Genomic DNA, 121,896 nt, shown 5'->3' on the forward strand with positions numbered 1-121,896 from the left:
GCTAGAGTCCTAACCCAAAAGACATTTTAAGATGGAGCCAAGGATTCCGATTTACAGCTCCACTTCTTATGTCTGTTTGAGATGGAATGTTGTGGTTTGTTTTATTTGTGCACAATTTGACACAATCTCAATTAAAACAATGCATAATGTACTATGTTTATGATACCTTCATTTAACTATGAAGATTTGTTTTGTAATTTTGCATTTTTAGGAAAGGAGGTTGAGGACCATCTAAAAATAAGGACCCTCTCTGATGCAGAAAAGTCTTTAGTGAAGACTTTGACCCCTGCACCTGTTCTTTGCAACTGGAGGCAGTAAGGTTCCTGCAGTGCACCCCAGTCCAAAACTGTTTTTTTTTCTCATGATGAAACCACTTTCCTATTGCTCATACATGTTCAAATTAGCTGTAAATCTTTGTAAACAGGGAGAAGTTGGCTTACAATGATGATTTTGACTACAATCTTGTGGTAGCTCTGATAAGTGGCGCCAGACGTTCAGTACAATTTCTGCCCAATTATGGTTGGAACACTGAAGAAAAGTTACCATTCTGCTATAACCATCCATAGCACGATGTACAAATAATTTCCATCGGATGATTTTTGTCAATATGCCAGATGTAATTTGGCACTTGGTATATTCTTGACTCTTCTCCAGTAGGATCAACCCTTTTCACACAGTCTGTAAGTCAATGTCGTACAATAATATTTTGAGCACATAAATGGCCATTTAGCATTACCTCTCCCACATGAGGATGCTCGGGTTTAATGGCTATTATTGCTGCATTAAGCTCTTGATCAGAAATGTCACTAAATTTGTTTGGTTTTGCTTAATGTGGTATTCCCCCTTGAGCTTGTACCAAGTAGGTCTGGATATCTCTGAAGTAGAGAAGCTGCTTATGAACATGTTCTGCTTTGCAGCAGCAGATCCTCAATCTCTTTGGCGATGATGCCATCACCATCCTAGTTGAAAAAGAAAAGTAAGGGAAGACATGAATGACACTGAGAAGGAAATGAGTTGAACTGAACTTAAACAACATTATTTCTCTTACAGAATGCATGAACATTGAATACAACAAAAAACAAATTTGATTGCCAGTGCTGAGGTTGTGATTTTTTTTATCTTATAGCAGTTCCCTGCTTTGTCGAAATAATTTCTTTCATTTAACAAATAACAGATTCACAGCTATCAAGCCATTTTGGTTGTGTGTCAAAGTACCTGATTAAAAGAAGGAAAGGGGATCCACTGTCTGCAATTTTTGCTATAAATCAGAAGCATTGAGGATGAACTTTAAAATTTGAACATAAAAATCTTAAGTTGTTTTGTCCCCCACTTTAAATGACAAGTAAATTTAAATATGAATAAAGAAAACATAGGACAAAGTGTCTAGTGTGCAACTGGATGTGCATTGACATTAACTACAAAACTACATAGGTTACTTTTCAAATAAGGAGTAATCTCCTCAATTCAAAATGATAACTAGGATAAAAGGGGTTATCTTTAATAACCCTATCAATAACTGTATTTTTACACACAAATACATACAAAGTTTTATTTTCCATTGCAAAAAGCCAACAAAAAGCTAACACTTTACTTACTGATTTTTGCAGTGTGTTGGTATGAGTATTGTGCCATCACACACAGTTTTAAGTTATTTAATGTTTAATAAATAACCTTCGGTCTGTTAGGTATTGTCTGGTGAATATCAACCCTAACAGCTGATATTAGGACAATAGTTGAAAGGGTGATTCGAGCGCTGACATTATTTTAACAGCAAACTCTGCACACATATAGAATAAATGTGTGACATCTTCTCTTCAAGTTCAAGAATTTATTAACAGAAATAAATGAACATCCAGAGAATATCACTATAGAATGTTGTTTACCTGAATTAAACATATATTTCAATTACAAATCCTCTCTATTAGGCTAGTGAAACTTAAGTAAACTACTAAGCAAAATTAAGATAAAAAGAAGCTAAAGAACAATTTACACACAAAAGTAACAAAAAAGACAAATACATAATAATACAGAATAAGTCATCAGAATAATTTAGTGAATTCTGGTTCACTGCAGATCTAAGTTAGAAAACCAAAGATCATCTTAAAGAATGTGGAATGAGATCAAACTAGCTTGACTAATTTAGAACATTTGGTATGTTCAACCCATTCACTATGCAAATCTGACTTAGATAAAACATTATTTGAGAAAATAACATTTTAAAGATTGGTTTGCTAAGTAAAAATCAATACATTTAGGACCCTTGATTTAATTTTATTATTTATGCTAGCAGACATTAGGCACTACTTTAGGTAGACTTTTAAACTCTATTTGGTCGTAATAGAGCAGACTAGACAACACAAACATTAATATCCCATCAGTGTATAAAACCCTTATGGATCTAAAGTTTGCTATAACTATAAAAACACACTCAAACACATCAGCAAAGCTTTGTTTCAAGAATGCTAGCGAGCAGCGTGGCCTGCTAGCTCCAGGTCTTAAACCTCAGTCAAAGCTTAAAACAGTAAAACTATTGAAAGTAAACATTTTTAAACTTTCCCTGCCAAACCTCAGCCTTTGTGTTTGTTCGGTTGACTTTGGGCATCCAGTTTGAAGCAGTTGAAGCAGGGTGAAGCTGGATCTTCGGCCTGGGGCTGCGAGCAAGCTCAAGAAGGAAGACTCCTTGTGAAACCTGGTCTGGAAAGTGCTTACATGGCTCCGTTGGTCTGCTGTGGAACACGGGGACCTCTGCATGGCCTTCCTGCCGTGGTTTTGTCCTTCTCTGAAGGCTGAAGTTCACTCAGCTCGACCTGAAACCATCTGAGAAAATCATAAAGCAGGTTTTGATTTGGATGGATTCTCGACTCTGGCATCTAATTACGCAGAAGACAGACTGCAGACTTCGCTCCATTAATCATGTAAAGCACTTTCCTAATCATGTAAAGCACTGTCTGCATTGTCTTTGCACTGAAATGTGTTATACAAATTCATTTGCCTTGCCTTCCCAGTTGAGCATGTTTGTGGGTATTCGAACCACATGGAGGCCCATGGCTTGTTTCCCCAGTGTAGAACTCCTCTCTCCTCCAGTGTCCACAGGCAAGGAGGAAGATAAATTCTAGAGTCCATAAATATTCACAGGCATGTTCATGATTTTATATAGTACTTCACCATAAAAACATGGTATTTCGTTAAACACATTTTTAAGGGCCGGTTTACTCTATATAAAACAGCCTGACACAATTTTATTTTAAACGCAACCTTCTGCAGGAGCATGATCTGTAATAATCTGACTATCAAAGATTCCAAAACTGTATCATGTCTGCTTATTTTTAAAAACGCAAAAACCCAAACAAAGATTTATTTGGAAACCTGACATTTGGTGAGGGTAAAATTGTGTAAGATCTGGAATTAGTGGGGAATCGAATGCAAGTGTAACTACTAGTGTATTATTGTTCTGATTTAATGAGAGCGTATTTCTAACTCATTCATCATTTTCTAACGAAATAATGTAAAACAGATCGTGGCGTCACGTGCTAATTAGCATATTATGAAGTCATATCTCGCCGCAGTGCCTGTAACTTGATCTTAGTTATCCTATTTTGTCTTGGCTTTAAATGGACATGAATGTGACAATACGCCGTTCAGGATTGTATCGTTGGGGTTTCGGGTTATGCACGGTATTTCTAGTTCGGACTACCACGTTTGGCACACAAACAAAAACCAAACAAACAAACAGAGAACGTTAAAATGAGGAAAAATAAAGAAAAATGGTGGCAGAAAGTAAAGACTCTCCTTTGTATAAGAATTATGGAATAACAGAAATATGCAGTTTTAAGAAATAATGAAAGATTTCCCTTATAGTTCCACAGAGGGGAAATTTTGTCTCTACATCTAACCCGTCCCTTAGGACGGGTTAGATGTACTGGGGTTCAATCCATTGAAAAAAGGATGGCATACATTATACATAATTAGCGCAAATGAGCCATTGTTGGAATACATAGATTTACACAATACAATACAAGATCCCTCCAGTTTGAGGAGCGTTGGGCACATGGTGTCACTGTTGACCACCAAAGCAAAAAGGCGTCTGCTCTCTTAAAATCACGACGCAGATAGTCGCTCAAGGTGAACACGCAGCTTTCTGGATGCTTTTATTTAACGGGGTTTGCATAATCCCTTATTTTTCCTCCCATGCTTATGTGGGGATTTATATGGGAATTTTAAGATCGAGAATTAAACAATAATTAAAACAAGATTTTTTTTCTCCCCCTCTCGAAGGAAGGATGGTATTTTGGGCCGCTGTCTTTGTCCTGGCTTCTCTGTGGCCTGGCGCTTTGTCTGTGACGCGCTACTCCATAGCCGAGGAGATGGAGAGGGGCTCTGTGGTGGCTAACCTCGCTGCGGATTTGGGACTTGAGCTCGGAGGCTTGGCGCAACGCGAGGTAAAACTCGACATCTTCACAAACAAAAAATATCTAGACTTTAACAAAAAGACTGGGGAGCTGTTCATCGTGGAAAAAATCGACAGGGAGAATCTTTGTCCGGCGAAGCCAACCTCTTGCTTTTTGAAGCTCGATTTCATCATAGAGAGCCCGTTGCGCATCTTCAACATCGAGCTCGGAATAACAGATATAAACGACAACGCTCCGCATTTCCGAAGAGACAGGGTGGAGCTCGACGTTTCAGAGTCCGCCACGCCGGGGGAGAGATTCTCTCTGCCCAACGCTGTGGATCCAGACGTTGGCATAAATACGATTAAAACATACAGGCTTAGCTCCAGTGAACATTTTACCATAGAGATCCAGACCGGCAGTGACGGAACACAGTATGTGGACTTGGTATTAACGAAATCTTTAGACAGAGAGGAGAACGCTGTTCATAAATTAATCCTGACCGCTGTTGACGGAGGCGTCCCTGTGCGCTCCGGCACCGCCAACATTATAGTGAGAGTGCAGGACACAAACGACAACCCTCCTCGGTTTGACAAGCAGACTTACACGATAAACATGACAGAAAATACTCCAATAGGAACTCTGGTGCTTAACCTTGACGCCTCTGATCTTGATGAGGGGCTTAATTCAGAGATTGTGTACTCGTTCACGCTGTACACGTCGGAAAAGACGCAAGACGTTTTCACGTTGAATCCTAAAACAGGAGAGATAACTGTCAAAGGAACTATAGATTATGAAGATATGAAATTTTATGAGATGCACATTGAAGCAAAGGACAAAGGGGCACACCCCTTGCTGGGACAGTGTAAAGTAGTGGTTCATGTGACAGATATGAATGATAATTTTCCAGAAATTACTGTACAGTCTGTGAAAAACACAGTACCTGAAAACATACCTGTAGGGACTGTTATTGCGCTGGTAGGTGTAAGTGACCGAGACACAGGTGATAATGGAAAAATTAATTTATCCATACATGAGGCCTTGCCGTTCATTCTCAATAAATCATCAGACAGACCCACACATTACAACTTAATAGTTTCTGAGCCGTTAGATCGGGAAAAGGTACCTGAATATGAAATAACACTGATTGCAATGGATGCAGGAACACCTCCCCTGTCAGACAATGAAACAATAACCGTGCACCTGCTGGATGTTAATGACAATGTTCCACAGTTCCCCCAGTCATTTTATACAATACGTGTTCTGGAGAATAACGCACCGGGGGCCTTGCTCAGCTCGCTCTCTGCATTTGACCCTGACCTCCATGAAAACCAGTATCTAGTTTATTTCATCATAGAGAAGGAGATCGCCAACACCTCCATGTCCATGCTGTTCTCCATCAATCCAGAGAACGGGAATCTTTATGCTCTAAAAACCTTTGACTATGAGATTGAGAGGGAGTTTCTTTTCCACATTGAGGCCAGAGACTCTGGTTCTCCTCCTCTCAGCAGCAACGTGACCGTCCACATCATTATTGTGGACCAGAATGACAACGCTCCAGTTATCGTCTCTCCGTGGCGCGCTCACGGCTCAGTGGTGGAGGAGAAGATCCCCAGATCCACTGATAAAGGCTCCCTGGTGGCTAAAGTGATCGCCTTAGACACGGACTCTGTGCACAACTCTCGGATTACCTACCAGTTTCTGCAGGTGACTGATGCTTCCTTGTTCAGCCTGGACCAATACAACGGAGAGATCCGCACCATGAGGATGTTCAGCTACAAAGACTCCCGCCACCACAGACTGGTTGTTGTTGCCAAGGACAACGGGGAGCCTGCTCTCTCTGCTACAGTCACCATCAAGCTGCTGACAGTGGAGACTGATGTTAAGGCCCACTCTGACATGACCGAGATGCCTCTGGAGTACGACATCTTTTCAGACATAAACCTGTATCTGGTCATCGGTCTGGGCTCGGTGTCGTTTCTCCTGCTCATCACCATACTGGTCACCATCGTGCTGAAGTGTCAGACACCCAAGGCCAGCAAAGCTGCTCCTCCCAGCAGGAACAGTGTGATCAGTGAGAGGAACTCCACCATCGCAGACTCCACCCTGGTCTCCAACGATGCCTACTGGTACAGTCTGTTTCTAGCAGAGACCAGGAAAGGAAAGCTGGTGGTCAGACAGCCTGTGCCAAAGGGCTCCAGATACATCGTGTCCAGCATCCCCAGAGGGACAGGGCTGTCAGAGACTAGTGACTCAGCAGCTTCTACGCTGCAGGTGAGTAAAGTGTTTGCACATTTTCTTACATAATGCTTCACGCAGTTTTATGTATTTTGTGAAATATTTAAGATTTTTCAGTAGGTTACATAAAAGTATGATTTATCCAGCATATACAAATGGCTATTTTTATTTATTTATTATTTTTATAAGCATCCATCCAGGGGTGGACTGAGACAAAAAATCAGCCCTGGCATTTTGGACTAGACTAGTCCATCTCATTTTTTTTTTTTTGTACTCAATGTGTATACCAACTGTGCAATACCAACTGTGCAATACCTTGAGGCCAGGTTAATGGAAATTAGTGAGAGTGGACACTTAAAATACTTCCAAAATCTTAATTTATTAACACTGTAAAATGTAAACTCCACCAGGGCACAGCAACAATTCTTAGATCAGAGAGAGAGAGAGAGAGAAGTCACGGTCAATCACACATATTATCACGTTACATCATCATAAGAAGTTATTGTAAGTTGCTCATCAGATCTATTCAGTCTTTCAGATACTGTAGGGCAGGCGTGTCCAAAGTGCGGCCCGGGGGCCATTTGTGGCCCCTAGACTGATTTTGTGTGGCCCCCCAACAGCATTTGGTCTGATGGAGATGGAAACATTTTATTTCTATTAGGCTAAAATTAATGTAGACAGGTTACAACTGAAAACATTTAGTACAACACAATATATTCATGTTTTAATAACCAAACTTTTTACATTCTATTTAATTTCATAGAAAATACGACCACATCTGTCTGAGGACTTTAACTTAGATGCAATTTTTTGTGCATTTAAAGCGGGTTTTTTTTACTTCATCAAATCATTTATTAAAATTAGCTAAATAAGACAATTGTTTTAAAATAATTACCGGCCAAAAACCAGTTGCCATATTGTGAGACCAAAAATAAATAATTTTATTTTTATTTTCAGTCAAGTCTAACATAAAGCAAATGTGCAAAACCCTTTTTTTTAAACTTTGGATCTAGAGTGATTTAACATCCTTTTCCTTCAGAAATTTGGAATAATTAGTTTAATTGAAATCGTCATATTTTGTAAAGCAGGTAAAAGAATCACAACATCATTTTTGGGTTATTGTCTATCGATATTATACATTTTTTGGCCCTTGAGTACTTTTGACCTCAGAATTTTGGCCCACATGCCAAAAAGTTTGGACACCCCTGCTGTAGGGTAACATTGGACTACTATGCACTCACTGTGTAAAAAAGGATGTCAATGACAAAATTAATCATTTGAAACGTGTAGAAATCCTGTCAGAGAGGATGAGAAGAAATAAAGATTAGACAAATGTTGCACAGAATAGTATTATTTTCATTCATAATAAATTTAAGAAGTTCTTCCTCTCACCTTACTAATTTACAAGAGCAGCTTTGTCAGCAACCCACTCTTCTCAGCCACCTTATCTATCACTGTGTCTGTGTCCAGTGCCATGAGGTAGTCTTTTTCAGTGGCCATCAACATAAATGCCTCCAGCTTGCTTGCAGACAGCTTGCTCCTAAGTCGAGACTTGATGAACTTGAGCGTAGAGAAGGTTCTTTCACAGGCCACTTGGGTAAGGGAAAGGGTCAGCAAGAACTTATAAGCAAGCCCAAGGAGATGATAAGCATCTGAGAACATGTTAAGTCCACTGTAGAATCTGGTAGCAGCACAGTGGGCAATTTTGGGGGTTATGTTATTTTATCATATTCATCAAGGGGTTGGTTGGTTTATCCTATCCTCATTACATAGTTTGGGGCTCTGAAAACTGTCCGGCTTACCGCAGGTTTTGATACTGCAGCAGCCGCACTGACATGTTCACTGCTCGGTTCGCCGTCGCCTCCACTACAACTACACATCACCACCACCACCACCATATTTTACATCAGACACCGGAGCAGATGAAGGGCCTGCTGTTGGGAACATGTCAGTCAGTTTGACACATTTCGCAGCGTCCGTTTGAAGAAGTCGTTTCTTTTTTTCGCGCAGTTTCTCTGCGCCTCCCTTGTGTTTCTTATCCATTACTACTGTGAACACCGCTGCACAAAGTTCCACATGGAGCGTGAAGGTGTTTTTCTACTTTATGATTGGCCTAGCCTTTTAGACTGTCAGGGATGATAACCACTGGGCTGCAGTAGTCTGTGGTGAGGGCCGGATGATCGGAACAGACTCTTGCGCTGCTGATTTTATTTTTCTTCATGCATTATGCAAATATAACGAGGCCAATATAATAATAATAATAATAATAATAATAATAATAATAATAATAATAATAATAATAATAATAATAATAATAATAATAATAATAATAATAATAAGCATGTCGGGTCTGCCGGCCCAAACAGCACGTCGGCCCACATTTGCCCGGTACGCCCGATTACCAGTTCATGCCCTTCCATAGCTGATATTTCAGGTATAAATCTTAGTGGCGCTGTTCACTAGAAAATATTCCACGTCACACACGGTATGAGAGTCAGTGAGATGACGTGCAGAGGAAGGAAAAGGCAGCATCGACCTGCTCTAACCCGAACCCATTACCGAAAAAGAAAATTTGCGACCTGCTGTTTCCAATCAAAGAAAGGTGAATTGAGCGAGAATATCCGCTCACGTTTCAAGATCATCATACAAAATCTGCGAAAGCGCATTTGGTGCCGTGTGCGCACGGAACCCGCGGAGGCCGTTCTTAACGATGGGACCACACAGGAGGTACGTGCTCCCCGCCATTCTTTGTTTCTTCGTTCATTATGCATCGCCGTCGGTCAGTCATTATTCTATACCAGAGGAAATGAAAGCAGGATCGGTCATTGCCAACCTCGCAACCGACCTCAGCCTGGACGTCAAAACGCTAAAGCAACGGAAGATGCGAGTCGACATCATCGCAAATAAAAAATACCTCGATGTGAACAAAGAAACTGGTGAGCTGTACATCGTTGAGAAGATTGACAGGGAGCACACGGGCCTTTGCAACACCAAATCGTCTTGTTTCCTCAAACTCGAAGTGATACTGGACAATCCAGTGCGGATTTTTAACATCGAAGTTGAAATCCTGGACATGAATGACAACGCCCCACGATTTCGAAGAGACGTCATTTATTTGGATATATCTGAAGCGACCCATAAAGGGGAGAGGTTCTCCCTCAGCAACGCGGTTGATGCCGATGTTGGGATTAATTCGGTCAAAACCTATCATCTGAGTGAAAATGAATACTTTGATATTGAGGTTCAGGCTGGAAGAGATGGTTCAAAATTTGCCGATTTGATCCTGAAAAAGACATTAGACCGAGAGCAGCGCGCAGTTCATAATTTAATCCTCACAGCGGTAGACGGGGGAACGCCTGCTAGATCTGGTACCGCCAGTGTTATTGTTCGCGTTTTAGACACGAACGACAACGCACCTACGTTTGATAAATCAGTTTACGACGTAAAAATAATGGAAAACTCCCCCATTGGAAGCCTTGTTATTCATCTCAATGCAACTGATTTAGATGAAGGATCAAATTCTGAAATTACATATGCATACAGTTTATACACATCAGAAAAAACGCAAGAAACATTTAGTTTAAATCCAACCACAGGTGAAATTACTGTGAAAGGAATGCTGAACTATGAGGATTTTAGGATTTATGACATGGAAGTTATAGCAACAGATAAAGGAGCAAACAGCTTGTCAGGACAATGTACCATAAAGATTCTAGTTGAAGACATGAATGACAACCACCCCGAAATATCAATTAAATCATTTCAGAGTCCAGTCAGTGAGAGCATAGAGTTGGACACGGTGATCGCTGTAGTTAGTGTAAATGATAAAGACGCCTGGTGATAATGGAGTGGTTGATCTTCATATTCCAGAGAACATGCCTTTCAAACTGAGGGAGTCCTCTGATAACTATTATGAGTTAGTGGTGTCAGAGCCTTTAGACAGAGAGAAGGTCCCAGAATATGAAATCACTTTCACTGTCACAGACAGAGGCTCTCCTCCTTTATCAGACAATGAAACTATGACTTTGGAGCTGCTGGATGTTAATGACAATGTTCCACAGTTCCCCCAGTCATTTTATACAATACGTGTTCTGGAGAATAACGCACCGGGGGCCTTGCTCAGCTCGCTCTCTGCATTTGACCCTGACCTCCATGAAAACCAGTATCTAGTTTATTTCATCATAGAGAAGGAGATCGCCAACACCTCCATGTCCATGCTGTTCTCTATCAATCCAGAGAACGGGAATCTTTATGCTCTAAAAACCTTCGACTATGAGATAGAGAGGGAGTTTCTTTTCCACATTGAGGCCAGAGACTCTGGTTCTCCTCCTCTCAGCAGCAACGTGACCGTCCACATCATTATTGTGGACCAGAATGACAACGCTCCAGTTATCGTCTCTCCGTGGCGCGCTCATGGCTCAGTGGTGGAGGAGAAGATCCCCAGATCCACTGATAAAGGCTCCCTGGTGGCTAAAGTGATCGCCTTAGACACGGACTCTGTGCACAACTCTCGGATTACCTACCAGTTTCTGCAGGTGACTGATGCTTCCTTGTTCAGCCTGGACCAATACAACGGAGAGATCCGCACCATGAGGATGTTCAGCTACAAAGACTCCCGCCACCACAGACTGGTTGTTGTTGCCAAGGACAACGGGGAGCCTGCTCTCTCTGCTACAGTCACCATCAAGCTGCTGACAGTGGAGACTGATGTTAAGGCCCACTCTGACATGACCGAGATGCCTCTGGAGTACGACATCTTTGCAGACATAAACCTGTATCTGGTCATCGGTCTGGGCTCGGTGTCGTTTCTCCTGCTCATCACCATACTGGTCACCATCGTGCTGAAGTGTCAGACACCCAAGGCCAGCAAAGCTGCTCCTCCCAGCAGGAACAGTGTGATCAGTGAGAGGAACTCCACCATCGCAGACTCCACCCTGGTCTCCAACGATGCCTACTGGTACAGTCTGTTTCTAGCAGAGACCAGGAAAGGAAAGCTGGTGGTCAGACAGCCTGTGCCAAAGGGCTCCAGATACATCGTGTCCAGCATCCCGAGAGGGACAGGGCTGTCAGAGACTAGTGACTCAGCAGCTTCTACTCTGCAGGTAGGAGCATAATTGATAACTACCCTTTTACATCCATAGTTTAATAAATGGTGTCTGCTAACACATTTTATTGTAAGTTTAATGCAGAAAATCTCAAATGCCGATTAAAACAGCAACCCTTATATATCCCCCAAAACTCTTGTACAGTGGCCTCAAAATTAAACACAATTTCAAGCATGTAATCCAACTTCAATTTACACTTGTTATTTAAACATGGTCCTTTAGTCATCGGCTTTTCTTCTTCTGAAAAACAATAAGTACATTAAAAAAATGCCTTTTTTGTGTTATGAGTAGCTATACCGTTTTTCTCAAAATTTAACAATATATAAATGGATATTTTCTCAGAACTATTAAAATGTAATTTATCAATTTGTTTTATGGAAAATGTAGTATTATGACATGCAAGACCTGAAATACTCGCATCTTAATTGTTCTGATCATTCAAGTTTAAAGAATGAGGAATCCATTACCTTTAACTCAATATTTCATTAATTTCTCCATATAATTTCCTTTTTCTTTTTTTTTTACAGTTTTAACAAAACTTTGCATTGTTGTCACTGCATGAAACAGCGTTGTTTCCAGGTGCGAATAAATAATAAATTTTGCTTAGACATAAGTATTAAATGTCAAATGTAAGCAACAATGGATTGACATGTATTGCACATATCCTCATCATGTATATTGCTCAGGAAAGCAAGGGGGAGAGGGCAGGGGTATGTATGCATGTGTTGGGGCATGCTGTATGTGGTAGAGAGATGATGTGTGTGCGCGTGTGTGAAGCACCATTGTAAACTTAAAAGTTTCACAGCAGTTGTGAAAAGCTGTTTATCAGTTTTGCAGCCCAGGTCAGGGGTGGACATAGCCATTTTGGGGCCCTAGGCAAACTTTTGTGAAGGGGCCCCCCTCCAAGTCTGTCCTGAGTGTGAAAGATTTTGTAAGGCTTCATGCTGCAATACTGAGACTCAGACAGTAGTGCAGCATTTTCTTGTAGTCCCTCCTCCGATCATCACATCAGCCTACAGCGTTCAATAATACATTTACATATTCATCTGGAGGGAGTGGTCAATCAACAAGCTGATGCACCAGCGTGCACAATACAAAATGTTTAATGTGCCTAAGTCACAAACAGTGCTGCACTGTCTATGAAGCGTGGCTTTCAGCTCCTTCAAGAAGGTAAGTGGAGCTAAAGTGGTTAAACATACCTCTATCTCTCCTCGTTTAAGAAAAGATATGGACTATACCTTTAATGTTTCAATATACAAAAAATATTCAAAATACTACATTTTGTTTCAGCCATATAAGCTTTGCTCTAAATTATTGTGAATCCAGCAAAAAAGGTTTACAATAATTTACTTGGTTTACATTTTTAAAAGTAGTTGAAGGATGGAGAAAAACAAAATTTAAGATTGATTAAAAAACATTCCACTGAAGGAGATAATGACAGTTATTTATTTATATTAAGATATTTAGAAAATCTTAATATAAAATTCCACTCCATCTAATAAAATATGTGTTCTTAACTACCACAGGAGCATCATTAATGTTTAGTTTTTTTAAATCTTTAAAATCTAATGGTGAGATCCTAAAATACATCTATTTAATTATGATGATAATTGTCTGAACATTTGATTAAAATAAAATTTTTACTTTATATATTTTGCATGTATTATACAGAAACATAAAACAGTTAACTAATTACTGGTACATTTATGATTATTTGTGATTATTTTTTCTTATTAATAAACATATTTAAACAACCCAGAGACTCAAATATTACAATAAGCATTCTTATGGCATTTTAGCAAAAGGAATTTAATCGAAAACAAATAATATGCGCTAACAAGTAAGAACTGTATCAAGCATACGTGTATGAGGAGTTTTATGGAAGTTGGGGCCCTAGGTAACTGACTAGTTTTCCCTAATATTAAGTTCACCCTTGTGTGACAGTCTGGATTTGGCAGATGTTTGAGATGTGATGGGTTAGATCTGTTGCATCTCGGATGATTCTCCTAGCCCTGCTTTGACATTGAATCTCAAGAATGTGGCTGATGGTTGGAAAGTCAGACCCAATAACCTTCGGTGCTGCTTTTATGATCTTGTGATTATTTACGTTAGGATGCAATCCATTATTTACTGGTAGAAGTTGAGAGTTTTTGAGGTAATCTGGCCTTCCTTAGTTTCCTCAAAAAGTGAAGGAGCTGCTGAGCCCCAACAGTTTTGGGTAGTCTAGGAGAGGACACCCCGAAACTTAAAGATAGGGACCCTCTTCACTGCTTCTTTGTTGATGGTTATTTGTCCAAGAGCCATCCTGAAATCCATCACAATCTCCTTGGCTTTTCTGCTATTTAGGATGAGATTGTTGTGGAGCACCATGTGACAGGACTCCCACCTCCCTCCGTCATACTGCCTCAAAGACTAGCCTCACAACTGTAAATGTTAGGCACTAATTCAATTCAAATCAATTTTTCAATTCAACTTTTATTTATATAGCATCAATTCATGAAACACGTCACCTCAAGGCACTTTACAATGTCAAATTGAATCATATTATACAGATTGGTAAAACATTTCCTATATAAGGGAACCATTTGATTGCTTCAAAGTCCCGACAAGCAGCATTCACTCCTGGAGAAGTGTAGAGCTACAGGGAGAGTCGTCTGCATTGTCCATAGCTTTGCAGCAATCCCTCATTGCTGCAAAGCCATTTTCATTGCAAAGCCCAATGAAATTATATTTTCATTGGGCTATTTAAACTTGTATGATATCCTTATGAGATACTCAATTTAATAATGCTGTTACAATTAAATTTCCAAACAATACGGTATATACAATAGTTGTGTTGACCAAATAAAACAAAGGTGAAATATGAGAAATTGCCTTTAATGAGCATAATAGTAAATATTCAGAAAATCAATCATTTTCAGCAGAGTATATTTCACAATTTAAAACATCAGTCAACCCATATCTCTCCAGCTGGTGTCATGTTAGTATAACAAAAACACATGGCGAACTGGACTTGTCGGAAAAGACCAAACTGACTTTGTCAGTTGTGTGAAAACATGTAATAGTGAAAATACAGAATACAACCTAAAACCTCAGTGTTCAACAGTCTCTGCATCATGTCCTGTTTGTTTAAGAAAATAAAAAAGGACACGTGTTTTTTGTCCATCCGTCTCCAGCGTTGAGTGAGGAAAATGGACTTTATTGTTGACCCTGTTAACATCTCATATGCATTAACATGTGAAATGTGTTCATGTCAATAAAACAGCTATAGAAACTAACCTGTGAACATTTTAAATGGTTGGATTATGAATAGGCAGACCTTTCCTTTATTAGAATGGTCTGCCTATTCACAATCTCACGTCAGAAACACTAAGACAGCTATGTTGTTATGTTCGTTGCCACAGCCATTGATGCAGCCATATTTGTCACCGATGAGCACCAACTTCTGCATTCATAAAAAATAATATTTAAGAAAAGCATCACAGTTCTATGTATGTTGATGACATCTATAGTGAAAAGTATGCATAATATAGTTATAATCTTCGTTCAGGGAAGGTAGACAGTGTCACGTGTTCTACCACGTGTTGGCGGCTAAAAACAGGCCGAGTTACAATTACTCTCAACCCATCGGCTGTATTTATAGAGGGAAAGGCAACACTTACAGAGGACTTGCAATAATTTTTAAAGGAATAAAGGTCACATAACTTGAAACATTTATAGCCGTTGGGTGGCCAAGGGTTCTATTTCGTAAATAATACTATTATGTCCTGTGAGCCACAGATCAGTCTATCGTTCATGCAGTCCTTGATGGGAAAATCGATTACACTTTTCCTGACAGAAAGCAGTCCAAAGGGCATTACAAAATATAGTGTCTACAACAAGGGAAAGAGCAGACTGGACATCTGGAAGAAGCTTTGGTCATTGTCTGTAGCAAGATGCTGCAGATCTTTTATTTTGTGTATTTTGTTATCTCTTCTGTCATTATCTGTAGGGGCAGAATCAGATGCAATTGACTTTAAGCATCAGAGTAACTGACTTAAAGAAAGCTTGTTGAGCTTCTGGGGACTTCTCCAGAAAGTCTGGAGATGATTTTACAAGGACGTATTTTTCATGAAATGATTAACATTATGGACAACCCTGAGCACCCTCTTCATTAGATTGTCATACAACAACAGTCTCTTCACTGAGAAGCTTCTCCAGATCCACTGTAAGAAAAAACACTACAGGAGATCCTTCCTGCACGTAGCCATGCACAGCTCATTGAAGAAACCCCAATAACATGAGTTATACAAACATTTAATTTCCCTGTGGGATAAAGAATGTATGTTTTATGAAATGTAATTAAAAATAAATAAATACACATTACAATGATAATGTTATTTTCACACAATAAGTGATTTTGTCCCAAAATGTCCCTGCAAAAGTGTTGAGCACAAATTTTGTAGGAGCTGTGGAGCTGACTGCAATTTCATATGTTACAGTTTCTGCTGTTTCTTGGTTTGAAGCTTACATTAAAGTATAATTCTGCTTATAAAGGTATACCTTCAGCTATTTTACACATTAGAATCTAACTTTACACATTTAGCATGGGTTTAACTGACATTCATAAGACAAATGCACAGATTCTACTCCAGACTCCCAATGGTAGTTGGGAAGATTTCACACAGACACCAAATAAGAGCCAGTACCAAAATGTTTATATGAGTGTTAAGTTAGACATAAAGCTCTCCTGACATGAATTAAATAGACCTGGTCCTAGTGTAGGTAAATTCTGATTTTAAATATGATGATATATCTGCTTGAATAATACTAAAAACTGTCAAAACCCACCTTAAAAGTCAAGGGGGAACGGGTAGCATGAGAGTCTAGGTGTCTCAAAAGTAAAAGGGTCTATGATTTGGCCAAATTCAAAAACTACGAACACACACACAACTAGACAAAAGCTTCCCCCACTCATCTAAATAATGGAAATCAGATGTTCTAACAATTTTCATAGCCTTGAGTGTATAAAATCAAACACCAGGTATGCAGACTGTTTCAACAAACTTCTTGTAATTTAAAAAAAAAAATTTGAAGACAAAAGAGCAGCAGCCTCCATTGAAATAGCAAATGGGTGAGGGTTGGGGTTAGGAAAACCACTAAAGGAATAATATCTAAACTTATTGAAAGAATAACATGAACATATTATGCGTTCTTTTGTTAGAAATGTCATCAAAATGTAACTAATCGCAGATACTCCGTTCACTAGCAGAACAAATCAGAGCTGGGGCGGAGCAAATGACCGGGCCCTTTATCACATAATTTTACAACATACACATGCTCGCAACAGCGGGGCTTAGAAGTTCTGGCACCACAGAGAGTGACTAGGTCATTTAAAGTCCTTCAAATTGATATGAAGTATAAACCAAAAGAACAACAAAAACATTAGGATACATGGTCACTAATAAAATGACACAACTTGAAAGCAGTTCAGCACCACGGATAGCGACCGCATCATCTTGACACCCACGTTACCGTTCAACACAGAGCATTTAAGTCCCCACATTAAAACATAGACATATCCACTGAAATGTCTGAATCTTGGATTGTTTCTGATTCTCTGATTCTGAAATGCTCATATCAACCAGTACAAACACAGTTGAAAATATAAACAGTTGAAAAAGCAAACAAAATTAAAAAAATGTCATGACTCTGTCTAGGTCACAGTAGATCACTTTAAAACTTCTAACCCCACATAGCATCTCAGGCGAACCCTATGAGCTCATAGATTGATAAAGTATCAAGTTTGTCCCAAATTATGCTCTTCAGTCAGGAATTTACCTCTTCTCACACCCATCTGTATTTTTACGAGGGATTTCGCTTCGGAGTGTAACTCAAAGGAACAAGAGACAGACAGGTGTGTGTTGTTCGTCTCTGTGAAAGCAGCACAGTTGAGACCGAGGGGTCCTGCTTAAATCCTGCTTAAATCCTGCCACGATGATTTTAAAGGCGTTATTTCCTGCGTTTAATTTTGTTCATATAGGCTCTGTGCAGGCTATTAGAATTTATGTATATATGTGTGTGACAGACATTTATCTGACATTTATCAAAATATGGAACAAATTATCCTGTATTGCTTCAAAACGGACACAACATTAACCAAAAAGATGATTCCATATTCTACGGGACGGGTGATAACCTACAGCTAACTGCACAAATATCAGATTGGGGGAAAACAACTGTCCTGTTAGGAAATTTTAACTTACTTATTGCTTCTTTGTTGGGAATCTTCTGATGTATATTATGTCTGGGGAGGGACCAGGGGTTTCAGATACATAATCATGTTGTCATACTCGTTGGCAATGTCAACGAGCATGACAAAATAGCTGTCTCACGTCTTTCTGGAAGCGTGCTAAAAAAAATCCTCGGCGAAACTAATAATGCAAAGGTTGCCTCCCTTGCCTGAATGAAGATTATAACTATATCATGCAAACGTTTTGCTTAAAAGTTTTTTGTTGTGTACTGGAATCTCGGAGCAACTCTGTGACGTAGTTAGGAAACGTCACTTCCTCTCGTCTTTCTGTAACATAATGCATTAAAATATTCGGCTAAACTAATCAATTAAAGATTGTCTACCTGCCCTGGCCGAAGATTCTGAAAATAACATACATCATTCTTGCTAGAAATGTCTTTAAAATGCATGTAAACGCAGTTGTTTTGCTTAAATATTTAGTGTAGGCTGCGCAGCCAATTTTCTAGAGGGCAAACTGCACGTCAAATAATGATGAAGAGGGGGTACCTGGTATGTCAACTTGTGATGCTGAGGGAACCTGACCAAGCGTCAGCATAGGACGGGCAGGGGCGGTTTAGTGCCCAGAGTTTTGGGAAATAGGTGAAAATAAACTCCCTCCGTATGGTTACAATCATCATATTGCGAGGCACTCCAGCAGATACAAGTAAACAATTCAAGCTGGCAGCGGTGCATGTGCTCTGGCACTGAAGCAGCGTAGAATCCTTCCACCCAGCCCCCCTGCCCCCGTTCCCTTCTGTTACAAGACAACCACGGCAGGAAGCTGCATGCACTGCTGCAGGCAGAGGGCGCCAAATACCCACAGGTGGAGTAGTGCGTTAGGCGCTGTGAACATTATCAGTCCGGGGGGGATTTCATGCCACCCCAGACGAGGAGCCGCCCATGTCGCCCGTATCAGAAACCTCCACTGATGACGAGTAGGGAGTGGGAATGTGTTGGATTTTCCGGACCCGTTCATTTTGTGATCAAAGACCGAAAGAAGGATATTCACTCGCAAAACGCCACCCACGAGTGCCGCCGCGCTTCCCAAATGCATTGGAATTAGGCTATACACCCTGCAGCAACTACAGCCTTTAGCTACAGACACATTCACCAACTTGTGAGCACAGTTTGTGCTTTAATGAGCGGGGATCACACAAAGTTATAGGCAGCCCGCCCAAGCTAGAAGCCGTTTAGTCAAGATAAACCGAATCCGCGAAACCAGGCGGAGAATACAAACAAACAAACAAACAATAACTATAATAATAATAATAATAATAATAATAATAATAATAATAATAATAATAATAATAATAATAATAATTATTATTATTATTATTATTATTATTATTATTATTATTATTATTATTATTACAAAAAACAAGTGAAGCCGGCGGAACTCCCCTCCTGTAACACCTCAAAAGATCGGTTCATTTATTGTTTATTGTAGTGTTTTGCATCACTTAAGACTTTAACCCATATATCGTTATATCAGCTATTACAAGTAGTTTGTGTTGCAGCCTGCACGCAATCTTTTAAATGCATTTAAATTACGCATCTTGTATTGATCTAAATACAGAATGTATTGAGATCTATTCTGTATCTAAAAACACAATAACAAGTTTTTTGATCTGTCCTTTACCATGTTTATATTTTTATTTCAGAAATGTATTTCCAGCACACTGACGGTCATATAAAAGTCGTTTGCTTATGTAACAAAAAATGCAAGCGCAGTACGAGCTGTCTTTAAAAAATAAAGAAATCCAAGATATGTTATCATTATTTATTTTATTAAGGTTTATTTTGCACGGGATTATTTTCTTTATTTGATTTTGTTGGTCCGTTTCCAATAACTTTTTTTTTATGAACATATTGGTGGCGCCATATTCTGCATTTAGAAGCACAGCTTCAAACGTCACCAGGAGTGGTCCCTTTTTTTAATCTGACTGTCACTGTGAAAAGACCATGGAGCTGCGTGGTGCTGAAACGCTTTTCCGCACACATAGTCGCGATTTTTTACATTTTTAACAGAATCACAAATCTCTGGAAAATATTCAAATCCACTGCTGCGGGGAAAACATTCATCATCGCCGGAAAAACCCTTTGTTTCGTCAACTGAAGGGCTTTCAACCTGCAGCAACGATGGCGGCTGTTGTGACAAAGGGATCATTGCGGAGGTACGTGGCGCTCTTCCTTGTTTTTGCCCCCGTCCAATACGCATCCTCCGCGGTGACACATTACTCCATACCCGAAGAGATGAAAGAAGGATCGGTTGTCGCTAATCTCGCCGCCGATCTCGGCCTCGACGTTACAACGCTGACAAAGAGAAAGATGCGAGTGGAAGTAATCGCTAACAAAAAATATTTGGACGTGAACAAAGAGACTGGCGAGCTGTATGTCTTGGAAAAGATCGACAGAGAGCACATTTGCACCACCAAATCATCAGCCTCTTGTTACCTCAGGTTGGAAGTAACATTGGACAACCCGGTGCGTATTTTCAATATGGAGGTAGAAATTTTGGACATGAATGACAACGCCCCGCAATTTCGGAGAGACGTCATTCATTTAGATATATCTGAGGCGACGCCAAAGGGGGAGAGGTTTTCCCTCAGTAACGCGGTTGATCGTGATGTAGGCACTAATGCGCTGAAAACATATCATCTAAGCGAAAGTGAATATTTTAACATCGAAGTTCAGACAGGGAGGGAAGGGTCAAAGTTTGCTGACTTAATATTAAAAAAAGGATTGGATCGTGAGAAGCAGGCTGTTCATCATTTGATACTCACAGCTGTGGATGGAGGAACCCCTGCCAGATCTAGCACTGCCAGTGTTATTGTCCGCGTTTTGGACACAAATGACAACGCTCCTACGTTTGACAAGGCTAGTCTAACAGTTAAAATCCTGGAAAATTCCCCCATTGGAAGCCTTGTTATTCATCTCAATGCAACAGATTTAGATGAAGGATCAAATTCTGACATTACATATTCATACAGTTTATACACATCAGAGAAAACGCAAGAAACATTTAGTTTAAATCCAAACACAGGTGAAATTACTGTGAAAGGAATGCTGAATTATGAGGATTTTAGGATTTATGACATGGAAGTTATAGCAACAGATAAAGGAGCAAACAGCTTGTCAGGACAATGTACCATAAAGATTCTAGTTGAAGACATGAATGACAACCACCCAGAAATATCTATTAAATCATTTCAGAGTCCAGTCAGTGAGAGCATAGAGTTGGACACGGTGATCGCTGTAGTTAGTGTAAATGATAAAGACTCAGGTGATAATGGAGTGGTTGATCTTCATATTCCAGAGAACATGCCTTTCAAACTGAGGGAGTCCTCTGATAACTATTATGAGTTAGTGGTGTCAGAGCCTTTAGACAGAGAGAAGGTCCCAGAATATGAAATCACTTTCACTGTCACAGACAGAGGCTCTCCTCCTTTATCAGACAATGAAACTATGACTTTGGAGCTGCTGGATGTTAATGACAATGTTCCACAGTTCCCCCAGTCATTTTATACTATACGTGTTCTGGAGAATAACGCACCGGGGGCCTTGCTCAGCTCTCTTTCTGCATTTGACCCCGACCTCCATGAAAACCAGTATCTAGTTTATTTCATCATAGAGAAGGAGATCGCCAACACCTCCATGTCCATGCTGTTCTCCATCAATCCAGAGAACGGGAATCTTTATGCTCTAAAAACCTTTGATTATGAGATAGAGAGGGAGTTTCTTTTCCACATCGAGGCCAGAGACTCTGGTTCTCCTCCTCTCAGCAGCAACGTGACCGTCCACATCATTATTGTGGACCAAAATGACAACGCTCCAGTTATCGTCTCTCCGTGGCGCGCTCACGGCTCAGTGGTGGAGGAGAAGATCCCCAGATCCACTGATAAAGGCTCCCTGGTGGCTAAAGTGATCGCCTTAGACACGGACTCTGTGCACAACTCTCGGATTACCTACCAGTTTCTGCAGGTGACTGATGCTTCCTTGTTCAGCCTGGACCAATACAACGGAGAGATCCGCACCATGAGGATGTTCAGCTACAAAGACTCCCGCCACCACAGACTGGTTGTTGTTGCCAAGGACAACGGGGAGCCTGCTCTCTCTGCTACAGTCACCATCAAGCTGCTGACAGTGGAGACTGATGTTAAGGCCCACTCTGACATGACCGAGATGCCTCTGGAGTACGACATCTTTGCAGACATAAACCTGTATCTGGTCATCGGTCTGGGCTCGGTGTCGTTTCTCCTGCTCATCACCATACTGGTCACCATCGTGCTGAAGTGTCAGACACCCAAGGCCAGCAAAGCTGCTCCTCCCAGCAGGAACAGTGTGATCAGTGAGAGGAACTCCACCATCGCAGACTCCACCCTGGTCTCCAACGATGCCTACTGGTACAGTCTGTTTCTAGCAGAGACCAGGAAAGGAAAGCTGGTGGTCAGACAGCCTGTGCCAAAGGGCTCCAGATACATCGTGTCCAGCATCCCGAGAGGGACAGGGCTGTCAGAGACTAGTGACTCAGCAGCTTCCACTCTGCAGGTAGGAATTTTATGGATTCTTAGACCTAAACCGTTTTTTTATTAGTTAGTTTGTTACATTGAAATTGATCTCAGCATATCCTTGTTCAAGCTTCCACTCTGCAGGTAGGAATTCTATTAATTGCCTGGACTAAACATTAATTTTTTTATTGTTAGTCTTTCACACCAAGGTTTATTGCATTGTATTCTTAATCAAGATCACAAACTCTTTTGTTTTTACTACATAATGTACATAAGAAAATACTATTTTAAAATAACAGTTCCTTTATTTAAAACAATGCTTTTCCATTCCTCATTGAAAGGAATATACTTTATCATATACTTTTTCCTTAAGTATAATGAAACAAGATTAGTAAACAATTTGTTTTTGGTGATTCAGTGTTATGGTGATTACATCCAATTTTTAATTCATATTGTTAGAACTTATACTTTACACTAAAGAGATTCAACTGACAAATGAGAACACAAGTTATTGGGTATGGTCACATCTTTCATGCAACTATTTACAAACCAGTTCTAAAAATAACATTCTAATCATTGTGTTCAAAGTTTTATTTTGTGTGATTCACTCGAAATAGTCATTTGATTTTTACTATAACAAAAAAGAGTTGTCAGAACCCTGACTTTGTCATGGTGCAGATAACATCCCTTTTTACTAGATTACCAAATATATTGATTTATTGAAGAAATCTTATGGTATACTAAGAAAACAAATTTGGAAATTAGAAGGTAAGAAACGGTACTGTATTTAACAAATTGGTAATTTAATATCAAAAAGCAAGAAAATAAAGGTCATAGATGTTTATCGACTGTTAAAGTTTTACTTGATTATATGGTAGTTATTTAATTATACTTTACTCCATTTCCATACATTAAAGATTACAAGGATAATGTGAGTTGTCCAGTAACATAACAACATGCAAGAAAAGCTCTCATAGCCAAAGGCAGAGCCAGGGGTGACCAGAACTACCATAAGCCAATCTTGGGCCATCCCAGGCAAGTCATTTTTTCTCCTGGGAGACTAAATTCACCAGTAGAGGACGAATGCAGGATAAGCAGTTTCCCTCCAAATCAGAAAGTAGCAGCAACTACTAAAGTATACTTTTAGTTCACAAGATGAGTAATGGCACCAGGTGGAAAAGAACCTTGTGGGGCATGGTGTAATTGCTCTCATTTTCAACTGCAGCATAGGTCAGATTCAGAAGTTAAGTGACATTTCAGGTTTAAAGGACATTTATTTTTAGTTTTCAGTGCATCGCAACTAAAGTCCAGTTTTGCAACTTTCTAAATTTTTGTTGATACCTTAACCTTTTTTAATTTGGTAGTCATTGTAAAAAGCTTGTGTAGATTTTGCCACACAAGGTGACAGGCAGCATCCCTTCTGCAATATAAAAGTAAAATGCATGACAACTCTGGTTCTGAAAGCAGTTTTTGACACTTTACTGGTTAATACTTTTTCCATTAGTTGACCATGAAAATCCAATGAGTATCCACATTTGTGTACAAACATGAAAAACAAGCACAAAATGCAGCTACTCAAGGTACATTCTCATTTGCGCCACAATGTCGGCACTTTTGCTTGCTGTCGCTCGACATTATCGCTGGCCATTCGCACAGCAGACAAGAACAATTACACCATGGATGACAAACCAGAAATACAGTAGAACAATGGTGCTGTCTTGTGATGCTTTCACTTGACAGGCACTCCAGCTTCGCCACTCACTTTTCTCATGGCGCCATCGTTGTCATCTGTGAGAGTGAGGCACATGCAGGCTACAGAGGGAAGTGAAGCGCTGATGTCATTCTTTAAAAGAAAGATACAGCTCACATGAACAAATGGAAAAATTAAACCTGCATTCTGAAATGTATCCACTCTGGTAACAGGTTTAAAAAAACAAAATTGTTCATCATCTCCAAAAACACCACATCCACGTCAGACAAATAGCCTAAATGACAAAATACCTTATCTCGTCTCTGTGTGGATGGGGTCTCAGTTTGGCCACCGATTTTCTTGCTCTGCCACTGCTCCTATTTGCCAGAGTATAGGTGGGATCAAACGGTTACAACAAAATCTATTGATTGATGGACTGAAACTATAAGCAACATTTGACACCAGTGGCATAGCCAGAAATTGCATTTCGGCCGGGTCTAATAAAAAAAAGGGTGGGCCAAATAATTATATTTCAATGTAAGTTTGTTTGTATGTTCACTATGGAGAAGATAAAGGCTGAGGGGAAGGAGAAATACCTTCTCTGTTCAAGTGAACATCCTTGAATTGACAGCATAAAAAAAAAAAAAAATCAGGACCCATCACCTGTAAGATGATTTAGAGCCACAAACACAGCGGAGTAGCTTCTGGATCATTTAAACTGCAGCAGCCTGTGAAAGTCATTATTTCTGTTTCTGAACGCAGTGTCACCAAGTAACGGCCGCCATCGCATCATTGATCCGGAAGCCTAGGACACATGAAACCATTTTTAATGAATAGAAAACTTCTGCCATTTCATTTTCTTTTATTAAACAATATTATAGTTAACAGTTGAAAAGGGCTAAATACGGTTGGCCGCATACGGCAGCTGTTACGCTGCGTCTTTATGCATGATCCTGCTGCTTTCCTCTGATCTGCTCCTGCTCTAGATTGTAGCATTTCATAACCTTTGTCATCACCATTCACAGCAACAGGTTTGTCATCTCAGCCTCCACCCTGACCAGACATTATTTCCCCTGCATTTGCCCAGGGCACCATTATTATGCAAGCCGAAGGCTAAGTTGAAGTGGCTCTGCCGTGCAGATGTTTCATGTTTGTGCTCCAAGTGAGGCAGTGACTCCTGCTTCGTCTTTATCCCATTAACAATAGCCTTAAGCCTACAGGAGGTGGCAATATCGGAAATACCATTTTTATGCTGTATCCCCCCATTTTATAAGTATAGCAGCAGCCCTTTAGGCTCTGCACTTCACTGCATCTCACTTTTTTACACAGCCTAGATGGCTATAGAAAAACAAGGCTATTAGGGAACCGATTGTCTGGTCTCAGCATAATTTATGTTCAATGATACCAGGTTGAGGCAGCGAGGGGAGCAGAAACAATTCTTTTCAGTTTTGCAGTGAGCGCGAAGGATAAACATGATGGGGAAAATGTATAAATACAGTCTGTAAAGCGCTCTTTTTAGAAATAGTGGAAGAAGAATGAGGGGGTCTGTGCTGAAGCTCCCAATGTTACAAGACCCTAAAAATGGCCCTTAAAAGTACGCACCGACATTAGCATGTGACTAAATTGAGTGTGTGCATCTGAATTCAACTGCAAGGCAACGCAGCAGCCCCACAGAGCACCTACTCCAGAAAAGAATCCGGTGCTCTTCTGTCTCTCTGTGCCACCTAAAAGGAATGTCCTATTTGGCACACACCATGACAATATCCCACACCACCTTCACATGCTGACAGTTTCTCACATGTGATGTTTCCAGTATCTCTTTGCGTTTGGCTTATTACAGTCCCACGGCTCTTAGGCAAATTTCTCTCTGTGCCGCCAGTTTACTGAGAACTGGAACATGAAGGTTGCCGTTTTCATATTTTGGACGAGCATAAATTCTATTTTATTCTGCTTCATTTAATTTTATGATGTGACACATTAAGTCATTGTAGGCCCACCCATAGCTACGCCCCTGTTTGACAGTACCTAAAAAGGTTGTTTACATTTCACAATTCTACAAGGTAACTTAATCGTCCATCTAAAAAAAAAAAAAAAAATGGAAATCAAATCAAAGACAGCTGTCTGACCAACACACAGAACCAAAACTCGGGGCAATAATTTAATCCACGAATAATTTACAAACTGAGGAACAAAAACTGTACAATGGAGGTTTTTATAAGTCCATCAGTGGCGTCTGGCGGAAGAAAAACTGTTAGATAAGCTGGGGAAACTGAACAGGACAGAGACCGTAAAGGTAATTAAGTGGCTTGCCCTTTCTGGGATAGCAGCAAGTTTTGAGGGGAGATGTCCCTACAGCTGGTAGAAGGAGGCTGTGTAACCGGTTTGGATGTTTTCTCAAGTGGAGGTAAGTCACCATGAAAGGATACGTTTCTACCAGAGGCTGAACCGACTGCGGAAAGGCAGGTGACGGCTGGAGGGGGCTGGGCTGTAGTGGACGACCGTGGGTTGATTTCTAAGTGAAAACGAGGATTTTGCAGGTGAGAGATCCAAGTCCGATGTATATTCTGATCGAAAAACGGAACCTGCGAGGTGCACAAGAGACAAAGGTCGGTATGATCTGTAAACCAGAATTGAATAAACTTCCTCAGGAGGACAACAACTTGAAAAGGTTACAAGGTGGTTTGAAGCATAGTTTTACCGAGCAAGCTCGATCCCCAGAGGAAGTGCGGTCAGCCATCAGCTCCTTAAATCCCCAGAAGCCTGATTAGGGGAAAACAGACAGGTGCGCAGACCGCAACATGTAACCCCGCCCCCCTGAAGAGTCCCTGTATTCAGAAAGAAACTCACTCCCATACACGGACTCACGCTCATGCACCGGGGTCCTGGTACAGAATCTGCTGTAATTGGCAAGTTTGTGCACACAAACCAGGAATTTCACTACGATTACTACGATTTTTAAGTACAAATATTTAAAGAAGGGATAAAAGGAATCGTAAACATTTGAAGAAAATGTTGCATTAAACTTCACCTAATATAATTTTTTGTACCATACTGAAAACCTTTTTTTTTTTTTTTTTTTTTTTTTTTTACGACATTTAATTCAAATATATGGTTGGGGCACTGGATGGTGGCGCTGTTTTCTATCTTAAACGTCAGCCTATCATTAAGGAGGTCTTGTTTCTATTTTTTTTTTATTGGAGCACGTTGCTGCTAACGGGGGACAGCTCGGTGGTGCCGAAACGTCAGTCAGAGGAAGACGCAAATTTCCCGACTTGGCTGGATTTAAAACGTCTTTAAAAGGCATCTGATCGGATTGATGACGGTGGAGAAAATTCAACAACACTGACGAGATAATTACCACCCGTTTGGATTATTGACATCATGCATTTTAAAAGGATCAGCCCCGCTTTAACAAAGGGGTCTGTGCGGAGGTACGTGCTGCTCTTTATGCTTTCTCTATTTGTTCGTGAAATATCCTCCTCAGGGACACATTACTCCATACCGGAGGAGATGAAAGAAGGATCGGTTGTCGCCAACCTCGCTGCAGATCTCGGCCTCGATGTTACAACGCTGACAAAGAGAAAGATGCGGCTTGACATCGTCGCTAACAAGAAATATCTGGATGTGAACAAAGAGACTGGCGAGCTGTATATCGTTGAGAAGATCGACAGAGAGCATATTTGCTATAGTACAAAATCATCTTGCTATCTAAAACTCGAAATAACGCTGGAAAGTCCATTACGGATATTTAACATAGAGCTAGAAGTGCTAGATATGAATGACAACGCCCCGCAATTTCGAAGAGACGCCATTCATTTAGATATATCAGAAGCGACGCCAAAGGGGGAGAGGTTTTCTCTCAGTAACGCGGTTGACCCCGATGTTGGAACAAATTCTGTGAAAACTTATCATTTGAGTGAAAGCGAATATTTTAACATAGAGGTTAAAACGGGGAGAGACGGGTCAAAATTCGCTGATTTGATCCTGAAAAAGACATTAGATCGGGAGAAGCAGGCGGTTCATAACCTGATATTGACGGCTGTAGATGGAGGAACACCTGCTCGGTCTGGAACTGTTAGTATTACTGTTCATGTTTCAGACACAAATGATAATGCTCCTACATTTGATAGAGCAGCCTATAACGTAAAAATAATGGAAAATTCCCCCATTGGAAGCCTTGTTATTCATCTCAATGCAACTGATTTAGATGATGGATCAAATTCTGACATTACATATTCATACAGTTTATACACATCAGAAAAAACGCAAGAAACATTTAGTTTAAATCCAACCACAGGTGAAATTACTGTGAAAGGAATGCTGAACTATGAGGATTTTAGGATTTATGACATGGAAGTTATAGCAACAGATAAAGGAGCAAACAGCTTGTCAGGACAATGTACCATAACGATTCTAGTTGAAGACATGAATGACAACCACCCAGAAATATCTATTAAATCATTTCAGAGTCCAGTCAGTGAGAGCATAGAGTTGGACACGGTGATCGCTGTAGTTAGTGTAAATGATAAAGACTCTGGTGATAATGGAGTGGTTGATCTTCTTATTCCAGAGAACATGCCTTTCAAACTGAGGGAGTCCTCTGATAACTATTATGAGTTAGTGGTGTCAGAGCCTTTAGACAGAGAGAAGGTCCCAGAATATGAAATCACTTTCACTGTCACAGACAGAGGCTCTCCTCCTTTATCAGACAATGAAACTATGACTTTGGAGCTGCTGGATGTTAATGACAATGTTCCACAGTTCCCCCAGTCATTTTATACTATACGTGTTCTGGAGAATAACGCACCGGGGGCCTTGCTCAGCTCGCTCTCTGCATTTGACCCTGACCTCCATGAAAACCAGTATCTAGTTTATTTCATCATAGAGAAGGAGATCGCCAACACCTCCATGTCCATGCTGTTCTCCATCAATCCAGAGAACGGGAATCTTTATGCTCTAAAAACCTTTGACTATGAGATTGAGAGGGAGTTTCTTTTCCACATTGAGGCCAGAGACTCTGGTTCTCCTCCTCTCAGCAGCAACGTGACCGTCCACATCATTATTGTGGACCAGAATGACAATGCTCCAGTTATCGTCTCTCCGTGGCGCGCTCACGGCTCAGTGGTGGAGGAGAAGATCCCCAGATCCACTGATAAAGGCTCCCTGGTGGCTAAAGTGATCGCCTTAGACACGGACTCTGTGCACAACTCTCGGATTACCTACCAGTTTCTGCAGGTGACTGATGCTTCCTTGTTCAGCCTGGACCAATACAACGGAGAGATCCGCACCATGAGGATGTTCAGCTACAAAGACTCCCGCCACCACAGACTGGTTGTTGTTGCCAAGGACAACGGGGAGCCTGCTCTCTCTGCTACAGTCACCATCAAGCTGCTGACAGTGGAGACTGATGTTAAGGCCCACTCTGACATGACCGAGATGCCTCTGGAGTACGACATCTTTTCAGACATAAACCTGTATCTGGTCATCGGTCTGGGCTCGGTGTCGTTTCTCCTGCTCATCACCATACTGGTCACCATCGTGCTGAAGTGTCAGACACCCAAGGCCAGCAAAGCTGCTCCTCCCAGCAGGAACAGTGTGATCAGTGAGAGGAACTCCACCATCGCAGACTCCACCCTGGTCTCCAACGATGCCTACTGGTACAGTCTGTTTCTAGCAGAGACCAGGAAAGGAAAGCTGGTGGTCAGACAGCCTGTGCCAAAGGGCTCCAGATACATCGTGTCCAGCATCCCGAGAGGGACAGGCCTGTCAGAGACTAGTGACTCAGCAGCTTCCACTCTGCAGGTAGGAATTCTATGGATTATTAGACCTAAACCGTTTTTTTTTTTTTATTGTTAGTTTGTTACATTGAGTTTTATCTCAGCATGTCCTTCTTCAAGATCACAAACTCTTTTGTTTGTATTATATAGTGTGTTTAAGAAAAAACAAAATCAGTAAACAAACTGAAATTCCCTGCAACTTGTTTTTGGTTATTCCGTGTTATGCCGATTGCATCTTATTTTTCTTATAACCATAGCTTGTAATTCATATATTTCTATATCTTTGGAAATATGTGACGCAACTGACAAATGAAACCACACACATTATTGAGTAATGATTGGTGACATCTTTCACACATGTTACAAACTAGTTCTAAAAAAAAAAGGACATTTTACAATCATCATATTCAAAGTCTCATTGTGTGCAATTCCCTTTGAAATAGTAATTAGATTTTTACTATTACTACAAAAGGTGTCAGAAATCTGACTTTGCTGCTGCATAAGATCCATAGTGGAGTTAACATCTCATTTCACTATATTACTAAATAAATAGATTTGTGGAAAATGTATGGTAGACCAAACAAAGTTAAGAATTTAAAGATAAATGGTACTCTCATCAAACTGATAACTTAATATCAAAGTGAAAGAAAATGCATTTAAAAAATGTTTTATCCACTGTTGAAGTTTCCTTTGGTGATAGGGAGTTTAATAATGTATTCAATTCCCATGCATTAAAAGGTTACTATGGTAAGAATGCGAGTTCACCAGTGACTTCATGATGACATGCAATAAAAGCTCTCATACTCAGGGGCAGAGCCAGGGGTGGCCATGTCCACCATAAGACAATCTTTGGCCGACCCAGCCAAGTAATTATTTCCCCTATGAGGTTCAATCCACTTGTAGAGGGCGCCTCCAGAACAACACTTTCCTTCTAAAACAGGTGGTGGCAGCAGCAATACACGCAAGAGGCACGTCATCCACTAAATCATCAAGATGGAACCAAGTTGAAAATAACTTCATAGGGCACAGTTTAATTGTCCCATTTTCTACTGCAGCAAAGGTCAGACTCAAAAGTAAAGGGACATTTCCGATTTGAAAGGTTTATTTTTCACTCCATTAAACTTAAAAAGGACCAGTTTTACAACTCTCACATTTAAATAATGAATACCTTAACCTTATCATGCAGGTCTTGTTTATCTGGTAGTCATTACATAAAGGGTGCTCAACATGACAAAACTGATCCTGAAATTTATTTTTTATTTTTTGCCTTTTTACCGGTTTGTATATTATCCATAAACTATCCATGAAAATCCAGTGAGTATTCTAACATGAAAAACAAATAAAAAATCCAAGCTCTTTCTCAGAGTTTTGTCACAATTACAGAGAGAAAGCAAATTTAAGCATGTATGTACACATCTTTGGGTGTTCTAAATAGAATGAAGAACCAGCTCCATCCACAAAAAGAAACCCAAGATCTGTTTGTTGCCACCCAGCAATGATCAGTGGTCTTAGTCTGGCCACCAATTTTCTTGCTCCGCCACTGCTCCTACCCACTGGAGCATAAGTGAGATTAAATACGAATAGGAAATCTGTGGATAAACGGATTAGAATTACACACTACATTTTCCAATACTTAAAAGGTAATTTAGATCTCAATTGTGCACAGTAGCTTATCTTAAAAAGGGAAGTCAAGTCAGAGAGGAAGCTTTCTGACCAACAGGCAGATTCAAAACTCGGGATAACAATTAATTAAGATTTATTTGCCAACTGGGAAGGAAAACTGTACAAAGGAGGCGTGTGTCAGACCTTAAGCGCACATCTGGTGGAAGAACTAAACCGTTAGATGAGGCGGGGGGAACTAAACAGAACTGAGAGATAATCCTAAAAGCAATTAAGAGGCTTGGTGTTTCTGAGAAAGCAGCAAATGTTGTGGTGAGAGGATCTTATAGTTCGTAGAGGGAGGCTGTGTAACAGGCGCTCTAGAAGATGTTTTTCTAAGTGGAGGTAGGTGAAGGGAGAAGCTCCTGGTAGAGGTTGAGCCGAAAGCGGGAGGCTGTGAGGGCTGGAGGAAGCCGAGCTGTAGCGGACGACAGTGGATTGCTTTCCATATGAAAACAAAGATTTTGCAGGTGAGATCCTGCTCGGTACACGAGCAATACAAGTCAGCTAAAGATTGGACCAACATTGAATGAACTTCCTCAGGAGGATAACAACTCAGAGTTACGAGGACTTAATTTTTTTTTACCAAGAACGGTCGTCCAAAGGGGAGGTGCGACCGTCCAACAGCTGCCCATCAGACCGCAACATATAACCCCGCCCTCCTGCAAAGATCCTGCATTCGGAAAGGAGCTCACTCCCACACTCATGCAACAGGATCCTGGCACAAAAGGTTTTTGCACACAAAAGAGGAATTTGACTACGGTTCCACTTTGCTATCAGTAACAATATTTAAGTAAAAACATTTAAAAAGAGAGTAAAAGGCATAATATATCGTATTATGAGGCAAACTAGCTAATACAATTTTTTTTTTTTTTATAAAATATTAGAATTTTATCTACATCTGGTAAAAAGCACATGTAGCCTACATGGATGGGGCACTGGATGGTGGCGCTGTTTTCTATCTTAAACGTCAGCCTAAGAACGTCATTAAGGAGGTCTTGTTTCTATTTTTTTATCTGAGCATGTTCCTGCTAACAGGGGACAGCTCGGCGGTGCTGAAACGTCAGTCAGAGGAAGACGTCGCAAATTTTCTGACTTGGCTGGATCTAAAACGTCTTTAAAAGGCATCGGATCGGATTGATGACGGCGGAGAAAATTCAACAACACTGACGACATAATTTCCCCCCGTTTGGATTATTGACATCATGCGTTTTAAAAAGAGCCACGCTTTAACAAAGGGGTCTGTGCGGAGGTACGTGCTGCTCTTTATGCTTTCACTGTTCGTTCGTGAAATATCCTCCTCAGTGACTCATTACTCCATACCGGAGGAGATGAAAGAAGGATCGGTTGTCGCCAACCTCGCAGCAGATCTCGGCCTCGATGTTACAACGCTGACAAAGAGAAAGATGCGGCTTGACATCATCGCTAACAAGAAATATCTGGACGTGAACAAAGAGACTGGCGAGCTGTATATCGTTGAGAAGATCGACAGAGAGCATATTTGCACAACAAAGTGGTCGTCATCGTGTTATTTAAAACTCGAAATAACGCTGGAAAGTCCGTTGCGGATATTTAACATAGAGCTAGAAGTGCTAGATATGAACGACAACGCCCCGCAATTTCGAAGAGACGCCATTCATTTAGATATATCAGAAGCGACGCCAAAGGGGGAGAGGTTTTCTCTCAGTAACGCGGTTGACCCCGATGTTGGAACAAATTCTGTGAAAACGTATCATTTGAGTGAAAGCGAATATTTTAACATCGAGGTTCAAACGGGGAGAGACGGGTCAAAATTCGCTGATTTGATCCTGAAAAAGACATTAGATCGGGAGAAGCAGGCGGTTCATAACCTGATATTGACGGCTGTAGATGGAGGAACACCTGCTCGGTCTGGTACTGTTAGTATTACTGTTCATGTTTTAGACACAAATGATAATGCACCTACATTTGATAGAGCAGCCTATAACGTAAAAATAATGGAAAATTCTCCCATTGGAAGCCTTGTTATACATTTAAATGCTACGGATTTGGATAAAGGATCAAATGCTGACCTCACATATTCATACAGTTTATACACATCAGAGAAAACGCAAGAAACATTTAGTTTAAATCCAACCACAGGTGAAATTACTGTGAAAGGAATGCTGAACTATGAGGATTTTAGGATTTATGACATGGAAGTTATAGCAACAGATAAAGGAGCAAACAGCTTGTCAGGACAGTGTACCATAAAGATTCTAGTTGAAGACATGAATGACAACCACCCAGAAATATCTATTAAATCATTTCAGAGTCCAGTCAGTGAGAGCATAGAGTTGGACACGGTGATCGCTGTAGTTAGTGTAAATGATAAAGACTCAGGTGATAATGGAGTGGTTGATCTTCATATTCCAGAGAACATGCCTTTCAAACTGAGGGAGTCCTCTGATAATTATTATGAGTTAGTGGTTTCAGAGCCTTTAGACAGAGAGAAGGTCCCAGAATATGAAATCACTTTCACTGTCACAGACAGAGGCTCTCCTCCTTTATCAGACAATGAAACTATGACTTTGGAGCTGCTGGATGTTAATGACAATGTTCCACAGTTCCCCCAGTCATTTTATACTATACGTGTTCTGGAGAATAACGCACCGGGGGCCTTGCTCAGCTCGCTCTCTGCATTTGACCCCGACCTCCATGAAAACCAGTATCTAGTTTATTTCATCATAGAGAAGGAGATCGCCAACACCTCCATGTCCATGCTGTTCTCCATCAATCCAGAGAACGGGAATCTTTACGCTCTAAAAACCTTTGACTATGAGATAGAGAGGGAGTTTCTTTTCCACATTGAGGCCAGAGACTCTGGTTCTCCTCCTCTCAGCAGCAACGTGACCGTCCACATCATTATTGTGGACCAGAATGACAACGCTCCAGTTATCGTCTCTCCGTGGCGCGCTCACGGCTCAGTGGTGGAGGAGAAGATCCCCAGATCCACTGATAAAGGCTCCCTGGTGGCTAAAGTGATCGCCTTAGACACGGACTCTGTGCACAACTCTCGGATTACCTACCAGTTTCTGCAGGTGACTGATGCTTCCTTGTTCAGCCTGGACCAATACAACGGAGAGATCCGCACCATGAGGATGTTCAGCTACAAAGACTCCCGCCACCACAGACTGGTTGTTGTTGCCAAGGACAACGGGGAGCCTGCTCTCTCTGCTACAGTCACCATCAAGCTGCTGACAGTGGAGACTGATGTTAAGGCCCACTCTGACATGACCGAGATGCCTCTGGAGTACGACATCTTTTCAGACATAAACCTGTATCTGGTCATCGGTCTGGGCTCGGTGTCGTTTCTCCTGCTCATCACCATACTGGTCACCATCGTGCTGAAGTGTCAGACACCCAAGGCCAGCAAAGCTGCTCCTCCCAGCAGGAACAGTGTGATCAGTGAGAGGAACTCCACCATCGCAGACTCCACCCTGGTCTCCAACGATGCCTACTGGTACAGTCTGTTTCTAGCAGAGACCAGGAAAGGAAAGCTGGTGGTCAGACAGCCTGTGCCAAAGGGCTCCAGATACATCGTGTCCAGCATCCCGAGAGGGACAGGGCTGTCAGAGACTAGTGACTCAGCAGCTTCTACTCTGCAGGTAGGACCCATGATGTGATTTATCACTTTCATTCGGAATAATACCACAATTAATTTTAATTTAACATAAATTGATACATTACTTATTGAAAATATTGAATTTACAAACTGTGGATAAATACTTCAGACTTTTTAAGGGAGTCATCAACTGAAATTCTCATATTTTAATGTTAAAACATGTGTGTTAGTCTTGGGCCTCAGTTAATACCTTCCAGAAAATCCGGAGTGTGAAAATGACAAGTTTTTTTTTATTATTATTATTATTTTGTGGGCTCTTTGTACAAACCATAGAAACCCACAAGAGCGTGTTCTCCACAAAGCTTGATTTTGGTGCTCCTTCTAGATTTACGTCACTTGTGGAAGGATGCTAATGTAAAGCCATGCCCACCTCTCGTCTACCTACTGTTACTGCAACTTTTTGTATGCGCGTCACATTTTGCCCCTGAGTGTTTTGTGAACTTGGGACAATATCTGACGAAGCTGCCATCAAGCCTCCGTTTGGAGAAAGGGGCAATTCCAACAGGGCCTTATCTGTAGTGCAGTTGGTAAGTATTGTTCCTTGTGATACTTTTTACCGGGGTTCTCTCTTCTCGGCTCGCTTTGCTCTGACTGCAAGCCTGGAGCTTTTATTACGAACAGCTTCAGTGTCTCTGTGTGTGTGTGTGTGAGAGAGAGAGAGAGAGAGAGAGAGAGAGAGAGAGATACACTCGCAGCTGCTCATCAACCCGCTGGTGCGTTGGTGGTCCTCTCTATCTGGGGCTGGGTGCTCTGATTTGTGCTGGCTCACTCCTGGGGGCTGCTTCGTGGGGCTTGGGCCCCGTGGCTCTGTCGGGGCCCTGACCAGGGGCCCCTGGCCTCGGCCCATGACTAGATCCGCTCCGGCGTAGCTGGCTGCCGGCGGAGCCCACAGGCTTGTTGCTGCAGCTCCCGGGGGCTTCGGCGCTGTGGTTATTGGGGGATTTCCTATAGCTCCTCTCTGCTTTTCCCTGGGATGGAGGAGGCAGCTGTCCCTGTGTATGTCCCTTGGGCACTTTTGCTCTGGGGGCTCTTTTGGGCGTCTGGGGTTCTGGTTTTACTGGAGTCTGCTTCGGTGCTCTGGGGGGCGTTTCTTTTGCTCCTCACAACCACTTTTGAGCATATTTCTTATGTATAAACCTTATATACAAGTACACTCTTGCAAATACATACCAGTGCTTTGAATCAGGTGCTTACAAACTCACCTTTATACAGAAATCCCCTATTATTAGCTTAGCTGTCACTTTATACGTCTCGTATTAATAATGTGTATTTTCAGTGATGGTATCAAGGCGTTGGGTGTTTTTTACCTGTAATACTGTATCAGTTTGTTTTGCTTCTCTTTTCATGTCTATCTATGCTTGGTGTTTTCCGTTTTTTGTGTCCACTGAACATGAAATAGTCCCAGAATAAAATCTAATAAAGGTTTATTTATATATATATAAATCAAGTGGAGCACCACGGCATAAGCAGTAATGCTCCAATTGTGAAAATTAAATTTGTTGCGCTCTCTCTGGCATTAAGACAACAATTCTTAGTGCTACACTGACAGACAGGAAACATTTAAAAACTAAAATAGATAAATAAATAAAAAGAATTTAGAACAAATTCACATTTTGGTTCATTCAAATAGCATTGTATGAACATTGATTTTCTTTAAATCATTTTTTTTTTTTTGGGCCATATTCTCATTTTTGTTTTGTTTCTTTACTTTAACACATTGCGAGTACCGAAGCCAATGGTTTATTTTGATGGCGGGAAAGACCAATATTAGATAAATACATAAAACAAATAAATAGACAAAATCGATATTTAATACGAGGAAAATAGATAATTTCTGACAATTTCCAAATCTCAAGGAGCATCACTGGACAAAAGCCTATTCAGTAACGGAATACATACAAAGGCCTTCGCTCCATAGTGTAAACTGTACTAAGTATGTATAACCTGAGACGCTTGCCTTTTCTAAAGTAAATTATTTTTACACGAAAAATATTCCTACATGAACTAATCGGATCTTGCACATTGAGGCGCTGTTTTCCGTGCTTTGAAATGTACGTGTGACATCACGATCGTCATCACTGTCTTCGATGAAGGGATGAGAACAGACCAGCCGCCGCGCCGCTCCCTGCGCTGCTTGCATTCAGCTTTTAAGATTTCTGCTGTTCAATAATTAGACAAATCAGCACCCGCTTGGCAATATTATCAAACTTTCAGAGTTCGTTAACGCTCCTCTTTGGGGGAAAAAAACAAAGATCAGTTGCAGCCATGGAAGGTTTTGTCTGCAGGACCAGGTATGTTTTTATATTTTTTGTCTCACTCGCTGCATTTAAATCGGCTTCAGCAGTAACGCACTACTCCGTTCCGGAAGAACTTGAAGAAGGCTCCGTTGTAGCAAATCTGGCAGGGGATTTGGGACTGGACGTGAAGACGTTAATCGACCGGAAAATGCGTCTGGACACCATCGCAAGTCGGAAATATTTGGACGTGAACAAAGGGACGGGGGAGCTGCTCATCGTCGAGCGAATTGACAGAGAGTCCCTCTGCCTCGCCAAGACGTCGTGCTATCTGAAAATGGAGGCCATCATCGAAAACCCAAAACGGATATTTTACATCGAGCTGGAGATAATGGACATCAATGATAACGCGCCTCATTTCCGGAGAGACACGATAGATTTAGATATATCCGAGGCGACGCAGGCCGGTGAACGGTTCTCCGTGAGCAACGCGGTGGATCCGGACGTTGGGTCTAACGCTGTCAAAGCATACCACCTGAGCGAAAGCGAGTTTTTCACCATAGAAATTCAGACTGGGAGGGATGGATCCAAATTTCCTGATTTGATCCTGAAAAAAAGGCTAGATCGAGAACAACAGGCTGTGCATCATCTGATTCTCACAGCTGTGGACGGGGGCTTGCCCTCTCGCTCTGGCACGGCCAGCATCATCGTCCATGTTTTAGATACAAATGACAACGCCCCTAAATTTAAAGCAGAGAGCTATGAGGTCAGCGTGCTGGAGAATTCTCCCATCGGAAGTCGGGTAATTCAGCTAAATGCGTCGGATTTAGACGACGGCTCAAACTCGGAGCTGATATACTCGTATAGTTTATACACGTCTGAGAAAACCCAGGAAACGTTTAATTTAAGCCCGACAACCGGTGAGATAACTGTAAAGGGCGTGTTAAATTATGAGGATTTCAGGATTTACGACATGGAGGTCATTGCAACTGATAAAGGAGCTACTGCGCTGTCAGGACAATGTAAAATACAAATTATTGTAGAGGACATGAATGACAACCATCCACATATTTCAATTAAATCATTTCAGAGTCCAGTCAGTGAGAGCATAGAGTTGGACACGGTGATCGCTGTAGTTAGTGTAAATGATAAAGACTCAGGTGATAATGGAGTGGTTGATCTTCATATTCCAGAGAACATGCCTTTCAAACTGAGGGAGTCCTCTGATAACTATTATGAGTTAGTGGTGTCAGAGCCTTTAGACAGAGAGAAGGTCCCAGAATATGAAATCACTTTCACTGTCACAGACAGAGGCTCTCCTCCTTTATCAGACAATGAAACTATGACTTTGGAGCTGCTGGATGTTAATGACAATGTTCCACAGTTCCCCCAGTCATTTTATACAATACGTGTTCTGGAGAATAATGCACCGGGGGCCTTGCTCAGCTCGCTCTCACTGCATTTGACCCTGACCTCCATGAAAACCAGTATCTAGTTTATTTCATCATAGAGAAGGAGATCGCCAACACCTCCATGTCCATGCTGTTCTCCATCAATCCTAGAGAACGGGAATCTTTACTGCTCTAAAAACCTTTGACTATGAGATTGAGAGGGAGTTTCTTTTCCACATTGAGGCCAGAGACTCTGGTTCTCCTCCTCTCAGCAGCAACGTGACCGTCCACATCATTATTGTGGACCAGAATGACAACGCTCCAGTTATCGTCTCTCCGTGGCGCGCTCATGGCTCAGTGGTGGAGGAGAAGATCCCCAGATCCACTGATAAAGGCTCCCTGGTGGCTAAAGTGATCGCCTTAGACACGGACTCTGTGCACAACTCTCGGATTACCTACCAGTTTCTGCAGGTGACTGATGCTTCCTTGTTCAGCCTGGACCAATACAACGGAGAGATCCGCACCATGAGGATGTTCAGCTACAAAGACTCCCGCCACCACAGACTGGTTGTTGTTGCCAAGGACAACGGGGAGCCTGCTCTCTCTGCTACAGTCACCATCAAGCTGCTGACAGTGGAGACTGATGTTAAGGCCCACTCTGACATGACCGAGATGCCTCTGGAGTACGACATCTTTGCAGACATAAACCTGTATCTGGTCATCGGTCTGGGCTCGGTGTCGTTTCTCCTGCTCATCACCATACTGGTCACCATCGTGCTGAAGTGTCAGACACCCAAGGCCAGCAAAGCTGCTCCTCCCAGCAGGAACAGTGTGATCAGTGAGAGGAACTCCACCATCGCAGACTCCACCCTGGTCTCCAACGATGCCTACTGGTACAGTCTGTTTCTAGCAGAGACCAGGAAAGGAAAGCTGGTGGTCAGACAGCCTGTGCCAAAGGGCTCCAGATACATCGTTTCCAGCATCCCGAGAGGGACAGGGCTGTCAGAGACTAGTGACTCAGCAGCTTCTACTCTGCAGGTAGGAATCCAATGGGCGCATGCGATTATTTTGAAATGTATAAATAGTAAAATAATAAATAAATAAACATTGCAGTTAATTTTGACATATATATATATATATATATATATATATATATATATATATATATATATATATATATATATATATATATATATATATATATATATATATATATATATATATATAAAGTATAATGCCCCAAAGGGTGAGAAAGTGTCACTTTTAGTTTTTTTCGGAAAAGTTCTGTGGACAAAAAAAAAAAAAAAAAAATCAACTCACTGACTTGTGACAGAGTTTAATAATAAAAAGAAAATAGAAAAGTCAGTCTCTTAAGGCTGGTTCACACGGCAGGATAATTCTACCCCTTCCGACAGGCTCCGACTATTTTAAGAGATTTTCCTGTGGTGTGTTAAGAGTGATCTGGTCCACTCGGTAGAAAGTCGTGACCACTCCCACCTCAAATCAGGGATATTTAACACGTTGGATTGTCTAGGCCCGGTGTTCCCTGAGGACAAACAAACTCATAGCCTGTTGAATGTGGTGTGTAACCAATCAGAAAGTGTGGTGGGCGGAACCCCGAGAGAGAAAAAACACAACTCACCTCCATATCATAGTGCAGCAAACATAGACCTTCTTTTCACGCTGTCTCCCCTTCAACCAAAAACGGCTTTACTTTTTATGTTTTCTCTGTTAAAATCAGTCCACATACTATTGCCATTGTTCTTCCTTGTTTTCCATGTTTATTTAGCCTGAACTTGTGTTTCATCTTGAAAGGTTTTGGAAGATTTCCTGTCTGACATCTGAATGATCCTGAGTAAAAGCTGTTCATGTGTGGTGTGTTGTGCTTGCTGCTGACCAGATACCACATGCTGTATGAGCAGACCTGTTGTATCTACGATTTCCCCACCATCACCAAAAAACACTTTAGGAAGCTGATGGTTGCTGAGAGCTGCATGAGTGTGAGCGTAGGCACACCTGTGCTCTGGGGGGTGGAAAGCAGACTTTCAGCACCTGAGGGAGGTGTAGCCAGTCTCATCTGTAGGTTATAGCAGAATGCAATGCTCTGAGTCTAAAGCAGCATATTGGCCAGTCATCACCTTTGGCCAAGAAATATTTGATCCATGAAGCCGCATTTCCATCTAATTCTCCCCCACAAGGTCTTCGAACCGTGCCAATGCATCAGCCGCGCAGCATTACTCACAAGTGTATTTTACCACTGACAGCAGGTGAAGTAATATCCTCAAACCTGGTCACAATAACCAGTTAATCTCTGGAACACCTCACCCTGGTGATCATCGGGAGATGTGATGGTAGAAAACCCTGATAAAATGCTGTGTGGACTTGTAAGATTTATGATGGCTTATGGACTTTGATTTCTTGAATTTTGTATAGTTATAGTATAGTATAGTTATGCGTCACCAGCGCCAGCATGAATAGCATGACAGTTGTGAATGCTGATGATGAAGTCAACCTATGATATGGAGTGAAGTTACATTTTGAAAGGAATCATGCTCCAGTTTGCCTGCGATTCACCACTTTTCCATCTGCGTCGCCAATTTATTAATTTCCATTAATTAATTAATTTTCTTTATAGATCCCAACTTTTGCATTGAAAGTGACGTACTCACATTTCAGGCCGCATTATGTGAGTCCACAAGCTTTATAAATGAGACCCCAGATGCATAATGTGAAGTGTCAACAAGTGAATTAGCTAAAAAGCTTTAAGGGCCCACACTACAAGTCCCTGCCCCCTCTGTAATGTGACACTGGCTCCATGCCTGACTCTCACCAAAACAGATGCACAACGCCTTGAGCCTCCCCCTACCAAAGTTTACAGTGGTGCTCAGTAAGTAATCATAATCTGAGTAAGAATTAAACTGTAAGAAGTGCAGCAAAGCTTAATTACAATCCTGGCAGCATCACATGAAAGTGCTCCATTTGGCTAACATGCTGCAAATATTCAGTATGTCAGACTTGGCATGCAATGTAAATCCTCCATCTTTAAACATAGGGTCTTCGCAATTTCTACAGCTTCTATTGGGAGTCATATCTGATTCTAGGCCTTAGAGCAAACAGCATTCTTGCTTTGTGAGTATTCAGTCCTTGCGATGTGTGCACCAAGACGGCCCAAAATGCTTTTGCCTGTTTCCCATGTGTCTGGAAGAACTGTAAACTGTGCCTGAACTGGACTGTCACCACCAAATTTGGAGATGTCCACAAGAGAGGAAAAAAAAGTTTTGCTTTTTAATAATGTTACACATCTATTTCCCATTTTTGAGTTCATCAGTATAATTAAAAAAAAAAAAAAAAACACCTGGTGGTCTACAAAGGGGTTGACACTTCACTGAAAGGCAACTTCACCACTGTGTTCTTGTTCAAAATGATTTTATTTATTTGATAACTGAGACATGACTTTTTAAATAATTATACTTATATATCCAGATTGCATCTAAATGCCTTAAAAAAGAAATTAAAATGGCATTCAAATTTTGCTATTTAATGGTAACTTGTGACTGCCATATTGCAACGTACCTTGAAATCCACATTGCATCGCTGTCACTATCAAGTTGATCCCCTGGGTATTAAGATGGGAAAGTAAAAACTGTTGGCATGCTACATTTTAAGATAATCAACTTGATTTTCACTGATTCAGAATCCCTTATATACTTTGTCTAATTGTATAAGACGGGTGCTGGACTTCACCTGTATATTTACTTCTCTGGAGACACCTGAGCACTCACCTTCATTGTCCGATTATCTCTCAACCTGCATCTCTCCTGACCACCTTCCTTTTTATTACTGCTGGATGCACTACTAATGAAGCAACGTGCAACTGTTCTCTTAATTTTATCTGACAAAGAAAAAGATTACCTGACAAGGAAAAACTTATTTTAACATTATAAGCAGGCGTTTCAGAGACATTGCAATACTTTTTCATTAAGCTGCCCACGTCCGTGCTGATGCATGCCAATGAATCACAGAACATTCAGGTATTTACTGAAGTAGATTTGTTGAATTCAATCCAGTTTATTTACACCACTGAATCCAATTAAAGGACCACTTTTAATTAGAGCATAATCAGTTGCTCTAATTACTGGTCTCCAGTCAAGCGTACACTCTGTTAGAAAGGAAAACCGGTGGTTAGACAGCCTGTACCAAACGACTCCAGATTCAGCCTCCCGAGAGGGACAGGATTTTCAGAGAATACTGGTGACTCAGCGGCTTCTACTCTGTAGGTATGACAAATATAAGGCACAAGATTAAACTAATTGTTTCCAATAACTTGAAAGGTTTCCTTCTAATTTAACAAAAATCTTTACTTTTTATACAATAAATTTTAGGAACCGCAATAAAAGTTCCATGAAAGAAGGCGCTAATCAAAATTCAGAATAATAATTCCAAGTTCCACACAATTACTGTCATATGTAGAACATAACCATTATCAACCACTAATCTTCAATTGTAGATAGTTATTCTTGTTCTTGGCTTTTGGGTTTCTCCCTAAAAGTTCACATTACAAATAACGGAGCCTAAAAATAGAAGAAAAACCAAACAAAGAATGGCACACACAGCACCCCACTGATGCTTAATCATCCAAAACCTGGCAGCATTTCCTGAAAATATGCCTATGGAATTGTTCGGATCATTTCTGTTATTACTTGATGCTCATTTAAAAAGTGTTTAACTGATATCAAACTTTGAAATTGTTCTTCTAAAATAACACTAAAACAAGCATCCTTTCCAAACCAGGGCCGGATTATCCATAAGGGCCAGTGGGCCAGTGCCCAGGGGCACCAACCATGGGGGGGGGGGGGCACCACATGACACATGCTTTAAAAATATATTTTTCATAAATTGTTATATTATTTACTTGAAATTGTTGAAAGACCATGCATTATTCGTTTTGTGAACACTGATCTCACAATAATAATAAATGATAGATAAATCAAGATTTTTTTTTTAAATGAGATATTTGAATATTGCTCACTGCTCATATGCCTACATGTAGTTGTGTAAGTTAGTAAATAGTAAATTACATTACAGAAATCCCCTTGATTATGTCTGATGTTTTTGACCGGAGGACAGCACGGGTAAGGGGGGGGGGGGGGGGGGGGGGGGGGGGCCTTGAGGTATAGTGCCCAGGGGCACCACATTGTCTTAATACGGGCCTGTTCCTAACGTCCTCAGTAACTTAAAGTTTACCTCTTTTATTCTGCAAATCCTTTAAATAAACAGAAAAATGGAAAAAAAAAACATGTTAACAAAAGTAACAAGTAAAATGCAGTAAAAGGAAATAAAACGAAGTAAAACTCAACAAAAAATGTCAAATTATGGCATTAAATACAAACAGCAAGATAACAATTCTGTAATAATGTTGAAACGTTTTCCAATTATTTTTTTAAACCTTTTAAAAACAAATGTTATTTCCGTCTCCTTTGTAAGAAAACAAATATAACAGAATAAGCCGTTCATGTCGCTGCTCTCCAATAAAAATAACCTCCTGGTGAAGTCATCGTTTTCTCGATGGTTCATTGGAAGCTGGGATCATTCCTGTCTGGTCTCTCCTATGCAAACGAGTCGTTTATCTAAAATACAGTTTCTTAAACGAGATTACGCATCTTTACATCGACAAACATCAAGGTTTAAGGTGTTGGACGGGGATTTGTATTTATTTATTCAATGGCTCGCCAACGTGCTTCTTTTGCCTGGAGGAGGTATGTCGCAGTTTTTCTCTCTCTTTCTTCCATCATGGACACGGCGACCGCGGTCACTCATTATGCCATTCCGGAGGAAATGGATGAGGGCTCCGTTGTTGCGAATTTAGCGACTGATTTAGGATTAGATGTGAGGAGTCTGAGCAGAAGAAACATGCGGGTCGACGTGGTGGGCAACAAGAAGTACCTTGATATTAACAAAGACACCGGGGAGCTTTTTATTTTGGAAAGGATTGACAGGGAGTTTCTTTGTGCTCTTAAGACAGCCACCTCCTGCTTCCTGAAATTAGACGCTACAATTGAAAACCCGGTGCGCATGTTTAACATCGAGGTGGAAATAACAGACATTAACTAGAAACGTTCAACTTCTGAAGAAGTTGAAGAAGGCGCCCGCCTGGTGGTGTGCGTAACCGTTAAAGGCAAAGCTTCTGAGTGTTGGTTAGGCTGAGCTTTTGTAGGGTGTAAGGTATATCTGTTAAGAGCTTGTAAGAATTATAAATGTGCCTCTCTCTGTATGTGGTGGAAAGGAAATTGTAAGCTGTTCAGATCGGATGCTGCTTATTTCAAATATCTTTGGTTGTTTAAAAATTATCCTTGGTTGTAGGCTTTTATTGCTTGGGGATTTTAAATCAAATGTTTTTAGAGGTTCTTCTTAAGCAGAGGTTTGATACAAGTGTTTGAAAAAAGATTTGTGTGCAGGAAGGCAAAATGTCTGTCTTCTATGTAAACTGTTGTCATTAAAGAAACATCAGAAAACAACACAGGGAAGACACTAAAACCAATTGAATCAGTGTGCTGACACTGTGGAAGGTAAGACAAATACCCCAAGATTTTCCAATATTTTAGTATTTAACCTTTTGCCACGGGTCAAAACTTAAGACAGGGCCTTACCTCCATTAGCACTCAGAGTCTCATTGGATTAGGCACTGGACAGCACCTGTGGTGACTACAGAGCCCAGCCCGGAAAGTCTGCAGCCATTTCAGCACTGGACATTTCTGTACCAGATTCAATGTGTTTATGGGTAACATATAACAAAAAGGTGTGCTCAACATAATATTTAAATATGTTAATGTGACACAAACAAAACCTACACCTTCTGGAAGTTGTAGCAACCAGATACTTAGCAACAACAAGCTTATGTTTCCATTTTCAATGTTTGCTGTCTTTATCTGCATGGGTGGTTCTCCCTTGCATTGCTAGGAATTGTGGGGCCCTAGAATGAAACCATTACAAGCACTGTTCCAAAGTTGGCAACATTTTTAAAAGAAGCCTTTTTCTATCATTGTGCACTTGTGAAATAAACTCCTAGTTTACTTAGAGGCTTGCACTGCTTTTTCTGTTTTGTTACATTTGTTGTTTATTTGGATTTTTTAAGTTGCTTTCCTTGTGGTTTTCCCATAATTTAGCATGTATATTGTAATATATAACTTTTTGCAATGGAGTACTGTCGATCACAGATCAACAGCTTTGGTTATTTTGTCTTTAGCCCCAAAAAGGCACTTCTGACATTGACATAAACATATTTATTAACTGAAAAAAACAGAACAAACTTTAAACAGGCAATAGTGGTTTTTCGCTAATTTCGTTGCCATGGTAACTGGAAATGGAGTGAAGTACAAATAGCACACTTCACGGCATCGAGACGCACGTTTTGATATATAGTTTGTGGGGGTAGACCCTACGGTTCGGGCTGTGTTTGGTTTTATGTGCCTTTCCTTGTAAATTAGAAATGTCTTATTCTCCTGAATGCACCATAGCTTTCTGACGCTCGCGAACGCATCACACTGGTCTGAGAACCAGCGCTGAGTAGAGGCACGTTTCTGCTTAAAGGAGAAGTCCGGTCAAAATCAGAAATCAAACTGCTGAAAGTACTTTAAATATAAAACTACTACATACTGTGCAATAAATTATATGTTTTTTTTAGTTAAGAATAATTTTCTTTTAATCTTGTTTATGTGGAGGAACCCATCTTGTTCCAGAATAGTACTGTCACCTCCCATTTTGTGATGTCACTCAGCGGACCCGCTGTTGAGCAAGTCCCAACGCTCTGTTTGTCACGATGCACTATAGACCAGTTCACGTGTGACGTCATGCGTGACGTCCGCGCTACATCCGGGTCCCGCGGGTAGGCAAAAGCAGAACTGTTCCCGTCTACTAAAACCGGTGTTTAGAGCGTACTTTTAGTTAGTTTATTTTTGGAATCTAAACAATGTCTACGACTTGTTGTGCTCCCGGTTGCACACAGAGGCATTCCAAATCGTCGGATGTACGTTTCTGTCATTTACCAAAGGACGAGGAAAGAAGAAAGAAATTAATAATATCCATGAAAAGGATGCAGGCAGACAATCTCAATGGACTGTGGGAGCCATCATACTACAACAGAATGTGCAGTCTACACTTCATCTTCGGTAAATAGAACTTAATTTTGCACTGGTCATTGTTCTACTTAAATAGCGGCGGAGGGGAGGTGGTGATCGCTAGACGGTGCCGGGAGAAGCAGAGTCAATGTGCTGCAGCAGCAGCACGCCGCATCATTTTAGTTTTCTTTGCGCTATCAGTGTGCAATAATGTTCACCCGACAGCGGCTGCATTACGCCCCTGTTTACGCTGCAACGTCGCCGACACCCCCACCAATTTTAATAAGACAAAAAGAAAAAATTATTTAATCTATTGATGTGGTTGCAAAATTAATTTAATATAGGCCTTTACATATCTTAAAGATTAATCTGCTGTTCTTTAATAGTCTTACTAGTATATCCCAATAGTATATTAATATGTTCTCATTTCAATAATGAAATGGACAACCACTCATGTGACAACTCAGTCTTGGTGTCACTAATCTTACTTAAAGTACAGTATTGGGTCCTCCATGCTCCTTATGTATTAAGATTTACTGCACATTTAAACATTGAAATCTCACTATTGTTAGGGAAATAATTAGTTGTCTGAGAGGATGTAGGTAAGGAGAAGCTGTTATCTACACTTCAGATATATGATGTAAGAAATGTGTTTGGAATGTTAAGATAAATTACATGAAATGGGCTAAAAAGAGTAACTACAGTGCAGTTGTACATTTGTTGAAGTTTGAATTTAAAATTTGAAATGCTGTCAGTGTCAGTGACACTTCTACTTCCAGTGCAAAGTAAATACAATACATTTATTTGCAGTCCCTTGAATGTATAATTTTGCTGTGTTTTATGATGCTGACAGAGTTTCTTAGATTTAAAAGAAGAATAAGGGTGGGGTTTATCTCTGCACATTTCTATATCTTCAAAATAAAATACAGGATATATCTAGACAACAGACATATTTTGAATATATTTGGTTTAATAGGCACGTATTTACCATCTGTCTCTGTTGCTGGTAAGTTCAAAGCAAACTTTTTCAAAGTGGGAAAAAGTCCCAATTCGACATTGATCAGATCCTGTGATGCTTTAAAGATAAACAAACAGCATATAGTGTGTGTCGTGCTTATAAAATTTGTATAAATGTAGCAAATAATGCTGCCTTTTCTTTTTAGACAGGCAAAACGCATCCTAATGCTCAAATCAAGCATCAAAAAATAGGAGCATGCATATTGTGTAGGACCAATGAAGCTTTGGACCAAAAGTGTCCCTACCAAAGTTCAAATCAAACCTACGCCCTTGATTCCATGTTACATTCTTTATAGTAAGGGTTGGTACAGTTTAGCCGGTTGTATAGCAAGGTATGTTTCTGTATCGTGTTTTAAATCCGTGCCCCATGTTCCCTCTTTTAACTTTGAGCACCTGCCCCTCCAACAGTCTCTTCACGTCCTTGCGTGGAGCTATCATCATCTGATAGCGATATGGATTTTTTTAGAAGAGTTTCTTGACAGAAACCGGACTTTTGACGGAATCCAGCCGTACTTATTTCCAGGGCAAACTCTGTCTGGTCCTACAGTTTATATGTATACGCGCGTGTGTGTGTGTGTGTGTGCGTATGTGTGTGTGTGTGTGTGTGTGCGCGCGCTCCGCTGCAGCACGGCTTTACCGGTGTAGGTACCAGATTGACTCGGGCTACCAGATTGACTCGGGTCCTGCCCCTTCTGATGACGTCACTATACATAGTTGGTTTAACGTTTGCTCAATTGCGCAAAATATTGAAATTGGTCTGGACAACTTACTAAAGTAATTATAGCGGGGTGTAGGTTTTATTCGAGAGCGGGATTGCGTTTGTAAATGGACAATTTTACGAAGAAATTCGCCATTGTCCATGCGCCTGCCGATGACGTCACCAGATTCTCCGTGGGCCTTGCGCCTCCCGATGACGTCACCTTATGGCAACGCCACTCAAACAAACTACATTGAGCCCGCGGTCTGCATTTGTAACGAATCAATTTTGTTAAGTTAATTTAGCGGTTTCTTTTTTCTCAAAAGCTTGAACAATGTACCAAATACCACAATAAAAAAAATAATCAAATTCATCACAATCTCATCTGGAATAATAAAAAAAAACGTGATCAGAAAGAACAACATCAGTACAAAAAGGAGGAATGAACGTTTTAAATTTTAAAGTGATGAATGCCGTGATAAAATTTAATTTGGCTGCTGACTTTTATTAAAAATTAAATGAGTTTATGGTTTAGTTTCCCTTCACAACTTAAAAAAAAAATTGGAGGAATGAAATCTCTCTAAGGTTGTAACTTTGATCCTGCAAAATTACATTGCAAAATGATGTTAAAAGTTTTCATGCCTTGACTAATTTACGGGAAAATAAATAACCATAAATTAACAAAATAAAATTGATTTGTAAATGGAGACTGCGGGCGCAATGTAGTGTGTTTGAGATGAGTTGCCATATATTGACGTCTTCGAGAAGCGCAGACCCCGCCCCGAGTCGATCTGGTACCTACACCGGCGCTGCAGCGGAGGAGAAATCAACTTACCGAAAATCCTCACTCTCATGTCATGTTCAAAACATTCTTCTTCGAAATGGTCACTGCGTGTTGAAAAAGTAGTCCACTGTGGTTTGCTTCGGATCCAGCTCAGCACCAGCAAAGAAAGAAAAACGTAGCACATTTTGAAGCGGCGGTCTGAAATGACGTCATCGGCTGAAATTAAAATTCATAATATCTCCGAAACCAAAGTAGCACAAATGTTAATTTTAACGGCACAAACGAAGCACTAAAAAAGTAGCCCAGTTTAATCGGATTCGAAGCAAAATGGGGAGATGGTGAACTCTGGATGACCTTAACAAATATTCTTTAATATCTTCAAAACCAAAACAGCAGAAACGCTAATTTTAACGGCACAAACGAAGCACTAACCATTCCGTCTATTTAACTGAGTTTTTTCTGTGGGTGGGGTGTCAGCTTCACGCAGCTCTTTACCGGCGCTACAGCCGAGGAGAGATCGCGCTGCTGTTAGGCTTTTACTGCCATCCCTCCAGACTTCCATAGGCCATTGACAAATTTAATGAAAAGTAACTTAAAATTATCCTAAAAGACAAAATGTTGAAAAATCAAAGGGCTTATTTAACGCTTTGAGAACATATCTTGTATTCGGCCACAAAGTCAACAATAGTAGAATGATCTTTTAAGCTTATAAGACCATTTTTAAGATGCCAATACGTGTAGCATATAGCTCAGTGGCGTAGCCTAGCCACCGCATTTCTACCAAAATATAAAACCGACATTAAATAAACGACTCACCATCACGTAGTTGCAAGGAAAACACCCAATGGAACACCCTTCGTCTGGGTAAATTGGACTTGATTCAACAATATCCTTCAGTAATTTAGGAAAAACGGCAGCACAGCAAGCAATAGCAGCCACAAGACGGAGGAGTTCACCTCTGACCCGGAACTCAAAGAGTACTGCTTGTTGTCTCACACAGCGCCACTCGTGGACAGTATAGGAACTGCAGGAACGAAGTAAGTCTTTTTCAGTAATCATTGTTGAATGATGATAATGCATTTTTCTAGCGATGATTTCTGTCACGAGGACATAATGCAGTGTTGTGCTGGCAGCCATCCCAACTAATAAAAATAAGATTTAAGATTAAAATAGTACATTATAGTAGTAAAATAAATACAATTATTGTGGTTTAAGGACAAGTTTGGTTCCTGCATTAGGGTTAATTTCAAAAGGTACTTGTCATTTTCAGACTAAAAAACATTCTAAAAAGATGTTCTAATTCAAACTGGACAACAGTAGAAATCAGTAGAGTGAGAAAAACTGGCACTGATATCCTCCAGTAGCCTAAGCCTGATTGTAGGATGTCACTGAACTCTCGTTACATTACAAAGTTTACAATAATAAGGAGAGACAGCGAAATGCTTGAGGCAGGATTTGACAGGAAAAGGAGGAGATTAAGTATTAATATGAAATTAATTAATAAACAATACATAAAATACTTTAATGTTTTCTTAAAACGTCTGAATACAAATTGTCCCAAAACATGTTAAATAAATTCCTTTATCATCATTCATTTATACCAGTTGTTCAAGTTATTTAAGTGTTACTTGTAAAAAAAAAAAAAATATTGTAAATTAGAAATGTCCCATGCTCCTGAATGCAACATAGCTTTCTGACGCTCGCGAACGCATCACACTGGTCTGAGAACGCAGCGCGGAGTAGAGGCACGTTTCTGCTTAAGACAAAGCTTTGCCGTTTGTAAAACTCATGTCGGCTGGCACGGTTTATTGTTCTGTGAATGACAACAGACCACAACAAATGAGGCTGCTAATGAGCCAACAGGAGAAGGTCTGCATCGAAGCAGCATGGAAAATTGGTGTTATTAAACATGATTAAATACTTCAATGTAGCATGAAAAAATAAAATATGTGAATAAAAAAGTTAAAGGCATGAGGTGAACTGTATTGATTTAAATTGAAAAATCGTTTTTTAAAGCCAAAGGGAAATGAAATATTGGGTGAAAATGTAATTCTCTAAAATTGGCACAGCTTGGATTTGAACTTTCGATCTTCTGCTTTGCAGCCCGACACCTAACCCACTCGACCAAAACACCAGTGTCGTGCTCAGCCGAGCATTATTGAGAGGTCAATTGTGTTAAGAAGTGTTTTTTGCGAATTTTGTTCCAACTGTAAGTCGAAACGGCATCAAGTACAAAAAGCCCTGATCGCGGCGTCGAGACGCACGTTTTGATATATAGTTTGTGGGGTTAGACCCTACGGTTCGGGCTGTATTAACGGTACTATAATAATAATAATAAAGAAACCCTTATTAGGTGCATAACATAAGGCCTCCGCCATGCATTTTCAATGCATAGGCGGGCGCCTAATGACAACGCTCCTCATTTTAGAAGAGGAACGATGCATTTGGACATCTCTGAGTCGAGCCCCGTCGGGGAGAGATTCTCCCTGAATAACGCTGCCGACCCGGATGTTGGAGCGAATTCGGTGAAAAATTACCACCTGAGCGCCAGCGATCATTTCGCTATAGAAATTCAGACGGGGAGAGACGGGACGAAGTTTGCCGACTTGGTTCTGAAAACAGCTCTGGACAGAGAACAGCAGGCGGTTCATAATCTGATTCTGACTGCTGTGGACGGCGGGGTGCCCACGCGCACAGGTACGGCCAGCATCATCGTTCGCGTGCTCGACGTGAACGACAACGCCCCTTCCTTTGACAAAGACAAGTATGTTGTGGATGTGATGGAGAACTCTCCCATCGGCAGCTTAGTGATCAAACTGAATGCTACCGATTTAGATGAAGGCTCCAATTCTGACATTGTTTATTCATACAGCTTATACACGTCTGAGAGAACGCAGGAGATGTTTAAGCTGAATCCAGAAAATGGAGAAATCAGAGTGAAGGAAATGATCAATTATGAAGATTTTAAACTTTATGAGATGGAGATCATAGCCAGTGACAAGGGGCCTAACTCCTTATCTGGACAGTGTAGAGTGACAATCCAGGTGACTGACATGAATGATAACCACCCTGAAATTTCCATTAAATCATTTCAGAGTCCAGTAAAAGAGAATGTGGCCACAGACACAGTGATCGCTGTAGTTAGTGTAAATGATAAAGACTCAGGTGATAATGGAGTGGTTGATCTTCATATTCCAGAGAACATGCCTTTCAAACTGAGGGAGTCCTCTGATAATTATTATGAGTTAGTGGTGTCAGAGCCTTTAGACAGAGAGAAGGTCCCAGAATATGAAATCACTTTCACTGTCACAGACAGAGGCTCTCCTCCTTTATCAGACAATGAAACTATGACTTTGGAGCTGCTGGATGTTAATGACAATGTTCCACAGTTCCCCCAGTCATTTTATACTATACGTGTCCTGGAGAATAACGCACCGGGGGCCTTGCTCAGCTCGCTCTCTGCATTTGACCCTGACCTCCATGAAAACCAGTATCTAGTTTATTTCATCATAGAGAAGGAGATCGCCAACACCTCCATGTCCATGCTGTTCTCCATCAATCCAGAGAACGGGAATCTTTACGCTCTAAAAACCTTTGACTATGAGATTGAGAGGGAGTTTCTTTTCCACATTGAGGCCAGAGACTCTGGTTCTCCTCCTCTCAGCAGCAACGTGACCGTCCACATCATTATTGTGGACCAGAATGACAACGCTCCAGTTATCGTCTCTCCGTGGCGCGCTCACGGCTCAGTGGTGGAGGAGAAGATCCCCAGATCCACTGATAAAGGCTCCCTGGTGGCTAAAGTGATCGCCTTAGACACGGACTCTGTGCACAACTCTCGGATTACCTACCAGTTTCTGCAGGTGACTGATGCTTCCTTGTTCAGCCTGGACCAATACAACGGAGAGATCCGCACCATGAGGATGTTCAGCTACAAAGACTCACGCCACCACAGACTGGTTGTTGTTGCCAAGGACAACGGGGAGCCTGCTCTCTCTGCTACAGTCACCATCAAGCTGCTGACAGTGGAGACTGATGTTAAGGCCCACTCTGACATGACCGAGATGCCTCTGGAGTACGACATCTTTGCAGACATAAACCTGTATCTGGTCATCGGTCTGGGCTCGGTGTCGTTTCTCCTGCTCATCACCATACTGGTCACCATCGTGCTGAAGTGTCAGACACCCAAGGCCAGCAAAGCTGCTCCTCCCAGCAGGAACAGTGTGATCAGTGAGAGGAACTCCACCATCGCAGACTCCACCCTGGTCTCCAACGATGCCTACTGGTACAGTCTGTTTCTAGCAGAGACCAGGAAAGGAAAGCTGGTGGTCAGACAGCCTGTGCCAAAGGGCTCCAGATACATCGTGTCCAGCATCCCCAGAGGGACAGGGCTGTCAGAGACTAGTGACTCAGCAGCTTCTACTCTGCAGGTAGGACGATTGTAAAGAATGAAATAAAAACATAGATTTTTTTTAATGTTAAGCTTACAATTTTTATATTATTTCACAGAGAATGAATTTACTTTTTATAAATATAAAAAGGACCGGCATCAAAATAACTATTAAATTAAGGAATTGTCATCATAATTTTGATGGTTGCATTGAAAACAATGCAATTGAAACAGAGTAAAGAACGCTTGTTGATTTCATTATTGTTTAAATTATTAAATCATAAATGTGGAAAAAAAACCCTCATAGTTCCTTAAAACCTCATAGTAAATGTGTACACTAATGGGAAATATATGGATAGTAATCGCGTACAATTCGGTCAAAAGCAGTTTCGGCATTTTAACATGAATAAGGAGGATCCTACCAAGCTTTCACAGAGACAAATGACCCACAAAAACCTTTTTCCTAAAATTTGAAAATAACAGAATAAATAAGTAATAAATAAATATATATACTGATACAAAAACAAACAAATAATTTATCACTAGCAAAGGCAACAACAAAAAGACAAGATCAGAAGTTTATTTGTCATCGAACACTGTTGGCAGCATTATAATGAAATTGGTTCATGGGCCGAGATATAAAATTAACAAAGATAAAAAAAATAACGTGATAAAAAAATGATTCAAATTAAACAACAATAATATAAAGATGAGGCAGTTTAAGAGTCACTGAAGAGTTTATCTAAATGATATGTGCAGTTTTAAACAAGTTGTTAGCAAGAAGGTGAACTGTAGAGAAAGTTATGAACGGTAACAAATGAAGGTAGACCAGCAACTAGCGTGAATAAATAAATAAGAGGCAAAGACATCAGTATTAAGAGTAAAATATTAGTGATAAAAAATGGATAGAAATTAGGCAGGCATAACCTCATCATGTATATCACCCTTATAAGCGGGGAACTGATATGTATGCATGTATCCGTGGCAGTTAGTGTGTGTGAAGCATCACATTGAGGAGGTGATGTTTTGTCTCTGATGATTTTTCTAATATATTTTTTAATAATATCGTCTTTATTGTCACTGCAACATACATTCCAACAAAATTTGTTCTCTGCTTTTAACCCATCCCCTTGGGGAGCAGTGGGCTGCCATGTGTGGCGCCCGGGGAGCAATCAGGGGTTAAGGGTCTTGCTCAGGGACTCAGAGTGCCGGCACTGGGGATCGAACCGGGTACTTGCATCCTTCTCAGAGTGCAAGCACACTGCTCTAACCACTAGACCACCACTCCCCCACCTTCTGGCCCTGCTTTGGCATCAGATCTCAAAGATGTTGCTGATGGCTGGATGCTAAGACCTGATAACCTTCTGACCTGCTTTTATGATCTTCTGCAGCACCTTCTGCTACTTATTGCGGTGTCTTGCATACCACGCTGTGATGCCGTAAGTCAGGATGCTCTCCACTATGCAGTGGTAGAAGTTCATGAGGAGGTTCTGAAATAATCCAGCCTTCCTTCGTCTCTTCAAATAGGGAAGACTGAGCTCTGCTGACTGTTTGGGTGGTGTGGGCCATCCATGAGAGGTCCTCTGTTCTGTGGACACCCAGAAACTTAAAGCCACATCCCACTTCACTTCTTTTTCAATGCTGGTTGATGGTAAACGAACCAGTCTTCTGGACTTTCTGAAATCCACCACAATCTCCTTGGTATTTCTGCTGTTCAGGATGAGATTGTAGGTGCAGCACCAGGTTGTTAGGAGGTTGCAGGTCAGCCCCACAGTTGTTGCATCATCCACAAATGTAATGACTGTGTGTGTCATGTGGGCTGAATGGTAGTCATGGGTGAATAGGACAAACAGCAGAGGGCTCAGTACACATCCATGGGGTACAAAAGTGTTCAAGGTGGTGATGGGAAATCTGTAAAATTCCCGTTCTAACAACTTGGTGGTGCTTGGTCAGGATGTTCAGGGTCTGGTTGCAGATGGTGGAGTTCAGGGTGAGCTTGTGCAGTGTTAGCATAGATGTGTCTTCCAGTGGAATCTGCACAACTAAAAAATATATTTGTTATAATGATGGGGGAATGAATACATGTGAGGCATCTGCTTCTTCTGTTGTGTTACGCTAGAGACTTTTTAATGAATTCTCGTGTAATTTTAGCAACATAACAGCAAGTATCCGTACAAATTAAAATCTTAACAAGAATGACAAATGAGGGCATACATATTAAATTAATTCAACACAAAAACTCAACAACCCACGTCCCCTCATTTGTCAGCTTTAAATGCACTCAAAAGAAGCAATGTTTTATCCTTACTATGTGCTTAAATTCCAAACTTAATTTTTAAACTTTAATGACTTCACTTTTGTTGCTGGCTATCTGTTAACATGATTCTTTGCTATCACTATTGTCCCTTGATTGTCCTCAAATGTCTTGATTTCATTTGATTGATTAATTTGAAAGAGGAATGTGCAATCTATTAAAACACATGACATGACAATTCATGAGTTAAAAAGCCAGAAATAGCCAAAGGCTATTTTTCATCTTTGGTGGTCTCTCTTATTTTGAATCTTCCTGGTACCATTCCCTTCAGTCTTAAAAACACCTCCATTACTGGCTGCAATAATAATAATAATACCATCAACCCATATAAGTAGAACCACTGTATCTTTTCTTAGTTTGTTTGTGTGAAAACAAGGATCCACAGCACTTTGCTTGAAACTGTTCTGTTAAATAGTCATGGAATTTCCTGTTACTGTCCCCTCCATGAATGTTTAAGCCAATTAGAGTGACTTCCCCAGCTTATAAACCAGTTTTTCATCAGGTTTTCCTTTTACTTCGTATACTTCTGGTCGTTCAGTGTAAACTTCAACATTTATTTGTGCATGCATTAAACTACTCAGGGTAGCAGTTGTAGAAAAAAAACTTTCCTCATGGTCTACTCCAAAACTTTGGTTTGATCATTTTGCTACACACCGTGCTTTATATCCTTCTGATCCATTAAAATTGTTTTTCTTTACATAGATCCATCTACCCCCCACTGGCAATCTGGCATCTTAACTTTCTCTTTTCACCTTTGGTCTTTCCCACACATGTATGTCCTCATCCTCAGGCGTCTGTGTTTGCCTTCTTTCGCCGTTTTTTGCCTTAAACTTAAGCAGTCTAAACCATCGGACTGTAGTACTTTCTGGGAGGTGAATCCAGTAATCTGGACTGTTGCTATTGTAAGATACAAAAAAACAACAACTTCTGTACACCTGGAGTCCAGCTTCCCTTTCGTATTGTTTGTAAGCATAACATTCAGACCCAAACGTTCACATCCTGGCTAGATTATGCTTGCACAACATAATAAGTTGTCAGTCGTGTCCTGCTTGCAGCATTTTGCCTTTGCATGTGTTTTGTGTGTCAGCATCATCTGTATTTGCGGCATGTTTGCACTTTGTGTGACTAATTTCTGTGATTGCAGTGTTTCTCCTTCGCTGCGTTTTTCCATTCTGTGTTTTGTATGTTAGCCTCTGTTTTGTGTTTGGAGTACTTTTATGTTTGCAACGCATTTATGTGCTTGCAGGGCGTTTGCACCTCTCGGCCACCGTCAAAAAGTATTCTCCAGCTCAGTTCTGCTGTGCCATTCTGATGTGGGGAATATGCAGTTGAAGTTTCATGTCTAATCCCAAATTGGCTTCACAATGCTTAGTATCTATTCGCCGTGAACTATGTAGCATTGTCTGATCTGATTCACTTTACCTGTATGGAGCTGTATCGGCTAAGAAGATTTCAGTTGCTTACACTGTATCGCGATTGCTTTTGAGAAAATATACAATTACTGCAATGGAAAAAGCATTGGTAAACAATAATGCATTTGTCTGTCCGTGTCTTGATTCTGGATATGTTGGCTCCGCTAAATCTTTGTATACTAGCTCTAGAGGATTTTCATCTTGTTTGTCAGGGTTTCTATTCCTAGCTTGGACAAATATTTCCTGGATACACACCTCACAGTTTAAACATTGGTTGTCTGTTTAACCCTTGATTTTCATACCTTCAACCACATGTTGTAACTTCAGAATGTCACTATAATTGCAATATCCCAAAACTGCACGCCACGTTTGCACATCATAACAATTATTACACTTATTATCAAATCACTTAATGTTTCAAGATAATAGCGTCTGTTTTTGTCATGGATGTCTAATTTTGTACCATCCATAAAGAACGTCCCCTCATTACTTGGAAGGTGATTGTTGCTCTATTTGTGGCAGATGTTCTCAAAAAAAATGTAATATGGAAATGAGGGAATATATAGAGCCTCTTTCAGTGTTGTTTACATCGCTGTTGAAATTCCACGCTGTCAATTGGTCATCCAGAATATACAGGTGTCACTGCTCTGTGTCTTGGTGCCCTCCATCAAGGCTATGCATCATTCTGCTGCCTCCTTCTGCAGGTGTGTTGCTTCTACAGGTTTTGTTTTGAGCTCAGCAATCTTTATTTCTGACTCACTTTGGATTCTGTGAACGGTAAAAGGTTTACAGTGTAACCCACCCCAACATCAAATTTTTTACAGAGCAATTGTATAAACTGGGCCTAAAGGTGCTACTTTATTGTTACCGTGCAATTTTTTTTTTACATTTTCATGTGAACTTGTTTAGTTCTGCAATATTTGTCTTAAGACTATCTTAGTGCTGCCCTCCTATGGCTAAATGGTGGCTATTGCAGTTGAATCCTCCTATTGGTTCAAACAGCACAAGCTTTAGTCATGATAGCTCCAGTTCCGGTATAAAAGAACCCCAGTCAGAGAGACGCTGCCCACGGCGAGCAGTGTTGCCAAATCTGTTTATTATAAGCAACCATGGGCCTTTTTTTTTCTCTAAAGTTGGTTGCAAATTCAGTGAGTCGCAGGTTGCAATATTTAGGGCATGTTTTTGAACCTGAAGTTGCTTATTTGGGCGTGGCAATTTTTCCCAATATAAACAATTTTTCCTGGTTTTCGTGCCCACACAACAACAGCTATTTAGTGATCTGGTTCCACTGCTGCGGTGTCACAGACGGCGTCAACGTTGCGAGCTGGCTAAAATATATTTCAGCCACATACTTTCGCCACTCACACTGCACCCATTCTGTCCTCCGCAGCCTCTGCAGCCACCCTGAACCTCTCCCCATTGCTCAATCGCACCCTTAGCCCTGCTCCTTAGGGTCTCTTGGCACTGCCCACTTTGGTGCCATTTTTCAGAATGTGTCTGGCAGTGGGGTTATGCTTTTACATCAGGGTTTGTTACACTTTAAATCTCTCTGATAGGCCTTTTAATAATCGTCTCTGCCCATATGAAATGCTCCGTCAAACTCTCACTGCTTGTTTTCTTCAGAATAGTCCGTTCAGTATCAAGGCTGATGATTCTTGGTTTAGGTTTTCCCACATAATAGTTTCTCAATATCTTCAGTGCTTTGTGTCCATCATTAGTAGCTTCTCTCATCACTTGTGATAGGCTCTGATCATCCAGGAACTTTTTTAACTCATTCTTATTTTTGTCATCCATGTCCTAAGAATTTCTTTTCCCACAGTTCATAGCTTTTCTCATCTCCGTAGAAAAACTGCTGCTGGGTTCGACTTTACGCTTACTCATGTTGCTAGTCGTCACTAAAAATGCTATACTTTGTGAATTCAAACTCTTCCCTGGAGTAACTTCAGTATCTTCCTGGCACCATAACCTGTTAACATAGATCTGTCTTCCAACAGAATATGGATGAATACTAAAGATGTTTGTTATAATGACAGGAAAATTAATACACTTCTTCTTGTGTTAGGCTCATAACGTTTTAATGAACTATTGCCTTATTGAACTGTTGCCTATTAATTTAGGCAACATAAAGGAATTGTCCTTACAAAACAAAATCTTAACAGGAATGGCAAATGAGAGCAAACATATTAAATAAATTCAACACAATAACTCAACGCGCAGTTTGGACAAAAAATCGAATGATCGTGTTGAATGCTGAGCCGAGGTCCTTGAAGAGCAGCTTAGGTGTTCGGTTTCTCCCAGTGCTCCAGGGCAGTGAGCAGGGTGAAGCTGATGGCATCCTCTGTTGACCTATTGGCTCCGCAAGCGAACTGGTGCTGATTCAGAGTAGCAGGGATGGCATATTTGATGTGGGCCATGACCAATATTTCACAGCATTTCACAATCACAAAAGTGAGTGCAGTCAGTTTGTAGTATTTCTGGCTGCTCACCTTTTTAAGCTTGGGGATGGGCACAGCTGTTGTTAGTTTGAGATGCTCGTATAGGCTTTGGTTGGAGTAAACACATCAGCTAGTTGGTCTGCACATGCCTGGAGGGCTCGACCCTGGGATGTGGTCAGAAGCAATTCAGAATCAACTTTATTTGGCCAGTTTGTACCCACAAACTGAGCAAATAATCCCTGCTTAGAGACTTAACAGATTTAAAAACTGATTTGTCCCTTCATCAATCAGATTCTTAAATGAGGAAGGCATACAATATCTTGTCATGCTTCTGATGCTCTGGTCTTATCTGCTGGTCTGATTTGCTAAATTATATGTGTGAATGTGTCAATGTTCTTTTGTGGGTCAGCTTTTATCAAGCAATATTTGTCTACTTGTTTGTTAATTTTTCTATTGTGTTCGGATGGTTTTTATTGTTTGTAGTGTATTTAATTGTTGAAGCAGCTTTGTTTAGCGTACAATGTCTAAGACAAATCTCCCCATGGGGGACAATAATGTATACATCTATCTATCTACTTATCTACAAAAAAGGAATTTGACTTCCGGTTCCAACGCTGGCATCGTGAAAAATATAAACAGACAGACTAGCAGAACATCAGCTACAGTTTGTAACAAAAAAAAGTTAAAAGATAAGAACAGGGCAGTATGTACAAGCGTTTTTTTATTTATTTTTTTTAGACATGCATAGACAAATATCTACATGTCAGGTCCTGTAACTCTCCTAGCTTTGACTTGCATTCTTCACATCGTGTGGTCCCAGCTTCAGCTGCTGCTTGTCAGGTGGCAGTCTACACACGTTCTATGTTGCCGTTGTTGTCAAAACTTGTTGTAGTGACTATCAACCATCTTTTTAATCGCTTCTGGGTGTGGGGAATCCTGGTTCTAACGCGCTTAGAGAATAATATCCAGACTGGGAGATGAGTTGCGGGTGTTGTAGATGAACAAACAATCCAAAATCCTGAGTGGTGGTCTTTGACAACAAGTGAGATGGACAACTAATTATGAAGAGTGTAGATATGGCAGAGCTTAACCAGTAGCCATAGGCTATTCTGTGCCAAAGTGGTAAACTTCCACAGAAAGATTTTAAATATTCACCTACAGTATATGTTTATTTAATCTATGCTGCTGTCTTTCACATAATAACAAATAATAAACATCACAACTGGCCAAATCCAGTCAACCAAGTATTGAATATTGCTTAAATGATAGGCCATGACTGCATCCCTGACTCCATGATCTGGTCAGTTTTATTTGTTTAATGTACTTTTCATCAAAATCCCCTCATCATTTCAAAATCCCTTCATGTCAATAAAAGGTCTGGTTGTTTTGGTGGCATTCACCAAAACCTATTCAGTTTGTTGTAAGTTTTTAAGTATATATTTTGTATTTTTGTTTCTATACTGTAACCTAATGATTAAGCTGCCATATATTAACCTGGAAGTCAAAGAGCACACATCATTGTTCCGGCATATATTTCCAGAATTTGTTTTCAAATTCTGTTCAAAATAAATATTTGTTAGTTTAATATTAATACTATAATAGTTTGTATAGTGTGTATTTGATAGATTATATTTTGCAAAAAGAGATTTCTGTATATAATCATTTAATTTGTCAGAATTTCATATTTCCCTATCAAAATATCCTAATGTCATCCATATTCTAATTAAATTAGATTCAAGTTGACAGTTATTTCATTTTCTTTTCCGCTTTCTGTCACTTTGACAGTCCAGTGTCCATTTCACATCAATCAAAGGCTTTTCAATTCAGGGAACAGTATTTCTTAGATCTGCTTGGCGACAAGTAAATGAGTTTATTAGTCCAAGTTTCCAGTATGAAAAAAACATGAAGTGGCAATGATAATAAGTGAAAGGGTGGCACTTTGTTCTGACATATTTAAATATTTTTTTTACATTAACTGGCCAGGCCACAGAGTCTGTGTTATACAGATCTCAGCTACACTTACTGCAAAATTTAGCACAGTGACAAACATGTAAGCGCCCCAGATCGGTGTGAACAAAGCTTATGTTGCAAGTCAGACCGCAAAGAAGAATGCATAGTTTGTCCCTTTTTTAAGCAGGTAAAGATCAAAATAAATAAAAAAACACAAGTCAAAAACATGTCTCAGCACAATTTTCTTAATGTTTATTTTCTGTTCAGGGACACTGAGCAAGGTTTCCAATATAAGCTAATTCATTTGTTAGATGAGAACATGATGTGATTTCTATTTCTGCTAAAAGTGTGTTCTTGAGGAGCATAGAGAGATAAATCACATTGAAAAGTTTATCTGACAGCAAAATAATTAATTAACTGAGTAATATCTTGTGGCTACAAGGCTGCTAAAGTTATGGATTTGAATAAACTTGATGCTGTTGGGAAAATAGTCTGGCTAACATAGGAAAAAGTCACCAAAAGAAATACATGGTAGTGATTGAAAATACTTGAGTGAAATCATAAAAAAGATTGTCAGCCTCTCACTAATTGTTCTTCATCCTGCTGTTTACTGTCACAAGAGAGCTGAGCCTGTTTGAGAGGTGGGGATCTCCACAAATAGGCTGACATGACAAAAATGGAAAAACATGAGGCAAATGCTCATCTATGTTCACACTCTCACAAGTTCTAAAATTCAGCTTCTCAGGGTGCTAAATATGTAATGTCTTTCTGTTTAAACTTTGAAGTCATGGTGTTACAGAGTGATAGTGAATTATGTTGAAGCCTTTGACTTTTAAGTGATTAAGCATTCCCTAACTTTTGTTGTTCTTCATCTATTTTATAGTTAAAGCAACGGTAGCAAGTGTTCACTCATAATCAAGCTGAAATATCAAGCAGCCTCGTCCCTCTTTGCATTTTCTTACCTTTATGTCAAGTTTGATGGTATTTGTTTCCACTGCTTTTATGCACACATCAGTTTTTGCATGACTTTTGTAAATAGAGAGAAAGTAGAAAATAAAATCTTAACTGTCATATCTTTCTGGTGAATATTTTTTTTTAGGAAAAATAAATGGTGTATAGCCTAATGACTGATAAATATGACATATGCGGATATTAGAGCTCCAGATAATTACATATAAAGCATATTCCCGCTTTATTAATTTGTTATTAAGTCAAATTACTAAATAAACATTAAATCAACTCAGAAATTCATATTTTTATTGTTCGTTCAGCTTTTTATCTGTTTTGGAGAATAACGCGTTCTTTGACGAGGTCTTATCGCGATAGGTGATTTGGGGAGGGGATGAGAGTTGTTGTGCACATTCAGCACGTCATTTGTGGGGGGGAAACGCCTTCTTCTCACGATTAGCGTTGCGTTTTCTGCTTTTAACTGAAAGATATGACCATCTTGGGGATTCTAGACAGCGGAATCTTCACGATGGCACATCCTGTCGGGCTGCGGTGCGGGACGCGGTATGTCTCCCTGTTTCTCTGTCTTTTTACATGGAGTGCTGTAGGGTCGGTCACCCATTATTCTGTACCCGAAGAAATGGAGGAGGGATCTGTCGTTGCGAATTTGGCAGCTGATTTGGGATTAGAGGTGAAGACCCTGAAGACGCGGAAAATGCGCCTGGATGTTGTGGCCAATAAAAAATATCTAGACATCAACAAAGACACCGGGGAGCTTTTTATTTCGGAAAGGATTGACAGGGAGGTTTTGTGTCCCTCGAAAACAACGTCATACTGTTTCCTGAAATTAGACGCTACAATTGAGAACCCGGTGCGCATGTTTAACATCGAGGTGGAAATATTGGACATTAATGACAACGCTCCTCATTTTAGAAGAGGAACGATGCATTTGGACATCTCGGAGTCGAGCCCCGTCGGGGAGAGATTCTCCCTGAATAACGCTGCAGACCCGGATGTTGGAGCGAATTCGGTGAAAAATTACCACCTGAGCGCCAGCGATCATTTCGCTATAGAAATTCAGACGGGGAGAGACGGGTCGAAGTTTGCCGACTTGGTTCTGAAAACGGCTCTGGACAGAGAACAGCAGGCGGTTCATAATCTGATTCTGACTGCTGTGGACGGCGGGGTGCCCACGCGCACAGGTACGGCCAGCATCATCGTTCGCGTGCTCGACGTGAACGACAACGCCCCTTCCTTTGACAAAGACAAGTATGTTGTGGATGTGATGGAGAACTCTCCCATCGGCAGCTTAGTGATCAAACTGAATGCTACCGATTTAGATGAAGGCTCCAATTCTGACATTGTTTATTCATACAGCTTATACACGTCAGAGAGAACGCAGGAGATGTTTAAGCTGAATCCAGAAAATGGTGAAATCAGAGTGAAGGAAATGATCAATTATGAAGATTTTAAACTTTATGAAATGGAGATCATAGCCAGTGACAAGGGGCCTAACTCCTTATCTGGACAGTGTAGAGTGACAATCCAGGTGACTGACATGAATGACAACCACCCTGAAATTTCCATCAAATCATTTCAGAGTCCAGTAAAAGAGAATGTGGCCACAGACACGGTGATCGCTGTAGTTAGTGTAAATGATAAAGACTCAGGTGATAATGGAGTGGTTGATCTTCATATTCCAGAGAACATGCCTTTCAAACTGAGGGAGTCCTCTGATAATTATTATGAGTTAGTGGTGTCAGAGCCTTTAGACAGAGAGAAGGTCCCAGAATATGAAATCACTTTCACTGTCACAGACAGAGGCTCTCCTCCTTTATCAGACAATGAAACTATGACTTTGGAGCTGCTGGATGTTAATGACAATGTTCCACAGTTCCCCCAGTCATTTTATACTATACGTGTTCTGGAGAATAACGCACCGGGGGCCTTGCTCAGCTCGCTCTCTGCATTTGACCCTGACCTCCATGAAAACCAGTATCTAGTTTATTTCATCATAGAGAAGGAGATCGCCAACACCTCCATGTCCATGCTGTTCTCCATCAATCCTGAGAACGGGAATCTTTATGCTCTAAAAACCTTTGACTATGAGATTGAGAGGGAGTTTCTTTTCCACATTGAGGCCAGAGACTCTGGTTCTCCTCCTCTCAGCAGCAACGTGACCGTCCACATCATTATTGTGGACCAGAATGACAACGCTCCAGTTATCGTCTCTCCGTGGCGCGCTCACGGCTCAGTGGTGGAGGAGAAGATCCCCAGATCCACTGATAAAGGCTCCCTGGTGGCTAAAGTGATCGCTTTAGACACGGACTCTGTGCACAACTCTCGGATTACCTACCAGTTTCTGCAGGTGACTGATGCTTCCTTGTTCAGCCTGGACCAATACAACGGAGAGATCCGCACCATGAGGATGTTCAGCTACAAAGACTCACGCCACCACAGACTGGTTGTTGTTGCCAAGGACAACGGGGAGCCTGCTCTCTCTGCTACAGTCACCATCAAGCTGCTGACAGTGGAGACTGATGTTAAGGCCCACTCTGACATGACCGAGATGCCTCTGGAGTACGACATCTTTGCAGACATAAACCTGTATCTGGTCATCGGTCTGGGCTCGGTGTCGTTTCTCCTGCTCATCACCATACTGGTCACCATCGTGCTGAAGTGTCAGACACCTAAGGCCAGCAAAGCTGCTCCTCCCAGCAGGAATAGTGTAATCAGTGAGAGGAACTCCACCATCGCAGACTCCACTCTGGTCTCCAACGATGCCTACTGGTACAGTCTGTTTCTAGCAGAGACCAGGAAAGGAAAGCTGGTGGTCAGACAGCCTGTGCCAAAGGGCTCCAGATACATCGTGTCCAGCATCCCCAGAGGGACAGGGCTGTCAGAGACTAGTGACTCAGCAGCTTCCACTCTGCAGGTACAACTGACTATCAGTAGCAACATGTTTATTTTGATTCAAATTATTTCTCCTCTTTCGTTACTTCTTTTTATTCTCTATTTCACGTCAGTTGTTATTTGCTGTTCCCTGATATTTCCCATACCTTTAATACATTTTACACGCAGGCACACAATCAAATAAACAAAAAGCATATACTGTCTCATTTTTTTTTTTATTCTAATGGTAATGTAAGTACAGTGAATATTGATTTGGGTTACTTCAATCTGATTGTCATAGCTAATTTAAATTTATGCTACTTTCGATCATTTTTCCTTCATATTTATTAAAGAATGTATTTATGTTATGTGAAATGCCACCGGTTCGATCACAAGAACAAAGATTAAATTAATTTTCTTTTTTTTTTTTTTTTTTTTTTTTTTTAGGCAGTACCTAAAAATTTAACTTTGAATAGCTATAAAGATTAGCTTTAACTGAGAAATGTTAGCAAAAATATTAAATAAAATAAACATCTCACTGTGAACCGCCAACCTTTTGGGCCTCTCTAATACACAAACGGCCAGCTCTAACTACAAGGCAACCGCTCACGTCTTTATACCATATTCTAAGAAAGTTAACCGGAAAAAATAGAGCCAATCATCTTTTATGTTCTTTTTTATGGGCTTTAAGAATTAAATGTCTAAATACTAACCTGTGTCAGATATTTTCCTGTACATACATGTAAGATACTTCTGTCTATTTAATCTAAATTATGTATTCAGCACCATTAGCTGAACAGCGATCTGTAATTGATATTTTGACCTATGATGAGAAGTGCTACTTTTGATTAGATTGTGTTTTTTTTTTTTTTTTGTAACACACATTGTCTTTTTATTCCAAACTAACATTTTGGTTGTACAACTTTAGCAACAATTCTGCAATTACAAGATATGTGCCTAACATTATTTTATGTTGCCAAACAGCTGACCATTAAATTGCTTTTTTTCTTTCTCCCCACTCTAAAGTACCCTAAATGAGGAAGGTCCACTCAGCAGCTGGAGGTATGCAGAGTTCCCGCCCCAGAAAATGTTTTCATGGATAAGTTGCAGTATTTCTAGTGTTTTTAACCTTTTCTCATTTGTCCTCTTTTTTTTCCCCAGTGGATTTAGTTTTTATATGTGTTAGCCTTGTGAGTTTGTTGTCAGATTTTTAAGACAAGGATATATTTTTAATTTTTAAATCTCTTATCTGAAATAACATGCAGTTTATCAGGTTGTTCCAGCTCTTCAGACACATTGTTGGATAATTGTTACAGATTTTTCAGTCTCGCCCTTAAAGACTAAAATGCTGGCATTGCTATCTAATTAGTTTCTCAACTTCTTTTAAATAATTGTATATTTTCTTAGATTTATTGCCATGAGTTTTATTGTCATTTAATAATTGACTTGTTTTTGTCCTTTTGGACAGTCAGGCAAAATATGGTGATTCATGTAAAGTGTTTTGAAATCTCCTTTGCTTTAATTGAAGTTAATTGCAAGGAATACATTGTGCAAACCTTATTTTATTTCAGTAAAGCCAAACTTTCTTTTAATCTTTTTAAAATCATCTTGATCAATAGTTTTCCAGGCTTTCTTGGGGAATTGTATTGCTTTTCTCCGGACTCTCAGGGGCTTTTTACTAGTTTTCTGTCCAACGCATGTGGTTAGAAATAAACTATATAATTAGATAACATGACATACTGTATTTGACCTAAACAAATTTCAATATAGACTGTTAGGAGTCATGTCTTTTTAGAAAATAGGAAAAAACTCAAATTATGGGGAATGATCTTATTGGTGATAAAATGCCATTGTATATGCCACATTGTATTATATTGGTATTTTTCACAGGTTTATTATAAGCAATGGGAACAAATGGTATCTTTGGAGCACATTGATGACAAAGTTCAAAAAAGTTATTTTTGTGAAGTTATCTGTCATGTTTCAGTATTGCGACCCTTCAATTTATGATTCTTTTATGGCAAATTAGTCTATAAGCCTAAGTCAGGGAGCTTAAGAAACAGAAATAAAACCCTCTGAAAATGCTCAGGATACAGAACTGAAAGTGGTAAATGAGTTCAAAAGCTGCCAGTGCTCAAACAAAATCTTAGATTACTAGAAAGTCCATAAAACTTTGATCAAAACTTTTTGAACGATTACAAGAAAGTCTGGCTCCTTAAAAGCAACATATGAAAATGAGTGGAGAGGACTGGAGTTTTGCACAGTCTACATCTGAAAATTAAACTGGTTCAAAACATGCATCTGATTCTTAGACGCATTCTTCAGACGCAATCTGAATTTGAATGCTATAATACCGTTTTTGTCAGTACCTGCATCTTTAATTGAATCACCATGTTCTCAAGTTGATGCTATATGCATGTGATTATTAACCTGTGTTCATGCCCCTCTCTGACCCTTCACTAATCTTTTAGCACTGCAACCTGCGTTTTCACGTACAGTATTTCTAAGGGGAATAGAACTTTACTCTCTGTCCTCTTCACAGGAAGGCACTTCAGAGCATGATTGACACGGTCTCCTGTCTGAAATGTGACCTAATTCTTTGTGCAGGAAAACTGCGAAGAGAAATCAGGCACTCAAGTTACCTAGCAACCACTCTCCTTTATGTAATTTTGGAGCATGGTTTTCGGTCACAGATCTGTCACATCCACAATACATGTGCAAGGATCCACCTAGTTCCCACCCACCCACTCTGTCCTCTGCCTGCGGCCCCCTTCTGAGTGAAAGAAGTCAGCTGCATGACGCGTCTCAGTTTAGCCGACCTCAAACCCCTTATTGGTGTGGGTATCTTTATGCAAATGTCTAATTCTGCTGTCTCGTTAACAGGCCTCCACTACAAGCAGCAGCAGATCCAAGTAATCCCCACCCTTCAGCTGTGGATAGGATCCATAACGACAGCAAAAGCATCTTGGAAGAATAGGGGAACTCCTCATCGATATCCACCACCACGTGTACGCCCTCCTCTGTCTTGCTCCTGTTTGTTACTCTGTGCAGTCGTCATGCAACACAAATGAACCAGAAAACATACCCCTGCACTCCCTTATTCTTTGAGCACACGAAAAGCCGGTCAGCGACAACCTGATGTCCATACCTGATGTCCATACCTATATGCATGAATAGATTGCATGGCTTCAACTATATTTTGAAAAAAAAAAAATGCCATTCAGTATATTTTAAAGAGAGGGGTACTGACAAATGAGTAGACTGTAAACACGTGTGCACTACTAAGGGTGTAAAGAAGCCACAACAAGGATCCTAAGAGTGGATATGGGAAGCTTGAGATGACTTTAAGAGACATTTACCATGTAGAAGCACATGTTGGATGCTACAGTTAAATCCATCGTGACCTTTCTTGCCCAATACGAACACTGATGTATGGTATAGGCGGCCTGAAAAGTAAAATGCAGCACAAATGACTACATTTCCAAAAAGTGTTGAACTAAATTCAAAAGTAATGAAATGGAATCAGCATTTGATAAATGTGCTAGCCTTTAGCTAATTTATGTTCAGTACTTTGTGTTTTATAAGTTAGCCAGGCCTTAATACATGAAAGTGCCAAGTCCATCATAAGCACAAATGAATAAGAGCGAGGCCTTCAGCCATCATGCCTTTCAGTTCTTTCTGCATGGAGTAATAGAGTAACAAGTATCAGATCAATATTTTCTTGAATTGGGACAAACATGACTTTTTTTTTTCTTTTAACAAGAGATGAACGGTTCACGTTTCCCGTGTCTTAAACATCATTGAAAGTCTTAAGGTTTCAGTGAGTGAGTGACCATGACAGTACAGACTGACTTGTTCTTATACGAGCTGTAAATATTTATATATATGTATTAGAAACGGTAATTAATTTGTTTAACTTTTTTGGATTTTGTAATCTATTCTCTAAATTTTGCTTAATTTCAGTATATTCAGTGTTGCAATATGTTAAACCTTTAACATTGACTATACAAAATGGGAACAAACATACTGTAACTGTGTTTTTTAACTCAATGAAAGCTGTTTACGTATTTTATGCTATTGTATGTGGCTCTTTAAAGGGGACATCGATTCAAACATGCATCTCGGATAAAAAAAAGAAATCATATGCTTGTTTATTAATGTCTTTTTATCAGCAGTACATGGCTTTCCAGCCTCTTTAATGTGAACAGACTCATGTGCCATCAGATTTAAGTCAACCTGTGTGCAAGGATACAACCATGTTGTCAAGCTCTTCAGCACAGCTTATGTTTCTAGTCGAGTGTAATGCGTTAAATCCAAACATATATATAGTAAGTGCTTTTGTACAGTGATAATTTCACCGTGTAACATGTCGACGGAGTGAGTTAATTGCATGCTGTGGTCTGTATGAAATACAAAATGAAATAAAATGTAAAAATAACATTTCAGTCTCAGATTTTCCACCAAATGTATTATCTTTAAAAATGTATATTTATTTTATGTTTTCCATGTTAAGTTAAACCCACGTTACATAAGTGGAAATATGTTTTGTCGTCTTAAAATGTCAAACTAAAAAGTCTGCTTTACTGAATGATTATGTTGAAAGCCAGGAAACTAGGTTATATGAATTCCTTTAAAATCTTTTTTTTTTTTAGTAAAACTTGAATTAAGTATTGCCACTTAAAACAATTCACAAAAGTAAGAAGTTTTCATAAGTTTCATACAATTAAAAAAACTGACAACAAAGATGATGTTGCCTTTTGCTCTTAGAATGGCAAAATGGCATTACTGTTTCTAAATAAACTTGCCATTGCATGTTTTATCAAGCTGCTTTTCTAATTAGAGACGGTGTCGATATAGGCAGTTAGCCACAGGCCAAAAGTTAAAGAAGTAAAGGACAACTGATGATTTCTTAAACATCACCCATCCTCGACTGCCCTTGCAGAACGAGTTCAAAGTTTCACTCTGGCATGTATTTATTAATCCACCTGCTGTATCCATGCAAGGCAGTGGGCTTTTAACATGGATTTTCTACATAGTGGTAATAATTATTCAATATAGGTATTCCTCAAAATTGTACAATTGAGCATCCACTTAATTAATGGATGTCCCAACACAAAAACATACTCCTCTATGGTAGTAGTTTAACTCAATCAGAATTTTAAAAGCCTTTGAATTTTTAGCATAATTTTAATTTTATGTGATAACAAATTGTGTACAAAATAAGCATTGAATACAACAGCATTTTTCTCAGTTTAGATATTTCTTATGCGACCGCTGACAAAAGAGTCACGTCAGATGTCAACAATAATGTAATCCACACATCAATGCAGGGAATAAATATTACAAAGATGTGCTAAAAGGGACAATATCCTCAGAAAACAGCTGAAATCTGTCAGCATTTAGAGAGCATTCCTGCTAATGTGTGCAACTCAATTTTATATATATACATATGACTTGCTCCTTCTTTATTTTTTATACGAAACCATTGATTGAAGCTATAATCCAGACAAGGAAATAAACTAATTTCATCATAAACCAGCCATGGCACGTTGTGGCTCATAAGATTTCTCACAGAGGAGTCAACAGAATAATTAGCAGTTTTGTCCAGGAGCCCTTTTCAGAGAGCTGCAGAAGGACATGGAAAAAGCAGGTACAGTTTTCATGTCAAAGTTAAATGTGTAAAATCTGTGTTAAGTCCAACGTGGATGTAATAAAAACTAATTGGTAAGATTTCAAAGGGATATAATTGTATAGTTATGTTACAGTTTCAAATTTGCTGTCCAAAAGGACAGTCTGCAAAGTGCTGTCCTTTTGCTGACCCCAAACAATACTGGTGTCAAGCCAATTAAATCGCTCTTCTTTGGTCATGTGACACCGCTGCTCGGTTTGCAGTCTGAAAGCAAGCCAAGCAGCATGGCTTCCTCCAAATCACAGAGAGTGAGCTTTTAGGGGTGAGTATTGTTTTTATTTTTTTTCAATGGTTGCTGTAAAGCTGAGAAATTACTGAAATAAAATGCAGGTGATTATCAACCAACGAGACATGTTTAGCAGCCTCCCCCCATGAAGCCCCACATTTATTGCTGTTTCCATTCAAAACGTTTTTCCTCCTTACGTGGCCAGAGTAGTTTACTACTTTCTGATTGGACTTGTCCCTGCACTAGAAGCATCAAAGTCTCTCTAATGTTGTTTGTGATATTATAACTTAAATACTGTATGGGACTTAGGCAGAGGTGTCTAGAGGATTCCATTTATTACTCAAGTTTAAAAATACTTCTGTAGAAAGTGTGTGGGTGGGGCTTTTTACTTCAAAAATTATATGAAAAGTAATATTTAACCTGTGATGTAAGGATTACTATTAGTAGTAGGTTATGAGGTCAGGGAAGTTTTTGACAAGAAGCCTGGGACCCGACAGATTAAGATTAAGATTGGCCTAGGTAATGATGTATAGGTCACTCCATTAACTTTTCAATGTGTCTTTTTAAAATTTCACCATATCTGAAATCTTCTGAATCTATTTTGAATTTTTTTTTATTCTAGAAGTACAGGTAATTTATGAGATGGGATTTATGGGCTTCAATTACTTATGCCAAGTGCATCATGTATGTACAGTGCCTCCCTAAAGTATTCAAACCCCTTTGCATTTTTCATGTCTAGGTGCCTCACAACCTGGAATTAAAATCAATTGTTTAAGTTTGCATTATTTCATTGACAAATCATGCCTTTAACTTTGAAGATGTGTTATTATTATTTTAATTATGGTACAAAAAAAAAAATAGGACAAAATGACAGAAAACTTCAGCAAGCAGAACTTTTCAACCCCCCGCCCCCAAAGTCTGGTAGAGGCACCTTTTATGGCAATTCCACCTGCAAGTGGCCTTGGATCAGTCTCTATGATCTCACCACATCTGGCCAATGGGATTTCTGCTCATTCTACACAGCAAAACTGCTCCAGCATCTTCATGCTGGATGGTTTGACTACCCCCACATGTGTATGTGTGTGTCTGTGTGTGTGTGCATGTGCCTGGGGCTTATGTTAATTATTGTTGTTAGGTAATGGCACTGTTTGTGCAATCCCTATCCTTCTGATGCTGTAAGAGGAGTTTGGACTGCTGCTCAGCACTGCATGAGGGATGAAAGGAGGAGGAGGGAATAGAAAAAAATGGCATTTTTCATCCAGGTTAAAACGGCAGGTCCTTGATTTAATTTAATTTCCCTTTGGGATTAAAAAGGTATTTTTGAATTGAATTAAAGTGAGCGCTACCGTGGGTCTATTAGTGCAGGTACCTGACCAAGTCATTCCAACACATTCAAATGTTTCCCCCTTAAACCACCAGAGTGTTGCTTTAGCAGCATGCTTCGGGTCATTGTCCTGCTGGAGGGTGAACCTTTGTCCCATTCTCAAATCACAGGCAGACTGACACAGCTTTTGCTCAAGAATATCTCTGTATTTAGCACCTTCCATCTTTCTTGTTACTTGGACCAGTTTCCCAGTCCCGGCTGCTTAAAGACACCCCACAGCATGATGCTGCCACCACCACATTTCACTGTGGGGGTGGTGCTCTTGGGGTTGATTGTATGTGTTGGGTTTGCACCAGATTTAGCGTTTTCCTTGGTGGCCAAAAAGTAACGTTATACTCTCATCTGATCAGAGCATCTTTCTCCATAGATTCAGGGAGTCATCCACATAAATTTTGGCAAACTCAAAATATGCCGTCTTGTTTTTAACACTAAGTATTGGCTTTTCTCTTACCACTGTTCCATTTAGCCCAGCTCTATGGATCGTACAGTTTATTGTAGTCCTATGGACAGATCCTCCAGTTTCTGCTGTGGACCTCTGCAGCTCCTTCAGGGTTACCTTTGGTCTCTGTGCTGCCTCTCTGATTAATGCCCTCCTTGCCCGGTCTGTGAGTTTGGTCGGACGACCCTATCTTTGCAGGTTTGTTGCGGCCCCTTATTTTCAATTCAATAAAATGTTATTTATATAGTGCCAATTCATGAAACATGTCATCTCAAGGCACTTTATAAAGTCAAATTCAATCATATTATACAGGTCAGATTATACAGATTGGTCAACAATATCATATATATATATTAATATCGGTCAAATCCTATATCATTTCCATCTGAAGATGATGGATTTGATGGTGATATTGGTGAACACCAAAGATTTTTTAATTTTTTTTTTATGACCCCCACCCCAACTTCTCCTCAACTTTGTCCCTGTTTGTTGGGAGAGCTCCTTGGTCTTCATTTTGTGATATTTGCTTAGTGCTGCTGCATCCTCTGGGGCCTTTCAGGAAAGGTCTGTTTATACTGATGGATCATGTGACACTCAAACTGCACACAGGTAGACTTCATTTCAATAAGTATGTGACTTCTGAAAGTAGTCGATGACACTGGAACATTTTAGGGGCCTCATAGCCAAAGGGGTGGATACATATGCACAGTTTATTATTATTATTTTGTATGTGTATTTTTTGTCACCAAGACCAGTTTGTGCAGACACATCACATAAAATAAGATTCAAAAGCATTTAAATTACAGTTATTAATATTACAAAATAACTAAAAACCATGGGGGATGAATACTTTTGCACTGGTTTTAATGTCATGGTTCGCTGTCTATAGTACGATAAATTGTTTATCATATATACACTGCTCAATAAATAAAGGGAACACTTAAATAACACAATGTAACTCCAAGTAAGTCACACTTCTGTGAGATCAAAATGTCCACTTGAGAAGCAACACTGATTGACAATCAGTTTCACCTGCTGTTGTGTAACTGGAATAGACAACAGGTGGAAACTAGAGGCAATTATCAAGACCCCCACAATAAAGGAGTGGTTCTGCTGGTGGTGACCACAGACCACTTCTCAGTTCCTCTGTTTTCTGTCTGATGTTTTGGTCACTTTTGAATGCTGGTGGTGCTTTCACTCTGGTGGTAGCTTGAGACGGAGTCTACAACCCTCACAAGTAGCTAAAGTATTGCAGCTCATCCAGGGTGGCGCATCAGTGTCAGCTGTGGCATGAAGGTTTACTGTGTCTGTCAGCATAGTGTCCATGGCATGGAGGCACTACCAGGAGACAGGCCAGTACATCAGGAGACCAGGAGAAGGCCGTAGGAGGGCAACAACCCTTGAGCAGTACCGCTACCTCTGCCAGTGTACAAGGAGGAACAGGAGGAGCACTGCCAGAGCCCTGCAAGATGACCTCCAGCAGGCCACAAATGTGATCATCCCCCACCTCATTAGGAGCATGCCCAGGTGTTGTAGGGAGGTCATACAGGCACATGGAGGCCACACACGCTACTGAACCTCATTTTGACTTGTTTTAAGGACTTCACATCAAAGTTGGATCTGCCTGTAGTGTGTTTTTTCACTTTAATTTTGAGTATGGCTCCAAATCCAGACCTCGATGGGTTAATAAATTTGATTTCCATTCATAATTTTTGTGATTTTCTTGTCACATTCAACTATGTGAAGAACAAGGTATTTAATAATAATATTTCATTAATTCAGATCTAGGGTGTGTTATTTTAGTGTTCCCTTTTTTGAGCAGTCTATTTTTTATTTCTGTCAGCAGTAAATGCATAAGCTTTACATTTCTGAAAACAACCGGATTTTTTTTGTGTTACAAAACTTAAAAAAGTGGGAAGTTTAGAAGCGACCTAGATTTTAAGATTCTAGATTCTAGCGGCCTATACCACTTAGATTTGTTGGGATCTAAGTGGTATAGGCAGGCATTAGACAACAGAAAAAACAATTGAAAACTGTCTGTGTTGATGTTTAGAAATTGTTAAGACTGTGCTCATATTTGAGTCTCAAACAAGTTTATATAACTTTGGAGTTGGTTTGATATTTTGACCTCCTGTTGTACCAGCTGTACCTGACTACAGCATGAGCAACTGTCTGGAAATTCCCCCACTCAACAGTGTGGTTTTTTTCGGTCTGCTTTTCATACCATGTATGTGTGTGGGCTCAGGAGACGCTATAGTAGTTTGGGCATCAGCTTATTTTCTTTTTTCCCCCAGTTTTTTGTCTGGGACATTTGAGGTGAGTAATGAAGTTCAGTGTTGAGCATGCTGTGCTACTCTAAGTATTGTGTACATTTAGGACATTCTCAGGAAAACATCATCAGACATCAGATCAAATTGCCTTGGACATCAGACCACAGAGGGGGAAAAACCCCCATCAGACTTCTGAATAAGCAGCATCAAGATGGTCTCGGTTAAAAAATGTCTCAGAGAGAAGCCTAAGAAGCAGATAACACCCTTCCTAGGAATCTCCTCCATGCTAATGAGACTGTGCTGGAAGACACAGAAAACCTTAGGGCAGTGGCACATATTGATGTGCCATCCTGGTAGAGTTGGACTCTCTGTGCAATCTCTGAAGGGTCCAGGTATCAACTTCTGCTACAAATAGTAAGACGGACCTTGGTCAAATACAAAACTACTGAGAAGTTGTCAAAACAAAATAAGGAGGGATCAAATTTCTGTGGCCTCCACCTGCAAAACCATTCCTGTTTTTGTGGTTGTCTCATTGTGGCCCCTTTGGAGCCTATGTTAAGTTTTATTAGCACCAGATTCAGAACAGCCGACACTGATTAACAACCCCTTCTACTACTGGACTGACCTGATCAATATTTCAAACATTTAACTGACTTCATATTATGCTCTGATTAAACAGTGGTCCTTTTAATTTTTTTTGAGCAGTGTAAATGTTAAAATATTTATATTCATTACCTACTCATATTTTTGAGTGCCTGATTTACAGAATTTCCAAATAGATTTTTACAGGTTTAAAGCCTGCTCTATTACACTATAAGAATTATACTCTTGTTAGGTTGGGCGGCTACAGACAATATAATCTCTCATCATCCTTTATTAATGTAAATTTGAAGGTGAGCTTACTCAAAAAGTCTTTGATACAACATAAAAAGCTCCTGACAGTGGGTTATACAGCAGTAAAATATCCTGTGTTCATAATGATATAGTTAGAATAAAGCTGGTTCTGATTAGCAGGTTATGTCAGACAGTGCATAGAAAGACACAATCTATTTTCAAATTAGGTTTCACATTACTGTCCTATTTATATTGCAGATGAGTATCTCAAGAGGTGGCAATACATTTCTCAGTAAGGAAGCCAAAATTATGTCGCTTCAAGGCCAGTTGTATTGTAGATGTTGCTATGGGGCACTTTGCATAACTTTCAGAATTATTCTTTATGCATTACAGGCGCAACAGTATGGAGCTAAACCAATGATGGCTTGCAATGACTTGCAATGATTTGGCATTAAAAAAATTAAACAATGAAAAATGAAATATTGGATTAATTCAATTAAAATATTGAAAAGTCAAATGCTGAAAAATAAAACATTGATAATTCAAACATTGTTAGAAAGTAAAAACTTATAATCTCATTTTATGCTGCAGCTTTTTTTAATAAGAATTCTTTAATAAGAATTTTCCAGTGTCACTGGAGAGTTTTTTTCAGCTACAATGTCACTACAATCATTAGCTGTATAAGGTAATGAAGATAACATTAATGAAAATAATACTCTTTCTTGTGGTCAAACAGCAGTACTTGAACCGGAGCCTTCCCTAAGTTCACTGCAGGTACTGTAAATGACAAGAAGTACTGGAAAAGCTTGTAGCAACATCGTAGCTGAAGGAACTCTGCAGTGACAATAAAAAAACATCTCTCATTGGAAAAATAATATGTAGCATAAAATAAGAATATCATCATAAATCTTTACTTTCTAACAATTTTTGAATTTTCAATGTTTAATTTTACAACACTAAATCTCTTTTTCAGTGTCATTGCATGCTGTCACTGGTTTAGCTCCTTTTTATAAAGGCCAAAAAACTACTTCAGCCTCAAATAGAGAAAAAAAAAAGGTCCCAATGAACTGAAAATGTTTGAGCCATTGTAAATCATTATTGAAGGTTAGTTTACAAGTAAAGCTAACTGTAAAGATATCAGTAGTAAAAAAATAAATTAAAAAAATCCATCCTCCAAAAATATTTCTTTATAATTTCCTTTTATCCTTGATGCTAGATAAGACTGGCTACCTTTAGAGTGGAAGCCGAGAACTGTTTAAAAGTCTGGAGAGTACCCAAAATTAATCTTGGATGAAACTCCACCTCAAATCATTCTGCAAGGGGATGGAACTGATGATGAATTAGTTAATATGGGCAAAGAGCATTTCTGGCCAGAGCGCACAGAGGGGGTGAGTTCATCCATTGGTATTCTGACAGGAACAGGTAGAGGAGTTCTAAAAAAAACAATAAGGAGCTGTTTCTGAAATTACACATCTCTGGAAAAGAACAAAATACATTGGGCATAGACAACTAACAATAAGCAATAGAGTGATCAATTTTACTGTTAACTACTGTCTAGTGGCTACACTTGTATTTATGTTGTATAAAATATTTGAACTTTTTATGAAGAGGTCATATGTTTGGATGATCAAAGTTCCATCTGAGCAGTGTGTCAGCCAAGACAGAATGGGATATTTTTTATATGCTGGGGGAATACATTTCCAACCCAGTCTGTGTACTGTGTCTATACATAATGCAATTAGATATTTTTTTTTACTTTTTTTTTCTTTTTTCTTTTTTTTTTTTTTTTTTTTTACAGATGAACACCCTGAAATGGATGTTAGCAATGCTAATAGTGGCAGTTTAGGTGAGTACCTAGACATGTAACTAAAGAAATTAAATTAGCTTCTTTATTGCCATTAAATGTCCAACCCCTACACATTTACCGTGCTCGTTTCTTTGCACAGTTACTGTATTTGATATGCATTATATTTTGCAGATGAACAACTCGCATAGGTTGCAGACCAGGTGAAACCTTGGCTTGATCTTGAAACTCCTGATGAACACCCTGATGTGAAGGATGACTGCCTAGCCACATGGAAATGCCTGTTGTTTTTATTGTTTTCGTTGCTTCAGACATTGTAATTTCAGTGGTCACCAAAGATCCTGGGGAAATCAGCCCATTTGCCACAAAAACCACTCATTTTATTAGCTTCAGCATTTATGGTGGCAATTTGCATGGAGTCTAGGTTGGTGCAAACTCACATCAGATAAAAATGAAATGGTTGACAGTGTACCTCTAATTTTCTTATACAGTTTATATTCCAAAATATTACAAACAAATTTATAATTTTAGAACAACACAAGTCCAGACTTGTACATTGAATGCCTTTGTAGTCTCCAGCCTCACTGGAGAAGGCTGATCTGATGACGTTCACCTCACAAGATGGAAGAGGCTTGCAGATGTCACCCAATGGTGCCATGTTCCCATTGATTCATCTCCCTAAAGGTAACAAAATGCAATATCAAGATAGTTAAATTATCACTTTCCTTAATGTGTGAAAGATGTATTATTTTAATGTGTGGTTTACTCAAGAACATTTTTGGTGAATTTAATTTTGCGTACACCATAAAACATTTTCTGAAACTGAATGTGTTTTTAAACATTTACATGGGAAGTATTGTAAGCAAATTGTATACTTATGTTAATGTAATATATATGTTCTCTGTAATTTAACTGCAGATGTATGGGGTCGTCCTGCTTCCTAAATGTGTGAGAAGACAGCCCTGGTACATTAGGAGTCAAACAGCAACTCTTAAATCCAGGATGGCCTGTTACACCCAGGTTATGAGGAACCAGGGTATACAGGCTGAGCAAGTACTGCCTGAATGCTTCAGATTCCCTGGATAATATTGTCCATTGGTCCAAACTGGCAACCCTGACACCCAAATAATGCATTACAAAATGCATTATTTGGGTTACAAAATAGGAACCAAAGATTATGTGTGCATAATATTATTTTAAGCATATTATTTTTAAAAGCTATAAAAAGGTGTTTGCATTTCTAAAATTCACTTACCTGTTAGCATTTCCACGTCTTTGTGCATGTTGATGTTTCCACATTTCAGTATCTCGCCTTCCACTATTGTAATTATCTCTTTAGCTGGCTGTCATTGGCTCTAGCTGCTGGATCAAAACTCTTTGCCTCCTGGCCTTCGGTACTGAGTCTGTAGCCAATTACATGTTCAGGATTGGTCTCCTGGTGCAATCAAATGTTTTTATTGACAGTCATGAACCTTCCCCTCCAGTTACGTCATTTATAATTGTCACTAATAGCACTAGGATACTATTTTTAGACCGAGTTGAGAGGAAAGGCATGTAGGGGCAGTAGTTGCTGCTTTTCATTTTTGAAAATGAGCTGTATTTGCATCGGAAATGTACATTTTAGATCTTTTGGAATGCAAGCCTTTTTAAATATGTTTGAAGTGAAAGAGGCAGATTAAGGACACACACTGATGGTTAGACATTCTCCATGATTTTTCTGTTAGAGCACACTTCATGGTTGTATCAATTACAGCAAGACAGATGGCCCTGAAGCAGCAAAGAAGCCCCAGAATATTATATACGACCTCCATGTTTGACAGGATGATAATTTTCTGAAATGCTTTTTGTTTTACCCCAGGTGCAATGGAGCACACAACTTCCAAAAAGTTTCACATTTGTCTTGTCAGTCCACAAAACATTTTTTCACAAGTCTTGTGGATTTTACTTGGTAAATGTGAAATGATACTATTTGTTCAGCAATGATTGTTGTTTCTTTTGCCTCTCTATGTTCTTGTTGAGTCATGAACAATGACCATGATTTGGGTTAGTGAGGCCTGCAGTGCCTTAGATGTTGCTGCAGGTTATTTTATGACCTCATCACTGCTCAATTTTCTTCTTTTATTTTTTAATAATGGCTCTGACTTTGGCTCATTGGAGCCCTAAGACCATATAAATGACTTTGTGGCTCTTCTCAAACTGATTGATGTCAGTGATGTTTTTTTCCCCTCATCTGCTTTTTAATTACTTTAGACAAGAGCATGATGTGTTGCTTTTTCAGATCTGATAGCCTGATAACCTTTTATGTTGTCAGACAGGTTCCATTTAGGTGTTTTCTGACATCTACAGGTCTAGCTGCAATGAAAGTGAACTCTGTTTTATACCTTAACTCTTGTTTTTGTGAATATTAAAGTAGGTGAGACTGGGGAGGATCTTTCCCAAGCACAAGAAACATCAGCACCGTGTCCCCAGGTGTATTGGGTCTCCTCATTCATCTTCTCTCTGTACTCTGACTGCATCTCATTGGACAAGTCTGTGAAACTCCTGAAGTTTGCAGATGATACGACTGTCATCGGTCTGGCCTAGAACAGTGACACATCTGCACACAGAAAGGAAGTGAATTGGCTGGTCCACTGGTGCGGTCAGAACCACCTAGAGCCTAACCAGCTCACGAAAGTGGAGATGATGGTGAACTTCCAGATAACTCCCCCCACACTGCTTCACCTCACCATCCTCAACAGCACTGTCTTCTGTAAATCACATCCAGTTCCAAGGAATTCCCCCTTTCCTGGGATCAGAGGTGTTCCTCACATTTAAACATTGATCAGATGAAGGCTCAGCAGATACTGTACATCTTAGTTTTTCAAATAGTTTTTCCTTTCTCTGAATATTTTTTTCACTTCCTGTATTTGTCTAATCTAGGTTTTTTTTATATCATACTTTGTTCGATCTAAAACATACAAGTGTAACAAAAAGAAGAATCCTCTTTAAGTGTGAATATTTTTTGTAGTGCTGTATTTATTCATATCCTGTAAAGAAAAAAAAGTTCCAGTGTAACCAATTCCTTCAGTTGTCAGGTAATTAGTAAATGAGTCCCCCTTTCTGTAATTTATTCTCTGTGAAGGCATCAGAGGTTTGTTACCAAACAAACAGCATCATGAAGACAAGTAAACACACCATAAAGATCAATGATAAGGGTTTGATGAGGTTTAAAACAATATCCTAATCTTTGTTTCGCAGGTTTATTCAATCAGATGTCTAAAAAGGAAAAAAAAAGTATGCAAACTGCACATCTACCAAAATGTGTCTGTCTACCTAAACCAAACATCTCATGCTCTAGACTGCAGGGAGCCAGTGTCCTGCAATCTTTAGATGTGTACCTACTTCGAGACCTGAATCAAATAATTTGGCTGATCCTCTCAAAGCTTAAGTCAGTTCAGCTGTTGGATTCAGGTGCATTGAACTGGTCTCATCTAAAGGTGGCAGGACACCAGTCTCTGAGGACAGGAGTTTGAGACTCCTTAATGTGTTTCAATATACAAATAATTAATTCTGAAAAGGTAAAATATATATATATATATATATATATATATCTATATATAATATATATATATATATATATATATATTATATATTATATATATATATATCGATCTAGCTATGATATGACATATCTATATAATATATCTATCTCTATTATCTATTAGATATTAGATATAGCTCTCGATATATATCGCTATCCGCTCGATATCTCGCTCGCTCTAGCTCTCTATCGCTCTATCTCTCGCTCTCTCTCTCGCTCTCTCGCTCTTATCTTCGCTATCTCTTCGCGCTCTATATATATCTATTAATGTTTTATATGTAGCTGGCTTGTCTTTATCTCTAAATTTGTCTGGAAAAGTATGAAACTTTGAATTGGAAAATGTTTAGGAACTGTGTGAGTCCACTGCTATCAGTCACCAAAGCAACATTCTTCTGTGTTCAGCATAAAGCAAGTCTTTTGCAGATGTCACTTCAGTGATCTTTGAAGTTGTGCTGATTTTTTTTTAATTAAATGAATAACATCCTTTTTTTCATGTTCACATTTATAATAAAGGAGATTTGTGTTTTGTTTTTACATCCACTCAGTTATAATTCCTTACACTGGGGGATAATATAAGTTGTATATTTATGGTTTATAGTTATGTTTCTTTCTAGGACTACCTTGCAAACACATGCAATATTGATGTATGCCTGTCTAAAAAACAACCATACATATTTCCCCAACTGAAACTCACAAAGCATAATGTAATTCAGACTGTATACTTAAAAAGGTAATCAATAAAACAGAAAACTGCTTATCAAGCATCATGTAAATTGTTTGCAGCTGTTACTTTTCTCATGTGATGCAATAAGTGAGTCTTTTCATTGTCTCCTCCAGCATGACCTCATCTCCCTAGAGAGATGAGGTCATGCTAGAGGACACAATAGAACAGAGTTATTAGCGAGGCACAGACATATACACAAAAAAAATCTGCTTTTAGGTCAGCTGAAGTCACTTGTCAGTATTTTGGGAAATTATTTTGCATCATTTTAACACAAGTTAATTCTTAGCTCAATCTAGTTTATAGCTTTGATTGAGCTATATTTGTTTGAAGAAAACCATCTTGGAGTTAAAATAAATACAGCTCGTGGCGTCAGTTTTCCACTACTGAGCAAGAGAGGTTAATTTAACATTGCCTACTATATGCTGGTCTGCTTCACAGACGGATTGGCACACACATGCATGACACAGCAACGCAGCAATGTGTGACAAAGCCATAGATCGACCACCAGCTGGCACTAGTAGGCTAACACAGCTCCAACCACACATCTGTGACTGTTAAATCGGATATGTCACTTCCAAAGCAACCATCTGTGGTACATTGAAGAGATAAAAAAATTCTACCATAACATAATAAACACGATCGTGTTAATTCGCCCTTGAAAATAGATGCCAGGAGAAACAACAGCCCCATCATCCCTCCCCCTCCCTCTGCTCCAGCTTGTCTTCAGCACCACGGACAGCGACTCGCCTAGAGGAGCTGCGTTGCCATGGTGACGTGTCCCCCGCTCGACTCTGTTGTGTGCCCCACCCTCCTTTGTAGCGCAGCGTCTCCTAATCCTCGCCACCAGAATCAAAAGCTCTGCAAGAACATCGTTTCTGTCCCGGAAGTGTTTATAATAACCGAAACGGTGTGCGTGTTGATACGGGCTGGCGTGACTGCTGCAGCAGGAGTGAACATAAATGGCGACAGAGATGAGAAGACGTGCTGCAGAATGCTGCAGAGCTTGCGCACGCGCACTCACACTGGTGACCCACATTCAGAACCAATACGTGGCAGAAGCAGGTGGGAGGGGTGCGAACATTAGACAGTTTATGTAGGTCACCTTGGTTCCAAACTGTTGCGAGGATAAAAGTCATGTTTGTCTTTTCAATCATTACACGTCATGTATTGTCTATAGCCTACGCCACGTAACATGGATCTCCAAAAAAAAGAAGAAGAAAAAAAAAAGACAACATGGCTGGTGTTCATAGCTGCACTTACAGTTTCAAACCACAGGATGTCAATGCTGACCACGACAAACCAGTGAAGATAGTGGGAGTGTGCTGAACAAGCTATTCAATACAGACATAAAATAGGCAAAATTGTGTATTTTCACAGATTAAAGTTAGTTACAAAACACTTGAAACAAAATATATACATTTTAGGACATCAGGGGCCTGTTTCAATAAGGAGGTTCAACCAACTCTGAGTTAAAACTTGAACTCTGAGTTAACTTAGCCTGAGATGGGAAACTCTGAGTTTTGGGTTTCAGAACAGCTGAAATTAGTTAGTTCAATCAGCTCTGAGTTGGCTGACTCTGAGTTAAGTGCATGCACCACAACTATAAAAAGCCATTATCAATGGAGCGCAGATATTACGAGTCACCATGGCAACAGCGTCAGACAAAAAAAGGTGTGCATATTTCTCACCAGCAGAACTGGATGTCCTTATGCAAGCATATGCAGAATTTGAGCATGTATTTTAAAAAAAAAAGCAACACGGCTGCAGCGGCGAAGGAGAGAGAGTTAGCTTGGGTGAAAATAGCTGCTCGAGTCAGTGCGTAAGTTTACATTTTAATTACTTTTATACAGTGTTGGGTGTAATGAATTAAGTTACTAAGTCATCTAAATACTGTAATTAAATTAAAGACTATAAAACAATAGTGGATTTAATATCAACTTTTAAAAGGTATATTTTTAATTTAACTTTCTCCCTCTATAATACACTTTGGTCAATTTATGATTAATTCATGCAATTGAATATTGTTTTAATTTGAAAGCATTAGAAGTGCAGTTTCTTGTCTCTCCTTGTATTGTTCAAGTGGTTGAGGTTGATTTGGGATTTAGAAAGTAATTAATAAGTAAATAAAACAAATTAGTAAGTAGACCAATACTTTCTCGAGACAGTAATTATTACATTAATCTAATTAGACTTGTTGAAGATAAAATTTGTAGTTAGTAATTAAGAACTATTTTAGAGTAACTTACCCAACTGTTATAATATCAGAGGTGAAACTGAAAGAACAGTATTTTATTAAACCTAATTTAATTTTCATGGATATGTGCAATCCTGCAGGCATCAAAAGATTATGGCAGCAGCTGAAAATGAAATATAAAAACATACTTCAAGCAGGTAAGCCTTGAGCACATCATAGGAGTTGCTACCTGGCTTTACAAACATTTGACATATTAAATGACTAAATGGCATTCAGTGTCCAGCAGTGCAGCAGCATTTTTGACATATGTCTAAATGTTCATTCTCATTTGACTTCTACTCAGCCAACAGAAAGAAGGCAGAGGCTCATAAAACAGGGGGAGGACCTGCACCACCACCCCTGACAAATGCAGAAGAGATGGCCCTGAGCCTAAATGCTGGAAGGCCAATGGCTGAGGGAATTCCTGGAGGGACTTCATCAGAGCCAGTCACTCCAGAAGATTTAAGTGCCTTCATAAAATGTAAGAGGTCTACCTACAGTGTGATTTTCTTTATATAGACTAAATGTGATATTTCCATTTATATTACTTTGGGTTGGGTTTTTTGTTGGTCCCAACAGATTCGGATGGTAAATTCTGCCTCTTGGAGCCTCCTGTCCCAACAGTACCCCATACAGTTGTCAGTAGCCTACTCCATACACCATCAATTATGACAAATAGTATTATAAAGTGTACTCTATGAAATGCTCATCTTCACATGATGATGGGGATGAAGAAGCCGTTTCTGCTGCCACAGACAGGCCTACAGAAGTAATTTTAATATTATATGTCTACACCTCAAACAATCTACACATTCACATTTATATGTGGAGTAGCCTATAGAATCCAAGTTTATATCTATAAATGGTCATTCTTATCTCTACCCCTCAGAGTGTAGAAGAACAGCAGGAGGAAGGTCCATCAACTTCTGGTGCACAGATGGACACAGTTCAGTGATTTACAGTAAATGCCACAGTTTCATTCTGAATTTTAGACTACATTCATGGTGTAACTCTAATCTAATGTATTTTCAGTTGCCAGTTAAGGAGTTATATAGACTTCTTCTTATTAAAAAGATAGAAAAAAACAGCAAAGAACTTGTATACTTGGACCGCCAGATCCAAAAGGCAGATCTGGAAATCAACATTCTGAAACTAAAGTGAGAGGTGAGTGTATGGTCACAGGTGAATTCTAGGAAGTATTGAAACTATTTTAAAATCTTTTTTTTGTTTTCTTTTTTTTTTAGCAGATGAACAACACCATATAAATTGCTGTGATAGGATAGGGATATGACAAAAAATCCACTCTGGGCCTCAAAATCCTTTCCCGACGTAAATGTAACTCCCTACGAAGTAATACAGCCTCTTCGTTAACAGGATCATCCATAAATGGACATGCCCTTTGATGCGCTCTGCGTGACTGAAATGTGCGCAATGAATATGTCCCGAAAGAATCAATGAGGTGTTTAAACACCACTTCCTCTTTAAAAAAGGAGAGGAGACCAAAATAAACTCTGGGTTTTCTAAAGAAAACCTGCTCCCGACCAGGTTAGGTTCACAGAGTAAATTGCCATGGTAACTGACTCTGAGTATAAGTTTCCTCTCTTTCAGAAACGGGCTTGACTTACTCTGCTTTCTCAGGTTCAACTTACCTCCCTTTCTGAAACAGAAAACCCAGAGTTTCCCTCATTTCAGGGTTAACATACTCAGAGTTTTCACTTAACCTCCTTTCTGAAACAGGCCCCAGACCTCTGAAGACAACATGTTTACAACTAGCACACTTCTTGTACAGTAATTACAAAATCATACGTTTTAACTGACAAAGGAGCAGCTACATAGAAGTAAAAGGAACAGATGGGGCAATTGTCTGTTTAAATAATGAACATTCAGAGTACGTACAGAGTAAGTACTTCCATAAAAAGTAAATAATAAAAAGAACTTCCATAAATAACAACATTATGTTATTATTTTGTAATGTTAAACTATGCTATAAATCATGGTGGGCCGTTTTAATTTGTAATGTAATGACATAAAAAAATACATTTTTTTTAAAACTCAGTTTAAGAAAAAAAAAATCATTCAATCTCAAAACAACATTGAACACCAAACAGTTGAAATTGTGTTGTTAACTCATCATGGATCTGGCGTTTAACTGAATTGTATGTCTTTTAAACATTATTTTTTACAAACATGCCTTTTAAATTTTTTCGCTGATATACTGTACATCAAGTGAAAAATAATGTTGCTTCATCATCCAAACAATGCTGATTAATGAACTGTTGAAACATGAATGATGATGCAATGTTAAAAGCTCAACTCTGAATCTGACATTAGAGTTGCATCGTGATAAAGTAAATCCCTATCTCCAGCTACCGAGGTTTGTTTTTTCTCTCCCCGGGAGAGAGTACTTTGGGAGATAAACAATCCGATATCGCATGATATCAACGTGACGTCTGGTTGGCCGTTGGCTTTTTTGAACATCGTTCATGCGTCATTGGTGGAAGGTGTCTCTGTCACTTTCATTGGCTCGCGGACAACATTTACTTCCGCATGCGTGAACCCTTTAGAAAGGACACTAGTACCTTTACTTTTGCTCTACTACATTATCGCAAAATATTCTTTAAAGTGAAGACCTTTATCCAAAATCCTTTCAAACTCTCCCTTTTTGCTCTGTAGATGCCAAAACCCCGGCACAGTAGGTGGGGGTAATGCCCCTTTAAGTTGGTCCACCCAACCACCATTATAATCTAAAGAAGAAGAAGAAGAAGAAGAAGAAGAAGTGGATCCGTCGTCATCTTCGTCAGTTGGGCGGCTCGCTAGAACAAGCTGAACTGGCGGTTGCTCCAGTAACGGTAGGTAACGTTTTGTAAATCACATTTTATAATAAACCCGTTATGTAAAGTTTTGTTGACGTTTAGCTTTGGGCAAACAGTCAACTGCAGCATTTTTACGGCTTACTAGCAGTCCTGACTGTTTAAGAGCGATGTTTTCGGGCTAGCTGCTCGCGCTAACACCCGTTAACGGTCGCTGCAGGTAAGTTGGCGTGGAATCTGGGAGCAAGACTCGACCTGACACAGTTATCTGTTGTTGAAAGTACGCCGCTAACTTTTAGTACAATTAATTACAGCCAATGTCATTAAACGTTTGTGTTCAAACTCATGCGTTGGACAAGTATTGAGCACCTGGCTGAAAACGTGGTGGAGTCACGTGTTTTACAGAAACTGTCAGCAGCTTTGGAGCTTAAACTTGAGACATTATATTTAATTTATTATTTGGCTTCCTGCCACAGACTGTTGTGGGAATGGTTTGTATTTATTGTCATATTACCCGTACAGTTTCCTATGAATTCTGCTGGGAAAAAAAAAAAAAATAATAATATATATATATATATATATATATATATATATATATATATATATATATATATAATTCAATTCAAGAGACTTTTAACATTTGGTTGTGATTCTTCAACTCGTTTGATTTTTGCTTTGCTTATTTAAATTGTCAGTATGTAACTTGATGGTCTGATAAATGAGGTGGTTGGAAAAAAAGAGCTTGAGTTTAATATTCTTGTGGTCTGCTCTAAAAGTAGGTCACTAAGCCTAAGATTACCCAAAAATATGGTAAACATAAAAAAGAAACAATTATCCTTACTACCCCCTATGGATCAATATGACTTTTTTTAATCAAATGCTTTATTTTAAATGTTGTTCCACCCTAGTTATTACCACATATGTATGGCATCATTGGCTGTGGTCACAGAAACATCGGCACCGGCAAGATGGCCGACCACTAATCTGCTGATGGAGAACGTGGCTGCAGAGGCCCAGAGCTCACCCAGCACACTCCACACGTGCTTTACAGTTGTGCCTTAACAAGAAGTGTTGATGGTGAATGTGGTTCATTGACACACTTTCCATCCACAAACTTTAAAAATAAGGTTGAGGTTAGGGCTGACAATTAATCGCATTTTCAATATAATCGTGATTTAAAAAAAACGCAATTTCCAAATCGCAGAGGTCTGCAATTTTTGGCTATGTAACAATTAGGGAATTAGACACGTCCATTAGGTGTCAGTAAAATGTTTAAAGTGGGTTTGCCTCTACATGGAAGGGAAGACAGTTGCAGCAGTGAGATAATCTAATTTTATTACTTGTTTTAGAGTTTATATAATCATACAAAGCATTAAGTTCTGGTCAATCAGTTTAATACATAGACTTGCTTGTTGGTTGCACTTTATGTTCAACAAGGATTGATGTCCAATTAAATTAAAAGCTGTTCTCTTGAATAATATTCTGATCAATAGAAACATTAAAAGTTCATATTTAAAATAGTCCTTGTTTACAAACATCTTTATTTAGAGCCCATTTTTGTTGCTTGTGGTTAATGCGGAGAAAAGTCAAAATTGCAATTTTGGTTGAAATGTATTGTAGGAAGAACGCAATCATTACTGCTCCGAGTTTAGATGCTGTGGGTCTTTTAGCAACTAATCCACATGGCGAGGAAACAAATTGATTTGTTGTTTGTATATATTTTAAAACACATGATAAATTAAACTGAAAAAAAAATAGCATTAAATCGCAATATTAAAAAAATAAATCGCAATTAGATTATTTTCCAAAATCGTTCAGCCCTAGTTGAGATTTCACATTCCTCTGCCTTATCTTTTCCAGAGATCTGAAAGAACACCATCCAAGTCACCTGGTGAGTTGTCCCCAAACCCAACTCGGCCATCCGTTTAAAATTGAAAGTAACTTACGGTAACCTTTAGAATTTTTATTTATTATTATTATTTTTTTTTTTTTTTTTACATTTTTGCAACATTTAGATACAGGTTGCCCCTCCCTGGGCTGCCACCTTACCGTGGTGGCAGACAGGTCCCAGGTGAGGGACCAGACAAAGAGCAGCCCAAAGCCCCCTTATGATGAGCAAGATTATTGGATTTCGTGTTCCCTCGTCCGGACGCGGGTCACCAGGGCCCCACTCTGGAGCCAGGCCTGGAGGTGGGGCACGTTGGCGAGCATCTGGTGGCCGGGCTTTTACCCATGGAGCCCGGCCGGGCTCAGCCCGAAGAGGCGACATGGGTCCCCCTTCCGATGGGCTCACCACCTGTTGGAGGGGCCAAAGGGGTCGGGTGCATTGTGCAACGGGTGGCAGTAGAGGGCGGGGACCTTGACGTTCCGATTCCCGGCTGCAGAAGCTGGCAGCTGGGAATGTTTACAGTGGGGGTGGCGTGCTGCTGACCTCCACTCAGGACGTCGTGCATCGGTGGGCGGAATACTTCGAAGACCTCCTTAATCCCACCAACACGTCTTCCATTGAGGAAGCAGAGCCTGAGGACTCTGGGTCGGGTTCTCCCATCTCTGGTGCTGAGGTTGCAGAGGTTGTTAAAAAGCTCCTCGGTGGCAAGGCTCCGGGGGTGGATGAGATTCGCCCGGAGTACCTTAAGGCTCTGGATGTTGTGGGGCTGTGTTGGTTAACGCGGCTCTGCAACATTGCGTGGACATCGGGGGCAGTTCCCCTGGATTGGCAGACTGGGGTGGTGGTCCCCCTATTTAAAAAGGGGGACCGGAGAGTGTGTTCCAACTACAGAGGAATCACACTCTTAAGCCTCCCTGGTAAGGTCTGTTCAGGGGTTCTGGAAAGGAGGGTCCGTCGGATAGTCGAATCTCAGATTCAGGAAGAGCAGTGTGGTTTTCGTCCTGGCCGTGGAACACTGGACCAGCTCTATACCCTCAGCAGGATTCTGGAGGGGGCATGGGAGTTTTCCCAACCAGTCTACATGTGCTTTGTGGATCTGGAGAAGGCATTCGACCGTGTCCCCGAGGGATCCTGTGGGGGGTACTCCGGGAGTATGGAGTACCGGGCCCTTTAGGGGCTGTCAGGTCTCTGTACGATCGGTGTCTGTACGATTCTGTTCATAACTTTTATGGACAGAATTTCTAGGCGCAGCAAAGGTGTTGAGGGGATCCATTTTGGTGGCCTTAGGATTGCGTCTCTGCTATTCACGGATGACGTGGTCCTATTGGCTTCATCAGGGCGTGATCTACAGCTCTCACTGGAGCGGTTCGCAGCCGAGTGCGAAGCGGCCAGGATGAAAATCAGTGCCTCCAAATCCGAGACCATGGTCTTGAACCGGAAAAGGATAGAGTGGCTCCTCTGGGTTGGGAAGGATGTGCTGCCCCTAGTGGAGGAGTTCAAGTATCTTGGGGTCTTGTTCACGAATGAGGGGAAGATGGAGCAGGATATCGACAGGCGGATTGGTGCAGCATCTGCTGTGAAGCGGGCGCTGTACCGATCCGTTGTGGTGAAGAGAGAGCTGAGCCAAAAGGCGAAGCTCTCGATTTACCGGTCGATCTACGTTCCTACCCTCATCTATGGTCACGAGCTTTGGGTCGTGACCGAAAGAACGAGATCCCGGATACAAGCGGCTGAAATGAGTTTTCTCCGTAGTGTGTCTGGGCTCTCCCTTAGAGATGGGGTGAGGAGCTCAGTCATCCGGGGAGGACTCAGAGTAGAGCCGCTGCTCCTCCACGTCGAGAGGAGCCAGTTGAGGTGGCTCGGGCATCTGGTTAGGATGCCTCCTGGACGCCTCCCTGGTGAGGTGTTCTGGGCACGTCCCACCGGGAGGAGGCCCAGGGGAAGACCCAGGACACGCTGGAGGGACTATGTCTCCCGGCTGGCCTGGGAACGCCTTGGGATTCCTCCTGAAGAGCTGGCCCAAGTGGCCGTGGAGAGGGACGTCTGGGCCTCCCTACTGAAGCTGCTACCCCCACGACCCGACCCCGGATAAGCGGAAGAGGACGGACGGACGGACGGAGATACAGGTTGTTGTGAAAGATGTTTTAAAAAATTATTAACACAGCCTACCTCAATTTGATTGTGTCTTTTAAAATGTAATCTTTTTAGGCTGAGAAGTATTTTTGTTTGTTCTTAATTTCACTCCCAGATGTATCACAAAAAAATGGACACCGTTTCTCAGAGACGGCATTTGAGGTGAAGGTCTTCCTCTCGTGGACCAAGGTAAAGTATGATCAAAAGTACAACGTTGTTGGTATAAATTAAGCACTGGAAAGTTGCTAAGTCTTGGATGGTAAGTCGGGTGACGGTGGCACAAGGATCTAGGGAGTTTGTCCTATAACTGACCGGTTGCTGGTTCAAGCCCATGCTCCGATCGTCCTTGGGCAAGACACTTCTCCTGCATTGCCTGCTGGTGGTGGTCAGACGGTCCAGTCTCACTTATGTCAGTCTGCCCCAGGGCTGCTGTGGCTGCAATGCAGCTTGTCACCATCAGGGTGTGAATGTATGTGTCAATTGGTGAATGACAAGTGTAAAGTACTTTTCTGGTCCTCTGGAATTGATAAAGCGCTATATGCAGGCCATTTCCCATGGAAAATGTTAGCCTATGTACTGGCTTCAGCAAATGTCACATGTTCATTTTACTTTTTTCCCAGGAAAACAAAATCACTCAATTTTGGTGCAAAATGATAATTCCCGCTATACTGTAATTATAATACCTGCTGTAGAATGATTTTTTTAATTTTGTTTATTTTCTTAGAAGATCATTCGGTCCAGACCAAGACGTTCTGTTCCTTTCCCAGAGATGGTGTTAGAGGTCAAGGTCTTCCGCTCATGAACGGAGGTGTTTGATTTTAAATATGAGCAAAAGTCAAATATTGCCAGAATAAATAATACATTTTAAAGCTGCAGAGTCTAAAGTACAAACCTTCCAGATGGAAGAATATTTTTGTCACTTTTGCAGAAATGTAATGTGGGAAATAACACCTGAACTATTTTGAGATACTTGTAGCCGTCTTAGGTGTATAGTTGTTCATGACTGTTATTAGGCCATTTTCTCCATCAATGACAACACAAGAACAAACATAAACCAAAGCCTCAGTCAGCCTGATGGATCCCAGATGCAGCAAAGATGAAAAATTGAATAATAAATTATTTTGTGGTGCAGACCAAAGTCACTACATTATAATACTAATAGTTGGTTGCTTCTCTCTTTGCTAAAATTCCAGTAGAGAGTTCTTCAGCTCCTGGTTCAAATCAAGGATACAATTCATGTTGCCACTTCGTGTGCTGGAACAAGTTATGAAGTGAACCCGGCAAGCACAGAACGAGTTTGAAGTTTTAGAGAATGGCCTCGAGGACAAGAACGATGAAGCAGCAAACTGGTAAGTTTTAATCTTCAGGTGGTTTTAGGGTCAAATTTGTAGGGCTGCAACACTAGGTCAACATTATGGATGATAAAAAAAAATCGTTGATGCGTTTAAAAAAATATCTAAACATTAATGCGGTCTCAATATTTCCCTTTCAGCGGTACAGTTTAAATCGCATGAAGTTCACAAAGGCTGCAGCAGAGGGCAGTATAGCGTCAGTTCCCCAGTGAGCAAAGAGCACCCTCTCACATGAATTCAGCTCTATGCAGTATTGGCCGAATGAAGAAGGTACTAAACTTAGTAAAGTTTTGTAAATTACACTTTCTTTGATACAAAATTAACTTTTAGATTGATTTTTAGGCAAGAATGTTTTTAAAAGGAGTTTTATACACTCTGCAGTGCGGGTGGGCGACCTGGTCAAGGCTCAACAGTATGTGCTGTGCTTGGTTTTCCACAGTGCAAAAAAAGCATGCGCTAGTTGCTATCAATGATGCTGTAAGTCCTTTTTTGGTCCATATGTTGAGCCCAATTGATATTTTGCTTACTGTGGGGAAAGGAATAAAATGGCTCCATCTCTGCAGACAGTTCACCTCCTGTAAAGTTCTGCAGGTGAATACGACTTAATCAAACTGAGTTCACAGGTTATGATTACAGGACTTCACTGATGTACACCTGTGCATTTAGCTAGCAGACTCTTAGTATGAAAACAAAATGTGTATAAATTGTCCTGTTAAATATATCGCAAAGTGCTGACAGAACATAACACAAACAGGTGGACCCACCATTACTAAATAGAAATGTGACTACACATGCTGCTAACATTACAGAAACCAAAGTTGTTGTTCATTTAGATACATGAGGAACAGCTGGAATGCTGCATTTTCCTCAGTGTTGCCAACTATCACGTATTAGCCTGAATTCCCCATATTTTTAGCTAAATTGTCCTGTACCAGATGGTCTGTTTTTTTTGGGGGTTTTTTTGTCCTGCGTTTTGACTGCAGCCTGCATTTTGTATTTACAAACACTAGATGTCACTCGTTGCCTTACCAATACCTAAATAAAGAAGTCATGCTGGAGTAGAAAGCACAGCTTTGCTCTAGGACTCTCCGACAGATCAAGCTAATACCCGCCGAGTTGCTTACCCTCCATGTTTCACACGGTCAAACATTGGTCAATATGACAACACATTACACCTCCATGTTCTGTGCATAACGGTAACACATACATTCTTTACGTCACCGTAACTAAGCTAACATTAACCTGAAGGTTGCAGCCCATTTGCTCCAGAAATGACGTGGAAAGAGTAAAGCGTACTATGAAATTTATCACAAGAAGACTGTTCCAAAACTCATTAATTTTTTTGCTTTTGGGTTGAATATATTTGAAGTACACCCATACATCTTTTCGTGGTTTCCAATCATCAAGTCCCTTTGTAGAATTTGCCGAGGCCTCCATTGCCCATCAGTGAATTAATAAACTCCGGTGGTGGGTGTGACTAAACAAGGATATGAATCAGCGCTGCTGATATTTTGTAGGTTTTGACAGATTTACATGCGCAATAGGTAGACATCCATTTTGAACGTCATACGATGCACCCACTAACATTTTTGTTCAAAAATTCTCACGTCGTCATTTTTTAGTCACCAATGAGCCATATTTATCTCATTATCGTCTCATGGTCATGAAAAAAAAAGGGGTGCAAGCAAAATAATCTCGTTATCGTTGACGAAAACAACAAAGGTGTGTAGACAAGAATTGGTGAGTCAAAATATTTTTACAAGCATCTGAAATGGAGATCATATAAAAAAAATAATCAATAGGTTAGTCGACTGTAAAAATAATCGTTAGTTGCAGCTCTACAAATTTGACGCAAAGTGTTTCTTTCAAATAATGTTAGAGCCAGCGGTTTAGCTCGTCAGTCGCTCCGTCAACCAGATTTCTCAGATACAAACACACACCTTCCTTACACTTGACAGCATTTGGTTCCGGCTCTTGATATTCACATGATCTCACCAGTGCACAACAGATCATATTATGCCTCCAAAACCTCAGAAAAATGAAATTTGTTGTCATGGCCCCTTTAATTTTGGTGACCACTAATATCTCCTGGTTTTCGACGTGAGGTAGAGGATTGGACTCTATTGGTCACCTGTTTATGGTTATGTTTTTATTTGTTTTCTTGTCCCTTTTCAGAGTAAACAACTGAAGAGGTTATGGGGTGTTGATGCTGCAGATCCGGTCAAGACGTCTATGGCTGCGTAAGTATTTTTATTCCTCTTTTGCATTAGATTATTGTGGTCCAGGTAATATGAACAACACAAAATCCACCCACACATCCTTAATAATGAGCTAGGTTGCACTATAACATTTAAACATAAATCTGCTTTACCACAGCAGAACTATAATGGCCAAAATGAGCATCAGAGGAAAAAGTGGAAAGGTTGTCTTCATGAAGATGCAACTGTACAAGATACTGTTCTATGTGGTGAGTTTGCTTTGACTTAGTACTTTAGAGTCTAAATGTTTTGATGTAGTTTTGTTTTCTACTTTGTGAAGCATTCAATGAGTCGTCTCTGAGAGCGGCTAAACAAATAAAATGTGCTTTTAATAATTTGAATATAGTAAGCAGAGTAATTCATAAGAAAAATCATATTAGTTAGAGGTGGGCCTGTCACTATAATCAAATCAATTAATTGCACAATACATTTTAATCACATGATTATTTTTAATAAGTGCGATAATTTGCGTATGCATGCTTGCTCTTGTGTTTCCATATCCTCTTTGAGACGGGATGAAAAAAGGTTTCCGTACGGTGCATCGGTGTCTGCTCGCCCCTCCCATCTCGTTTCCTCAGTGTAGGGGGTAGGGGGGTTAAGTCTTGCCAGGGATTCCCACAGAAAATCGGGGAATCCTGGCAGTAGTTGTCTGGTGGCTCGTGGGGGTTGAGCGCAGAACAGGGAATTGGAAGCGTTGCGCAATGCAGCTCGAAGTTGTAGTTTAAATGTTTTAAAAGCTAATAACAGCTAGCGTATTAGCTTATTAGACCGACAGGTTTTCTTCCAGACCGGAACTTTACTGACTAATTTTTATGTCGCTCTTAAAAATCAAGGCATTTAAAATAAACAACGCTTAGCCTGGAGATGGACGAGGTTTATAATACGATGGAGGAAACCCAGCTTGTTTCACGTAGACACATGCTCAAAGCTAACATGAAAGTCTGGTGAGGGAGAGTGAGAGAAACGCTAGTTTGGAAAGAAATTAGACTAGTGTAGAAGCCAAACAAGACCGCTGCACTGTTTTTTTTTTTTTGGGTTTTTTTTTGTTTTTTGTTTTTATTTAAAGCAGCCACTCACTTGATTTGTCTGAGTCTGTAGGTCAAGAGGATATACTTTTTGTTATGACATTGTTATGTTAGTTGAAAAAGGTCTCCAAATGACAATATGATTTATCGCAATCATTTTTAGAAAAATGTATTGTCATGTAAAATTTGTTATCGTGACAGGTCTAGTTGGAGGACTGCAGAGCATGATCTGATATTTTTTATATACTAGCCCTATGGTCAATGTGCTTTGATAGTTAATACAGTAATGTAAGGCTGTTTGGTGTGTGTTGGTATTTTGTTGTTACTGAAAGGCTGATGCTTGCTAATAATCTCCATTTTCTCTTCCCCTCTTCAGACACTGTCTTCAAGTCATTTAACACAACAACCAAACTTGACGAAAGAAATGGGGAAGATTCCCTGCTCCCCTGTTCAGTGTTGCCCAGTTCGCTATTTTTCGTCATAAAACTTTGAATGTTTCAGCTCAGTTTTGTGCAGCTTTTACAAAATCATACTGTCTATTGTCAACTGCTCAAATCTAATATGTCATTCCAAATAATAAATTGATTTTTGTTTGACAAGAAAATATTATCTAAATTTTGGTACATTTTTAAGTTTTAAGTGCTTCAAAAGATAAAGGCTTGAAAGTACAGATTCCTTCAGTTACTAAAAGCAGAACCTAGAAGATTTCCCTTCTAGGTGCAATGTTGCCCAATGTTTGGGCCATTTTTTATCATTATAGTCTTGGATAATAAAGCAGTTTCTAACTTCATGAAATGTCTTTTTTATCTCCCTGGTCTGGGATTGGATTCTTCCTTGCTGATTGTGTGTTGTGAACATAATGTGTAAATGAAATTATTTATCAGACAAAACAATGATTCCTGTCTTGTCTAGTGAAGATATATTTCTGCTCAATTAGAGATTCATGAACTCTTATACGGTGAGAATAAGTACATCTGTTGGGGAAATTATAAACTTGGTTAGAATACAAAACCAAGATTGTACAATTTTATGTTGTTTGCGCCATGTCTCAGAACTGTTCTGCCAACATGGTGTTAATGTATCCTTTTCAAGGCGTTTGCTGTGGAGCTATACAGTTCAGCACATCGATACTTGAGTAAAAACTGTATCAAAATATTTTTCTGTGTTGAACTCTGTTAAAAGGCAATAGTAATTTAGAAATTTCCAAAATTATTAGATTAGTAAAATTTAAACTGAAATCAGTATAGATTTAACATTAGCAAATTCACCCATGGTTGAGAAACATGATGTAGAAATGATGTTGCTATTTCACCGTTGATTAGATTTACAAAATCTAAAATTCTACGGTTATCAAACAACTGAGGCTGATTTAACAGCGACTTGATGTCAAAATGCCAGCTGGGATGCTCAGCAAACTTATCACATAACTGGAAGGGGCCGTGGTGCCTTCATGGTCAGTAGGTGGTGCTGATACACTTTATTTGATTGCTAACTGTGAGGGGGCATTTTTTTTTTCTTTTTTTTTACTGCTTGTGTGTTCAGTAACATCCATAAGAGAAATCTTGGAAGGAGGGGATAAAGCGCCTTCCCTCTTCTGCTAAAATGACTGTTAACATAGGCGTCTGTTTCTTTTTCTAAAATAAATTAAAAAAATCGGGAAGGACTTGGAGAAACATTTACTAAAATACAAATTTTGGAACAATGGGATTGACGGAAACGAAAAGACAATGGACGGATGGATTTACTAATTTTTGCCTGGCGCTGCTGATTTTAACGAAATTTGCAGGGATTTCAGCTCAAGTCCGATATTCTATCCAGGAGGAATTAAAATCCGGGTCCGCAGTTGGAAATGTAGCCAAAGATCTCGGGTTAGATGGAGGAAAACTGGCGGAGAGGAACCTGCGCGTCGTATCGGGAACAAAGCACGACCTGTTTACGGTGAATCCGAGAGACGGCGTTTTGTTAATAAACCAGAGAGTAGACAGAGAGGAGCTTTGCGCAAAAAGTGTTCCGTGTGTGACGAATCTGAAAGCCGTCGCTGAAAATCCCCTCGAAATGCACCAGATAATCGTCGAGATTCTTGATATAAATGACAATTCGCCCAAATTTCCAGAGGAAAACTACACGCTGGAGGTCTTGGAATCCGCCGTCGTCGGTGCTCGATTTCAGGTGGAAGGAGCGCACGATCCGGATGTCGGGTTGAACTCCGTGCATTCATACAAGCTGAACCATAATCAGTATTTCCAGCTGGACACGGAGGACTTTGGAGAGGAAGGAAAGGTTCCTTTTTTAGTTCTTAAACGTCCTTTGGATAGGGAAGAAACTCCTCAACACTGGATGCTGTTAACAGCGACAGATGGAGGTAAACCCCCAAAATCAGGCACCATGAATATCACTATTATAGTATCCGACATAAATGACAACCCTCCCGTGTGTGGTAAACCAAAATACACCGTAACCATAAAAGAAAACGCCCCAGTCGGGACGTTCCTGTTGACAATAAATGCGTCTGACGCGGACGAGGGCGCGAACGGCGCGGTTGAATATTCTTTAAGGAGCAAACACCGAGGGCCCTCGTCTGAGCTGTTCGATCTGAACAGCAAAACCGGAAGGCTGACGGTGAGAGGACAACTGGATTACGAGGAGAAGCAAATGTACGAGCTGAAAGTGCTGGCAGCGGACAGGGGCGCCGTTTCTCTCTCCACACAATGCAACGTGGTCGTGAGAGTGGAAGACGTGAACGACAACCAGCCAGAGATAGACATCACGTCCCTTTCCAGTCGCATCAAAGAGGACGCAGCGCCCGGAACCGTGGTGGCGTTGATGGGCGTGACGGACCTCGACTCAGGTGTAAACGGACAGGTGGTCTGCAGCCTATCGGAGGATTTACCTTTTGATCTGAAGCCGTCACCGGACGGACAGTCATACTCGTTGATTACCAAGGACTACTTGGATAAAGAAATTACTCAGGTGTACAACATTAAATTAACAGCGAAGGATTTAGGCAGCCCGTCTCTGTCTTCTACTAAGCTGATACAGGTAGATGTGCTGGATGTAAACGACAACAGCCCGTTATTTACCGAAAGTCCTTACACTTTTTACGTGCCTGAAAACAACAGGGCTGGGCTGTCTATTTTTTCTGTAACAGCCACTGATGCTGATGGTGGTGACAATGCGGCTGTGTCATATTTCCTTGACCGCAAGAGCACAGGTTCCCCTATTACCTCCTTTTTAAATATAAACGAAGCCAATGGCACAATATCAGCTCTGAAAAGTTTCGACTTTGAAACCCTGAAAACTTTCCGGTTCCAAGTTGTGGCCTCAGATTCTGGGACTCCGTCCCTGAGCAGCAACGTGACAGTGAACGTGTTCATCCTGGACCAGAACGACAACGCTCCAGTCATCCTGTATCCAGTCAGCTCCAACGGTTCTGCTGAAGGTGTGGAGGAGATTCCCCGCAATGTGAACGCAGGACACTTGGTGACCAAAGTCAGAGCCTATGATGCTGATATAGGATATAACGGCTGGTTGCTGTTTTCCCTGCAGGAAGTTACTGACCACAGCCTCTTTGGTTTGGACCGCTACACAGGACAGATCAGAACCCTTCGCTCATTCACAGAGACAGACGAGGCTGAGCATAAACTGGTCATCCTGGTCAAAGACAACGGCAACGTTTCCCTCTCAGCAACAGCTACTGTGATTGTCAAGCTGGTGGAGCCCAAAGAGGCTTTTGCAGCTTCTGATGTTAAAAGTGCAGCAAAGGATGACGAGGATACTAATGTGACTTTTTACCTGATGATCACTCTGGGCTCAGTTTCAGTTCTGTTCATCATCAGCATCATCGTGCTGATAGCAATGCAGTGCTCCAAATCCCCAGACTATACTTCTAAATATCTCCAAGAGACTAATTATGATGGGACCCTGTGTCACAGCATCCAGTACAGATCTGGAGACAAACGGTACATGTTGGTTGGACCCAGGATGAGCATAGGATCTACTATAGTACCTGGAAGTCATGCAAACACACTAGTGCTCCCTGACAGGAGGAGGACGTCTGAGGAGGTAAGGCGGTTTTTCCACTTTTATTAATATAATCAGGGTTATCAAGGGTTATTGAGAGCGGGTTCAACCATCATCTGTGGAGAGCACTTGAAGATGCTTTCAAATGATTATTATTTAATTGAATGCTGCTGTTATTTGCTGTTTTCCTTTCTTTCACTGTGTGTTTAGACTGGCAATGAGTAGTTTAGCGTTTTTGGCTTCAAAGCTAAAATCAACATCATATTTCTCTGGAAAGGCATTATAAAGTTTTTAAATATTTAAATATTTAAATATTTTTTGAGAGTGGAAGAACGAAAAATATAAGTATTTAAATATTTTTTAAAAATACTTTCCTTATGTAGCTAAATAGTCTCCTATAGAACCCCCCCCCCCCCCCCACACACACACACACACACACACACACACGCACACACACACAAGTGATGGACTTTTCTTTGTAAATTAAGAGGACTTCTTGAATAGGTTTCTACGTCAGTTTCATTGATATTGATTTGATCTAATTTCATTTCCGACTTAAAAATTGTACATTTTTTATATGTTTGCATTTTGAGTAAATGCATTACGAACGAGCGTAGGAATGAATGAATGAAAGATTTAATGAAAAAAGAAAGAATGAATGAATAAATGCGACGGCTAAATTTATTTGCAAGACTGATGTTCATTTCTGTAGAAACGAGAGTTTAGTTCTTTCAATTTTTTGCACAGATCCTGCGATATCGGGATTAGTCGTGTTTAAAGGGAACTTGTTTAAACCAACCAACAATTTGGTAATTTTATCAACATATTTGTGATAAAATTAAGTGCTCAGTAAACACTCATTTGAGCCCCAAAAGGCTTAACGAGAACGTGTTTTCATCGTCTGGTGATCCATTACATTTTTTTCTCTGAGGCATTTGGTTTGGGATTATAGAGGGACGTTCAGTAGACGGGAGGAACGGGGGATTCCCGGTTTCATGTCGCATTATTTTCTCGTTACCACTTGGTGTCAGTACGGCCTTGACAATTGTGGTTGTGGCTTATTTTTAAAGGCTCTGCCTTTTGTTGCTTCATCCGATGAAAGCGGTGTGCGGATGGAATACGCATCGCAGCAGGACTGATGTAAAAAGGAGGACAGAGCATCTGTTTTACGCACAAAAGTCTTTGGGATGAGATACGGGACTCTTCTGTAACCGGAATGGCTCAATGAAAAATCAGATCGCCGTGTTTGTTTTGAGAAAGGAAAAAAAAAATCCGTTTTATTTGCTTCACGATGAGAGGAGGAAGACAAAGGCGCCGACAGATCTGTTGGTGGTTTCCCGGGATTTTGTTTCTGTGCTCTGTGGATGTGATTTTGGCTCAGCTCAAATATTCGGTTCCTGAACATGTAAATGTCGGCTCTCCTGTAGGAAATGTTGGCAAGGACTTGGGGCTTGATATCAGCACCTTGACAAGCAGGCGATTTCGCATTGTTTCGGGTCCGAACCACTCTCTGTTTGAATTAAATCAGAAAAGCGGAGTGCTGCACGTCGCGCAGGATATGGACCGGGAAGAGCTCTGTGATGGAACCAAGGTCTGTTTGATAAACCTTAAAATTGTTATTGAAAGCCCACTTGAAATACATTATGTTAGTGTAGAAATAACCGACATCAACGACCATTCCCCGTCTTTTCCCGAAACCGAGCAGCGGCTGGAAATAGCAGAGAACACCCCACCGGGCACTCGTTTCCAGATTCATGCAGCTAGAGATCCTGATTATGGCTCGCAGTCAGTTCGACTGTATAGGTTAAGTCAAAATGATTATTTCGAAATTGAAGTCAAGGAAGGCGAGGAGGACAAAATACCGTTTTTATTGCTTAAGAAACCTTTAGACAGAGAACGCAAAGCAGAACATCAGTTAGTGTTGACGGCCCTGGATGGGGGCGCGCCGCCCAAATCTGGAAACCTCAATTTAACCATAACTGTACTAGATGTAAATGATAATCGTCCTGTGTTTAGCAAAGATATTTATACTGTGTCTTTAAATGAAAATGCTCCGCTGGGAACTCTTGTAGTCAAAGTAAACGCAACAGATTCAGACGAAGGCACGAACGGTGCGATTGAGTACACATTCGGAAAAACGCAAAAGAAAAAGGTGTATGATATATTTGAGTTAGATAATATCTCTGGTGAAATTCGAGTAAAAGGGAAGGTGGACTTTGAGGAGGCTGAGATATACAGGTTAGATCTGCAGGCTTCGGATAAAGGCCAGCCTCCCTGGACAGGGGAAAGTAGAGTGGTGATAAAGTTAAAAGATTTGAATGATAATGACCCCGAAATTGAAATAACATCACTGTCCAGTCAAATACCGGAGGATTCCAAGCCTGGCACTGTTGTCTCGCTCATCAGTGTCACAGACAGAGATTCGGGGGTGAATGGAAAAGTTATTTGTAAAATATCGGAAAATGTTCCATTTGATTTGACTCCGTCGATTGAAGAGAACATGTACTCACTGGTTACAAAGGCACGATTAGACCGGGAGGCTGGATCACATTATGACATCACCATAACTGCCACTGACTGTGGGGAACCCAGACGTTCAGCAGCAAAGATGCTGCAAATTCAGGTGTCAGATATAAATGACAACAGGCCAGTTTTCAGTCAGGATCCATTCGAAATCTACCTAGTCGAAAACAACGCTCCAGGCGCGTCAATATTTTCGATAACCGCCTCTGATAAAGACCTGAATGAAAATGCAGTAATAACGTACAGCATTGGGAAAGCCGATGCGGTTCAGGGTGATATGGCTCCTTTCCTGAATATCCATTCAGAAAATGGACAGATATCTGCGCTGAAAAGTTTCGACTTTGAAACCCTGAAAACGTTCCGGTTCCAAGTTGTGGCCTCAGATTCTGGGACTCCGTCCCTGAGCAGCAACGTGACAGTGAACGTGTTCATCCTGGACCAGAACGACAACGCTCCAGTCATCCTGTATCCAGTCAGCTCCAACGGTTCTGCTGAAGGTGTGGAGGAGATTCCCCGCAATGTGAACGCAGGACACTTGGTGACCAAAGTCAGAGCCTATGACGCTGATATAGGATATAACGGCTGGTTGCTGTTTTCCCTGCAGGAAGTTACTGACCACAGCCTCTTTGGTTTGGACCGCTACACAGGACAGATCAGAACCCTTCGCTCATTCACAGAGACAGACGAGGCTGAGCATAAACTGGTCATCCTGGTCAAAGACAACGGCAACGTTTCCCTCTCAGCAACAGCTACTGTGATTGTCAAGCTGGTGGAGCCCAGAGAGGCTTTTGCAGCTTCTGATGTTAAAAGTGCAGCAAAGGATGATGAGGATACTAATGTGACTTTTTACCTGATGATCACTCTGGGCTCAGTTTCAGTTCTGTTCATCATCAGCATCATCGTGCTGATTGCAATGCAGTGCTCCAAATCCCCAGACTATACTTCTAAATATCTCCAAGAGACTAATTATGATGGGACCCTGTGTCACAGCATCCAGTACAGATCTGGAGACAAACGGTACATGTTGGTTGGACCCAGGATGAGCATAGGATCTACTATAGTACCTGGAAGTCATGCAAACACACTAGTGCTCCCTGACAGGAGGAGGACGTCTGAGGAGGTAAGGATGGTTTTTGTTTACTTGTATACAGCGGTCTGCTTTGTATGTGTTTTGCTACCACAGTTATTAATTTTTTTTTAGCTTGGAGTTTTGGAAGGCCAGACGCATTTTGGTAAATATTGATATAACTATGATTTGATTTAAATGTATTATTATGGACATATTTGTACTCTTCTTTTGGAATAACATGAAACAATTGTTACCCCAAAAATGTTAACTCTTGGTCATAATGTAGTTCTTTTTTTCATTTGAGGGAAATGCAAAACATGCTTCTCTAGGTTTTTTTTTTTTAGCAATTGCTGAATGTTTTAATATATAATAAATTTTAGAGCATGACAAGCTTAAAATGCTACTAAATGATTTTGCAAAGCACTTTTTATAACTATACAAATGTGAGGCGGCATTGTTTTAGTTCTGGATTCCAGATTGTTTATCAAGCGTTTCTGAATATCATATATGAGATTTATCACGCTTTGTTTCATTTTTTTTTTCACATTAATTGTATGAGGACATGTCCAAGGGTATAACCATAATCTCAGAAGTGAGGGGGGCATATTTTTCAGAGGTCTATTGGGTGATTTATTATGCTCTCGCTTTCAATCGCACCTCTCGGCTAAGGAACCACATAATGACCAACAGCCTCTCAGCAACACCGGGGGACCAACTTTAATTCTTTAAACTAACAAATTCTAAAGTTTTACCTGCCAAATTCTGGTTCAGACACAATGAACCTCTGACATCTACAGGGCATGTAGCCAGACCATAAGGTGCCAAATAAAAACACCGAACATGATATGGTTGGTAAAAAAAAAAAAACATTCCTGTAAGCAAATTATTGTAATTATTTGCTTACAGGAATGGTAAGGAAATGTTATAAATTCCATTAACAATTGAACATGGCAGAAACTTATCACACAATATGGAATGGGAGTGACAAGGTAACGGTAATAAACCACATCATTTTAATTTATTGGCATGAACACTAAAACTGACAAAATACTAAAATCCACATTTTAGCCAGATGTGCAAACTTAATCAAGACCAAAAAAATGGCATGATGTATTCATGCTTCCTTTATGAAAACAAATGATGCCGAAGTCAAATAATATCTGATAAATAAATATTTAACAAATAAATAAACAACGAACTAACTAGCAAGGGATGTAACACAGAGGTAACAATGCATGCAACAGCATTACTCAGTTTTCACGGGTTATTTTTGAAAATAAATGTTTAAAGTTTTCTGCTTTTTGCTGGCTTTGGCTGGTTTGCTGACACGCCTGCGCACACTGAAGCGCGGCTCACCCACCTGCTATGTCTCCCGTCTGCGGTCCACGGCAGAGATCGCTAATGGTGCGTTTAAAGATGGCTCGGAAAAGGACGTTACAACATGTAAATGAGTTGATGAAGGTTCTCAGTCATAAACATGTAAATAATGGATTAAACGGCGTAGCGGCTGAAAAGGCGTGTGTCAAGGGGCACAGATTTTTTTTTTTTTTTTTGGGGGGGGGGGTCATTCCAATCTTACCCCCGTCCGTTATGTCTATAAAATAACCGAGTAAATCCTCCAGCCATAATATGAATACAACGGGGACGAGTGAGTTAATACATGCCTGTTGAATAACCAAAACCTTTTGAAACATGTTAAGAAACATGGACGCACAATTTAATAAAATGAATGGCTCAATAATAATAATAAAAACGCTTTGTCAAAACGGGGTAGCGACTTCCGTGATAAACTGTCTATATGTGATCAGTCCACAAGGTGCCAGTGTCATTCCAGCATAAACTGTGATGTTGTGTTGTTACGGGGCTAGCCCTGCCCGTTGCTGAAAGCCTGTTTCAGGCGGCGGAGTAAATGCGGTTTTAAATGAAGATACGCGTCATCTTCACCACAGCGCGGATCGGTCAGAAACATGGAGTCTATTTCAACAAGATACTTCGCCACTAAGATAATTTGTTTTTTGTAACGAGCTGTGAGTGGATATTTTTTTTCTTTCATATTTTTTTTTTTGGTTTGAATCGGAAACAATGGGAGCAGAAGGACAAAGCCGGGGAATAAGGTGTTGGTGGGTGGCCCTCAGCCTCTCTGTGGTGCTCGGGTGCGTGCAGCGGATCTCGGCGCAGATAAAGTATTCAATTCCTGAGCAGGTGAATGTGGGATCTGTTGTTGGGAATGTCGCAAAGGACCTTGGGTTGGACGTCTCTACGTTGGAGGAGAGGCAGTTCCGTATTGTTTCGGGGGCCGATGATGTTCAGTTTAAAGTGAACCCGAACAATGGCGCTCTGTACGTGCATGAGACAATAGACAGAGAGAGGCTCTGCGAAAGCATTTCTCCGTGTATGATTAACCTGAAAATGGTGGCAGAAGATCCAATGGAGATACACTACGTTGGAGTGGAAATCACGGACGTGAATGATAATCCTCCGACCTTTCAGGAGAAAGAAAAAATATTCGAAATCTATGAGTCAACTCCGCCAGGCAAACGTTTCCAGCTACCCTCTGCCCTCGATCCAGATGTTGCTCTAAATACGGTGCGTAGTTACAAATTGACCCATAATGAACATTTCAGCTTACAAATTCGAGACAGAGGAGAGGATAAGATACCGTTTTTGGTTTTGCAAAAGTCCCTTGATAGAGAAAAAAACAAAGAGCACAACCTGATTCTGACAGCTGTAGATGGCGGAAATCCTCCGAGATCAGGCACTGTAAATGTTACAGTAGTTGTTCTGGATTCAAACGATAACCACCCTACATTTAGTCAGGAAGTATACTCAGTGACGATTCCAGAAAATGCAAAAGTTGGCATGAGTGTTGTTACTGTTAATGCAACTGATCTGGATGAAGGAGTAAACAAAGATATTGAATACATTTTTGGTAGTGAACTTGACCCTAAAATTTATGAAACATTTAGCTTAGACAAAGTTACGGGTGAAATTAGAATAAAAGGAGCAATTGACTTTGAGGAAGCTGATGTTTTTAAGTTTGATGTTCAGGCATCTGACAAAGGACATCCTCCAATGAGTAGTGACTGTAGGGTGATCATTAAAGTGCTTGATGAAAATGACAACAAACCAGAAATTGAGGTGACATCCCTTTCTAAGCAGGTTTCAGAGAACTCCAAACCTGGTACTGTGGTTTCTTTAATCAGTGTTAGAGACCAGGACTCAGGTTTAAATGGTAAAGTAATATGTAGTCTTTCAGAAAACACACCATTTAATTTAAAGCCATCATTTCAAGAAAATATGTACTCTTTAGTTGTCAAGCAACATTTGGATCGAGAGTCAGTTTCTCATTATGACATAACCCTAACAGCTACAGACTGTGGTCAACCTCCTCTATCTACTTTTAAAACTCTGAGTATTGAGGTGTCAGATGTAAATGATAATGCACCAGAATTTTCACATAACCCCATTCAACTTTATCTGACAGAAAACAACGTTCCTGGAAACTCAATATTTTCTGTTTCTGCTTCTGATAAAGACTTGGATGAAAATGCGGCTGTAAAATATCATTTAGTCAGAGAGGAGGGAAGCCAGTCGAAAATTATTGCATTTTTAAATGTTAACTCAGAAAATGGACAAATTGTTGCGCTGAAAAGTTTCGACTTTGAAACCGTGAAAACTTTCCGGTTCCAAGTTGTGGCCTCAGATTCTGGGACTCCGTCCCTGAGCAGCAACGTGACAGTGAACGTGTTCATCCTGGACCAGAACGACAACGCTCCAGTCATCCTGTATCCAGTCAGCTCCAACGGTTCTGCTGAAGGTGTGGAGGAGATTCCCCGCAATGTGAACGCAGGACACTTGGTGACCAAAGTCAGAGCCTATGATGCTGATATAGGATATAACGGCTGGTTGCTGTTTTCCCTGCAGGAAGTCACTGACCACAGCCTCTTTGGTTTGGACCGCTACACAGGACAGATCAGAACCCTTCGCTCATTCACAGAGACAGACGAGGCTGAGCATAAACTGCTCATCCTGGTCAAAGACAACGGCAACGTTTCCCTCTCAGCAACAGCTACTGTGATTGTCAAGCTGGTGGAGCCCAAAGAGGCTTTTGCAGCTTCTGATGTTAAAAGTGCAGCAAAGGATGATGAGGATACTAATGTGACTTTTTACCTGATGATCACTCTGGGCTCAGTTTCAGTTCTGTTCATCATCAGCATCATCGTGCTGATTGCAATGCAGTGCTCCAAATCCCCAGACTATACTTCTAAATATCTCCAAGAGACTAATTATGATGGGACCCTGTGTCACAGCATCCAGTACAGATCTGGAGACAAACGGTACATGTTGGTTGGACCCAGGATGAGCATAGGATCTACTATAGTACCTGGAAGTCATGCAAACACACTAGTGCTCCCTGACAGGAGGAGGACGTCTGAGGAGGTAAGATTTACTTTAATTTGCAATATATGCAGGTGGCGAAAGGTTTTCCAAACATCTCATTTTACTCTCAAAAAATAGCCTGCTCCCATAATGTGGTAAAATTGTGCAAATAATTTTTAATACATGTAAATAAAATGCTTTCCTATTGGAACCAACAATTTGGTTGAATGGCCTACATGTAAATGTTGGGTGAACATGGTGCATTTGCGTTGCTGTTACATTATTACCAAGGATCAATCCAACTGGATATTTAATTGTAAACAAGTTAAGAATTTTATTTCGCACAGTTGTCAGCATTACAACAAACCTGTGGTGGTTTCCGCACCAAGAGATACAATGAATAAAGACAAAATAACAAAGTGAAAAATAAGCAATAGAATAAACACTACACTAAAAATAAGTATAACCCAGTTTAAGAGTCTGAAGAATCTATGTGGTATGGACATTTATAAACAAGTTTTAGGTTAGAAAAAAATGAACTGCAGAGAAAGTTATTAACCATAAATTAAACAAGCAACTATGCATGAATAAACAGTGAAGAAATCAGTATTAAGAGTGAATGTAAAGGACGATGGCTAGAAATGAGTTGGATGTATCATTATAATGTATATTCCACTTAAAATCGGGGGAGGGTCATGTGTGGCAGAGAGATGGCCTGTGTGTGTGTGTGTGTGTGTGTGTGTGTGTGTGTGTGTAGCACCATAGCCAATTTAACAGCTGCACAGCTGTTTTTCAGTCTTGACATAAAGGTATGAGTGGGTTTAGATTTTTAGGAGCTTGAAGAGTTGATGGGCCAGATGTGTTTTCAAGATTTCAATCTCCCTCTTTTAGGTTGCCTCATTACTGTTGGAGATCAACCCCACAATTTTTAATGTTATGAACTACCATAATTTCCCTGGTCCATTTAAACTTGTATATCTTCCATTAGTTACTAAATTTAAGAGGGTAGTTACAACTACTTTTTAAAACAGTACAGTATATAAATGAATGTGCTGGGCCAACAAAACAAAGGCGAACCGTGATAAATAACTTTTAATGAACACAAAAGTAAATATTTAGAAAATGCATCATACTGAACAGAGTATATTTCACAATTTAAAACATTTGTCAACCCATAAACCTCCCGCTGGTGTCAAGCTTGGATAACAAAAACACATGGCAAACTGGATTTGTTGCAAGAACACTTGACCAGAGAAGGCAAAACTGGCTTTTTTTTTTTTTTTTTTTTTTTTTTTTGCAATTGCTTGAAAACATGTAGCAGTGAAAATATAGAATACAGTCTAAAACGTCTGTGTCTAAATGTCAATGCATCATGTAATGTCTGCTTAAAGAAAAGAAAAACTGACAGATTTTGCTGCTGAGTGAGGAAATTTGAGCCCACCGTTGACCCTGCACCCAAGTTAACATCTTATATGACTCAACATGGGAAATGAAACACTATATTCCTATACATAGACAAAACCATTTAACAATTGCCATAAGGTTTCTGCAGTTAGAGTTTTCTGATTACCTGAAAACAAATCAAAGCTGGTTATAAGATTATGCACGATGTGATCATGGCGACAGTGTTCAAAGAAAAATGCTTAAAGGATAAACTACTAGTCAAGAATTAGCACATTACTGCCACCTACTGCTCCGGGGTTGTAAGTGGAAATGATTCGCAATCTTAACCCGATAAAATTAAGTTGATTTAACCTGTTGTTTCACGTTGTTTTATTTTAACTTATAACTGCATATTTTGGAAACGTTTCTAACATCAAGCACCATTTCATTGATATAGTAGAAGCAATATGTTAGACCCAGGATGAGGTGACAGACATCCAGTTTTCTTCTTTTTTTGAGTGTATGTAAATGTTCCTCCTGACTGTGCTGCAGAAATTCTGAAATGTTTTATAGTGAAAAATTGGTGGGGTGGGTTATTTTGTCCTTCTTTTGAATGATTCTTTTCATACCAAATCTGCATGGTTTGGGATAACCAAAAGGAAAACTTGAGTAAGATTTCCACTTTTCTGGTAGCACTGTCCATGGTGCTGAGGAAATATTCCCGGTAAATTTTGTTGTTGCCTTTAAACTCAGTATATTAATTTCTCTTTAATTATTTCAGAATTTATTAGAAGTAACCAAAACCCAAACATGCGTGTCCCACAGTTTGTATATTTTAACCAGTCGCAAAGTTACCATAATTTATGTGTGTTTGAAATCTGTTGGAAATATTTCATTTCTGGTTCCAAGTGAACAAAACTACAAGGATGTGCGATAAAGGATCTGTCTTTCAATTAGCCTATATGTACATTATAACAAAAACCCACTTTTTTATAGGAATTCAGACCTTGCTCATTTTCGTATTCTTGAACTAAATATCAAGTGATCAGATCTTTTAATATGCAAAGCTTTCTTAAGCAGAAAACCTCAATACGTCTGCAGCATGTCCATTCAATTGAGTTTCATTCAGTAGTAAAACATTATTTACGTTGCAATTTTTTTTAGAAATGCGTTGGCAAATCTGCAAATAGCGACATGGTTGTTACAATAAAAAGACATGTAAACGTCTTTTAGTTTATTTTTGTGCAAATGTCATAGTGCGTCCAGTCCACAAGGTGTCAGTGTCATCTCGGCATAAATTGATGAGTTATAGTTTACCCAGCCCCCGCACACGGGTTATGTTCTAGTCACAAGAAAGGAGACGGTACACTAACGAGGAGAAAACGACGCTGTGTTACATAGAATTGATACGATATAAAGATTGGTTACATCTTACCTCATGCTATTTCATTAAGGGGAGCGTTTTATTGGCGAGCCTGTGAGTAGAGTTTTTATTTTTTATTTTTTTTCCCTGAACTGGAACGATGGGACAAGAAGGACAAAGACGAGGATTGCGGGGTTGGTGGATAGCCGTCCGTGTGTCTGCGATCCTGAGCTGCATTTCACTGGTTTCAGCCCAGATAAAATATTCAATTCCAGAGGAAGTAAAAGTAGGGTCTGTTGTTGGAAATATCGCAAAGGATCTTGGACTGGACATCAGCACATTGGGGGACAGACGATTTCGGATTGTTTCAGGAATAAGAGACGGTCAGTTTGAAGTCAATCAGAACAATGGCGCACTGTTTGTGCACAAGAATATAGACAGAGAAACCCTCTGTGAAAGCATTTCGCCGTGTTTGATGGATCTAAAATTAGTAGCTGAGAATCCCATGGAAATACATTACGTTGGGGTAGAAATTTTGGACATAAATGATAATGCACCGACTTTTCAAGAGAATGAAAAAAAAATTGAAATAGCTGAGTCCAGTCTGTCAGGCAGACGTTTCCAGCTGCCAAGTGCTCGTGATCCAGATGTTGCTGGCAATGCTATACGTATGTACAAATTAAGTCATAATGAACATTTCAGTTTACAAATTCGAGACAGAGGAGAAGACAAAGTACCACATTTAGTTTTGCAAAAACCCCTTGATAGAGAAAAACAAAATGAGCATAAACTGATTCTAACAGCATTAGATGGGGGAAATCCTCCAAAATCAGGGACTCTAAATGTCACAATAACTGTCCTCGATTCAAACGATAATCAACCCATATTCAACCAAGAGGTATACTCAGTAACATTGCCTGAAAATGTAAATGTGGATCGGATTGTAATTACTGTTAATGCTACCGATCTAGATGACGGTTTGAATGGAGAAGTTGAATATTTTTTCGGTGGAGAACTTGACCCTCAGATACATGAAATTTTTAGCTTAGATAAAGTCAGTGGCGAAATCAGAACAAAAGGAGATATTGATTTTGAAAAAGCTGAAGTTTATAAATTAGAAATACACGCAAGTGACAAAGGAACACCTCCTTTGGGTGCAGATTGCACTGTCCTTATCAAAGTGCTGGATGAAAATGACAACAAACCAGAAATTGAGGTGACATCTCTTTCTAAGCAGGTTTCAGAGAACTCCAAACCTGGTACTGTGGTTTCTTTAATCAGTGTTAGAGACCAGGACTCAGGTTTAAACGGTAAGGTAATATGTAGTCTTTCAGACAACACGCCATTTAATTTAAAACCATCATTTCAAGAAAATATGTACTCTTTAGTTGTCAAGCAACATTTGGATCGAGAGTCAGTTTCTCAATATGACATAACCCTAACAGCTACAGACTGTGGTCAGCCTCCTCTATCTACTTTTAAAACTCTGAGTATTGAGGTGTCAGATGTAAATGATAATGCACCAGAATTTTCACATAACCCCATTCAACTTTATCTGACAGAAAACAACGTTCCTGGAAACTCAATATTTTCTGTTTCTGCTTCTGATAAAGACTTGGATGAAAACGCAGCTGTAAAATATCATTTAGTCAGAGAGGAGGGAAGCCAGTCGAAAATTATTGCATTTTTAAATGTTAACTCAGAAAATGGACAAATTGTTGCGCTGAAAAGTTTCGACTTTGAAACCCTGAAAACTTTCCAGTTCCAAGTTGTGGCGTCAGATTCTGGGACTCCGTCCCTGAGCAGCAACGTGACAGTGAATGTGTTCATCCTGGACCAGAACGACAACGCTCCAGTCATCCTGTATCCAGTCAGCTCCAACGGTTCTGCTGAAGGTGTGGAGGAGATTCCCCGCAATGTGAATGCAGGACACTTGGTGACCAAAGTCAGAGCCTATGACGCTGATATAGGATATAACGGCTGGTTGCTGTTTTCCCTGCAGGAAGTTACTGACCACAGCCTCTTTGGTTTGGACCGCTACACAGGACAGATCAGAACCCTTCGCTCATTCACAGAGACAGACGAGGCTGAGCATAAACTGGTCATCCTGGTCAAAGACAACGGCAACGTTTCCCTCTCAGCAACAGCTACTGTGATTGTCAAGCTGGTGGAGCCCAAAGAGGCTTTTGCAGCTTCTGATGTTAAAAGTGCAGCAAAGGATGATGAGGATACTAATGTGACTTTTTACCTGATGATCACTCTGGGCTCAGTTTCAGTTCTGTTCATCATCAGCATCATCGTGCTGATAGCAATGCAGTGCTCCAAATCCCCAGACTATACTTCTAAATATCTCCAAGAGACTAATTATGATGGGACCCTGTGTCACAGCATCCAGTACAGATCTGGAGACAAACGATACATGTTGGTTGGACCCAGAATGAGCATAGGATCTACTATAGTACCTGGAAGTCATGCAAACACACTAGTGCTCCCTGACAGGAGGAGGACTTCTGAGGAGGTAAGAGTTTGAAACATGTTTACATGATTACATGTATATCTTGTATGAAATTCCTCTAGTCAGTTACTTTACATAACTCCATTATGCACGCTCAGCTGTCTTGTGTTTTGGCGTGTAGTTTCATTTTACAGTTCTTGCTTTTAATGCCGTGCTATGATACCGGTGGTTACTTATAGATGCAATAATTTTAGGCTTGTGGGTAGTGCGATGGAGATACCTGCTAGGGATAGCCTTATAGGGGGAAAGCCATATGAAATAGAATCAGTCATTTTACTTTTACTTGTCCAATTGGCCAATCTCCCTTTGGCCAGCGATAATTCGGAGAAAACTCATCTTTAGATACTTCATAAAGCACACAATTTAAGAAGCTGGAGAAAACCTTTTAACTGTGGTAGTTTGTTTTGTTGGTTTGCTTTGCATTCCTTACGTTTGTTCAAATTCCTTTTCTGAGAACAGGCACTGAATCCTGAATGGAACTGGCCATTCAGCTCCTCAGCCCGATTTACTGTCTGTGCGTATTATTCTTTCTAGCTGATACATATGTACACATTAAATTACAGACAAGAAAAAAATAAAGTTATTCCAAATTTGGCCACTTTTGAAGCTACATTTTAAAAGATAAATAATGCCTAAAAGTTTAATCCTCCTCCTTCACAACGCAATGTTTTTCTCATGCTAATGATGACCTCTTTTTGATTCCTTTCTTTTGTTGCATAGTGCACTTAAAGCTTTTACTACGCATTAGTCAAAAAGAGGTGACAGCTGTCAAAATTTGATAAGAATTCTTACAAAATATCAGAAGCCTTTAAATGTTCAGAATATATTTAAAACCTTTATTCAAATGTTTCAAATATATTTAAATTATTCAGAATCTCTTGAACTAAAAACACATGTTATTCAGACTTCACTATTTTCTCCCTCTTGATGATTAGTACACCCATTTAACCTGAACGTTGATCATTTTTGGAGACAATAAAACACTCTTCGCCCTTTTTAGCTTACTCATTCATGTTTTTTAAATCAGCTCTCTAGGAATTCCCCCGATTGGTTTTCACCTCCCTTTTTTAAGATAAAGACTTAATTTATTATCTCACCGATCCTAAACACCCTCTAGGTGTCAGCATTATACTAACTAACCAGACATAACGCAGTCCACCCCACCGGAGGTCTTTTGTTTCGGCCGAATGGAACGGAGAAGGCATCAAAATTGCGGTCTCTACTCGATGTAACCAGGTTTTTAATCCAAAAATTAGAAACAGCTGCGGTCATTTATATAGCAAGCTTTGGGGTATTACTGTGCTGCTTCTGGACAATGGGAACCGAACCGCTGAGTCAAATGAGGAATTGCGCCTGGTTTGCTTTGTATTTGGCCTTAATGCTGCTTGTTGGCAATCGGGCTTTGGCAGAGACAAGATACTCTGTTGCAGAAGAGGTGAAGGATGGCACCGTTGTGGGGAATGTTGCGAAGGATCTCGGCCTTGACATCAATTTTCTGACGGCCCGTCGGTTCCGTGTGGTGTCTGAAAAGGACGGTGCGTTCTTTGATGTGAACCAGGACAACGGGGACCTTTATGTTGTTCGGAAAATCGACCGAGAGGAGCTTTGTGAGGGAAGTGGCGCATGCTTAATGGAGCTGAAGATCATCGCAGAAAACCCCTTAGAAATACATTACGTGGTTGTTGAAATTAAGGATGTGAATGATCACGCCCCGGTCTTTCCTGAAAAGGAGCAGAGGTTTGAGATATTTGAACAAACACTGCCAGGAAGGCGACTTCAGCTGCACGCTGCCCGTGATCCCGATGCTGGCTCTAACTCAATACGTACGTACACCTTAACCGCAAATGAGCATTTTGAAATAGACATTCGTCTAAGTGATGAAGATAAAATACCATTTCTTGTGCTAAAAAAATCCCTAGACAGGGAACAAAAAAGTATGCATTTGCTTCAATTAACAGCTGCAGATGGAGGCAAACCTCCAAGAGCTGGGACGTTAAATATTTCAATTATTGTTCTCGACAGTAATGATAATCGTCCAAAATTTAGTATGGAAACTTATGAAGTTGAAATTGAAGAAAATATCCCAGTTGGAACGTCAGTGTTCAGAATAAACGCAACTGATCCAGATGAAGGCAGTAATAGTCAAATTCAATACCGCCTTGGAACAACACTCAAGAAAAAAGTCTATGATATTTTTGAACTGGATAAAATAACTGGTGAGATCAGAATTAAAGGTGCTGTTGACTATGAGGAAAATGATGTTTATAAGTTGGATATTGAAGCGTCAGATAAAGGTACACCTCCATTAACAGGCGAGTGTAGGGTTATTGTAAAAATAAAAGATGTGAATGATAACCCACCTGAAATTGATATTACATCACTTTCAAATACTGTGTCTGAAGACTCAAAGCCTGGCACGGTGATTTCTCTCATTAGTGTGAAAGATAAAGATTCAGGCCTCAATGGGAAATTAATTTCAAGCATCATTTCAGACGTTCCTTTTGAACTGAAGCCTTCTTATAAGGAGAACACATATTCAATTGTAACAAAGGGTTATTTGGACCGAGAAGCGATTTCTCATTATGTTATAACTATAAAAGCAACTGACTGTGGTGACCCACCGTTATCAACTGTAAAAACACTTAACATTCAAGTAACAGACGTAAATGACAATAAACCTAATTTCTACCAAAATCCGATAAATATTTACCTGCCAGAAAACAATGTGCCCGGAAAGTCGATATTCAGTGTGAGCGCTGCTGACAACGACTTGAGTGAAAATGCAGCAATTTCTTATAATATTGCAAGAGATGGTAATCAGAATGGTATCACATCCTTCCTTAACATAAATGTAGAAAATGGACAGATATCAGCGCTGAAAAGTTTAGACTTTGAAACCTTGAAAACTTTTCAGTTCCAAGTTGTGGCCTCAGATTCTGGGACTCCGTCCCTGAGCAGCAACGTGACAGTGAACGTGTTCATCCTGGACCAGAACGACAACGCTCCAGTCATCCTGTATCCAGTCAGCTCCAACGGTTCTGCTGAAGGTGTGGAGGAGATTCCCCGCAATGTGAACGCAGGACACTTGGTGACCAAAGTCAGAGCCTATGACGCTGATATAGGATATAACGGCTGGTTGCTGTTTTCCCTGCAGGAAGTTACTGACCACAGCCTCTTTGGTTTGGACCGCTACACAGGACAGATCAGAACCCTTCGCTCATTCACAGAGACAGACGAGGCTGAGCATAAACTGGTCATCCTGGTCAAAGACAACGGCAACGTTTCCCTCTCAGCAACAGCTACTGTGATTGTCAAGCTGGTGGAGCCCAAAGAGGCTTTTGCAGCTTCTGATGTTAAAAGTGCAGCAAAGGATGATGAGGATACTAATGTGACTTTTTACCTGATGATCACTCTGGGCTCAGTTTCAGTTCTGTTCATCATCAGCATCATCGTGCTGATAGCAATGCAGTGCTCCAAATCCCCAGACTATACTTCTAAATATCTCCAAGAGACTAATTATGATGGGACCCTGTGTCACAGCATCCAGTACAGATCTGGAGACAAACGGTACATGTTGGTTGGACCCAGGATGAGCATAGGATCTACTATAGTACCTGGAAGTCATGCAAACACACTAGTGCTCCCTGACAGGAGGAGGACGTCTGAGGAGGTAAGGCTAATTCAACATCTAAATGAATTGATCCAAAGGTGATCTTTTTTAATTTCATGTTTTTTGTTTAAGTAAAATAAAAATTGTTTCATAAATAACTTTTTTTTTTTGGTTTTCATAATAGAACACTCTGAACATAGCATAATAATACACTTGTCATTTTGATTAGAGGTATTATTTCGTATCAATACCCAAGTTGCAGCAGGTATCTTTTCTAAAGATTTGGGTGTAATCCTGATGATATGAGGTCAAGCTTAAGTAGTTCTAGAGGCCATTTCCTTTTACAGTGTGCTGACTTGTTGTAGGAGCCATAAATGAAAAGATCATTTGATGTTCGTTTCTTCTGGGTTTAGAGCTTTTTTTGTTTGTCTATTTGTGGAGGTATGGGTAAACAGGATGTGGGCGGAGATTGCTAATTGGGCATATTACTCACCTGTTGGTGTGTCACGGTAAGAGTGGGTGAGCGAGGCTGCTGTATTTTTTGTTGAACGCTATACAGATCGCTGTGATTAACCTTTGTCAAGATATTTTGGATACGTTATTCATTTACTTTATTTTTGTCAATAATGTTTACACATCAGCACTATTGGATCTCAGCGGATTCCTCTTTTTGTCAACGAGCGCGTCAGACAAGGAACGGCCCGACCTCAGCCTCTCAGCAACTTTTTTAGTTTCCTGAAGTTGCTGCAACACTTGTCATAAGGCTCTCTCTGACGGACTTATTCACCTGCAGACTCCATAATAAATCCAGTACCCCTGTTTCAGACTAAATTCCTATCTAGTAAAATGTTGAGGAAATCCAAAAGACTAAAGAATTATTATCCCAGAGCAGTCAAATTAATCGCCCCTTATAACTTGAAGACACTTTATAGGTAGAATAAAGTAAATATCCCGAAATTTGAGAATGCAAACATAATCACAGACAAATAAAATAGTAGCCAGGGAATGCCAAGGAAAACAAACGCATTTTTAAAAGGGACTTAAAAACTGAAATAGAAGAAGACTGTAATATTGAAAGGGCGAGTATTCCAGACTGTGTGTGTGTGTGATCGTCACACCACAAAACTGTTTTTCAGCGATGACGATAAATTTAATTATTAATGTGACAGCATATACAGCGATTGTTTTCACTTCCAGTCAGTCTTTGCTTTGTGAGGAATAGCTCCTGTAACTTTTTGATTATTTTTGCTTTATTTTTTTAAGGATCACATTATATTTTGCGCATTTAAGGTACCTTGAATCCTCAGTTTTGTGTCGGTTCTGGGGCGCTGTGTATGGAGGTGTCTGAATATGCAAATTAGTTTCTATGCTTCCCCTTTCCTCAACAGAGGCTGTGTGCATTCATTCCCTCACTAGGTGTCATTGTTACATTGGACAACGATTTAGAATCAGTCCCAGTAGGCTCTGCCCCTTATAATATATATATTTTTTCCGGTTTGAACACAAAGAACGATTTAAAATTTGGAAGCGAACCGCTCGTTTCCCACGCTGCTTTGATTCTCGGAGTTTAATCTCGGATATACTGGAGATTTTTTTGAACACGTAGATAATTTCTGGACGCCCCTTTTTTGGATTATGCCGACAGATACAACGGAAAAAACGGCACAATGAGGTCTTGGTCTGGTGCTCTGTTTTTCTTTCTGTTTTCTGGCGGCTCGGAGCTGATTTTTGCGCAGCTGAAATATTCCACTCCAGAAGGGGTGAAAGTGGGAGCTGTGATCGGAAATGTGGCCAAGGATTTGGGCCTCGATGTCAGCACCCTGGCAAGCAGGCGTTTTCGCATTGTGTCTGCAGCTCACGGTGCGCTGTTTGAGGTAAACCCGAACAATGGGAATTTATATGTTCACCGGGACATTGACAGAGAGCAGCTGTGCGACAGAAATATTGCATGTTTAACCGACCTAAAAATTGTAGTTGAAAACCCACTTGAAGTCCACTATGTCACGGTGGAAATAACGGATGCAAACGACCATGCTCCGAGTTTTGCGGAAGAAGAGAAAATAATAGAAATAGCGGAACTGACGGCGCCGGGTGCTCGATTCCAATTACCAGGCGCCCGCGATCCAGATGTAGGAATAAATTCAATCCAGCGCTACAAACTGAGTCAAAATGACAATTTCCAATTGGAAATTAGGGACAGAGGTGAGGACAAAGTCCCCTTCTTAGTTTTGCAGAGACAGCTAGATAGAGAGCAAAAAACCAACCACAGCTTAATTCTAACTGCTGTGGATGGAGGGACGCCATCAAAATCAGCGCATCTCAACGTTACAGTAAGGGTTCTCGATACAAATGATAACAGACCCATTTTTTCAAAGGAGGTTTATTCCGCTGTGTTGCAGGAAAACGCAGTAAAAGATACAATAATAATTAAAGTAGAAGCAACTGATCTAGATGAGGGAACAAACGCTAATGTAGAGTATGCCTTTGGAAGTGATATTAATTCAGATTTGCTACAACTATTTAGTTTAAATACTAATACTGGAGAAATTCGAGTAAACGGATTGATTGATTATGAGACAGCTAGTGTTTACAAATTAGACATACAAGCTTCTGACAAAGGCCAGCCACCGATGACCACTGATTGTAGAGTGATCATCAAAATTCAGGATGTCAATGACAATAAGCCGGAAATTGACATTACATCTTTATCCAGCATGGTCCCAGAGGATTCAAAACATGGCACTGTGATAGCTCTTATCAGTTTTACAGACAGGGATTCTGGTCTAAATGGTAAAGTCGTTTGTCATCTCACAGATAATGTGCCTTTTGAGTTAAAACCATCATACAAAGAAAACATGTACTCATTAGTTACAAAGGAAACGTTGGACAGGGAGACTGTATCATATTATGATATTTCAGTGACAGCTACAGATTGCGGGGAGCCACCTCTTTCCACTGTAAAAAGTTTAAGCATTCAGGTGTCGGATGTAAATGACAACACTCCTGATTTTTTACACAATCCTCTTGAATTGTATTTATTGGAAAATAATGTCCCTGGTGAATCTATATTTTCTGTCAGCGCGCTTGACAAGGACTTAAATGAAAACGCTGTCCTCTCCTATCGTTTGCTCAAAGCTGATGGTGGTCCTAAGGACATGACATCCTTTTTGAACATACATGCTGACAACGGACAGATATCGGCACTGAAAAGCTTTGACTTTGAAACCCTGAAGACTTTCCGGTTCCACGTTGTGGCCTCAGATTCTGGGACTCCGTCCCTGAGCAGCAACGTGACAGTGAATGTGTTCATCCTGGACCAGAACGACAACGCTCCAGTCATCCTGTATCCAGTCAGCTCCAACGGTTCTGCTGAAGGTGTGGAGGAGATTCCCCGCAATGTGAACGCAGGACACTTGGTGACCAAAGTCAGAGCCTATGACGCTGATATAGGATATAACGGCTGGTTGCTGTTTTCCCTGCAGGAAGTTACTGACCACAGCCTCTTTGGTTTGGACCGCTACACAGGACAGATCAGAACCCTTCGCTCATTCACAGAGACAGACGAGGCTGAGCATAAACTGGTCATCCTGGTCAAAGACAACGGCAACGTTTCCCTCTCAGCAACAGCTACTGTGATTGTCAAGCTGGTGGAGCCCAAAGAGGCTTTTGCAGCTTCTGATGTTAAAAGTGCAGCAAAGGATGATGAGGATACTAACGTGACTTTTTACCTGATGATCACTCTGGGATCAGTTTCAGTTCTGTTCATCATCAGCATCATTGTGCTGATTGCAATGCAGTGCTCCAAATCCCCAGACTATACTTCTAAATATCTCCAAGAGACTAATTATGATGGGACCCTGTGTCACAGCATCCAGTACAGATCTGGAGACAAACGGTACATGTTGGTTGGACCCAGGATGAGCATAGGATCTACTATAGTACCTGGAAGTCATGCAAACACACTAGTGCTCCCTGACAGGAGGAGGACGTCTGAGGTAAGGCTGTGTTCCTGTTCCATTGGATGATATTACTTTTATCTTGGCTTTTTGGTTTACATCTGCGTGTTATGATTTGCATTATTCACATCTGAGAGGACAAGTGGTAAATGTTCATGTTGAAAAGGCTAACAGAATTCACATGTTTTGAGGTTACTACGCATCAGACACAAAGCCACTACTCATTACTCTGAGAGGCTGTTCCATTTTATCCATAAAAAGGTTTCTGCAATGCTTTGATTTTTTTTTTACTGCCTACATTTTATGACCATATATTATAAAGTGGCTGAGCCAGCAAAATACACATAGGTGGCCAGATTGAGACCACTGCTCATTGAGAGGTGGCTGAAAACAGACCTTGGGTTCCTTTTTGTGGATGGAGCCTTGGTTCTTTGTCACTCTCATTATATAGAAGACTCAGAGGGGCCGTTCAAAGATGCATGACTAAGTTTACCTTCTCTGCCAGAACTGATAGTAAAAATAGACAAAACTAGTTCTGAAAAGTGCATTAAGTTTGTACTTGTCAACTTCC

At 40.2% G+C, this 121,896-nt stretch overlaps 11 protein-coding genes and 2 long non-coding RNA genes across 26 annotated transcripts; all 13 read left to right on the forward strand.

Moving 5' to 3' along the window:
• The first annotated feature begins 4,080 nt into the window (after positions 1-4,080).
• Positions 4,081-6,710, forward strand: pcdhb (protocadherin b). Its single transcript, XM_012860198.3, has one exon. The coding sequence runs from the start codon at positions 4,281-4,283 to the stop codon at positions 6,693-6,695; it is 2,415 nt and encodes an 804-aa protein (XP_012715652.2). The 5' UTR covers positions 4,081-4,280; the 3' UTR covers positions 6,696-6,710.
• A 2,626-nt stretch (positions 6,711-9,336) lies between these two features.
• Positions 9,337-11,755, forward strand: LOC118557533 (protocadherin alpha-C2-like). The gene is given in 2 exon segments (XM_036127683.1): positions 9,337-10,461; positions 10,463-11,755. Coding segments are annotated over 2 exon segments (2,403 nt in total). The 3' UTR covers positions 11,741-11,755.
• Positions 11,756-19,914: 8,159 nt separating this feature from the next.
• Positions 19,915-22,649, forward strand: LOC118557534 (protocadherin alpha-C2-like; the record flags this gene model as incomplete). Its single annotated transcript, XM_036127684.1, has 2 exons — positions 19,915-22,550; positions 22,641-22,649. Coding segments are annotated over exons 1-2 (2,418 nt in total), but the record flags the coding sequence as incomplete, so codon positions are not given.
• Positions 22,650-37,347: 14,698 nt separating this feature from the next.
• Positions 37,348-70,297, forward strand: LOC105921864 (protocadherin alpha-C2). The gene is given in 6 exon segments (XM_036127035.1): positions 37,348-38,963; positions 38,966-39,073; positions 39,075-39,092; positions 39,094-39,942; positions 66,884-66,919; positions 68,741-70,297. Coding segments are annotated over 5 exon segments (2,406 nt in total). The 5' UTR covers positions 37,348-37,544; the 3' UTR covers positions 66,896-66,919; positions 68,741-70,297.
• On the forward strand, positions 44,460-57,806 carry LOC118557301 (protocadherin alpha-C2-like). Its single transcript, XM_036127034.1, has 3 exons — positions 44,460-45,011; positions 51,924-53,946; positions 57,593-57,806. The coding sequence occupies exons 1-3, from the start codon at positions 44,626-44,628 to the stop codon at positions 57,704-57,706; spliced, it is 2,523 nt and encodes an 840-aa protein (XP_035982927.1). The 5' UTR covers positions 44,460-44,625; the 3' UTR covers positions 57,707-57,806.
• Positions 70,298-71,344: 1,047 nt separating the features above from the next.
• LOC118557302 lies at positions 71,345-79,578 on the forward strand. 2 transcript variants are annotated; one of them, XR_004927785.1, is made up of 5 exons: positions 71,347-71,808; positions 78,498-78,545; positions 78,678-78,927; positions 79,076-79,187; positions 79,422-79,578. It is a non-coding gene; the product is annotated as an uncharacterized LOC118557302 (long non-coding RNA). The 2 variants fall into 2 exon arrangements; XR_004927784.1 differs by having other exon boundaries at positions 71,345-71,808; positions 78,678-79,187.
• An 8,235-nt stretch (positions 79,579-87,813) lies between these two features.
• LOC110367551 lies at positions 87,814-97,396 on the forward strand. 13 transcript variants are annotated; one of them, XR_004927889.1, is made up of 8 exons: positions 87,814-87,889; positions 89,711-89,741; positions 91,987-92,060; positions 92,596-92,679; positions 93,065-93,220; positions 95,399-95,463; positions 95,603-95,690; positions 96,883-97,396. It is a non-coding gene; the product is annotated as an uncharacterized LOC110367551 (long non-coding RNA). The 13 variants fall into 13 exon arrangements; XR_004927891.1 differs by having other exon boundaries at positions 92,599-92,679; XR_004927890.1 differs by lacking the exon at positions 87,814-87,889 and adding an exon at positions 88,746-88,927.
• A 750-nt stretch (positions 97,397-98,146) lies between these two features.
• On the forward strand, positions 98,147-100,604 carry LOC105921867 (protocadherin gamma-A4). The gene has a single exon (XM_021313646.2). It carries the CDS (start codon positions 98,208-98,210, stop codon positions 100,593-100,595), a length of 2,388 nt encoding a protein of 795 aa, XP_021169321.2. The 5' UTR covers positions 98,147-98,207; the 3' UTR covers positions 100,596-100,604.
• Positions 100,605-101,694: 1,090 nt separating this feature from the next.
• LOC105925038 (protocadherin alpha-13) lies at positions 101,695-106,120 on the forward strand. The gene is made up of 2 exons (XM_036127685.1): positions 101,695-104,178; positions 106,046-106,120. Exons 1-2 carry the CDS (start codon positions 101,818-101,820, stop codon positions 106,118-106,120), a joined length of 2,436 nt encoding a protein of 811 aa, XP_035983578.1. The 5' UTR covers positions 101,695-101,817.
• On the forward strand, positions 106,000-108,636 carry LOC118557535 (protocadherin alpha-8-like). Its single transcript, XM_036127686.1, has one exon. It carries the CDS (start codon positions 106,201-106,203, stop codon positions 108,634-108,636), a length of 2,436 nt encoding a protein of 811 aa, XP_035983579.1. The 5' UTR covers positions 106,000-106,200.
• Positions 108,637-111,200: 2,564 nt separating this feature from the next.
• On the forward strand, positions 111,201-113,774 carry LOC118557355 (protocadherin alpha-7-like). Its single transcript, XM_036127253.1, has one exon. It carries the CDS (start codon positions 111,405-111,407, stop codon positions 113,772-113,774), a length of 2,370 nt encoding a protein of 789 aa, XP_035983146.1. The 5' UTR covers positions 111,201-111,404.
• A 1,144-nt stretch (positions 113,775-114,918) lies between these two features.
• On the forward strand, positions 114,919-117,471 carry LOC110367550 (protocadherin alpha-8). The gene has a single exon (XM_036127687.1). It carries the CDS (start codon positions 115,075-115,077, stop codon positions 117,469-117,471), a length of 2,397 nt encoding a protein of 798 aa, XP_035983580.1. The 5' UTR covers positions 114,919-115,074.
• A 1,500-nt stretch (positions 117,472-118,971) lies between these two features.
• On the forward strand, positions 118,972-121,409 carry LOC110367549 (protocadherin alpha-3). Its single transcript, XM_021313644.2, has one exon. The coding sequence runs from the start codon at positions 119,037-119,039 to the stop codon at positions 121,392-121,394; it is 2,358 nt and encodes a 785-aa protein (XP_021169319.2). The 5' UTR covers positions 118,972-119,036; the 3' UTR covers positions 121,395-121,409.
• The last annotated feature ends 487 nt before the right edge of the window (positions 121,410-121,896 follow it).

Source organism: Fundulus heteroclitus, chromosome 23, assembly GCF_011125445.2.
Source record: "Fundulus heteroclitus isolate FHET01 chromosome 23, MU-UCD_Fhet_4.1, whole genome shotgun sequence".
Taxonomy (NCBI): domain Eukaryota; kingdom Metazoa; phylum Chordata; class Actinopteri; order Cyprinodontiformes; family Fundulidae; genus Fundulus; species Fundulus heteroclitus.

What these genes read in the sequence shown, in the direction of transcription:
- LOC105925038 (XM_036127685.1), top strand. Translation starts at nt 101,818, where the DNA reads ATGAGAGGAGGAAGACAAAGGCGCCGACAGATCTGTTGGTGGTTTCCC. An exon ending in CGTCTGAGGAGGTAAGGATG is followed by an intron (nt 104,179 to 106,045) that starts GTTTTTGTTTAC and finishes TTTTAAATGAAG; the next exon opens with ATACGCGTCATCTTCACCAC.
- pcdhb (XM_012860198.3), top strand. Translation starts at nt 4,281, where the DNA reads ATGGTATTTTGGGCCGCTGTCTTTGTCCTGGCTTCTCTGTGGCCTGGC.
- LOC118557355 (XM_036127253.1), top strand. Translation starts at nt 111,405, where the DNA reads ATGGGACAAGAAGGACAAAGACGAGGATTGCGGGGTTGGTGGATAGCC.
- LOC110367550 (XM_036127687.1), top strand. Translation starts at nt 115,075, where the DNA reads ATGGGAACCGAACCGCTGAGTCAAATGAGGAATTGCGCCTGGTTTGCT.
- LOC118557301 (XM_036127034.1), top strand. Translation starts at nt 44,626, where the DNA reads ATGGCTCGCCAACGTGCTTCTTTTGCCTGGAGGAGGTATGTCGCAGTT. An exon ending in GTGGAAATAACAGACATTAA is followed by an intron (nt 45,012 to 51,923) that starts CTAGAAACGTTC and finishes GCGGGCGCCTAA; the next exon opens with TGACAACGCTCCTCATTTTA. An exon ending in CAGCAGCTTCTACTCTGCAG is followed by an intron (nt 53,947 to 57,592) that starts GTAGGACGATTG and finishes CACAATGCTTAG; the next exon opens with TATCTATTCGCCGTGAACTA.
- LOC110367549 (XM_021313644.2), top strand. Translation starts at nt 119,037, where the DNA reads ATGAGGTCTTGGTCTGGTGCTCTGTTTTTCTTTCTGTTTTCTGGCGGC.
- LOC105921867 (XM_021313646.2), top strand. Translation starts at nt 98,208, where the DNA reads ATGGGATTGACGGAAACGAAAAGACAATGGACGGATGGATTTACTAAT.
- LOC118557535 (XM_036127686.1), top strand. Translation starts at nt 106,201, where the DNA reads ATGGGAGCAGAAGGACAAAGCCGGGGAATAAGGTGTTGGTGGGTGGCC.